Below are 144,179 nucleotides of genomic sequence, written 5' to 3'. Positions count from 1 at the left end.
CGCTGAGCCTACCTCTCCAGTCCCTGAGGTGTGAGGGCTCCGGGCAGGTGAGCGATGGTGGGAGGTCCCTCTCGATGGGGAGTGGTGCTGCTGAGATGGGGATACACGCATAGATCCCATCGTGGATTTTCCCTGAGATCGGGGTACCACTGGAGCTGGTGTGGGAGGCACCGAGAGCATCAGGATCTCCTGAGCTGCTTGAAGGGCTTCCAGCATCAATGGCACCTGATGCTGGCTGGGGCCTGCACCGCTATCCAGAGTCACCGGCGAAGTACGGGATGGGCTGCAAAGCTCAACTTTAGTTGGGCCAGACTTTCCGAAGGGGATGTTGAGCTCCCTGACACGGGTTCTGGCTCATCCCCAGCCCTCTCCATTCCTGTACGAGTGGTAGATCTTCCCCTCGGTTTTTTTCGGCTTCTTGACCGGAGCCACTGAGGGAGACGGGTGCTGGGTTGTGGACAGTGCTAAGGGAGCATTGTGCACAGAGGCCACAGTGCTTGGTGTGGAGTTGGACTACTGCTCTGGTGCCGAAGTGAGTTCCGACTCCATTAGGAGCACTCTTAGACGGATATCACACTCCTCCTTCATCCTAGGTTTAAAAAACTTGCAGATACGACACTTGTCACTTATGTGCCCTTCACCTAAGCACCTTAGGCAGCTGGTATGTGGATCGCTGACAAGCATAGGTCATTTACAACAGTCGCAGGGCTTAAAGCCTGGGGGCCGGGGCATGCCCAGTCCCCCAGCTGAGTCCTGTTCAGGACTAACGAAGAGTTTGAGAACTATTATGAAGCGTCACTAAGAAACTACTCACTATATACAACTATATTACAGGTTTTCAAAGTTCGTAAGAGAAGGAATCAACGCTAGCCATAGCAGCAGACGTTCCAGCACTGTCACTGGCGTCAAGAAGGAACTGAGGGTAGGAGGAGTCAGTGGCATCCCTTATACAGTGCCATGCGGGCGCCACTCCAGAGGGCACCAGAACTGGTCCCCTATGGATACTGCTGAGGGAAATACTTGTGGGAGCGCACACACCTAATATGGAATGGACATGAGCAAGCCACTCGAAGAACCACCACAGCTTTTTCTGTATATAGCACTTAAATATGCTAGCCTACAAAGAAACGACATTTGCAGTCTGAAAGAGCACTGGCTGTGATTGAATGTTCTGCAGAACCCTTCTTCACTCAATGTGTGTCAGCTCTGGTTATTATGGATGGTCCATCCCACACTGCACTTTCAACTAACTTTTTGAAAGTATCATTCGCCTGGCCTGTATTAAGAGATCACAACATTTTACAACAAGCACACAGCTTGATTTTAAATCACTATTTTACAGCACTTTAGTCTTTGCTGGCCAGCTAACCCTCAGACCCTCAAAAAACATATTACCTGCAATAGAGCAGGACTAGGCCCCAGGCTTAGAACTGCTGTTTAAATGGAGTTAAGTTTAATTTTCAAACAGAGTTCAAAACTCAGCGTAGACGAGGCCTGAATGTTAGGAATTTTTGTTCCAAGGATCACTAATTTCATAAATCACTCTTTTCTGCTGTTACCCCATTTGCCTTACATTTTACGAATGAAGTTCAACCAGAAATAATTCAGGAAGGTGTTATTACTTTAAAATATCTAATGGGTCTGATGTATAGACCCTTCACAAATAAGGCTCTGCCATGCAGCTATAGTGATCGTGCTTTTAGCTTAGTGTGTTTCTGTGCTAATTTTATTATTATTAAATCTGCTTTGTTTTTCTGTGTCTTTTTGTGAAGGTTACAAAAATACAATCTCTTACAGCCCTTAGGATAGGACCATGTTAAGGACCAGCAGAAGACTTTGGGGTATCCTAAGGCCTGCCTTTGTGCTTCTGTAAATCTGGACAATTTACAGTACTTTAAATCCAGTGCTAATTTCTCCAGTAAGACCTTTCTAGAAGGATTCAGTTGCTGTCAGAACAATTCTTAACATTAATGGATGGGTTCTCTGACATGGTTTTTTTTTTTTTGCTTTTTTTTTTACGTTTTCCTTCGTTGTCTTTTGCCAGGAGAGAATTAGCCTTTAGATATACTTCACGTGCTGTTCTCCCTATGGCACAGGAATGAAAACTATTTCAACTGGTAAGTGAAATGGAGCATTGCACAATAGGCAAGGGACTTGTCCAGTGACAATTCATGGGTCTCTCAGATCTGACCACATCTTTTCTGCGTGAAGCCCAGCACTACATCCAGCCGGTAAGATAAAATAATTGTGCATGCCTTTAAAGGTGTATTCATTTTCTACACAGTTTTTAATACGTCTTGATTATATAAATGGCACCCTATCAATTGATGATTTTATGTATAAAAATTAATATGTCTATTTCCAGTGTTAGGAATCATTGCTACATCCCTTTTTAGTATGGAGTTAAAATGGGCATACTGTGTATACAAACTGCAGTAAAATGTAGGCTGTGCACAAGTGTCTGAATAAATATGTTCTAACATTAATAAGAATCCCTTTACTTGTTACTATTTTTTACATATAAATGTGCCAATTCATATGAGAATTTTAATTCACACCAATGAATAATAATAATAATATATGATACCAAGCCAGAATGAGGATTGCCTAATACTTGCCTTCCGCTGTGATCTCATAGTTCTGCAGAACTGGGAGTGGTCAAACATGTAGGCTATAAAGAGAACACAGAAGCTGGTGATTAAATGGATGGGTTCCTTCTGAGTCAGCACTGAACTAATACTCCGTATGATGTCAGAGCCAGATCCTGCAAACACACGTGTTAGTCATACTGAACTCAGTGAGAATACTCACATGCTTAAAGTTAAGCATGTGCACAGGCATTTGCAGGATTGTGATGTTAGTCACAACAATTGGGTTGGGAGACAGAGAACGGGGGAAAATGATTATTTCACTTAACCATGGAACTCGTATTACAGAAGTGCTCTGTAGCTGTATATATGTAAACAGTTCCTAGTTAAGGTGCTAGTAGATGATGCTCAAAAATATGTAGCATAATTCCTAGGTTTTGTAGAATCAATAAAACTACTTGTTGTGCACTGCACATGGCTGCCTCTTTGCAACTATTTACATAATCTCTGAACAGTTAACAAAATTGTTACACTTGCAAAGCACTGCAAAAAGTTTTCAATAGCAAAGAATCCAGGTTTGTGTGGGATAGAAGGAAGTTTGGGTTTGAAATGGGGAATAACTGAGACCTAAGAGAGCAAGTTGCCTTTTAATTCTTGTGGAAACTTTAATCAAAAGTGATGAGTAGAAGATTCACATTCAAATCTCTTCCTAATAATTAATGTCTTCAGCCCTTAGCTCTTCATTTCTAGTATGCCACAATACTCCCAACTTCCCTGTGTTCTTAATCCAAGGGACTCTATGTTGGTAATCAGCTATAATTGCAGAATTCATCTAAATATGATACCTGATACGCTTCAGTCTGGAAGTTGGTACTATCAAGGGCTTGGCTACACAGGAATATCCAGAAAAACTAATCCAAATTAAAGGTATGAATTTGAAGTGGATTAGCTAAACCGCATTAAATCCCCGAGTAGATCCTGTTATTCAAAATTAAAGTGGCCTTAATTAGGTTTAGCTTAATTCACTTTTACTTTCCTCCTTGTGGGCACTGGAAGTGTGTGTTTGCATGCATGTACTTTCCTGCCCGTGCGCACAGGAAATATGGCTGGGTGGAGCAAGAGGATAATGCACAACAATCTATCTAGGAATGATAGACGGGAATATCAACCTGTCTCGAAAGATGTGAAATCCTATCAAGCCTATGCTTTCTGCAGCCCAGCAGCTCTCACAGTTCTGCTAGATATGAGCTCAGGGCTGTCCCTAGGCATATGCAGGTGTGTGGGGCACCATTCCCCTTGCTGACTGTGGCTGGAATCCTCTCTTCTCCATCCCCTCCCCGGTGCTGGGCCGGCGGGGTTCTCCCTGCCCCCTCCAGCTCTACCACCCCAGCCACAGAAGCCCAGAGTGGTGCGGTGGCCCAGCCCAGCCCACCGCCGCCCAGAGCGGAGTCCCTCCCTGCACCCTGCCTGCTTGCGCCGCTCGATCTCCGGTGGGGGCCAGGCCAGGAGGAACGAAACTTCCATGTGAGTTGGGGGGGGGGGGGCTTAAAGTGACAGTGCGTTCACTCACTCTCTCTCACACCCACACACAGAGGGAGAGAGCCTGGCTCTCAAGAGTCACAGTCCCCCAATACAGATTGTCAGTAGTGATTCTCTTTGCTCCTGACTTTTCCTTTGTCCCCTCCTCTTTTTTTGGGGGGGGGGGAGAGGGTAGTGGCAATCAGCTTTCTCTGTTCTCTTCTCATCCTGGACCAAGTATTTAGCAGTGCATAATTGAAGGCACCGAGAGTCACTGCTGCAACACCTCTGTAATGGGCTCCTTTGCCCCACTTAGGGATGACAGAGCAGGTGTGCAAGCATCAGGCTAAGCATAAAAAATGCTCCAGCTGTGAGGCATCATGAACAGGCTCTACAGAGGACAAACTATGCCCTGCCTGTTCTCAATCAGCTGACCCTTGCACTGCTAGGGCATGGAGCTTTGACTCAGACAAACATTGGGGGGCCTCCAGCCCCCTAAGAAGCCATGACTCCTCCACAGAAAAACAACTAGGAGACCTAGAGAAGGACACAGAGAGACTGTATGGACAAAAAGGAGTACATTCTGCCAGCCTGGGGAGTAAGTCCTGGGGCAATTTAGAACCCCAAGGATAAGCCCCTCCTGCCCCAAGTCCTGAAATGAGTCCTAAGTGCCCTGGGAAGAGAAGCAGGGTCCCATTCAGTCCCCCTTCCTCCAAGGTTGAGCCAGGAAATTCTGGCAGAGTCCCTCTCCCCCAACTTAGGGGGGAGTAGGAGCCTACAGGAGAGGACTCAGAGGGAGACATTTCTAGAAGGTCCCGTGAAAAACAAGCTGCAAAAGATCCTTGTCAGGGCATAGCTGGGCAATTGTTTCTTCACAGTGTGACACATGCCCCCCCCACAAAAAAAAATCCCTTCCCTCCAAATCAAATGGGTTTTTTGTAATTTTGTTTTTTCCCTCTAACATGCATTTGTCCTCTGACTCAGACACCTCCTCCTCCATCACGGAAGGAGAGAAATCAGTCTCTGATTTGACCCATGACACCGCTGCGGCTCCTGCAGCGATGGCATGGCAACACGGACAGTGACCCACTCAATAGCTGTACTGGAATCTGGGGGGGTGTACCTATTATGTTTGTACTGTATCCGCACCATTCGTCTCTGGCCACTTCAGACAAACTGTCCCTGGTGCTGGAACATGGTACCAAATCCAATGCGGGGCCAGCACAGCAGGCTCCAACACCTAAGGAGCCATCCCCTGAGAGGGAAGGGGAAGCCACCCCTCCCCTCTGTGGTGCAGTTGTCATAGTCATCTCCAGCTGAAGCAGTCACAGGCCCCTCCCAAGTGGACAGGCTCCCCAATGATTTCAAGGAGCACCAGGCCCTCCTTAAAAGAGTGGCTACCAGTTTGAACTTGGAGATTGACAAGTTGCCTGTCCACACAGGAGCCCTTAAAATTGCAAAACTGCTATGGCAAACACACTCTTCTATTCTGCCTACTTCTAAGGCGGCAGGAAAGTAGTACTACATCCTAGCAAAAGGATTTGAATATTTGTAGATGCACCCTCCAGCGGGGACCTTTGGTCATGTCCACTGTCAATGAGAGGAACAGGAAGGGACAGGTGATTGGCAAGCCAAAAAACAAAGATGCCAAGAGACTGGACTGGTTTGGCAGGACAAGTTATGCAGTGGACAGCCTACAATTTTGGGTGTCTAATCACCAGGCCCTGTTTGGCAGGTACAGTTTTGAACTTGCTGATGGAGTCCCACAGGTTAAGGAGGCTCTCCCACAGGACCAAGCCCAGGGGCTTGCCGCTTTAGTAGAGGAAGGCAGAACAGTAGCAAAAGGTGTCTTCTAGATGGCCTGTGATACTAAGGACTCAGCAGCCAGGGTGGTCACCTCTGTGGTGGTGATGAGGCACAGCTCCCTGGTTACAGTCCTCCGTGTTGTCACAGGAGATGCAGAGCACTATTCAGGACCTCTGTGACTGGGGTCCCAATGGAGGCCAACTATGGTACCTCAGTTAGGGTGAACTGCAAAGAATGGGGCAGACAATCCCCATAAAGTTGGTGGATATTCCAGTGCTTAGATTTACCAAACCAGCATAAAACAGCTTCTTTATTACCTCACTGGTTACTCAGAAGTCCAAACAACACAATTCCCTTAAAGTGATGCAGCCTCAGGCCTCCATCCAGGTACCTAAGTCAAATACGATGAAGATTCCTGAAAATCTTATTTCATCATATAAAAGAAAAAGGTCTACCAGTCCTAAAGGATTGGACACATTACTTCTCAGGTTACTGAATATTCCAGATCTTACCCAAATACATGTTACAGCCAATTCTTATTAACTAAACTAAAAATTTAAAAATAAGAGAATGGTTAAAAGATCAATATACATACAGAAATGAGTTCAATTCATTGAGGTTTAGATTCTTAGCAGAGATGGTGAGCTTTGTAGTTGCAAAGAGTTCCTTTAGAATTCAGTTTGCAGGTTAGAGTCCAATGTCCAAATCTCATATTCAGGGGATACCAGTATAACTGAAACCTCAGGCTTGTGACTCAAACTTCTCCTGATGCTTAAGCAGATCTGAGATGACAGAATCAATACCCAAGGATCTTTTATACAATTTAGGAGTATCTCTGGGAACAAAAGGTAATTAGGATGACTTTGAAGGAGAATTAACATAAGGCAATTTGCTTGTTCCTCCACCATTCACAGTATATTTAAAAGAGAGAGGAATACTGAGATATCCCATGTTTACAATTCATTTACATGATAGGATGTTCTTTTGATCTCTGAACTATCAGAATACAGCATATACAGGGACTGTTGATTACATTGTTGACCCTACTCATACATATATTAATACACAAACATTATCCCTCCACATGAGGGTTATTTATTTTGTAGGATGTTTAACCCTTTCGGGCCATGCATCAAAACCTCCCATTTGAGGGAGCAGGACTCTTCTCTGAACTTTCTGATGCAAGGCTCCACAGCCTTCAAGACACCCATTCCATTTTCTGCTCCTTGAGCCTTCATGGTCCTCAGCAGGCTAGGAAGTCATTTCGTCCTCCACCTCCCCAGTCTAGGTCCTGGGGGACTCCCTGACCAAGCATCTACAGGAAAAAGGACAGAGACAAGGGGGTTAAATGGCAATACCCTTCGTCTTCCCAGCCTGGCCCTTCCAGAAGCAGGCATTTTTGAGGGTGTGTCCAAGGATGGTACCTCAGTCACTTCCCAAGATCCACCCTCCTGCTCTTCTCAACTGCCTGCACCCCTTCCTGTTGGCCTGGTGGTAGCTGACCTTGGACCATTGGGTGCTCAACATACCATCTTTGAGCTACACCCTGAAGTCCTTCCTGGATCACTGCCTGCATTCACTGCTGATACAATTGGGCAAAGGTGACCCCTCTGGCAATCATGACTAAGGCTATGATTAGGTATTTTTAGTAAAATTCATGGACAGGCCACAGGCAGTAAACAAATAGGTATATCTTTATATATATATATATATATATATATATATATATATATATATATATATATATATATATATAAAGATATACCTATCTCCTAGAACTGGAAGGGACCTTGAAAGGTTATTGAGTCCAGCCCCCTGCCTTCACTAGCAGGACCAAGTACTCACTTTTGCCCCAGATCCCCAGGTGGCCCCCTCAAGAATTAAACTCACAACCCTGGGTTTAGCAGGCAAGTGCTCAAACCACTGAGCTATCCCTCCCCCCATGACCTGTACTTGACTTGTACCATATACCCCTGACTAAAACTTGTGCAGGGGGCCACAGATGCTGGGGGAGGTGGTCCAGAACTGTGCTGGTGCCAGGGAATTGGGGCAGGCCATGTTTATGGCCTGGGACCTCAACTGCTGTGGGGGATGGGGAGGCAGTTGGCAGGGGCTCCCTACCTGGCTCTGCATGTCCCTGAAGCTCCTAGGCACCAGTGGGGCCAGGGAACTCCACAAGCACCAGCTGCACAGCTACCATTGGCAGGGAACTGCAGCCAATGGGATCTGCTGGGGCAGGGCCTGTGGGCACAGGCAGCACACAGAGCCCCATGGCCCCTCTTCCTAGGAGCTGCAGGGCCATGCCAGTGGGAGCTGGGGAGCATCCCCACCTGACGTAAATGCCCCTTGCCCCTAACCCTGAGCCCCTTCCCACACAACCAAACTGCTACTCCTGGCCACAGCAGTAGTCACAGAAAGACTTGCAGCCTTAATCATGCATTTGACAAGGCACAAGTCTCTTCGGCAGCCTTCCTAGCCCCAGTGCCTATCCATTACATCTGGAGGGCTGCTATCTGGTCATCTGTCCACATGTTCATGTCCCATTATGTCCTTACCCAGCCGGTCCAGGACAATGCTGGCATTGGTAGAATAGTGCTGCAAGCTGAGGCCATAAACTCTAAGCCCACCTCCATGGATACTGCTCCTGAGTCACCCAGAAAGGAACTAACATGAGCAAGCACTCAAAGAATTAAAAATGGTTACCTGCCTCTCATAACTCTTGTTCTGTGAGATGTGTTGCTCATGTCCATTCCATTACCCGCCCTCCTGCCCCTCTGTCAGAGTTGCCGGCAAGAAGGAACTGAGAGGGTGCAGGGCGGCTGTGCCTAATGTGCCAGTGCATGGGTGTGGCACTCCAGAGGGCACCATATTCAACCCTACAGATACTGCTAAGGCCGAAATCTCTGACTCTGCACATGGGCACACACACACCCAGAATGGAACGGACTTGAGCAACACATCTCGAAGAACAGTTATGTTTTTTTCTTCTTTCCATGCCCCACAGGAGATGGTCAGTTCTCGCTTCAATCTGTCCAGAGAAATTTTCCGTTCTGCTCTGTATCCATTTTGCATCTGCCCAAATGCTAGACTTTGATCGAAGTGCTTGTGTACTAGATTCACAGATGGAAGCAGCCATTCCCACAAGCTGTTCACTGTTTGAAAAAAATACTGAGAGTAAAAAACAAAAAAACAGCAGCAATAGTAATAGAAAGCTTTTATGCAAATAGAGTTTGTTGAGTGCAACTGCAAAGTGCAGTTAAATGTATTATCTGCTGTTGGGCTGTTTTAGGTGAAGTGTTCTGTCTGTCGTCATTATTTATTAACTCCTCTGTTTGGATGCAAGGAAGATACAGTACAATACATTCCAATAGCTTGACTTATAAATAAGAGTCCTCAGCTATTGATTTGAAAGTAATAATAAAAACTAAGACTTTGTGCCCTTTTGTTACTGCTGATGTGTAAGATGGCAGCTTTGGCTTCCAATAATTCAGTTTTAACTTCAGTAACATAGGTATTGCCAGAGTGGCTCATCTATTCCAATATTCTGTTACTGACAGCAGCTTAGGACTGGATGCTCCAGGTGTGGGAAACCCTGCAGCAGGTCCGCCCAGAGGCGGGGGGGCAAGTAGGGCAGTTTGCCCCGGGCCCCGCGAGCAGGGCCGGTTTTAGACCAATTTGCTCGATTCCCAGGAATCGGGCCCCGCGCCTCAGACACTTTTTTTTTTTTTTTTAAACTTACCCCGGGTCCCTGGCAGCGATCTGCTCTGGGGTCTTCAGTGGTCCTGCTCCCTTGAGCGAAGCGCAGGCGGGAGCGCAGCAGGCCCCGCTCTCCCGGCTGGAGCTTTGGCCAGAGCACGGCAGGCCCCGCTTTCCCGGCTGGAGCTCCGGCCGGAGCGCGGCTCTCCTGGCTGGAGCTCCGGGCCTTTTAAATAGCCTCCAGAGCCCTGGGGTAGTGAGGGGCTCCGGAGGCTATTTAAAGGGCCAGGGCTCCAGCTGCCTCTGCCACCCCCATCCTTTAAATAGCCGCTAGAGCCCAGCCACCCCCATGCATTCCCCAGGGCTCCCGTGGCTATTTAAAAGGTCCAGGGCAGGGTAGAAGCTGGGGAGCCCCGGGCCCTTTAAGTAGCCCCCAAAGCCCTGGGATAGCAGGGAGCTTGGGGGCTATTTAAAGGGCTGGGGCTCCAGCTGCCTCTGCTGCACCCCCTGCCCTGCCCGCACCAGCCCCGCTCCCCCTGCCTGCAGCCAGCTCTGCACCCCGTGCCCACAGCCAGTCCCTGTCAAACCCCCTGCCGTGTCTCCGGTCAACCCCTGCAAAACACCCCGTGGCCCTGCCCAAAGCCAGCCAGCCCCACATACACTGCTGCCCGCACCAGCCCTGCACACCCTGCCCTGTCTCCAGCCAACCCCTGCTGCACCCCCCTGCCTGAAGCCAGCTAGTCTCACACTCCTCTGTCTCCAGCCCTGCCAACCCCTGCTGCATCCCCTTGCGGTCCTGCCTAAAGCCAGCCCGCCCGACACACCCCATCTCCAACCAGCCCCGCAACCCTTGCTCTGCCTTCAGCCAGCCCCTACCTCCAGCCAGCCCCATGTCCACTGCTGCCCTGCAGTTCCAGGACAGTAACCCTGCACACCTGCTTCAATGAGGGGGGCAGGGAGCAGCTGGGACCCACACATGTGAAACGGCAGTCATTCCTGCTCCCATTGGAATCAACAGCATATATGATGCAATGTACATAACATATAATTTTATTATTTATATAGTTATGGAAAGTAAATAATACATGAAAGAAATGAAAGGCTTTTTTTTCCACTTTTTTTTTTAAGTCATCCCTGCCAGGACCCCGCCAAAAATGTTTGAATTGGGCCCCACACTTCCTAAAGCCGGCCCTGCCCACGAGCCCTGGCCTGGCAGCAGTACAGGTCTTCAGCCGGCATTTTGGCAGCAGCGGGCTCTTCAGTGCTGCCGCAGACGTGGAGCGACTGAAAGGCCCTCCGCCGCTGAAATGCCCTGCAAGCCCTGGCCCGGCAGTGGTCCAGGTCTTTGGTGGCATTTTGGTGGTGGGAGGCCCTTCAGTGCTGCCAAAGACATGGAGCGACTGAAGGGCCCCCTCTGCCGAAATGCCGCCGAAGAGCCAGCCCACTGCCGGGTGAGTACAAGCGCCGCAGCTCCCCCCCTTTGCCCCAGACCCCCTGAATCCTCTGGATGGCCCTGCCCTGCAGTGGTGATGGCATAACCTGCTCCCAAGCAATTTCTTCCTAACCTTCAAGAGTTAGAGCTTGCCTTAAGCCCTGAAACACAAGTATTTTAGACCCCTTCCAGGATGCGGTGGGTGAAATCCTGCTCCCATTGGAATCAATAGGAGTTTTGCCATTGACGGGATTTCACCCTTGGATTTTTTGTTTTTAAACTATGCACTATTATAGCAAATTAGTAATTAAATACATTGGAAGGACCTGTTCAAACCTCACTGTAAGGTAATTTTATAGTGCAAGAAGATGGGGAAATGCTCTACCACTGTCATAAACAGAAAGGTAAGGGTTAACGTCTCTTTTACCTGTAAAAGGTTAAGAAGCTCAGTAAACCTGGCTGACACTTGACCAGAGGACCAATAGGGGGATAAGATACTTTCAAATCTTGATGGAGGGAAGTCTTTGTTTGTGCTTTTTGTTTTTTCATTGTTCGCTCTCGGGACTGAGAGGGACGGGACATCAATCCAGGCTCTCCAAATCTTTCTGAATCAGTCTCTCATGTTTCAAACTTGTAAGTAATTTAGCCAGGCAAGGCGTGTTAGTCTTATGTTTGTTTTTCTCAACTTGTGTTTCTTTTTGCTGGAAGGATTTTTACCTCTGTTTGCTGTAACTTTGAATCTAAGGCTGGTGGGTGGGGTCCCTCTGGTCTATATGAATCTGAGTGCCCTGTAAAGCATTTTCCATCCTGATTTTACAGAGATAATTTTTACCTTTTCTTTCTTTAATTAAAAGCTTTCTTTTTAAGAATCTGATTGATTTTCCTTGTTTTAAGATCCAAGGGGATTGGGTTTGAACTCACCAGGGATTGGCAGGGGGAAAGGAGGAGGGTTGGTTAATTCCTCGTTTTAAGATCCAAGGAGTTTAAATCTGTGTTCACCAGGGAATTGGTGAAGCCTCCCAAGGCAACCCAGGGAGGGGAAAGTCTGGGGGGTGGGGACAGGGAGTGCGCCAGACACTGAATTTCTGCCTGGTGGCAGCGTTAATAGATCTAAGCTAGTAATAAAGCTTAGAAGTATTCATGCAGGTCCCCACATTTGTACTCTAAAGTTCAAAGTGGGGAAAAAAACCTTGACAACCACAATGAAGCAGAGCCCACAGGGAGCTCAAGCATAAGTCTGCCAACTCCTAAATCAGCAAGGTTTGGTCTTTAAGGTACAAAGCCAGTATCTTCATATGGAGTGTTCATCTAGTCATTTTCACCCTATCAGTATTGACCTTCCATTGTCTTCCCTTTAACTGGGTTCTAAAAGTGAGAGTCCAATCTAAGGTCCACTGAAGTTAATGGGAGCCTCCCTTGACTTCAATAGATGCTGGATCAGGCCCCCTGCTCCACACCATAAATATTACTGCGACCACAGTCAGAATCATGGATGCCAACTCCCTGGAGCTCTGGACCTCAAGCACTCAACAGCCAGTTTGGGCTGGCAACTGATGAGCTGTTTGGTGGGGCCCCAGGGCTGGTGGGAGGTGCTCAGGGAACAGGGAGCGGAGAAGAGCCAGTGGCAGGATGACACGTGGAGCAGGGGGAAGGAGTGAGCCACAGAGCAGGGGTGGAACACTCCTTGGGAAAAAGGAAAGTCAGCGCCTTTGCTCGGAATCACCACAATCTAATCTGGATTCAAACAATGGCAATCTGTGGCTAGCCAAGGCTATATAGCCACACAATGACCCAGGTCGTAATAGAAAAAGTTAGTGCAGAGGCAGCCAAGCAGCTTTTCATTTGGTTAGTTCAGTATTTCAGAGCTCAGCCAAACATGTACTTTCCCTCTAAATGTGAAAGATAATAGCATAAACCTACACATTTTTCAATTTCTCTGATTAAGTGACTGAAGTACTGTCACTGTCTTGAACTGCTTCATTCCACAATTTCTGAGTGCTGGTAAATTGCTCAACGAAAGCCTACAAGTGTTCCAGCCCCTTTCCTCAGGATTGCTAAGAAAACACATGCGAGCTGGTAGCAGGGTGGTGTTATTCAAGTAAATTTGTTTTTAATGTCAAAAGCGTAAGGGGAGAGAGAACGAGTCAGATTTGATTAAAAGCCTGTTACAGGTTGAGAACACTGTAAGAAGCCAATTTCCTTGTACCATACAACACACTAACAGGATCTTTCTTTTATTTTTAATACTGAATTTTTTTTGTTTAATGCAAAATCTAAAAATGCAACCATTGTAAATCAGTAGCAGCTTTGATATGTCTTGTGTATGTATATGTTAACAATTGAGAGTTAATTAGATCACAGTATTAAATACAGCAGCTAACAGAACCATTTTCCTATGTAAAGGGACTCTTGTGTTAGCTGGGCAGCTTTTCAGTTACAGAATGGTAACCGTCCAATGTAAAGCAGCACTTATTGTGACCACAGCTACTGGTTCGTCAAAAAGTTGCTGCAGAAGAGGATCCTCACTCACTTCGCAAACATATAGAACTGCTGGCTGCAGATGCTCCACTCAAGGGGCTGGCAGAATTTTTGCCAGCTCTTCTGGTTATTTCTCCCTTCCCCCTCACCATCACTTCAGTCCAGTTAAAACTCAGACTCTGACACCTAGTCAGGGAGGGACTTGGGCCCAAGTCTATTGTAGTGACATGCTCTAGGTTTTATCCTTAACGCCACCTGGAATCCACAGGTAGATTTGATATTGACAAATAGGGAGGAAAGAGTTGAGAATTTATGTGAAAGTGATAATGAAATAGTGTTCATGATTCTAAGGAATGGCAGGAGGGAAAACTGAACAATAAAGATAATGGATTTCAAGAAGGCAGATTTTAGCAAACCCAGGAAGTGGGTAGGTAAGATCTCCTGGGAAGTAAGTCTAAGGGGAAAAACAGTGCAAGAGAGTTGGCAGTTTTTTTTATTAAACGTCCAAGAGCAAACTCTTCCACGCACGGGAAAGCTGAGAAGCATGGCAAGAGACCAGCCTGGCTTCACCTGGAGAGCTTCAATGATCTGAACCTCAAAAACGAGTCATCCAAGAAGTGGAAACTAGGTCAAATGACAAAGGATAGATCTAAACAAAAGACTCATTGTCTGATGATGCTCTTTCCTTCCTGAGGGTCAAGAAAGCAAAACCAAGTGCATACAGGGTGCGGGGGAGGAATGACGTACACCTCACCAGGGGCCATGCTGGCATTTCAAGTGACCTGCTGCCACAGAGGGGAGCAATAAGACCCCTGTATTTGAGGACCAAGTGGCTCAGGCGATTGAACATGGGATATGGAGCCATTCAAATCCAGCCTTGATTGGCAGTGACAACCTTCAGGCATCAGCTGCTGGCAGTTTGTTGAGTGATCAAAATGAGGTGCTGGTGTCAGTCCAGCTCCTAGGGGGAAGACGGCCACATCTCAATTGGCAGCATGAACAGAAAGGCCATGAGCAGAGACTGAATTAAGAGGCTGGCCCCTGCAGCTGAGAGGCAGGAATGCTGGCAGGAGAGCATGAGGCAAAACTGCATGGCTTTTCCCTTGTTGATGATTGCAAGGGCTGTGGAGCTGGCGCCTTTCATGAATCCACAGGAGGCAATGGGGTCAGTCTAGTTCAGGGGCAGGCAACCTATGGCACAGGTGCCAAAGGCGGCACACAAGTTGATTTTCAGTGGCACTCACACCGCCCAGGTCCTGGCCATTGGTCCAGGGGACTCTGCATTTTAATGTAGTTTTGAATGAAGCTTCTTAAACATTTAAAAAACCTTATTTACTTTACATATAACAATAGTTTAGTTATATATTATAGACTTAGACAAGGAGACCTAAAAATGTTAAAATGTATTACTGGCAGTGAATAAAAATGAAGACTCGGCACACCACTTCTGAAAGGTTGCCTACTCCTGGTCTAGTTGTAACTCACCGCCCTTGTTCCCTATCCCGATACGAGGCTGTTCACAGGACAGTAAGTCTGCCATGTGGCTTTTACGCGACTTTGGGGGACTGGGCCTGAGGCTCCTCAGTCTGCTCTGTGTGATGTGCCAGTAAGAGTTCACCTCAAACCAGACTCACTCAGACAAACCACCAGGAACATTTTATTCTGTAAGGAAACACAGAACAGGATTACAGGCCAGCAGCCTCCTCTCTGCTTGTCTCATGCTTCCAACTTCAGTTAGTGCTAAAACTTCCTGCTGGAAGGGCAGAGGGTTCCAACAGGAACCCAAGTTCTCCCAACATGCAGCAGATTAAGAACATAAGAATGGCAGTACCAGGTCAGACCAAAGGACCATCTAGCCCAGTATCTGTCTACTGACAGTGGCCAATGCCAGGTGCCCCAGAAGGAGTGAACCTAACAGGCAATGATTAAGTGATCTCTCTCCAGCCATCCATCTCCATCCTCTGACGAACAGAGGCTAGGGACACCATTCTTTACCCTTCCTGGCTAATAGCCATTTATGGACTTAGCCATCATGAATTTATCCAGTTCCCTTTTAAACATTGTTATAGTCCTAGCCTTCACAACCTCCTCAGGTAAGGAGTTCCACAAGTTGACTGTGCGCTGTGTGAAGAACTTCCTTTTATTTGTTTTAAACCTGCTCCCTATTAATTTCATTTGGTGACCCCTAGTTCTTGTATTATGGGAATAAGTAAATAACTTTTCCTTAGCCACTTTCTCAACATCACTCATGATTTTATATACCTCTATCATATCCCCCCTCAGTCTCCTCTTTTCCAAGCTGAAGAGTCCTAGCCTCTTTAATCTTTCCTCGCATGGGACCCTCTCCAAACCCCTAATCATTTTAGTTGCCCTTTTCTGAACCTTTTTTAGTGCTAGAATATCTTTTTTGAGGTGAGGAGACCAAATCTGTACACAGTATTCGAGATGTGGGCGTACCATGGATTTATATAAGGGCAATAATATATTCTCAGTCTTATTCTCTATCCCCTTTTTAATGATTCCTAACATCCTGTTTGCTTTTTTGACTGCTTCTGCACACTGCGTGGACATCTTCAGAGAACTATCCACGATGACTCCAAGATCTTTTTCCTGACTCGTTGTAGCTAAATTAGCCCCCATCATATTGTATGTATAGTTGGGGTTATTTTTTCCAGTGTGCATTACTTTACATTTATCCAGATTGTGGTACACATTAGTTTGTTGCAACACCTGGATAAATTAAAACTAGGTATTTTATCTGTTTTGTTTTTGTAAGTATCATCCAGTGTATTAACGATATTGAACATTTTAGTTTGTATTTTGCCATCTTCAAAAGTGTTTGAATTTCTTTCACAGAGACTCTGCAACTGTCCCATCCCCCCACTTCCATCAGCACATGTAGCAAAACTCTTAAAATATAAAGATGCTTCCCCCCACGTTTAACACTATGATTCAGCCACTTAGTGGGTGTTCTTTCCCATCATTTCAAGAACTCTTGCTGCTCTAGCAGCTTGACAATTACGTTGCAATGAGCCTCCCTAACGTTGCGTTCCCATACCAACGCGCTCAATCTTTAAAGAGGCTCTCTCTTGAAATCTGAAAAAGCTGAGAGTTGTGTGCACGCAAATTGAGAATGAGCATATTAACTAGAAGGGCCCAGTTATTTTCATACTCAAAATGCAACGAACCAAGACTAGTCTACAGTGGTTCACGGCACCTTCATCTCTGATAGATCGAAGCAGTTATACAGTCTGCAGGTACTTAAAACCATAAAGGTCAGTTGTGTCTCAGTGTTTTACTATCCAGGCACCTCCAAACTGTTACTCTTGAGCTGATTATAGTAGCTCAGGTTTCTTGTCTTCTTAGCAGTTTGTCATAATGACTAAGGAAGGGTTAGTTTTGCCTTTGGCACCACTGGCAGTGCTGTCTAGTGGATAGAGCACAGACGAGGGACAGGAGACCTGACTCTGCCACTAGCCTGCTGGTGGGATCTTTGGCAAGTCCCTTCACCACTTTGTCCTCAGTTTCTCCACCTGTGAAACAGGGATAATGATACTGACCTTTTTTCCAAACAAAACCAAATGCAGGAGGCCAATTTAAGAAAGGGAGAACAACAAATGTCTGGCCACCAGAGGTAGCTCTAAAATCACTTATGGGGAGGGAGGAACTGACTGGCACTCCAGCTGTTCCACTTTCATTAGTCAACCAAGATGGACAGTTCAAAGACATACATGGGTGACCTCAAAGAACCTAGAAGATTACAGACAATCCTTAGAGGCCAAATCATATTCAACCAATGTATGAAGGTAGCGGTAGCTCAAAGATAGGCATCAAAAAAGTCAAAGAGACCAGCCTGGAGTCAATCTAATAAGCAATGACATCGCAGATGTATTAAAGTTACCAATTAAAAAAACAAACAAAACAGCTTTATTCTATGGCTTAAGCTAAGCAACATCCCTTGGCCTTATAAATGTTTCTGAAATGGTCCAATGTAACAGACCTGTCCCCTTTGAGGTCAGCAAATAAATGCTGCTCTGTTCTAGTTGCTGACAGATTGCCTGCACGAAACAGCTACAAATGGGTTTATGAAATGTTACAAGTCACTAGCTGATGTTTGTGATGTGTTAGATACAGGGCATCTGCAGGGATTTGGTCAACATTTATAAGGCTAATAAAAGTGCCATAATAGACTGATATGGTAGGCTACACAGATCTATAGAACGTGCTTAAGTACAAATGTATGTGATAGCTACAGGAACTTACTGTTGTTTCAGTCTTAAGTGCTAACTTTAAGTATTGTCTGATACCTTATGGGCTGGAATGCCCTAAATCCCAACTTTAATAGCACAACTACACTAAATAGTGGAATTAATTATAGTCCAATTCACAGAGCATTTCAGGATTGGTTAAGGGTATCCTAAGCCACAGGGACATCAGTCCAGATATTAATCAGCAGAACATGGATCACATGCAGTGCTGGGTAGAGTGCAAGAGGTGAGGGTAAGGTAGCATGTGGGACAATGGGAGATCTGGTGCACAGGCGATAGCTCCATAAAAGGTGAGGGGTAGTTCAGCAGGAAGGAAAATGCAAAAATAGCTCTGGAAAGTCAGTTCAGCCACAGCCAGGGTTACCAGATGATGGCATCCGCATTTAGGAAACTTTTTAGTGTTCTGATCAAAGGGTTCAATCAGTAGAGGAGAGAACTTTACCTGTTAATGTGATCTTGGTCTCTAGGCTCAACCGAAGTACACCTCTACCCCGATAGAACACTGTCCTCGGGAGCCAAAAAAATCTTACCACGTTATAGGTGAAACCATGTTATACTGAACTTGCTTTGATCCACTGGAGCACGCAGCCCCACCCCGTTATATCCAAATTCACGTTATATCAGGTCGCGCTATATCGGGGTAAAGGTGTATACATGAATAACGTAGCTGAAACCGATGTACTTAGATCTACTTACCACGGTGTCTTCACTACGGTAAGTCAACGGCTGACTCGCTCCCGTTGACTCTGCCTGTGCCTCTCATCCTGGCGGAGTACCGGAGTTGATGGGAGAGTGCTCAGTGATTGATTTATTGCGTCTAGACTAGACATGATACATTGACACCCACTGGATTGATCGCTGCCCATCCAGTGGGTAATGTAGACAAGCCCTTAGTTTAATATCTATATATGAAGATGAGCGGATAAATTTAGCTCTTAACCACATCAGTGCAACCTACAGCTTGCAGTGGGCTTGCATCCACATAATTAAAAAGGAGATTTTGGCTCTATGTCCTCCACTTGAACAGATCTAAAATACTTTCCACCTATATATTATGATATACATTTTTGCATTGGGGCTGTATTTTTCTTTCCTTTGTTTGATCTGTTTGAGCAAGACTTAGTGAAAGGTCTTTCAACCTTTAGAACTCATCTATGTATGGCTAAATACAGTAGATGCTATAAAAAGTTAGTTATTTTTAAATAATTTTGCTCAGTGTTGTAGTTATCTGATGGCAGTAATTCATACATTAAATGTAACATACTTGTTCTTTTAATTGCATATGTTCTGAGGAATATCATTTCTTCCCTTTGAAAGTACTATCCAAAAATCATTTATTTGTTATCCAGTGACTGGAAAATGGAAAGACATGGTGCCAATTTTAATTAAGAGAAGGTGAAAGAATCAGGAGGGTACTGGTTACTCCAGGAACTAGACAACATTGCAGTAATTTAATGATGCTTTTGATACACTCATACATGACAGTTTCATAAGCAAACTAGGGAAATGTGGTCTACATGAAGTTATTATAAGGTGCATGCAAAACTGGTTGGAAAAAAAAAACATTCCCAAAGAGCAGTTACCAATGTTTCACTGTCAAACCAGGAGTATGTTATCTAGTGGGGGCTCTGCCTGGAGTCTGTTCTGGGTCTGGTACTATTCAGCATTTTCATTAATAACTTGAATAATGGAGGAGAGAACATGCTTATAAAGTCTGTGGATAACACCAAGCCAAGTCTAGGAGGACAGGATTAGAATTCAATAGGTCCTTAACAAATTGGAGAATTGGGTTGAAGCCAAGATGAAGAGGAAATTCAATAAAAAGTGTAAAGCATTACACTTAAGGAGGAAAAATGAAATGCACAAATACAAAATGGGGGACTAACTGGCTAGGCAGTAATACACTGCAGAGGAAGGCTTGGGGCTGATAACAGCTCACACACTGAATACAAGTCAACAATGCGATGAGATTGCAAAAAAGGTAAATATCACTCTGGGCTGCATTAATGTGTCATATGCAAGAGACAGGACGGAATTGTCCTGCTCTACTCAGCACTGGTGGACAAACTGGAAAGAATTCAGAGGACAGCAACAAAAATGGGATGTTAGGTGGATGGGATCTGAGTTACTGCAGAGAATTCTTACCTGGGTGTCTTGCTGGTGAGTTTTTTCCACATGCTTAGGTGTTTAGCTGATCACCATGTTTGGGGTTGGGAAGGAATTTTCCCCCAAGGCAGATTGGCTGAGACCCTGGGGGTTTTTTGCCTTCGGCCATGGGTTTTTTCGCCTTCCTTTGCAGCGTGGAGCATGGGTCACTTGCTGGAGGATTCTCTGCACTTTGAAGTCTTTAAACCATGATTTGAGGATTTCAATGGCTCACAGGTTTGATACAGAAGTGGGTGGGTGAGATTCTGTAGCCTGCATTGTGCAGGAGGTCAGACTAGATGATCATAATAGTCCCTTCTGACCTTAAAGTCTGTGATTCTGTGTGAAAAACTGATAAAAGGTTTAGAAAACCTGCCTGCAGAGAGAACTGGCTCTCAGTAGGAGCTACCTGTCAATGTTTCAAGGAAAGATTATTTTGATTTGGTAGTTATGGAGTGGGATTTCCCAAAACACTTTAGCAACATGCAAGACAAGCAAACTAGGAGTCTGCACTACACCTCAGGATATTGTGGCTGCCTCGCTTATAGTGCGACTATGGCACACCTGAGGAGTACTGATATGTGAACATGGAGCATCTGAAGGGGAAAAAAAAATCATAGTCAACAGTTAAATCTCTCTTGAAGACAAATGTTACACGTCTGGGATCACAACTTTCAGTGAAAGTCAGGGGGACTTGTGCTCCCAAGTCATGTAAATGTTCTCGAAATTGCACTTCGTGTATCTGCAGAAAGGGCCAAATCCTGCTCCCACTAAAGCTGATCGGACTTTACCACACTTTTTACAATCCTGGAAGGCTCTTTTCTCATTCACTGACTTTTTTTTTAAATATATAAATGACATATTGATTGTGGCATACAGAGTTATACACAGTACTGCATTTGTTACACATGTGCCTGTGGCCACAGAAACCATTTACAGATGATCATGTAAAAGACTATCATAGTGCAGCTGGATAGCAGGTAAAGATAAGGTCTGAGATTTCTTTAAATTTGCAACTTTTCTTTTAGGCCAGTTCTGCGGATGTAATATTTACTAGCCCTGCTCCATAGCATGGGCCTGGCCCAAACAGAATTGGTTACTACAGTACTGATAAAAGACAAACACACAAAAATGATAGGAGGACTGGAGGCCAGTACATGCGATGAGAGGAAAGTAGGCTAGAAAAAATGCAGAGAGTCATAATTATGCATGACGACACTATAATGTCCATGCTCCAAAACATCTGTTAGTCTATAAGGTGCCACAGGATTCTTTGCTGCTTTTACTATAATGAAAGTAACAGTCATCAGTGTCAGATGGCAAGTTAAGTAGCAATGGGTTGAAGCAAAGAAGAACTTAGATTAGAGAAAAAAATTATTATGGAGCAATTGGGCAGTGAAACAGCCTATAAAAAAAGATAATGAAAGCATATTATTTCATAGTACTGTGCCAAAAGCACCACATTCAAGCATGAGTTTGATAAGTGCTTTCTGCTCACCATTTTACGGAAACAAGTTTCATACCAATTGTTCTTCCCTTACTATGAAAGGGATAGACATTGGACAAAGCATATGAGAAATGAGTTTTGTGAGATACATTGCTGTAGTCTTGTCAGACTTCCTTGTTAGTGGGAAACTTGTATTTTCAATCCACTGCCTCTATTTTAGCCCTGTGATGATGCAATGTCACCAACAGCCAATGAAATGTCATGGATGTATGTAATATCACAGCAGGAGCTCACAGCTGTGCATAACTTTGGTCTTAGGCCTGTAATTTATCAGCACTCAAAACCCACTGACAGCGGTTTCCACAGTGCAGTACTATTTACTTTGTCATTCTTATCACCCACCCTTGTCTGTTCACCCACATAATGGTCAGTGGCTGTTGAGTCAACTCCAGGGATCCATGGTTTTGAGAGCTCTTTCCAAAGACTGATAGTTTGTGCTGTCCTTGATTTAAGAGTTATTTGCTACCACACAATCCTTTTCAGTACAATCTACCAGGATTATGCAATTAAAAAACAGATTGATGGCAGTATCTGAAAGAAGTCAAGGTCTGTTCATACATAGAGCCTCTAATACAAATTATGCTGCTAAATTACTGACAATCCTAATTAACTGCCTGGATTTTCTGTATTAGGGAAATTAAAAATATATGCCATGGGGACAAGAGTTAAACCAATAAAACACAAATGACCTCTAAGAATGAACTAACAGTCCATGAAGCTATTATGCATTTAAAATGCTTTTTTTTTTAGCTATACTGAATTATATTATCTGTACCAAGCTCAAGCTAAAAGTTTTTATTGTGTGGTTATGAATGACACTTATAATTTAATTTCTAGCGTTTGTGTTGATCTAGCAAGGTTGTCTTTATGAAATAAAAACAATCCAATCGCAAGAAAAGATATCTTTATTTTTTCTCTAATATAAGATTTCCATGTACATGTTTGCAATGGTTTTTCTTAAGGTCTAAAATACTGCTAACAGATGTGAACAGTCACATCACAGAAGTAGTACACAACAGCCAGTGACGGGAGAGAGTAAGTTTATCAGGTGGTCCAAACTCTTCTCTGACAAGCTTTTTCTGCCAGAGGGGACATCAGGACAAACACTAAAATCCCACCTAATCAATACAAGTTACGTGTGTGTGTGTGTCGCACACACACACACAAAACAGACCATGACTCGTGCCACTATGTCTGCATTTTTGTATTTTGTTGGTGAAACTTTTTTTTTAAAATGTCAGTCTCATTAAGAATTCCACTTAATTTTTTTCAAATATTAACTTATAATTCACCTGAGAAAGAAGTTGCCTTACAGAAAGAAAAATAGATTGTGTGGTTGAAAATAGATTATGTGGTGTGAATAAGAATCTGGACCAATTGTTAGATGGAAATATCTGTCTGCATTTTAATCACTAGAACACGTGCACTGTTGGCCAAATTCTCTGCTGGTGTTAGTGCCGTTTCAGCCATTTATAAAAGCAGAGAATTTGATCCTACACATTAAAATGTTCACCAGGTTCCAGTCTAAAATATACCCAAACTCATGCCCCAATGTTGCAAACACTTATGCCCATGCCTAGCTGTAAACCTGGGAGTAGTCCCATTGAAGTTAATGAGATTACTCATGTGTTTAAGGTTAGGCATATGCCTACATTTTTGCAGGATTAGGGTCTCTAATTATTACAAAGACTAAATAAGGAATGAAAAAAATCTCTTGAGAACAAAGGACAAGCTTTTCACACTTTAAAGAGGGCATAACAATTTTAACTTAGATCATTAACACAGATATAGTAGAATACAATTAAAAAAAACTGAACACACTAAGAACTGAATTTCGGAGCCGGCAAAACTATGTATAGCATTCTACAATTACTAATTGAATTCACTATAATTTGGTAGAAACCTTTATATGCTGCTGCTGTATATTTTATATACAAAAATAAAAGTTTGTAATGCACTGCAAAAAAGTACATACAGGAGTACGTTTCACATGTGCACAGACTGCCCAGTAATATACACAATTAGATCATCAAAACACCAGTTGCTGATTAAGTCTTAGGTTGAGCTTAAGTGAAACTTTTCCCACAGACGTGAACGTAAAGTCTAGATATAAGTGTAGTTGTCTAGAAAAGCTTTAGTTAGAACAGTTATTTAAAATTATTACTACAGAATTATTTACATATTCAAGCTAAACAACGTCTACAAGTATTTTATATAATTCAAATAAAATTCTTAAACTATACTACGGCTTCCATTTTTTTATAATTTACAAAATACATAAAATGTAAGATCAGACATTTAAAAAACCCTAACTTTTAAAAACAAAACATGGCCATTAAGGATAGCTCTGCTTTAATCAATAATTTGCTTTGTTTTGATATTTTTCTTCTATAGTAATTAAAAATTAGATCTAAAGATATTCCACCTCATCTTTATAATGCAAGTAATAAATTAACAAGAATAACTTACTTACATTGTAAATCAAAAATAACTTCTAAACAATATTTTATTTTTTACAATGGTCTCTTAATTGCACAGTATTATATCTGTCCGATAGCAATATTAAAAAGTCAATTGGATATTTTTTAAACATTCTGATATTATGATAGCCATGTGCCAGTATTTCAGTCCTAACACACTCAAATCTTCACCAGACAAATGTTTTGGTAATTGCTTACTGTGGCGATATTGGTGCCTAGACTTGAAAACCTTCACATCCACCATCCCAGCCAAGAATGCTCCTTCATAAGTCTGTCACTTTCCTAAGGTAAAGGCTGCAGAGTTTTAGGTTTGACTAAATAAAAGATACTCTGGTTTTCATCCACATCTTTATTTTTAGATGATATTCTCCTCCTACCCCTAAGGCCAAACTCTCCTCTTCTCTTTGTATATTCACATACACCTTCCAAGAAGGGCCCAAAACACAGCAACAATTCACTACCTGACCTTCTAGTGTGAGTGCCACCTGTAGTCACTCTAAGCCTGAACAATATTTTATTAGGCTGAATGTGAAACTTTCAGCTCTGCCATCACAATTGCTAGGGTTTGGTTTGGTTTGGTTTGGTTTTTTAATTTAGGCATACTGGACAGAAGAGGTTACCTGCAAAGTCAAGATTTTACCTCAGAAGAACAGTAGTTGGTTGTAACTGAGATTTAAAGATAAAAGGAACAATTCTTTAAAAATCTTACACAGTGGGAACAGTGGTTAACATTGGCTTTGATATAAAATATGGGCCAAACTCAGTCTTGGTGTTATTTCACTGAAGTTAAAACACTAGAGGAAAAAGAATTGCCTATGCACGGTTAATTAATTTTAAAAAGGTATCTATTAAAAAGCTAATATTGACAATCTAGCTAGATAAATAAAAGTTGTGAGTAGATGTATTTTGGAAATGTGTACCCTTTAAAATATTGTGCATCTATAAAAGCAGTGTTTTATTTTTAAAATACACATTTACCATAAATTATATCAAAATAATTCTCCTAAAAATACTGCAGACAAAGTAAAATGTTCCCCTCTCTTCAATGAGGCATAAGGCTTTGCTCTGAATACTTTATCCACACATGAAAGCCATATTATTCAAACAGAGCAAAGTCAAGCAGTCAATATCCCAGTTTGACGTCTTAAATATATATATAAATCACACCTTATTTTACAGTTATATTATTTGCATCAATGCATTTAACATAAAACAAATGTAAAGTTTCACAGGTATTATCACTGTCCTATAGGTACTGGTGTGTCATTTCTCTAAGCTATTAAATAGCTAGAGTGAACTCTTCCCGGATGACGAGCTCATGGAAGGTATTGCTCATTTGCTTTTATTACTCGCAAAGAGAGATATACCAACAGGCAATATTTTGTCAGCAGTAAATTTCCTTTGCACAATATACCAAAGCTTGAATTGAACTAGCATATCATGATACAATATTAAAAGCTGCCAAATAACTCTTGTTCTTACATGTTGTAAAGCAATTTTAGTGCTTTAGGACAAAGCACAATTTGATATGGTATAAAAGAATGCTTCTAGCAATGAACTTGCTTTAAATGATTCAATACTGTATTAAATATACAAGGAAGCATCCAATGCTGATAGCTCTTATCTGTGCACTGCAGCATACAGTGCCATGTTACTCCTCTCACCGTTTTAATAATGTGGCCAAGACTAATGATTTAATATTATATATCAAATTGCTACATGTATTTGGAGACTTTCTGACTGAAAAAATAAAAAAATGAAATGCATTTATTACATATACATCTCTTCAAATGTTTAAAGGAATTCAGCTTTTGGTAGAAGTAAATTCATACATACAAATAGAAATGTAGAAATGCAGTAGAGACAAAACTCTAGTATAATCCTTATTAAAACAGATGCACCTACACTATCGTGTACTACTTACAAGTGTAATGTGATTAAAAAATCTTAGTGTACAACTAAGACAAGACTCACTTACTGTTTATAACCTCAGAGTCGCATTTTACTGACCTCTACATTAAAACATGTTCTACAGATAGTGACCAACAAAATCAAGGGAAAAAATATTGTCAGAGGTGAACAGGTTTGTCCCTTAAACTACTCAGGATAGCTTATGTACAGCACCACCTGTATTCTGTTACAACGGATAGATGAATGTAGATCCCACCTCAAAAAATCAACCATAAAAGCTATAGAGAAGAACCCTTTCTGAATTAAGTTTGCTGAACATGGTTCAGATTATTGAATACGTCTATAAGCTCAATGCTTTTTAGAAGCATTTACTGTATACCCTAATCCTACTTCTTGCAACACACAGTGCCACACAAGTAGTGAAAATGTTTTCCTATTCAAAAGGTGCTTGGACATTATTTTCAGGCAGCATTTTACCTTTATTTTAGTAAGTTCACATTAGGTATGTTTTAGAAGGAAGAAAAGGCCAATAGCTTTGTTAAAAACAAAATTATAAAAATATGAAATTGAGACAGACACTTATCTAAATAAATTACTGTAGTTTTATTTGTCTAACTCTATTCTAGATTGAAATCTATTATTTTAAATAAGGGATAAAATGTTGCCCAAAAGTCTAATTATAGTTACACATTTGTGTTTTAACTAGATCTACAAATCAAAATAGTTCTCAGTTAAAAAGATACAATTTGTATCAACAGTATAGGTACTTTCTGGTTCTTCAGGGCCTTACTTTAAATTGCAGCAAGTGTATCAAAATTATCATCAATTATATTGTAAACCAGTGAATTAACAACACTGAATGATGTTACTCTACATGGAATCCTAAAACTATAGGCAACTGACTATATCATGTAAAGACAACCCTCTGTCAATGATTGCAAACCCTGTATAAAAAAAAGTTTGAAGCAATAGTAAAACCCATGACTTAAAACCAGAAATATCCCTTATTAATACTAGAACAGACTATTTTAATCTGTTTCTATAGCTATACTATTTGTGGCAAGAATTTAGGCCTACGTAATACAACAGGCCACAACTTAACTTCTAGAACATATACAGTATCTTACAAAAAGGTTTAAGTTATCATTTTCAGCTACAATACCATTACCATAGTGCAGTTAATAAATGTTGCATATCCTCAACACACAAAACCATCTCAGGCCAGCCTTAATAAATAGCAAGAAAATTGAACATTATCTTAAATACAAAACTTGCATTGAGAATATTTAGATTCGTTTAAAAACAGGTAATATTTTATGAAAAAGCATATTTTATCCAGTATACCTGTGTACAAATACAATTTAAAAAGAAAAAAAAGATGAATATAAAACAATTTAATGGAATCCTAAACTTTCAGTTCCATTTCTACCGACCAGAAGCACCAGAGCTGGATAACAATGTATCTGAACTGAAACATTCATGGCCTGATTTTAGGCAGTTCTGAGCAGCTGCAGCTTTTATTGGATTCAAAGGAAGTTGCATATGCTCAGAATCTTTGCAAATCAGACCACCAGGCTTTGCCTTATCCAAAATGTAATGGAAATGAGTTCCTTTACTTTTGATTGCATCTGCTCTTATTAAATCAACTGAATCAAATCATTAAAAACTATTCTTAAAAGAGCAATGAAAAGTGCCATACTGTAAATTACTAATATATCGTTACCCATTTCAACTTTAACTGGTAACTTAATATTTTATTCAAAAAATAAAGTTAGTGCCATAGTAAATCTTTGTTTTCTATAAATAAATGATTATAGCACAAAGAAGCCCACAAAATAAATAAATAATAATAAATTAATTGCTGTTTAAAGTTAAAATTAAGCTTGGCTTGACAATTGTTTGCCAGGTCTATTAAAATTCTTTCAATTTTTTGTAGATTCTTTTAATGCCTTGCAGCTGAAGGACAAACATCCAGTAAGTTAATAAAACATGTAACAAAAAAGGTAGAAAGTGCTGCATATAAACCCCTGATGCACCAAAGATTATTACTGGAGACCACAGATAACATATACACACATATATTAAAACTCAGACTGGAAAGATTTCAGTCATGAACATAACTTAAAACCATTTAAAAATTTCAAGTTAGAATGTAAAACAAGCCTGTTACTTCCAATGCATGGGGCTATACATACAGATTCCATGATACTGTATTTTCACATAAATGGATTACTGTATAACCTCCTTGCTGAGAAGGAGATCACATATGCTATTGTAGCAAACCTCCCTCAGCATTAAAGCTGAACTGAAAACTACTAGACACCACAAAGATGCATCATCTTTCAATAACCTATCTGGGATTTTTCCACTAAAATGGCTGCAGCAAGTTGCTGAGCATCTGTCATGTGAGGATTCCTTTTCATAACAATTCTCACAAGATCAGGAGGGAAGATGTTGCATAAGTTTATATAAACCTTCTCCCGTGTGTCTTGATACCTTGGAGGATCTTGAGGGATTCCACAATAAGGTATGCACCAAGTCTGGTCTTGCTGCTCAGGTAAACTTTGGAAGGCGAACTGCTCGTAACATGGCTGAGTGGGGTTACTAGGCAAGGAGTAAGTCTGACGATAGCCGTACGCATCAATCCCATAACTCTGCCTATCCCAACTTCCAAGCCCATCTTGGCTGGAATAAGGCTTTCTTTGTCTTAACGGAGAATTATCATATAAACGTGAGTCTGAAATGCTATCTATTCTTGTGGATACAAGGGCCCTCCCCAGACGCACGGTCTTTGAATGTTGCAAACTTTGAAGAGCAGAGTAGTCATTAGGGCAACTAGAACGAGCACCAACTGTAGGATGCTGTAGATGTACAGACATGTATGGAGTAGGAGGTTTGTGATGATGCTTTGGTTCTTCATGACTGTAACTTTGCACTCTTGTTAAAGGATCATGGTAACTCTGCAGGAAGGGCTGTGAATTAAGGCGGCTATGTGGGTGCACATGTTGGCATTTTAAGTTCTCTTCTAATTGTGGGTCAGGTGAACTCATATAAGACCGATCATTGTAACCCACATAGGAATCGCTACTACCACAGCTCATACTACCTTCACTGCTACAATCAGAAGCTACAGAGCTAATCCTATAATCGGTGTCTAAGGAGAAACGCCTTTCAGGACTGCGTGGACCAGAGATACTTAGATTTGAATAAGCGTTCAGCATAGAGTAGTAGCCTACGTCCACCGGAGACTCACATTTTGGGTACTGCTCATAAGGCATCGGCGTTCCATGATTTTTGGTTGCCATCATCATTGGAGGATATTGTCCCTGTGGTCTTTGATCCTGAGGTGGGAAATGAACCCCGGATGGAAGGCCATTGCTTAAAGGTGCAGTACTTTGGGGTTTTACAACTGAAGAATTTGGTAAACTAACTAAAGAAGGAACAGACCTGGTTTCCAATTTGTTTTTGGTGGGAAGCTTTTCCTCCAAGTCTTGGTAGACTTGAGTCCTTATACTAGGATCTGATTGCCTCTTTGGAGCAGCACGTTTGAGATCAGAAGTGCCATCAATCTTAGTGCTACAAGGAACACTGTTGCTTTTTACCAGTCCTCCTTCACTTGCAGCTTTGGCAGCTGTGCTTCTAGACATGGCTCGAAGTTCATCAGCGACAGACCGCTGAGGTTGATTTCCTCTTTCTGGGTGGTAGTATTTGCATTTGTGTCCATAGGTACATTTCTTTCCTATTAAAAGTTATACAATTTGAGGTAAAAAAGAAAAGAAAAAAATATTTAGCCATTTGAATTGGAAGCTCTCAATTTTTTAAAATTTGTGAGTGAATTGAAAAGATTTTTGAACTGTGTCTCACCGAAGTGAGGCTTTGAAACCTACTTTCTTGCTCTGTGGAAAAGATTCTGGTAATGTTCAAAAAGGTAAAAGACCTATACAGCACTAGTTTGAGACAGTGCAAGCAGGAAATATTCACTAGACTTGACAATGTATCTCAATTCTGTCCTGAAACATCCCTCCTATGCTTCCACTTTCTAATCCTCTGCTCTCCTAAACTGAGCATTACGTGGAATCCAATCTTGCTTTCATTTGAGATCTATGGTTTTGAACCCCACTCTTCCTACCTCTCCAAAATGTAATTTTCTGACTACTTTTAAGTAATATCCACAACCTTTACATTTTTAATTCATTTAATTTAAAGGAAAAGTCTTCCATGAGGTATCGCCAGTGAGATGAACTAAATATTATGCATGTGCAATAATCAGTCTTCATGCATGTAGACCTCATGGTTGTCAGTGTGATCAAACCAGTAACCCCTGGCACCAGAAGCTTAAGCTGCTAACATTTCAGTTGAAGGAGTCATTCTTTATCATGTAGGAAGCTGTTTTTGGAGTGGGAATTTTTTGTAATTCCCCATCCCCACGTGTGCTTCAGTTTCCCCTATAAGTTGCATGGCTACCCAATGGATGGGTGGATGGGTGGAGAAAGAGAGATGACACACACAACGACACTAAATTTGCTCTCAGGGAAGGCTAGGAGACATTGGTGTCTCCTATGTGTCACCTCCCGGACTGGGTGGAATGAAGTGAGTCATTAAAGAACTCGCTGAAACCAACCTAGATCAACAAGGGGTCTAGAGAGACAACATAACATTTTCAGCAGCAAAGGTGAGTAGAGACCCCAGCTCAAGAACAAAGGACGTGAAGATGCGAGGTGGAAGATGAGCATGAGCTCTGAAAGACGTTTGGGAGCTCTCACTTGGGAACTAACTGAGGAGGTCAGACAGAGACACACAGCTTGAAAATGGAGTTCACTAGAGCTTGGCTGGGGCACTGGGCTGACCTAAGGATTTTCTATGCTGTGTTCCAGTTGACTAGTAAACCTTACTGTTTTGAAAATGCTGCTTGAGTGTCCCTGTAAATGCTTGGTCAGGTGCTTCAATCCCCAAAGAGCAAACAAATTTCTGACAGCAGTCTGTCTCAGTTGAGCACACTGAACAAAGCACATGGTGTGAAGGAGGGTGCTGAAGCCCAGCGTTTCAGCCTAAGGAGGTGGTGAGGCTGTATAGCTTTGAAAGAAGAGTGAGAGCCCTGGGGAGTCTGGCCCATCAAAGGGGTTCCTCCAAAAGATTGTTCTATAGTTGTGGGCATAGCACCGATCCTGTGGATCCGCAACAGTGGGGTCATGATCACAGCCAAAAAGCTAATGTATTACATACTTTCACATTAGACTAGCTTGTCCTGAGTGTCTGCAGGCCAGGGAAGTTCAAGTTCCATCTGGGGTATCACTTTATAATGCACTGTGGCCACATACATTAGACACAATGGTACCCTAAATCAGACTAAAATCTCTTCTGCACTTTAGATGACCAAGTCTAGCTTGCCTTGCAGGAGGAGCACGTAACATACTGGCTTAGTCAATGTGAACATATCTCCTTGTAGCGGCTGGCCCCAGTAACTAACATCCTGGTACTTACTGATGGCTAATGAAGTCATTTATTTAGCTTAAGTGGTTGATACAAATACTAACACATTCTTTTCCAACTGATAAATGAATAAGACATGTCAGCAGAAATCTTGGCTCCACTGAAATCCATGGGAAAACTCCCACTGACTTCAACAGAGTCAGGATTTCAGTACTTGTCAATATAAGATAGCTCTGTAAAAACATCTTATTTTTATTGGCACAGCTATAAAGAAAGGAAGCAGTTTGGCTTGTATCTCTAACTATACAATAAATTTTGTATTTAAATCAAGTTACCATATGGACATGGTTGCTTCTTATGTTCTGGTACAATAGGTTTCTTCCTTAGAAAATTGTCAAGGCTTGGGCCATGACGGCCAAGAGGATCATCAGGAGGCATGAACCTATAACATACAACAAACGCATAAAAGAACTGAACACATTTCATTTTCATGTTCCTGTTGCAATCAAATTATATCTGTGGACTACCCGTTACAATTTATCTGTCATACGTTATGTCAGCTTTATTCTAAAGTAGTAAACATTTTCCAGGAAAGGGTTTAACAAAGAAAACCCACATTTTGCAACTAAGAGGAAGTTGTCAAATCAGGACTATTCAACAAATGATTTAGTTCCAACATGTAGTTTCGAAAGACTGCTTCTGCACTACAGCATCTGCTTGCCAGAAACCCTCCCCCCAAAAAAAATTCCAAAAATATACTCCCTGTCTGTCCTGCAAGCTATTTCACAGTCTGCAGGACTATGCAACATATCACAGCAGTGCCCTATAACCAGCAGCACCGGCCAAAATTTTTAAAACTGAGTGCCTACATCAATATTTAAGCCTGTAACAGAAGTGGCCTGATTGTTCGAGGTGCTGAGCAACCCCTACTCTTCCACTGGGGTCAACAGGAGCTGTAGGTGATAAGCATATTTTAAGTTTATGCCACTTCTATTTAGGTGGTTAAGGGGAGTTATTCCAAAAGAGATAGTCCTGACTAACTCAAAGTGGCACCTTTATTCTGGAAAAAAAAGTCTCCACTAATGGAGTTAATCAGGAACAGTTAATCTATTTTAAATTCACACCCGACCTTGTTCAAGATTAACCTTCATGTGTTGAAATGCCCTAATTTAAAAGTTAAAAGGTTAAAATGTTTGTCTTAAACACAAGAAAGGTCATATTGGGTCACACCAAAGGTCCATCTAGCCCACTACCCTGTCTTCCAATAGTGGCAGGTGCCCCAGAGGGAATGAACAGAACAGGTAACTCTCAAGTGATACTTCCCTGTTGCCCATTCCCAGCTTCTGGTAAATGGAGGCTAGGGACACCATCCCTGCCCATCCTAGCTAATAGCAATTGACGGACCTATCTGCCATGAACTTATCTAGGTCTTTTTTGAACCCTAAGAAATTTTATATAATCTGCAAATTTTGCCATGTCACTGTTTACCCCTTTTTCCAGATCATGTATGAATATGTTGAATTGGACTGGTCCCAGTAAAGACCCCGGGGGACACCACTGTTTACCCCTCTCCATTCGGAAACCCATTTATTTCTACCCTTTGTTTCCTATCTTTTAACCAGTTACCAGTCTTTGAGAGGACCTTCCCTCTTATCCCATGACAGCTTACTTTGCTCAAGAGCTTTTGGTGAGGGACCTTGTCAAAGGCTTCCTGAAAATCTAAGTACACTATATCCACATGCTTACTGACTCCCTGAAAGAATTCTAGTAGATTAGGGAGGCATGATTTCCCTTTACAGAAATTACGTTGACTCTTTCCCGACAAATTATGTTCATCTATGTGTCCAACAATTCTGTTCTTTCTTATGGTTTCAACTAGTTTGCCCCAGTACTGAAGTCAGGCTTGCCGGTCTTAGAAATGACTAAAGATTCTTTGTTGTTCACAGAACAGCCAAAGCAAAACTATCACCTAGGTATTTTATACTATAGAATACACTCAATATACAAAGTATCTGAGCATCATGGGAATTACATGGACCCAGTAAGTAGTCTAATCCTTTTTCAATCTTTGGGTGCTTTCCAGGAAGGTGGGAAAGGTAAATAATACATTTTGATAGTGGTTATTACCATTATGGAGAGCATTGGCAAAAAGCAGAGGTTTAGGTTGAAGGTTTAGAAGATTAGGAGCAAAGCCTGGAACTACAACATCCTTTTATTTTCTCATGTGTAGCTAATAATTTTTATGGAACCTAACATGTTAACGGAAGCCCTCAAAGTGCCCTTTTTCCATTAGTTTTCTAACAAGCGGTACAAAAATCAAGGCTACTTACTTGTCATTGACAAATGAATACATCAACAATCGCTCATCTATGAACTTCTTCCATTCTGGCTTTTCATTAGCTAGATCCCTGTAGTTATCATTAGACACAATGATACCATCTGACTCAAAGGCCAGCTTCACTATGAATCTGTCATCATAGCATACCACCCTTCTCCCCTGCACACGACGGGATGGTGTAAACACCAGAATTTTCTCTTTTTCTAACTTGCGCAGGATTTCTTGATCTAGAAGTATTAAGAAATGGTCAAAGATTTAACGTCTGAAGTGAAATCAGGAATTAGTTCATCTTTACAGACCTTAGGGTTGAGGCAAAAGGTCAAAAAGTGTTTAGGGCCAAAATATGCCTCACCTTAAAATAGTTATAATTCAGTAGAAAACATCTGATGTACATTTTAAATTTACATTAAATCAACCAATATGTTTAAAAAAATAAATTAATTCTACACCATTTTTATCAGATCATCAGAGAAGACTGCGTTTTGTGCTCCCTTTGCTAGTTCTGCAGCAGTTAACAGATACACTATTTCCTAAGTTTGGTTGTTAGAAAAGTAAAAATCTCAAACTGCTCTGATGTCAGGAAGAGAGCTCACACGAGGCAAAGGAGCTCCCTACTCTGCCCGGAACTGCGTGGCCATGTCCTATTGTATCCTGACTGTAATCTAGGTTGTCCAGTGACCGCATTCTTAAGTAAAGATAAATCTCTTCATCCTCACTTGGTACTCGCTGAGGTTAAGCTTCTGAAATTGTCCCAGTAGTCCATATTAATGGAGCCTTCTCTCTCCACAAGTGATTGACAGACAGATATGAAGGAAAAAAAAATCAGCAGAAAGATGACTCCCCCACAAGGAGTCACTGGTACTACTGCGCACAGGAACCCATTTTCCAGCCTGTTATGAAGTCTGGTATTGTGGACATTACATTGCCTCCATTTCTCAGAAACATGCAGACTCTAAACTACCTTCTGACAGGGCCCACAAAAAAGCTGGCTTCACAGCTGCGTCACCAAGTTTCAGAACAAATTCAAGTTTCCATCCGTATTGTCAAATGAATAATGATATAGAATTTGTCTCCCTTCTCTAAAGGTCAAAATGTCTCATTTCCTTTCAATCCACAAAAACAGGCCAAATCAAAACCACAGAAGCTCCTTGATCCTGTTAAATAAGGGTATTTAACACCTTGGAGAAACACCTTGGATCACAAAGGCATTTTCTCTGTTCCTTGTGTTGACGAGCTCGATAGGCTTACAAGCAATTTTTGACCTCAGATAGCTAAACTGCTTTTTGGAGTACAGAAAACTCATGACAGAATCTCTTCTGCCTGGAACAAAGATGTCATAGGAAGAAATGCTGGCATTAACAGATCTGTAAGATTTGTATTTGGTGTATCAATTGTTCTACTCATTAGAAATACATAAGATTCAAAGACTAGTGTTTTCAGAACCCAGTCCTCCTTTTCAATCTTCCTATTGCCGAATGACATTAAAATTTTGAATGGAATAGTAGCTGTTCTTCATCATGGCAGGATTCAAGTTCTATCATATTTAGAGGACCACTGATAAGGCAAAAAAAGCTGTGCTTCAAAGATTATGTCCTGTTCTTCAATCACCACCATTTTTACACCTATTCCATCTAAGACCTCTTCAAAACTCAGGAAGGCCACAAGTTCCAGCTGAGTTTGAATGCAGAAATTATTTCACAAGATTTATCAGGATACAGATCTCAAAATGTAATTGTCAAAGGATAACTGTGATTAAGTGGTTGTGTTTCCAGTGGGGATCAGTTCTTGGCCCTATGCTATTTAACATTTTTATCAATTACCTGAAAGAAAACAAAATCATCACTACTAAAGTTTGCAGATGACACAAAAATTGGGGAGTGGTAAATAATGAAGAGGACAGGTCAGTGATACAGACTGATCTGGATGGCTAGATAAACTGTGCATAAGCAAACAACACAGGTTTTAATATGGCTAAAGGTAAATTTATACATCTAGGAACAAAGAATGTAGGTTACACTTGCTTAATGGGACACTATCATAGGAAGCAGTGACCCTGAAAAAGGCTTGAGTGTTCCAGCTGAACATGAGCTTCCAGTGTGATGCTGTGGCCAAAAGAGCTAATGCGATCCTGAGATGCGTAAATAGGAATCTTGAGTAGGAGTAGAGAAGTTATTTTACCTCTATATTTGGCACTGGTGCCACAGCTGCTAGAATACTGTGTCCAGTTCTGATGCCCACAACTCAAGAAAGATGTTGATAAATTGGAGAGGGTTCAGAGAAGAGCCACAAAAATTATTCAAGGACTAGAAAATATGGCTTATAGCAGGGATGGGCAAACTTTTTGGCCTGAGGGCCACATCTGGGTATGGAAATTGTATGAGGGGCCATGAATGCTCACAAAATTGGGGGTTGAGGTGCAGGAAGGGGGTAATGGCTCCAGCTGGGGGTCTGGGCTCTGGGGTGGGGATGAGAGGCTTGGGGTACAGGAGAGTGCTCCGGGCTGGGACCGAGGGGTTCAGAGGGTGGGAGGGGGGGGATCAGGGCAGGGGCACAGCAGGAGGTCAAGGGAGCAGGTTCTGGGTGGCATTTATCTCAAGCAGCTCCCAGAAGCAGTGGCATGTCCCCCCTCCAGCTCCGAAGCACAGGCGTGTCCAGCGCGCTGCCCTGTCCAGAGGCGCCACCCCCGCAGTTTGCAGAGGCAGCAGCATTTTCCCCCTCCAGCTCCTACATGGAGCTGGCCAGGTGGCTGTGCATGCTGCCCCATCCGCACTTCCAGGTCAATGGGAGCTGCAGGGACAGCACTTGGGGCAGGGGCAGTGTGCGAAGCCCCCTGACTGCCCCTATGCATGGAAGCTGGAGGGGGGGTCACGCTGCTGCTTCCAGGAGCCATGTGGAACCACGGCATGTGCAGAGCAGGGCAAGTTCCCAATCCTGCTCCACAGCTGGAGCGCCAGAGCAGGGCAAGCCCCAGAGCCCGCTTCCCAGCAGGAGTTTGAGGGCCAGATTAAAACATCTGACAGATTGGACATGGCCCATGGGCTGTAGTTTGCCCACCCTTGGCTTATAGCGATAAACTAAATATAATGAGCTCTTTGGAGTCTAACAGAGAGTAGATGATTAAGGGGTGACTTGATTACTGTCTACAAGTACCTACACGACAAACAAATATTTAGTAACAGGCTCTTCAGTCTAGCAGAGTAAGGTATAACATGATCCACTGGATGGAAGTTGAAGCTAGAGAAATTCAGACTGGAAATAAGATATACATTTTTAGTGGCTATAATAACTAACCATTGGAAAAATTTACAAAGGATAGTAGTGGATTTTCTATCACTGACAATTTTTCAATCAAGATTAGATGTTTTTCTAAAATATATGCTCTAGGATTTATCTGGGGGAAGTTCTACAACCTGTGTTATACAAGAGGTCAGGCTAGATGTTCACAATGGTTCCTTCTGCCCTTGGAATCTATGACTCTGAATAAGGAAACTCCCCATAGACTTGTTGCAAAAGATAACTGTGAAGTGCCTCTGTTCTACAGAAGATGCAAGGATATGCTAGCAATATAGACTTCTGCGCTTTCTCCACTTTTTACTTTTCCTCCCATTGCCAAGGTGCTGACAGAGACACAATTGAACAAGGTAAAATGGATTCTTAAAGCTCCAGAAAGAACCTACTGACTCTAGGCTTGGCCTCTTTCTCAAAATCCTCTGTTGCAGGGCTCACCCCACCATCATAATCTATAGCCACAGCTTGGGATGAATGAAGTCTGAAGATCAAAAGCTGTCTGACTGATGTCCTTCCCAAATCTCCTACACAAATAACTACTGACCAGCACAACTGAACCTGCCCTTTATGACATGCTGATAGGAATATTTCCTCTGAGTTACAAATATCTTATTTTCTTATCTTCAGTGCAGCCTATCATAAAATCAGTCTTAGTACTTCAGAGAGACAGATCCTCCATTTAATGCTATGATGGGATATAACAAATGTTTCCAGGTGGTAGCTCATCCTTAATAAGGAATGTTCTAAAAGTAGTTGAGCAAATAAAAACTCAAATTCTGCAAAGATTACTCCATTTTGGCAGTGAAGTCTGGTGCTCAAAATACTGCTACTTTTCTTTAGAAACTACGCTGACTATTCATTTGAGCCTTCTTTTATTTTAGGTGGCATTTTTAGGAGCCATTTCTTCAACCAGAAGGCAAGGACAAATGGCAGCCTTTATTGCAGAGTTTGTTTCATTATCTTTTGCCTTGAACGAGTGGTCTTGAGAACTCTATTCAGCTTAACTAGCCTTCACATTGAATCAAGAAGCTTCCCTCCCTCTCTTCTGCCGTAATCCAAAATGTGATAAGGAGAAAGGATCCTGCCCTGGTGTGAGTTCTTCATTTTTACCTGGGAAGAACAAGCACATTCAGATCAAATTGTTTTCTTTTTCTATGTTTTGGAGCACCAAAAAGGCAAAGCAGAACACCAGTTTCTCAATGGAGTCTTTCAGCTTTCTCTAAATGACACTTCCAAGAGGGGTTCCATTTGTTACCCAAAAGGGAGGGGACTTTCTGGCCACAAAAGCAAGTAGTTTCTGTAAGAGTCTCTTGTCCCTGTAAACAGATCTCTTCAATTTGCACTCCACTCAAAGCAGCCACCTAGAAGTCCATCTTCTATAGAAGACAATATTGAGTGGATTTCAGTGCACTGGCTGACTCAAGACTTTTGGAGTTTTCACTCAAGACTTTCTAAGACTAAATTTAGTAATGTACTACATGAAAAAATAACAGCGCAAGGGGGTATGCCTTTCTCCTCTCAAATGCAGCTCATTGGTACTACTGTTGCCCATCAGTATGTATTACTGGAACTACCTTACAACAAAAAAGGCATTCTTCCCGATCATTAAAATGAATTTGTTTCTGAGCAGCTACAATCATCTACATACTCACTACAATTCTTTCAAAAAAATTTTGTTTTAATGATATACAGCAGATGGATTAAAAAAACCCATAACCTTAAAGATTTAACTAGAAACTTGCAGGGAAAGCTCATCTGGCAAGCACACAAAATAACAGGATCTTGCTGTGTACTGGCCATACATTCCCTTGCCTTTTTCCTCCCTACCTGAAAAGGTCTTAGACCAAAGATGTTTTATTGTATAAAAAAAATAATTTCAAATGGTTTGTTCAGTTAATGCTCATGATTAGTCATTAGGAATCTCTTACTTTATACAAAACATAACTTAAGACAGTGATGTCAGAACAGAGCTTACCTGTGATAAGAGCGTCAGGTCTTGACTGTTCTTTTCTCCATGCTGGCACAAACACTGTAACATCTTTGTGGTGTCTTTCCAAAAACCAGTCTACTGCCAATTTTATTCCTCTACAAGAAAATACTTCTTTGTTCCCATGGCTGAAACAGACATCACAGAAACACTTAATTTCCTGTTTTACAACCATTACTTTCCATGTGATCATGAATCAAGCAGAACATAGCAAACACAGCTGATAATTCTTAGTAATGTTATTAACTTAATCCAGGATTTCTATTGGCAAATTCGGAGTTAATCTGAATTCCCTCCCCAACACTGCCCCTTCCCCCATCAAAGGGAGAAAATCAAAATGAGGAGATAGAGGAAGATAGAAGTAAAGAGCTGCTGTCAAACCAAATGAGTGTTTGTTACACAGTATTGTTAATATATGGTATTTATAATGCACGCATGTATTTAAAGGGAGAGATAGAGTTATTTCAAATGTATATGAAAAAAGACAGTACACAGTTTTAAAAAGATTTTATTTCTGTTTTACACAAGTTTCTTTTTTTCATTTGTACTGTTTTAAAGTACATTTTTAGCCCCCTAAAATATTGTACTGTTTACCCATACAGGGTCATTTTGGGGAAGTTTGGGAATAAAGCAGGGAGGGAGAAGGTGGCAAACTATTGGCAGGAACAGGGGAAAAAGGGAGTACAGGTTGAATAAGTCTGTTTAGAGCGATGACGTGGCTTTTGGTCTCCCTAGTTACACAGGCTCTCTCACTAGTTGTTATAGAGTGAACTGAGGACCTAGTGTCTCAAGATTCCCAAGATGAAGTATTGAGCCCCATCAAACCATGTCCCTACATTTGGGTTGCCAACCCTCTAGGATTGCCCTGGAGTCTCCAGGAATTAAAGATTAATCTTTACTTAAAGATTACATCATGTGATGAAACTGCCAGGAGTACGTCCAACACTTTGGTAACACAAACCTACATATGGGCAACACAGGGACAGGGTGTAATCCATGCTAGTGTGTGTGGGGTTTCAGTGTAAAGAATTACGTCCACAATCAGACAAATACAACTGTTATCAACAAAGACCTGATCTGGGATCTTCAACACCAAAAGAAAAAAAAGCCTTATTTGATTTACTATTGCCAGGGCCAGCCCCTACAGACAGGATCACAAACTAAACCAGTGTATGACAGAGTCATTTTTGTGTATTTGAGTCTAATAATAATGCTCTTGTTGATTCTCATGTATCCCCATTACAAATTCAGAGGGGAGGATCCTATAAATATCTCTTCCCTACTTTTAGAGCTTCATTAGTACTCATCTGGAACTCTGGACTTAAGTCTGATTATGCAATTTCACATCCCTTATAACTTTGGTACTGCAGTCTATGAAACAATGACCATACTGCCATTGTGACATGCACAATATGCCAGTATAACAGCTTTTTAAAAAAGGAATACCGTAGCTTACACTTATTCTTGATTCTAATTGGCCAAAAGAGAATAATGTGGCTTATTAAAGTTCTTTACAACTCCCCAGAAATAGTAAGCAGATTAATATGCATAAAGGTGAAAGTACCATGATTTAAAGACACACACAAAGCAAAAAGCCAACAGTATGTCCAGTCATCCCACCTTCCACTGAGATGCAATCAGATTTCACATGTTCAGGATGGGTGGGCCTAGTCCATACTTGGATGGGAGACAAATGAGGTTTCATGGCCTAGAACACAGAACACTGGACTGGGAGTCAGGACTTCAGGACCCAAGAATAGTATCCAGGTTTGCTGGGTGACTTTAGGCAAGTCACCTCCCCCATTTCTGTGCCTCGGTTTCCACATCTGTAAAATGGGGGTAATGATACTGACATCTTTTGTAAAGCATGATATAAGAGCTAGGCATCATCATGATGTGTAGTCATTAAAGATCTTACAGCACTTTTCAAAAAGAGTTCTGTGTATGTTCCAGCAACCAGTCCAAATTCCTGGTAACAACCCCAAACTGACCCTTTTTTCCAACAGGGTAAAGGTATTTTTCACTTTCTACAGTAAACAGTTGTTTAATATTGTCATGCTGTGTTAAAGAGCTTTTATGTTTCACATCAGAAATGGCTTCATTTCTCAGATTTACAGGATGAAATACTGGCCTCATTGAAGACAATGGGATTTTGCTATTGATTTCAATGAGGCCAGGATTTCTCCTATACATTTTAAGGCCAGAAGACCATCTATTAGGACTACCTTTGACTTCCTGAATAACACATGCCATAGAATTTCTGTTGTGGGTCAGAAGAGTTTGATATTATGAATTCATATGTAAAGTTTTGGAATGGTGGCCACAGTACACCAATTTTAGATGCTCTGTTGACTACACAGGAGATCATAACTCACTCGAGGTTTCAGCTTTCATAGCTCTCCCTCAGAAGTTTGGCCAACACTATTATTACATAAGTAATGCTTATCCAACAGGAATTCATAAGATGATTGACTACGATATTTATGAGGAAAATATCAGTGTGACTAAAATGTGTAGTGCTCTTGAACACTGCTGTCATGTGCAGCTTTGCCACGGCTTTTAGCTATGCGCTTCCTTCAGCTGTATTTCATGTAAGTGAGAGGACAGGAGATGGAAAATTTTATTTTTCTGCTGCCTGCTTGTCAATATTTGGAAAGTAAGTAGTGTTTGTATTTCTTTGTTAGGGAAGATGATTTTTCAAGTCTAGAAATCTATTCAAAGATGAGCAGCAGACTTTAAAAATGTAAACAAAGGTACAGACTGGAAGAAGTATTTATGACAACATGTCGGAGCCATCTGCGGTGTTCTGCTTTGGTGTTGTTTGCTGAACCAGCTTGATCTAGTGTACTTAGTGGATTTGAGGAAAAGTGTCTATCTGTCCTTTACACTGTGGGTATGAATGATTCTTTTATTCATTTATCCCTCCGGTGTCTTTTTACAATTGCATATACTCATTCAAGTGATAGGTGGTGTTTTAATTTTAAAAAATAGAAAAGCAATAAGATAGTGATATTTTTCTGAGCAAAAACTCTCTGAAGTGTTGCCTATGAGCTAGCACAGTTAAAGAGCTTGTGAGAGTACACGATGAAAACATTTTCACATTACTTTCTTAGCCCTCAGGCTAAAATTTAAAAATAGTGGCTACATATTTTAACTACAACACTAAACCTTCAAATTGTCAAAAATAGTTGTGGTATACTTCTAAAAAGATGACTATATACACTGCATGCATGACTTCAATGGTGCCATGCTGCAATATTCAGATAGCCATGAAGGTCCCATATTTTGTAAGTTATAGAACATTATATTATATATACACATACACACACACACACATTTTGTAATTGCACTGGGCCTTCTAGTTGATGGCCTGCAAACACTTCTATTGTAAAAAGATTCTTAGCTAACTGAAATTTGTTGCACACAAACATTTTATTCAGAGATGGATTTTTATTTTTTTTTTTTAAATCAAACCACAAACTGTAAAGAGAACAAAATATTATCTGGAAACTCTTTCCTTCTCCATATTGACTCACTAATTTTTTTCCTTGCACACTGTGTAAATATATATCGTATATACAATACAGAAATTGCTGTGCTAGATAAGACCAGTGCCCTTCTAGTCTAGTACCCCATTTCTGACAGTAGCTACTACCAGTTGAAGCAGGAGGGTTTCTATCCCTTCAAAAACTTTATTTACTATAACTACTCTGGGTAGTAAACTTGCTTTTCCCTTATCAGATTTTTTTAATCCTGCTAATTTTTTTATCCACAATGCTAACTTGTGAGAACAAGTTTAACAGTCTAATTGATAAAAGAACATACATTTTTCAAACAATGCACAGAGTTGAATTTGCCACATATTCATATATTTTAGTGGAGTTTGTATAGGGGAAGAAACAGTTTCCAGATAAAAAGTGACGAAGAGTCCTGTGGCACCTTATAGACTAACGGCTTATGCTCCAATACGTTTGTTAGTCTATAAGGTGCCACAGGACATTTTGTCACTTTTTACAGAGCTAGACTAACACGGCTCCCCCTCTGATACTAGTTTCCAGATAGTATTTTTCATAATCATTGTGGAAAAGAACTGCTCTACCATTTCAATATCTTAACTACACACACATCTCACTATCGTTTGTAAAGCTGAAACCAGTTAGCACACTAGATTGTATGTTTGACATCTGAAAATAGGTATTTCTGTAAGAAAGATATGGTAACATATAAATAAATGTTTTTGGTAAGTTCACAGGAAGTTTAAATTCAATTGTTTCTCTTTAAATATTTTTTTTCTTTCAGGTCACTTGCTGTTACATTTTAATTTTTGATGCACATTTATATTTTTACTAAGTATAAAAATCCATTTTTACCTAAAACAAAGAAGTTTGCTGTGTATGTTTTGGTGCATTAAGAACCTCTCCATAAAAAAAACAAAAACACACCCCTACCCCCTACAGTTCTTAAAAACATGGAGGCGGAACAAAAAAAACAAAACGAAACAAAAAACAACTTACTAATTTTGCCCTTTTCCCATTTGGCAAAGGAAAAATTTTCCCGTGAACATTCCTGGATTTGGCTCTCCCATGTTTGCTTCATTCTGTGTGTATAAGCATTTTTCTATATCTCTGGGAACAGCATGTTAGGCTACTGTCCTACAAATACTTAGATTTTTTTTTTTTAAAACGAATGTATGGTTACATGCTAAATATCCCAAATAGCCAGGGGACCCACAGTAGTACCATACGTAAAGGAGACTTTTAGAATATTATTCTTTTTAGGACCAGAAATGTTTCAGAGATGTCCTAGAATGTGTTATGCTAGGTGTACCCATATGTCTGTCATAAAGCCTCACTGGAGCATGTGATAACAGGCATATATAATTTTAAAATATATGTCAGTTTGTATTTTATTTTTAAATATCCTTTGGAATCTCTTAAAAAAAAAGTTGCAAACTGACATTTTTTAAAAGACCACTTACATGAGCTCACTCTGTACTCCTGTGAGGGTTCAGTAACTAGCACAGAGCACACTGGGGCATCTCTTGAAGCAAGAACCATCCATCTACAACTTGGAGAGTTCTAAAAGGATTTTAAGAGAAGTTGCACCCGTAACTTGCTATTAGTGAGATCCTATCCATGTGAACAGTTCTTGCTGGGAAAATAATACTGTATATTCCTGGAAGTGGCCTCAAGATAGTGAAAGACAGCTGGGTACACAGGAACTGCCACATTTGGCCGATGGATAACTGTCATTGAAAGATAAATATCATGACTACCTTAGCACATACTCAGCAAGCAAGGACAGCCAAGCCACTGAGCTTGAGGAACTTTGCTGACATTTGATAGAAATATGCACTTGGATTGTTAGATGGAAATTATATCTAGCTCAAATGAGTGAAGCCAAAACTTTTTGGTTAATAGCAGGTCACCACAGTTATATGGAAGCTTAAAGAAAATGTTATGCTATTGTACATTACTTTTTGTTCTGTTCAACCATGGTTACTTGAGAGTCTAGCATCTGTCAAATGTGGTTCATTTTGTTGCTCTAACTTGTTTTGCTTAAGACGACAGGAGGAGGTAATGTGATTGAGAATATTTTAAAAAGTCAAAGCTGGGAACTGAAGGAAGAAAACACAGTATCTAATAGCTCACTGAAGTCCCAGAAGTGATGTTGGTGGCAAATATACCACGGGCTATTTGGTTATTCTGTGTCTGAGTTTGTGTTATTCTCAGAGGAAGATTTCAGTCAAGCTCTGAAATTATCTTTTTGAGCACAGATGAGCATTTTAATTGTGGAACTGCTTAAAAGAAAAACATTTTTGTAAAATCTGAAATTCTATTATTAAAGAAACAATAATATCCACTTAAGCATTTTCAGACTATAAAATGGGATTAAAGTGTAGAACTAGCAATATGCAGACAAATTAACTTATTTTTTAAAAGTAACTACCTGTGGCTAAGTACTTGTCTTGAATTGTGCTGCTTCTTTTGGCACTGCAAAAGCACTACATGCAGTGTACAGGTCCTATGCAAACAACAACTCTTCATTATTTCTTGGTGTTATGCTGCAGAAGACAGGCAAAGCTCTCCCCCCTGCCTCTTTAGGAGCTGAGAGAAGTGTTTGAATGAAGGAAAGGGAAGAGAGAGAGAGAGAGAGAGAGAGAGAGAGCAGAAAAAGCCCAATTTCTGCTCCCTCTTCCAACTTCTATGAAAAATGGGCCAGCCGTTCTCTCCTCCCCTCTAATCCTGCAACACAGTCCTGTTAAGGTGGAGAAAAGGACCTCCAAGAGCTGCGTCCCTATGAGGTTTGGGAGGAAAGAATGAAGAACCTCTGGAACAGCAAGAAGAGCAAAGATGCACATTGGGCAAGGGGCAGATATGGGACTGGAAGGTGCAGAATTGTTGTGTGGTTGCGTATGTGGAATTGATGTGGGGCTGAGGGTTCAGAGTTAATGTGTATGCTGAGTCACAAAATTGATATGGGGTGTCAATCATATTTCTGATTATAAATTGGCAACACTCATTTTCACATGCATATTGGGATTCAGCAGAGAGTTAGAAAATACATCCAATTGTTTAATTAAAAAATAAATCTTGTGAGTTGGAGCCAGACTCAATTTTTTAACTTGTGCAGCTGGCAATATTGCAGTAGTATATTTTTTAGAAATAAATATTTAGAATATAAACAACTATTATCAGATTAACACATTTTGTTTTTCAAGGGATAGGTCAAATATTAGCCTCAATTATCTGTCAAAGCATTTATTTAAAAAAAACAATGGCAATTTAGGATTATTTAGACTTTTTGATATTGTGAGAAGTATGGAATACTCGTTTCTTACAGAGATACTCCAAGTGGAATTTTTTAAAGGATATAAAACAGGGATTGATTCAAAGATGTAGGCACAATGGGGAGAGTGACAATCAACCAATTTGTAATTCATATTGTAAGAGAATATTGACACAGGTTTTGGTAGCAATATTCAGTAATGGAGAAATGTTTGTTTTATTCTGTTGGCAAAGTGTACTGATGTGTGTAATACAAAATAGTAATATAATCATCTACATGTAAATAACACCTCACAGTATGCAATATCAGTTTTATATAGCACTTTGAAAGGCCATGTGTATCATTGCTTAGATACAGCAGGACTGAACCACAAGTGCCATAGAAGCCTTTTATTTATTATATCTTTTCCATTTGAGGATTTTGGCACTTCCAGTTAGTTTATATAGATGTACAGCAGACAGAGAGGGCAGCAACAATCTCAAAGGAATTTAAAATATCCATTCTTGGTTGCTGCCGGACTTGCTTTTTACAAGTTTTACAATTTACACAAAAAGAAAAATTGAACCTGCAAGAACACTCCAATGACAGTTTCCCATATGTTAGGTGTAACTGCTTATGGTTAACTTCTCCCTTACACCAAGTAACTAAAATCAGTGGCAATATGAAAGCTATGAGAATTAAAGAAAAAAAAACATCCGAGGTGGCCCAGTAAATCTTTTATAAGCATTTATTAGGTAGTACTAAACTACAAACCACCAACTGCAGGCAGCAGCCTCTCTGCCAGGTACCAAAGAAAAAGTTTTAACAAACCAATTCACTACTTCAGCCAATATCTGAAGATAATACAAGAGGACCTGTAATATAAAAGAGGACCAACTCAACCACTGTTTTCAGTTTAGAGGACAAACTACTGGAGAAGCCATGTCAAAATATCAGTTTGATGGATTGAAGGCATCAACATTATTTAAGCCATCAAGATCTCTCCACGTCTCTAGTGATTTGTTAGTCCAGAACCTACCCACAATGTATTTTCCCTAATACACCTATTATCTCTCTCAGATAAATTAGCACTTTCCATTTAGGTTCTATTCTATTCCATCATTGTAGTAGCTAAATGCTATCATATCAAGTGATTATCTCTTCTTGCCTGTGGACACAAGAGTACAGAGAAATAAAACTACAGATCAGACCATTCCTGGAGAAGCGTATGTGTACACGGTAGGTTATGCAAGATGGGAAAGAGGATGCCTCCCCAGATCTTTCATTCCCAGTCAGGAATTATGCACAATATTTTTCAGGAATACAGACATTGTCTCCCGCTAGCTATTCAAAAATAGGCAAGAAGTATCATGGCTCCTTAACGTCAATCAACTAGGTGTAATGAGGAGTGGGGAAAGCATGCACTGCAATGATAGTTGATCAGCCGATTAAGCATAGGCAGGTACTCACCACTCATTCATGCACATCACATCACTGAAACATCTAGATCAGTGGTGCTCAAAAGTCTCTGATTGTGCCCCCCTTACCAGTAATGGACTCTGTCCACACCCCTACTCCATTACTGCACAAGTAGCTCAGCAGAGGATCTTGGGCTGAAGGCAAAGCTGGTAGCAGAACTGGGGATGGGGGCAGAGAGGGAATGAGGGCAGAGCTGGCCTGGGATCGGAGCAAGGGCTGGAGCAGAGCTATGGCTGGAGCCAGGGGCTGGGAGAGGGGCCAGGTAATAGACAGAACGGGGCTGGGTGGCACTCCCTCCCTGTCCCCCCAAGGGGTGATGCCCCACAGTTTATGGGCCACTGATCTAGATAGAGAAATTGTGGCAAAGTCATCCAAAATTCTATACTATAAAACAGCCCAGCCTGTCTGCACCTTGTTCAACATACTTCTGGTTGTAAAAACCAGAATCTAGCCCTATAATTATCATTAGCCTCTTTTATATGCCATGAAAACCCACAAAAGATACTGCAAACTTCTGACTTTTTTGTGCAGCATCTTGGTGCAGAAAAAATATTGTTTTAATCAAATTGGGTTCTATGTAGCACAGCACACATTCAAATTTGACTCATTTCACAGACGTGGTTAAGGCAACAACTGAACATAGGAAAGTCTGCATGTCTGAATTTATATAGAGTTGAGTGTCCATTAAAAATGGATGGCCAAGTTCTCAGTTGCTTCCAAGGGGTATCTGGTGTAACGTGTAGGGAAGTGAGGCTTATAACAAGTTTGCCAGCATTGCTCCCCTCAAACTGCTTTAGTGCTGGGTCAGTAATCAGGTCCAGATTAGAGATGCTGCTCCTGGCACCTAGGGGCCATTTGGGTTCCAGAAATTGCTGCTAGGGATACTCAAGGCACTGGGATCCCTTAACCAATGACCCCTTTTTCCCCTAGTCAAGCCCCATCTGAAAATTCCTGTACACAGAGGTAATCCTTATCATTGGTTCAATCATCTTTATGGCATCTTTGCATCAACAGATTAGCACAAAGCTGTCACAGAGCATGGAGGATTTGGCTTTAACAGTTAAAAAACTAAGAAGGAATAAATCAACAATGAGCAAAACTATAATGGCAGTCTTCCAAACCTGCATCTCAGTTTTTGCTAAAAAGGACACTTCTAAACATTTTATAAAAACAGTTCTGTAACCATGTAAAATTAAGTTTTAATCAAAATGTGGATGTATTTCAGAAGTTTCTGGATCACTTTTAGTTAGAGTATTAGGATACTGTCTACTTGTTATGTTAACTTGAACATATTCAGTATTTACAATCAGGCTCTTTTATAGTAAGAGACAGCTAAAAAACAAGACAGCATATCACATGGAAAGAATTAGGAGAAAACTAAACAGATGTGCAACTTGGCCAAAGAAATTAAAAGGTGAGCGGATAGGAAATACTAGCATTCAGAGTTTGGAAAGAAGGTAGCAACCTGCATTTACGAGTTAATTGCTTTTACTTAAATCAACTGAAATTATCCAGCTGCTAGAGTTACCTATACTTAAATTATATTTGACAATACTCTGTTTACCACGTAATTACGATCATGAACTAAATAAACTCAGATGCCCCAAGCCATGAAGTTTCTTATACCAAGATAATAAGAAGTATCCACAAATTATTACTATGTCGAAATGGCTTTTCCTTCTAAATACTATGGTAGGATTGGCTAGTATAAATCCCTGTGCTCCAATTAGCTACCAAACAATTCCTTATCCATACGCCCACATAAAGTATGGCCATCTTGATTTCTGACATTTCTCATCCCAGTATCTTCAATACTTCCCTTCTCCACTCCTCCTTGACCAATAAGGAAGGCTAGCTCCCTCCTACGCACAACTATGGCCCGGTCTACACTTTGGGAGTGAGGGGGAGTTGATCTAAATCAAGCAACTTCAGCTACATGAATAATGTAGCTGAAGTTGACGTACTTAGATCTACTTACTGTGGTATCTTCACTGCAGTAAGTCGACTGCTGACACTCTCCCATCGACTCTGCCTGCACCTCTCGCCCTGGTGCAGTGCCAGACTCGACGAGAGAGTGCTTGGTGGTCGATTTATCGCATCTAGACTAGACGTGATAAATCGACCTCCGCTGGCAGGGGCGGCTCTAGGCATTTTGCTGCCCCAAGCATGGCAGGCAGGCACGCCTGCGGGAGGTCCGCCACCACGGGACCAGTGGACCCTCCGCAGGCAAGCCGCCGAAGGCAACCTATCTGCCGCCCTTGCAGCGACTGGCAGAGCGCCCCCAGTGGCTTGCTGCCCCAACACGTGCTTGACATGCTGGTGCCTGGAGCCGCCACTGCCTGCTGGATCAATTGCTGCCCATCAATCCAGCAGGTAATATAGACAAGTCCCAAGAGTATTTCCTTATCTACAGTTAGAGGTGAAGATGGGTGTGTGAGGTGTGCAGACATGTTCTTCAGTGGGCATGTCACTGAAATTCTGAAGACTGCAGTCTCAGGAATTGCTGTAACATCTAGTCCAGTATCCTATCTCGGACAGTGGCCAGTACCAGCTATTTCAGAGGAAAGATGCCTCATTGTGGAATAAACCTATCCAATATGATAATTTTTTTACTAAGACAATCCATTATAGTTTGATTTATGACTTGAAGCATGAGGGGTTATACCCCAGCTATTTTACCTTATCATAGATAACTTTGGATGGTGCAACTATTCATAGAAATGGTGCCTGCTAAACAGTTGGCTTCAGTGATACCTAGTGGCATTGTGTAAAGAAAGAATTTTCTTTGATCAGGTTTGAATTTACTGTCTTTCACTGGATGTTTCCTTGTTCTTGTATTATGTTGCTGCCCATAAACTTAGCTTTGTTAGGTCCCTCTTAAGTTCCTCATAGGTTTCTCTGATTTCAAGAGATCATAGTAATTTCATGTCATTTATCAAACGTGCCCCCTCATTGTTCTCTTTTCCAGATCTATAATTAATATTGATCAAAGTGGAGAGAATTTAATAATAGCCAAAGTAGAGAGATCTGCATAATTAATGTATAGTTGCAATTATTGATAATGCACTCTAACTGGCTAATGGCCCTTTGAATACAGTGGTTTGCATACAGCCTTGATGAAAAATAAGCATACTATGATTATACAAATGAGAACCAATGTACTGTTATAGATGTGTAATCATACAGCACATCAGTGCTCTAACTGGGCAAGAGAATGCAATTTCCATATAATAGGTAATGTAATATAATGTAATGTATCAATAAATCAATGCCTCATTGCCACATACCTCATTGCCACATTGCTGCCATCAATAACTATTGGCCTCAGGTTATCTCCATCTTCAGTCACATCCTCCTGAAGTGGAGACCCAGACCTCTGAGACTCTATGGAAGATGCTTCATGCATTATGTTAGTGTTAACATTATTTACAGGCTGGTCAGTCTCAGTTTTATTTCCAAGTTTGACAAGTTCTCCCAAAATATCGTTGATTAAAGCATCAGTGCCAAGTTTATTTAGCACAAGTTGAATCTGTTCTTCAGGGTAACCTAACTTAAGTGCAAACTCCAGTTTGGTTTGATATTCCTTCACCACATCAGGGGACTTTTTTACTTCCTTAGATCCTATCTGTGCCTCCTCTATCTTAAGGTCCTGTAAGATTTCATTCCGTTTTAGTACATGAGGCTGTAAGCAGGGAGACCTGCACAGTTGTCGGTGAGTCTTAGGTAGTAGATGTGATTCTGCTATAATGTTACTCAGTCTCTCTGACTCGTTATCAGAATTTGTGCTCTCTTCTGAATCACAACTGGAGCTTCCAGTCTCCTCCGATGCCTCCTTATCTGCATCTTCCTTCCTAGAGTTAACTTTATCCATTGTTGGTTTCTCCACCATTGACCAAGATCCAACTGCATTTATTTGTGTGTCAGTGCGCTCCACATAAAGATGGCCTAGGTCATGCCCCAGATGATCCTTCAAGCCCATGAAGCTGCTGCATGTATTCGATTCCACTTTGCTGTTTTTCCTGTATTCCTGAATATAAAGTGTCCCGTATTCCTACAGAAGAAATAAAAGTGTTGTAACTAGTTAGCTCTTATTTTGTTTTGAGGTTTCTTGTTGTTTCCTTTGGGACTCTCCTTCTTTGCCAACTTAAAAATACATTCACATTCGAGAAAATCCCCCCTTCACTTAAAGTTTGGTTACATTTGTAAACAAACTAGTGTTTACGTGCAGCAAGTTTCATACACTTCTTCAAACAGAGAGAACTTTCCAATCCTGTTTGATTGATGAACAGAGTATTATTATTCAACAGTTTTCAAAAAGTATTTACATCTAAACTGATGAATACATTCAAAAAACGTAGGGTCGGAAGGGACCTCAGGTCATCTAGTCTAGCTTCCTTCACCAGGGCAGGACCAAGTACATCTACACTATCCTTGACATGTGTTTGTCTAACCCGTTCTTAAAAGCCTCCAATGGCAGGGATTCCATCATCTCCCTTGGAAGCCTAGTCCAGAATTTAACTTCCCTTATAGTTAGAAAGTTTTCCTTAATATAAAACAAATCTCCTTTGCTGAAGCTTAAGCCCGTTCCTACTTGTCCTACCTTCAGTGGACATGGGGAACAACTGACCACCCTCCTCTTTATAACACTTCTTAACATTTTTGATGACTTATCAGGTCCGCCCTCAGTCTTCTTTTCTCAAGACTAAACATACGCAGTTTTTTTAACCTCTCCTCCTATGTTGTTTTTAAAGCCTTTTATAATTTTTGTTGCTCTCCTCTAGACTCACTGCAATGTATCCACATCTTTCTTCAATTGTGGTGCCCAGAACTGGACACAGAACTCCGGCTGAGACCTCACCATGCCGAGTAGAGTGGGATAATACCACCGGTGTCTTACGTACAGCACTCCTGTTAATACACACCAGAATGACATTTCCTTTTTTCGCAACTGCTTCACACTATTGGCTCATATTCAATTTGTGATCCACTATAACCCCCTGATCTTCTTCTGAAGTATTACAGTATTGAGTTATACCCCATTTTATAGTTGTGCATTTGATTTTTCCTTCCTAAGTGTAGTAATTTGCAATTTGTCTTTACTGAATTTCAACATGCTGATTTCAGACAAATTCTCCAATTTGTCAAGGTCATTTTGAATTCTAACCCTGTTCTCCAACATGTTAGCAACACTCCCATCTTGGTGTCATCTGCAAATTTTATAATTATACTCTCCACTCCACCACCAAGTCATTAATGAAAATACCGAATTGTATCAGACCCAGGATAGACCACTGTGGAATCCCACTAGATGTATTCCTCCCCACTCTGCCCCTGCCCCGGTTTGACAGCAAATAATTGATAATTACTCTTTAAATACAGTTTAACAACCAGTATTGTATTCACCCTATCATAATTCCATCTAGACCACTTTCCCTAGTTTGCTTATAAGACTGTCATGTGGAACTGTGTTAAAAGGTTTACTAAAAATAAAGATATATATGTTGTTTATAGCTTGCTTTCTATGCACTTGGCCAGTAACCCTGTCAAACAAGGACATTAGGTTGGTTTGGCATGATTTGTTCTTGACAAATCCATATTGGCTATTACTTATAAACTTAATATCCTCTAAGTACTTATAAATTGATTGTTTAATAATGTGTAACTTTACAGATATCAAAATTAGACTGACTAATTATAGTTCCTTGGGTCCCCTTTGTTCCCCTTTATATTTCACTAATTAGGGAAATATGCTTAAGAAGCCACCTTACAGAAAATGGGTTAATGATAGAATAAACATAGTCCACTGAATCCTGAAACAGGGTATTCATTCAGTCAGGTAAACATCACTACACATTCCTAAATTCCTTTATAAAGTCCAGGAAAATCAAGAAACACTTTGAATATTCTCAAAGTAGTACTTCTGACTAAAACAAAGCAAGACTTAGAACTATGGGCCGATTCAAAGTCTACTGAAGTAAATGAGAGCAATCCAGCAAAGCACTTAAATATTTATTTCAATATAGTGGCTAGTTACATGCTTAAGCTTAGGCATGTGCATAAGTACTTTTCTGGATCAGAGCCTAAATGCAGAGATGGAAAGTACATAGGAGATATGGAATAAAGTGGATTGTGGTTTTCTGTGCCTCATAAAAGCCCCACCCACCCAAGTTTAATGGAGGAGGAGTTCACATTGTTGTAGATTAACAATTTTTCAAATATCTATTGCCTCATAAAAGTTATCTCCATAATCTATTTAAAAGGAACTTATTACTTCCTTTACTTTTTGTTCTCTTGAAAGAGAATTCTGGCATAAAGCAGAACTGTTTCTGTTATGAAAAAGTAAAATGTCTGCTTCTCTCTCATTGTTAAAAGTGGGCTAAATTGCTCATATTGCAGGACTAACATTAAAACAGTAACATGAATTAGATAAGGATGAAACAGAAAAACAACAGCTCTTCTAGTTCATTCAGGACAAAAATTAAGCAAGATACATACACAAAAGGCAGTGCTTGAATGTCATATATATCGTGGCCACAAAACAGACTGATTTTTCTCAATGTGATTTCATTATATTAAACACAACTCCATTGTCTCCATTCTATTAACAATTATCCATAGTTTAAATTTACCCAAGATACAAAATTTCTTCTGTTTGAATAAATAACCTCCCAACCCAATAAATAAATTGCATGTATTTAAGAGTACTGAGTCATTTGCGGAGTTTTATTTCATTTGCTGGGAAAAAAAAATAAAGTATACAGAATAAACATATGACAACTCATGAAGACTTCTCGAGACAAATGTGAGAGAAGTGAAAATGCCAACCATGATTTAATAAAAAAAGTTTTTAAAAGCACTGTCAGGACATCTCCACAGCAGTACAGATTTTCAGTAAATAGCTGTATTAACTAGATTGTCCTACTTGATAACTTACCATTTTTGGTTTGAAAGCAAAGAGCATTTTTCAATCTAGTTTAGACTGATAGAAGTTAAAAGTAGAATACATTCTTCTGTATAGACCTGATTTAGTTAAAAGGCAGAGTGATTGTGATGCTGTCTCTTGCAGTATATCAGTCAATGTTCATTTTCTTTATAGGGATCTTTATGAGTTCAAGCAGTACTGCAGATTAAATACAAAGGGAATTTAGGAAGTGAACCTTTACACTTGGTGATTTATTAACTACTGTAATACACTGGATAGCCTAGTGCCAGTAACAAATCACAACAGTATCTCAATAAAAGGATACAGTTAAAAACCCACACTGTGGCCTTCATAGAACTGCCACCAAAAAGTATCTTAAACAAGAAAGACCTATTAGAAGCTAGGCTGCCTAGCAACCAGCCTTTAGTTGCTAGGATGCACTCCTTTAACATGCCATCATGAATGCTAGCACAGTGAAAGAATAATTTGGTATGAACAAAAGCCTATAAAAAAGACTGGGACTTAAGTACGTCTGGTTTACTCTCTGAGAACAATGCAGCTGCCAAACCAATCTGGACGCTCCGACATCATTGTTCCATAAACCCCACAATCTGCTCTGACTGGAGGAAGTATATTTAATGGGCAACATTTTTAAGCTGGACTGAAAAGCTGGGTCAGCTCACATATTGCCCTAATAGAATACACCAAGATAATGGGTCACTGCCCAAATCCATGTACTGTGAAATGCCATTTTAGCACTGAACTAAAAGTAGTACTTTTTTTTTGGACACTATCGGGGAACAGGATAAACCTATCTTAACATACATTTAAATTAGTTAAGATTAATGTATTGTTATTTCCTGATGTCATATTCTAATTGTTTCTCATTAAAGTTTTATTGTGACTATTGTTTCTCATTAAAGTTTTATGGTAACTATAAACATAATATTCTTTCAGAATGACACGTATCTCAAAGAACCTCAGTTACGGCACTGAGTGAGTAACCTTCTCTTCTGCAAAGAGATACTACAGCAGTTGCAGCTTTCAAAGCCCACACAAAGAGTATTTAATTGACTTAAGCATACTATTGTTATTTTGACTAATGTTTTAATATAAAAATCCACTACAACCACAAAGCATAAGGATTCTGAAATACTACCTTTAAGTGTTGCATAAGCAGTATACTATTCCTGCTGTCAGACTGCATGCAAGTTCTATGTATGTTCAGACAAATTCTACAACATCTGTGATAGGCAGCAAATAATCTGCTGCAGCACCTCCTTAGAATGTTAGGCTTGGGAGCTCCCAACACAATGTCCTATACAATATTCATTGATTAGATTGATGAAAATTAGATAACATAATTCAAATCCTAATACCGAGTTTATTAGAGAGTGAAGAGAGAAATGGCAGTCACTCTACCTGAGCAAACTAACCTAAATTATTTTTGCTTCTTTCAGCCAAATGTTAATGCACCTGTTGACAGCATAACGAAGCCCACAAGAAATAAAGAGAATGAATTTGTTCGAGTAACATAAAAATGTAAAAGCTCTCTGTGTCCTTTATTTTCAATAAAACTCTTTTCTTATAAACCATGTTCCCAGTATAACTTTATAGATACCATGTAATCGAGATGAAAATACTTGCTATGAACTATTTTGAGATATATATGTGTTGATACACTTTTTATTTTTATTTTAAATATAGATATAATAAAAAAGTACCTACACAAATGAGTGGCCAAAGAAATAAACCTAATAACTAAATCATTGTACTTAGTTCTTATGATTTCAATACAACTACTAAGCAATAATTTTTGAATTTATAAAAAATTTAAATATAAAATAGATAATCTCTATTGGCTATTCTGTGTGATAAACAACAATCCAATCATTATACAGAAAAGGAGGGGTTCTTAATTTACGAATGCATACGTACTTATATTCTTTACACCAAAATGCCTGCAAATCATAACCCTCCCCCTTCAAAGCTATAAAACCAAATGTAGCTTTATATTTAAACAGGCTCCATTATTATAGGATTACTATCATCATCAAATACTGTGCCCATTTATCATCAAACACACTTGTTAAGTAAGGGGTTTACATTTACCACTGTGGAGGAATACAATGCCATTATGTTACAGAATTGCATCCTTTTTCCTTCTACTGTTCTTCAAATTCAGTAGCAAAACTATTTTCCACTAACTACCAGCATTAATTTATTTTGAACTAGACATTTCTACTGTTCAAGACGTCAGGTGGAAACAGATCTAAACTTTTAATATTACGAAAGCTGTCCAATTACTGCTGAAATTCATAATAGTTTAATGCAAACTTTACATGGTGCAAAAAGCAATAAGTGAAACAGAGTGTCATAACAAAAATTTTATAATAGCAATTGAATGTGTTCTTAAAAGAGCTTCCACGTTTTTAAAGACAAATCCTACAACAGTGAAAGAGTTTGGTTTTTTACACAAGGATACTTAAATTATTCCTAGATCTTCCAAACAGCAAGCAGTAAATATTTAGACCCCAGCTTGTTAAAAATAATATATAAAAATGTTTGTCATACAGAATTTCAGACTACCAATATAGAAACAAATGTCCTAGCTTCCCAAAAGGCAAAGATATTGCAACAATGCAAACAAAATAATGAATATGTAACAAATACCTCCTGCAGTAGTTTCTGTATGTTTAATTACCATTGTATTTCAAGGGAGTACTGTTGTCTGCATCACTATCTAACAAAGGAAGGATGTCCCATTGAACAGATTGGTTAATGCTCTGGGGCAACAGATGTCTACTGGAACTGCAGGAGACCAGCAACTGGTGGCCTGCCCATCTTCTGAAAACTTTCAATAGACTTATGCATATGTTCACACAATAGGGCATGTGGTAGAAATGCAAACCTCTTTTTAACCCTTTTATGTGTCCTCTTTCCCTCCCAATTGGTATATGAAGGTCTTTGTAGTGTTTTTTCTTTAGAGGATTCTTGGAACACTGGTTCATGGAGTGTATATTGTATGTGTTCTTCAACCTAATATCTGAACCCAAAATATAAAACAAAATAGATTAAAAACTGCACAATAACGTGTTGGCTAATTTTATAAACGTAAGAATGACTTTGAAATCACAGAGGCTTTGATTAGATCATGTTACCACCTGAGTGTAGCCCCAAAGAATTAATGTTATATCCTGACCTAAATCCATCCCTTTAAGTTCAGATATTGTCCCCAAGTAATGTTCCTCCTAATCTCAGCTAACTTTTCAAATTTCACCATAATTTAGTAAAATGGGCAATTCGATAAAATAGTTTTTTCCAAAGGAAAAAACTGTATCAACTATAGCATATTTACAAAAGGATAAAACATTGAAATTTAAGTCGAAGTCACCCAAAGGATGCAGAAAATCTAGTTCCTCTGAAGAGTTCTGACGGCCATTTCCACCCCCCAGCAATACATTACTGATGCCCCTACAAGTTCCTTCCAGAACGTACCACGTTAAAGATCACCCTTTCATGCAATTATTTTTCAGATGTAAATTCGCTCTCTCTTTTTTTTTTTTTTAAGATGCCCCCAAAATTTGGAGATTTTGTGATGTGTATGGCTATTTATTTTGTTCAGAACGCAGTAAGATGCACTGAAATGTTAGAATGGTGAAACTTTTCAATCCCTGCAGAGAGTAGTCCAAATACTTACGTTAGCTGGAAAACACAGAGACATTGGTTTCTTGTAGCAGTTCCAGAAGCAACTCCTTAACACGATTTCAGCTTCAGACTTCCAAGCAAGCAAGCAAGCAAGCAGAACAATGAATGGTTGAACAGATGGAATGGCAATGTCTTTGCTTAACCAATTACTGAGTGGAACAACAGCCAATCATAGGCCAGAGACTTCACAATTAGTTGGCCAGGCAGATGCAAGGCAACCTCCCAACCCTGCATCAGGTTTGTAGGTTTCTAAGATAAGCAAGTTGATGTCATTCTCAGGGTCTGCCCCAGGCAGCATGTGTATTAACAAGGAGTGTGCAGCAACAATAGACCATACAAAGAAGACTAGCAGGCAGCTGCTGTATGAGCGCCAGAGTCATTAGGGAGCAGGCTGCCAAGAAGAAACACCTGGCTTGGGCAGACTTCAGCTTTTCCTCATTGTTTCTAATACATGCAACAAAGAAAGGAATTATTTTTAAGTAGTAAAAGTTTCTATAAAAAACAAAACCTAAAGGATATAGCCAAGTCTATTACAAAAACCTTGTAGCTTTTGCTGGGAAAATTAAAAATAAGGAAATATCACAGCAGTGATTGTGTGTATTTTCTTTTTTTTTTTTTTAAATAAAATAAATCCTTATCAATGCAGTGCAACAGGAGGTCTGTTAAGGAGCCAATATTATACATAAATACATTCAAAAGCACTCTCTAAATTTTCTGAAACTTTACTTTTATTTATGTACCAATAAGCCTGATGAACTTGTGCTTATACACAACTAAAACCAAAATACAATGTTTAGAGTATTTCAGTTTCAATGCAAAATATTTTGATAAATTATTAAACTGCAAAAATATCAATTTTAAGCATAAAATATGGGATTTTTCTTACTAATGGCATTAGAACATTAATAAACTTATATAAAGGAAAGAGGAGCTGTGCTAGCACCACTTCAGCAATAAATTTACTTGTTGCAGTCATCAATGTTCATGCTTTTGTAAGAAGAAAAACTTATATTACAGATTTACACTTGAAGAAATCTCCCTGGTTTCCTGCAGTTTGTATAGACAATCTAAATAAATATTTTGGAAGTTAAGTCACTAGGTAAGCAGGTTTTAAAATTTTTCTTTCTTGTGGAGACAGTATGTGTCTAAGCTAAAAGAAAATGTCCAAAACAATTTTTTTTATTAATAAAAGACCTGCAATTTACTATATTGAGCAACATGACAACAGTCATGTGCTACCAGGGAGGTAAAGGGGACATTCACTCTCCCTGCCCCCCACCCTGAACTTCAAGGGGCCTCAAGTTATTGTCAGAAAGGCCAAAATATGTACAAAGCTATCCAATGTTACGCAATGGAACAGTAGGAGATTGGAAAGTCTTCATACTTTATATGAATTATAAAATCACTGTAAATACTGATACTGCAGCCCAATTATACTTCTTTTAAACTCCTAAAATCCAATATTTTCTCTGGGTCTAACTAGCACCTGAGCCACCTCTTTTTTGTTTGTTTGTTTTAAAGCTACATCCAGGGGGCATGGGCACCAGAATACCCACTTGTTCCCTTCTCCCCTCCCAAATAATTGGATCCTATGAACAGCCCAATGTCTAGTTCTGGTGTTTGATAAGCAAGCTAGGACTTTCAAATCATGGCCCTTTGTTTTTAGTAACTTTACATAGGAAAGCTCAGTTCAGATGAAACAAGGCTGAGGCACAAGTATATTAAATGACTTTCAGTTTCATTCAATGAGCAGATACGCAATACTGAAAATCAAGCTGAAGCATCTGTTTGTCTATTCTCACAGGCTGAGGAAATCTATTTGAGACCATTTGCTGTGCTTTAGAGGGCGCCCAGAATACAAAATAGTTTATTATTTGGATTGTTAATTTCAGGCATTTTCCAAATTGTCTTTGAATTTTAAAATGTTTCAGGAAAACAAATGAATCCACCCATCGTCATGCTGTAAGACAAAAGTTTATCATATGTCCAGATTTACCGATATAAAGCAAATATTATCAAGTGCAAAATCCAATGCTGCACGCATTTCTGCACCTAAACCTTCTGGAGACAGCAGCAGATGAATTTAGATAACTACTAATCAAAAATCCAACAAAATACAATCTCTTTACACTGTCCATTATACACCCACAAGAACAGCTACTATCATTACTATTTTGAAGTTTTTTAATTCTGAGGCAGAAGTCTTCTCACTAATTTCTGCCACTGTGAACACAAAGAATGAGAGAAAGCTACCCAAGTGCACAGCAGGAAGCCTGGTCTCCAGCACTGGATTAAGCTTCTTTGCAAATAGCAAATAAAGGCAGTGATTGAAAAAGCTAATCAGTCCCTGCTGTGGTATTTAGACTACCTCAGTTGCTGATATTGGATAATGTTAAGCATATTAAAACATCTGTAGGAGAAATAAGGAGCCAGTCTGGTTTACCTAGTGATAGGCACTGACCTTAAATGCAAGCAGCATCACTTTGCTAGCCTTCAGTTCAAGTACTGTCAGAGTTGAGACGGACACTTTGTACCTGGTGACAGAAATGCTTATTTTGGCAAAAGGGACATATGATGTAGTCAAAGCACAGAAACGATGAACTGAGGAGAACTTTGGTAGTATAATACAGGTAGCATATTTATTGCTCTATAACACAAATGCACATTAGTGCAGGTGGATGACTTGACTTTAATGTTATTTTAAATATTAGGTTACCATTTGGTACAAGTCACCCCCTCACTATTTTCTTGTTTAAAAAAGTTTCCAGATCCCATGCCTTTTTGAAACAAAGAAAGCTACTTTAAGATACCTGTGGTTCATCTCCATGCGAGCATTATTGGAAAATGGTGTAGTGCAACTTTGACAAAGAGCAAGATCAAATTAGGTGTTTAAGATATCAAATAGGTCAGGAGGTTATATTTTAAGTAAGCCAGTGTAAAATACTTTAAAATATGTAATTACATTAAATGCAATTTAATGCAATTGTACATTATGTAAAAACATTAGTCAATTGTTCAAACCAGTTTCAATAGTTTTCTCACCTAAATAATTTTCTCAACACTTCCTTAAAATAAATTGGAAATGCTCAAGATTTAAGAGACGTCAGAACCATTTTATCAAATCACGCTCATGCTGGCAGAAGAACATTCATATTAGGGTTTTAACCAGTACACTAGATTTCCTACTGGGAACATCAAGGGCAACAAAGAAACCTTAGCAGGAAACAATGAGGATCTCTGTCACATCTGTGACAGGCTATAATGGCATTACTAGAAATACACACAGCATATGAACAAAGAAAGCTCTACTTCTGCAGCTAAAACCTTCAGATCCAGCAAAATGACCAGTCTAGCCATTTCCCACTGCTATATTTAAAATACAATACAGAAAATTAAGATTATAGCTGGTTTTTGAAATGCAGAATGCATAGTGGGTCCTCCGACTTCTAGCCTCTTACCCATATGGAGAGGCTAATGATTCTATTTTCCTGCTCTTTAGAGAGACCAGAAATTGTATCAAAGCTCATTATTAAGTTCCTAGCACTATTTTATTAAAACATTAAATAGACTACCATGCAAAGAACATAAGATGGTTACAGAAAACTAGTCCTGACTAACTTTGGAGGACATCAGGATGAAAGGAGATTTCAGGGTTGCACACAAAAAGACGGGGGAGAATACTAGAGTCCTGGAGGAAATGCAGCCAGGGGAAGGAGGATGAACTGCATGGGAAGAGGTGAAAGACTCAGAGGGAGAGCTGGAGCAGCTGGGAAACTTAAACAGAATGGCCAAATGGAGGAAAGGCAAAGTTATCAGGATATCACTACTATAGGAAATGTCCAGCACAAACCGCAAGTTCTAGCAAACTCTTGCTATTTCAAAACATGCTGAAAACAAAAGCTTACTTAAAACAAAATTATATTAATTCAAAAGTCACAGTCCTCCAGTAATTTCAACTTGCTAAAAGTACTGCTGCAGCAAAATACTAGAAACAATGTGATTTATCCCAACATGTTTCCTTGTTGTACAACCTCGTACAAAGGCCACTATAATCCACAAAAATATATTCTTGCAGAAACAAAATTGTATTTTAGAAGACAAGTTAAGCACATATCATTATATACATAGAGACAAGTAGAAAGATTTTGATTTTAGCATTCACACTTCAGACAATTCTGATTATTATTGCATTACAAAAATATCCATATATTTAATGTTGCACTTGGGAGCTCCAGAAAAGAACCTTTTATTCCTAAAATTAGGAGTTGGCAATCTTCTCAGTGTTTGTTGATCACTAATTAATATCTTAACAGGTGCAAAACATTCAAAATACAGCACCTTAAAGCACCACCTTCAAAACTGAGCAAACCTGTATCTAGACTAAATCCACATGCAGATCTGCACTACAAAATGAATCCTACAACTATGCTGTGGGATGAACTAAATAGCGGAAAGGTCCCTGCCAATCAAGATAACTACACACTTATGAAAAAGATGAGCAATAGTTTCCCCTAGGCAAGGAGGAAGTGAAATTGTAATTTCCAAATTATTCTGTAAGAAAGAAGAATTCTTATAAGAACTGAAATACCAGAACCACTAGTTCTAATATTCTGATTCTTGCAGTGGCTAATGCAAAATGCCTCAATAAGGCAGCAAGAGTCACAGGCAATGGGAGCACTCAATTTACCCTCTCTTTGCTATTCAGTCTCTCTTCAAAATTTCATCTAAATAGTCTTAGTTGCTTATTCTAAATTCAGAGCCACTTCTCTTCAGGGTTGCCCAGAGGATTCAGGAGGCCTGGGGCAAAGCAATTTCGGGGGCCCCTTCCATAAAAAAAATTGCAATACTATACAATACTATATTCTCATGGGGGCCCCTGCGGGGCCTGGCACAAGTTGCCCCATGTACTTCGCACCCACGGGCAGCCCTGGGAAAAATAAACCTTCTGCCTCTCAGCACAAACCCAGTTTTGAGAAAACTTCTTTACAAGGTATCACTGATTCTCAGCATCAGCTAGTGCTAAAAGGCACTAAAGCTCATTAAAAGGGTTGGACAAATATTTTCCGTCAAAACTTTTTCTGGATCGAAAACTAGGGATTTTAAAAAGCAGAAAAAAATCACGGACAATGTCTGCTTTCCTTCAAAATTTGTTGTGTTTTTTTTTAATTGAAAAGCTGAAATTAGTCTGCCAAAACCTGATTACCTTTTGGGGTTTCAGAAGCGTGTGGCCAAATATTTGCTGTGTTTGATTGTTTAAAGAAACAATAAAAAAAAATTCTGCTTAAAAAAAATCCAAAACTTTTGAACTACCTCAGCTTGTGACCAAACACCTGAGCCTATCCAGTCAGAGATTTTTCCAGGTTTCTGATACTCTGCTGGCTTCCTTGACTCGTATCTGTCTCCATAACTTCGGGTTCATTTAGGTTAGAACATAAGAGCAGGCATACTGGGTCAAACCAAAGGTCCATCCAGCCCAGTATCCTGTCTACCAACAATGGCCAATGCCAAGTGCCCCAGAGGAAATAAACCTAACAGGAAATGATCAAATGATCTCTCTTCTGCCATGCCTCTCCACCCTCTGACAAACAGAGGCTAGAGACACCATTCCTTACCCATCCTGGCTAACAGCTATTAATGGACTTAACCTCCATGCATTTATCTGTTTCCTAGAGACTGGCTCCATGGGGTCCCTCACAAACTGGAGACAGTTACTGTGGGTTTGTCTTTAGTATAGCTTATGTACATACTCCACGAACTGAGCATTTGAGCTTGTTCCAGAATTTGGGATGAGCTATGTTGTGAAAACTGACATGCTCAAAATAGTACATGCATGTGAATGGACACAGAGTGCTAAAATTAAATTAACCCCAGGGGTTCTCAAACAGGGGGTCACGAGGTTATTACTGGGAGTCGCGAGCTGTCAGCCTCCACTTCAAAACTCGCTTTGCCTCCAGCATTTATAATAGTGTTAAATATATTAAAAAAAAGTGTTTTTAATTTATAAGGGGGGGGTGCACTCAGAGATTTGCTATTTGAAAGGGGTCACCAGTATAAAAGTTTGAGAACCACTGAATTAACCCCTTTGAAGCCTCAGGGAATGCACGGGAGGGGGATCTCCCTTGGTAGGGTTGAGAAGGATATTGCTTTTCTCATGTGATCCCTCCCCTAGTGGTTAATTTTAAATGAAGCAACCCTCCCTTGACATGAATCTCCCTATGGCACTAAAATTAAATATAGACTATAATTTGGCATTTGAGAAGTGAAAGGGAAGGTAGCCCTAATGGAAAAGCTAACAGCTTGGCTCTGCAAGCGTCAAACTGCTGAATGAGCTTTAGGGAAAGGAAGGCTGTGCCTCCCAAACAGCCTGGCCCTGCCCTCTATCCAACCCACACCCACTTCCTGCCCCCTGACTGCCCCCCTCAGAATCCCCAACCCATCCTGCTCTTTGTCCCCTCAGCAGCCCCCAGAGATCCCCACCCCCACCCTGGGACCCCAAACCTGCTCCCTGTCCCCTGACTGCCCCGACCCCATTCACCCCCCCGCTGAGTCCTGACAGACCCCCAGCACACCCACAATCCAACCACCCCATTTCCTGTCCCCCCCCAACCTCTGCCCCCTCCCTGTGCCCTGTCACTGGGACTTCCTGGCCCTTAATCAACTCCCCTGGCCCCAGCCCCCTCCCTATCCCCAGGACTCCCTGTCCCTCAGCCTCCCCCTCATCGGGAGCGTATCCAGGAGCTTCGCTCCACAGCTGCAGCGTGGCTCCAGCGGGGCCCCTGAGCTCCGCCCTACTCAGAGCTGCATGGTAAGTGGGTGGGGCTGTGACCTCCAGCGGGGCCTGAGTTCCTTCCGCTTGGCATGGAGCTCGCAGCCCCGCCCCCTTACCATGAAGCTCTGGGCGGGGCGGAGCTACGCTGCCACTGTGGAGCGAAGCTCCTGAATGTGCTGTGGGTCCCGGGGGAGGAGCGGAGGCGGGGCGGGAGCCTCAGACATTCTCCTGGGGGCCCCCGCGGAGCCCCACTTGCCCCCCCATCTGGGCGGCCCTGCTTCTCTTATTTGTGGTAAAAATATTAAAGGACTCTAACAATCTAAAATAACCATAGCTTGAATTAAAACAAAGTGGCAAGGAATATTTTGGCTCTGAAGAGGAGACTCATCCATTTTTATACATCCATATAACTTGGTAAGATATGGATATGTATCACTGTAGCCTCTCTGTATGAAAGAGTCCTCAAATATCAAGAGACCATTGGATTCCAGGTAAGACCTGTTAAAGCACACTAAATTTTTGTGATCTATGGGTATATCTGCAATTAAAACACCAACTGCTGGCCTGTGCTAGCTGACGCAAGCTCATGGGGCCTGGGCTAAGGGGTTATTTAACTGTAATGTAGACTGTCAGGCTAGGAGTTGAGCTCAGGTTCTAGGACCCAATGAGGTGGGAATGTCCCAGAGCTCAGGCTGCAGTCCGAGGCTGGAAGTCTACACTGCAATTAAGCATACCTGTAATCTGAGCCTCAGGAGCCCGAATCAGTTAGCATGGACTAGCCATGGGTTTTTAATTGCAGTGCAGACAGACTAAGACACCCAAACAGTTACACTGTTATTGATGACATGATATAATATTTGTATTAATGAGGATAAAAATTAAAAATGTTAACATAATAGCATTTATTCCCACTATATTTTGTGGGTATAAATATAGCTCTACCTTTTCTTGGATGTTTGCTGACTAAGGCCCTAACCATACAAGCTGCTCATTGTAGGAGCAATGCAATGCCCATGTGCGGACCCATCAAAGTAAATGGCCCTTTCACACAGAGCTGCCAGCAGTATCAGGGCCTAAAATACCTGCCTAGTCATCCCTAAGTAAGCACTCTGTGGTAAGAAAATGTTAAGAAAGCATTCGACAGTCTACATCACAATTCATTCTGGAACATCTCGAAGTTTTGCCAGTAAAAATAATTAACATCATCAAGGCTTTATATCAAGGTGCAGCTTGCAAAGTTATATAGACTTGAGTGAATCATTTATTAGAGCCATTCGTGTCAACAAGGATGCATTCTCTCACCGCTCCTGTTTGGCAATGTAATTGATTTCACTATGTGAAAACGCGTACAACAATACAACACAGACTTCACTTGGTTCCACAATAGTACACTGGAAGAGAGAGATTTTGCTGATTTCTAAATGACATCTAAACTAACAAGAAAACAAAGACCAAAAGAGAGTTCAGCATAGCAAAAAAGACAGGATTAATAATGAGTTATGAAAAAAATAAATCTAATGAGAATCCCAATAGCTCCCAAACTCAAACATTACAAGGAGTGAGTAAACTGGTGGTAATGTACAAGCCAGTGGAGCTCTCCAGAAAGATACGATGTCATGAATTGGCAAGGTGGCAGCTGCATTCACCAGTTTAAACAAGATTTGTAAAAAAATTTAAATGACCAATTTGAAGACAAAACTACACATTTTTAACTCACATTTTATTTCCATCTTAATATATGAATTTGAAAGCTGAAAATCCAAAAGTATACTTAAGCATGTCTGAATGCCTTCAAAAAGCAAATGCCGCAGGAAAATACTACGTATTAAATGGAATAATTTGCAGCAAATGCCAAGAATTGTCAGAGTTCTACAACCCCTCCTTTCTAAAGATATCCAGAAAAGATGAAAATATCTGGGATGTATATTAAGAATGAAGCCAGCATTTGCCATGGCAGACATTCTGTTGGGCAGCTGTGATGGCTCTGGGGGTATCCAGGACTGAGTCACCTTGTTATTGCCCTGTGTCATAAACAGATAGTTAAGGGTTAATAGAACAGAAGTACTTCATATCTCTTTTGCCTGTAAAGGATTAACAAGATCTGTGAGCCTGGCTGTCACCTGACCAGAGGACCAATCAAAGGACAGGATACTTTCAAATCTTGAGGGAGGGAAGTTTTTGTGTGTGCTGTTAGTTTTTGGTTGTTGTTCACTCTGGGGGCTCAGCGGGACCAGACGTGCAACCAGGTGTCTCTCCAAACTCTCCAATACAGGCTCTTATAAGTTCGGAATAGTGAGTACTAGGTAGATAAAGCGAGTTAGGCTTATGTTTGTTTTCTTTATTTGCAAATGTGTATTTGGCTGAAAGGAGTTCAAATTGGTATTTTGCTGAAAAGATTTTAATTTGTACTTGTGTACTTAGGCTGGGAAGGTATTCCCAGTGTCTATAGCTGAAAGACCCTGCACCTATTCCATTTTAATTTACAAAGATAATTTTTACTGTTTTTTTCTTGCTTTAATTAAAAGTTTTTCTTGTTTAAGAACCTGATTGTTTTTGTATTCTGGTGTGAGACACCAGGGGACGGGGTCTGGATTCACCAGGGAATTGGCGGGGAGAAAGGAGGGAAGGGGGAGAGAGAGTCTAATTTCTCCCTGTGTCAGGATTACTCTCTCTCAGGAAGAATCTGGGAGGGGGAAAGAGAAGGAGGGGGGAAGGTGGATTTTCCTCTCTGTTTTAAGATTCAAGGAGTTTGAATCACAGTGATCTTCCAGGGTAACCCAGGGAGGGGAAGCCTGGGAGAGGCAACGGTGAGGGAAAGGTTTTACTTTCCTTGTGTTAAGATCCAGAGGGTCTGGGTCTTGGGGGTCCCTGGGCAAGGTTTTGGGGGGACCAGAGTGTACCAGGCACTGGAATTCCTGGTTGGTGGCAGCGCTACAAGTACTAAGCTGGTAATTGAGCTTAAAGGAATTCATGCTGGTACCCCATCTTTTGGACGCTAAGGTTCAGAGTGGGGATTTTACCATGACACCCTGCCTTCAGTGAGAGGGAGATTTGCCTTTGCTTAACTGAGTGTCAGCTCCCACACCACTAGCCTGTTAGCCAGCCAAGCACTCTCCTCAGGACTATCAGCTCTTCCTTTGCTTTGTAGGTTAACAATATATGCACCCATCCCTGAGCCCCTTTGAAGAGCTCCCCTTTAGTGTCTAGCCCCTTATCCACTGAACATTCACAGAAAAGTCAGGCGTGCTGTCCCCAAGGGAACAGTGTACACACCAGCTTGTATGATTCATCTCAGGATCAGCACCTGGCTTAACACCCAGCACCAAGATCTATTTATAGCTGTGGTTCTTAACCTGGAGGGCATGCACCCCCTGAGAATGCGAGATGCCCTTTCTGGGGGTGCAAGACATGCCAAATTAAGCACAGGCACATAAGTACAACTACTTTGTTTCATCAAACCTATGTATTTATTAACATTATACATTTTTAATTATTACTATAATATACAAATATATCTAGGTTTAAAGAACTGACCTACTTTAACAATTTTTTGATAAAGGGTGCGAGAACATATTTTGATTTTTATAAGGGGTGCAAGGACATATTTTGAGAACCAAAGGGGTGCAGGCTGCAGTAAAGGTAAAGAACCACTGATTTATAGTGAAAACAACAAGGTTATCATCAAAGATTCAAGAGATAGTGGGTGATGATAATGGAAACAAAAAAATTACATATACAAATATAACACTTTCTAGAGACTAAACTTTAGATGGAGGTTAGCCTGTTAAATTAAGAAATTTATCTCACCCCAAAATGGCCTCTGCAGTGTTTCAACCAAGGCTGTGTGTGATGAATGTAAACGCATTGCCTGCTTGCTGGCTAGGTGCAGGATGACGGGATGTCATCTTTGTTCCCCAAACACAGGCCAGCAAACCTTAGAAGTGTATCCAAAATAAGGGTCTCTTCCCCTATTGTGTTTCTATTTCTCTTAGTTCCTTTCTGAAATTTTTATAATCCTTCATCTGCACTCATCCTAGATGTTTGTCAACTCTGTCTTGATATAAACTTTAAAAACACACAAACACATATAAATATACACACACACCTCCTTACATAGTATCTGTACATATACTTCACAATGATATTAATGGCCATTATGACCCTGTCTTTCATTTAAGACCTCCCATGATATTAACTGTTGAACCAAAATGTGCATACTGGAATCAGGGCATTCCTGTAATCCCCCTTCCCAGCTGGGTCACAGCAACTAAAGGAATATGCACAAGGATCTGACTGAAAAAAATTCCCGTCAAACACCATTCACAGAGGGAAAAATCATGAGATTCAACAACATAGAGGACATGCAAAGAGTGGCCTAGGGTAGGAAGGAATGGCAGAGGCTTGTTCATGCTCTAAGCAATATCTGACGGCATGAAAAAGATTCAGAATAAGAAAAATGGTGAAATCCAGCTCCACTGAAATCTATGGGTACCTCTACACTGCAGCTGGAGATTTAATTTCCAGCTGTGGTAAACAGATACTTGCTAGGTCTGATCAAGCTAGCCTGCTAGAAAACAGCCGCAGCAGCACAGGCAATTGGACAAGCTAAACATCCAAGTATGTACCTAGAGCAGGAGTAGGCAACCTATGGCACAGGTGCCGAAGGCGGCACATGAGCTGGTTTTCACTGGCACTTGCATTGCCCAGGTCCTGGCCACCAGTCCAGGGGGCTCTGCATTTCAATTTAATTTTAAATGAAGCTTCTTAAACATTTTAAAAACCTTATTTACTTTACATACAACAATCATTTAGTTATATATTATAGACTTACAGAAAGAGATCCTCTAAAAACATTAAAATGTATTACTGACACGTGAAACCTTAAATTAGAGTGAATAAATGAAGACTCAGCACACCACTTCTGAAAGGTTGCCAACCCCTGACCTAGAGTCTCAGATGGGATTGTACTCAGGGCAGCTAGCCTGTCCCACCACTATTTTTAGCAGGATAGCTCAATTAAAGCTATCATGCGTGTGTCTACCCAGGTTGGAAGTTACACTTTCAGCTCCAGCTCAGACATATCTAATGGCAAAACTCCCAGTGACCACAATGGGGCCAGAATTTCACCTAAAATGTTGCAATGAAACCACTAAGTAACAGTAGTCATATTGAAGTGAAATGGAACATAACCTTTGAAGCAAGGGATTTCATTTCAACTGAACCAAAGTACATTGTTTTAATGGTTAGGAAAAATAATCCTCCACAACCACTGTATTTATTTAAAGGGACACAGTCAACTTTTAAAAACTGCAGTCTGAAAATTCTTATCTCCTATTTATAGGAATAATGCCTAAAATTACAACAACTGAAAGAGATTAGAGGAAAAAGTTCTTCCTTTCAGTTTACTTTGTACACTTGGTGTATAGTTGGTTTTACCATTTCCACTGTTTGAGCCTGTAAGTGAACCTGCATAGGTAGATCCTTGTGGCCACAGAGAGCTCTCTTAACTACAGTAGGGCTTCGTGTGGGCACAAGAGTCCACCTGTGAGTATCCAATTGTAGGAGCAGGGCCTGATCAGGCAGTGTCCCCTGCTTGTATGAGTCTTTCACAGAATGGCAAGGGAGAGGTTTTCTTAAAACATAGGCAAATGTTACAGTGAAACTCAAAAGTTGTCAGTGGGACTCAGAGGCTGGTAGAACAACTTTTAACTGATAGTTTGAAATTTGATCAATTAAAAACAAATACATCCCCTTGAAGGACAAAAATAAATGAAGTGGCGCACAACACCTCATTGTTACACTTCATAAGAATAAATATTTATTCAGATTCCCATCTCTTAACTGGTTATTTTCCAACACAATTTAAAAAAAAACCAAAAAACACTAATCCAGATAGCTATTGAGTAACTATTCTGAGAGATATCAGTACAGCAAATTTCTCTGTGTATTTCTAGATCATCACATAGAAAGGCATGTATCAGAGCACTGCCTGAATATATTTGGTTAAAGAAAGTCAGCAGTCTTGTTTATTGTTATGCTGCTTTACAACTGGCCTTACTGCTTAAGAGTAAGTGTATTTACACTTGAAAATACATTTTCTAGAAGGAATGGTGTTTTGATTGATGAATGTTAGATGCTGATCTTTTCCCTTCTTCAGAATGAATCACATGGACAGTCTGTATACTTTCTCCACATGAAGTGTCTGTAATTAACTTTCCTTGTGACAATATTTGGCGACCAGCCAATATCTACAACTGTATAGAGTATAACTGACATGCTTAAGAGAATGCTTTTATTCAAACTGTTCTGTCAGAAGAAAAATCAACATGGTTATGTGAGAGAGCACTCATTATTTAAACAATTTAAAAGAGCTGGATACCCTACATCAGTGGTTCTCAAAGCCAGTCTGCTGCTTGTTCAGGGAAAGCCCCAGGCGGGCCAGCCGGTTAATTTACCTGCTGTGTCCGCAGGTTCGGCCAATCACAGCTCCCACTGGCCACAGTTCACCATCTCAGGCCAATGGGGGTGAACCATTGGCCTGGCGCAGTGAACTGTGGCCAGTGGGAGCTGTGATCGGCCGAACCTGCGGACGCGGAAGGTAAACAAACTGGCCCAGCCCGCCAGAGGCTTTCCCTGAACAAGTGACAGACCGGCTTTGAGAACCATTGCCCTATATAATATCCATTATACTATATTAGGGCTACTGGGCTCATCTGTGCTGGAGAACTATCCCTTAAAAAAGCCAGAAATGAATATGACAGAAAATATTAGGGCTTGTCTACACAGCAAGCTACTGCACAACATACCAGGATGTAACTCTACAGTACACCAGTATGCCATGCAAGAACTTCTATGTGGATGCTGCTGCAGCATGTGAAAAGTTCCAGAGTCTTTTGGTTCTAATGTGGCCACCTGCTTACCAGGTGACGTGTCTTGCAAGATGTACATGACACCAGTGCTCCAGGGTTTCTGGTGGAGATTAAAGTATTGGTTTGCCCTTATAACGTCCTAAATGGCTTTGGTCCTGCCTCTTTGAGACACCACCTTTCTGCCCAAGACATACTGTCACAGTTGTCAGCTTGGGCTGGAGTTTCCTCACAGACAGCTTCCAGCAATGGATTCTCCATGAGGGGCTTCCAACTTTGAAATTTACCCCTCTCTTGGAGTGAAATAGCCAGAGAGTGCAGCAAAATTCATCTCTTTAGTCAGACTCTTGGGGAGAGAGAGAGTAGCCCAATAAAGTTGGAAATTTAGGGGTGTGGTAAGGTACTGTTAGGATGTCTAAATTTGATTGTTTTCTCTGGTTTATTATTTTTGGGACGGTGCTAGGACTTGTTAATGTAACTTTAAAAATATGGCAGGCACCTAGATCTGGTATTAAGTGGGTTTCTCTTCTCCCTCCCTGCCCCCCACCACTTAGTTCTAAATCAAAATAAAGAAACAAATGTATTTTTAAAAGGCTCAATATATTTGACAATGTATCTAGCCATCATTTAGCTACAGATTTTGTTTGGATTTACTACAGCCATAGAATACAAAGAGACCTCCAAGAAATCCTCAAGGAAAGTAAGTCAGGATCAGACTTGACATTCCTGATATTTCTAAGATAAAGACTTCTATTCCTTTATTTTTGAAAATAATCTAGTACATCATAAAAAAAACTCACCACCATCTGATTGCTCTATCTTTTTCCAACTTTAAAATTGTCAGATTCTTTAAGGGTTGCATTTTCATATGATTAGTCCGTCTCAGCCTACTGAGAATTTTTATTTAAAAAAAATAATGGACAAGCAGATTGAGTTCTAGGGCTATGAACAGAGTATGTTTCTCCTTAAGAATAATATTTCACACTCTTTTGCTCTAAACTCAAAATGTCTTACTTTTAAAAGTTAAAACTTGTCATGCAGTTAAATCTTCTGACAATGACAAATGTATGTGACATGTCTGAATTTGCAGTTCAGAAACTACAAAGCTATTAACATTCAGATGTATTAACTCTCTTAGCAACATAAAATTTTAATATCTATCATTAAATGCAAGATTACTTTCCACATAACTGCTCTAATTCGAGTTAACATATCAATCCTTACTTACAGTGTTCAGTGGAAACTTTTTGGTTTAAAGATCAGAATGAAAATTGTTTCTTTTACTACCCCAGAGAAATGAATGATGTTTGCACCTTGCTGAGTTCACCTATATGCAGAAAAACAATTTAACAGCCTGTGCAAGTACTAAGTGAACAGGAAGAAGGATAAATAGATGAAGTTAAACTACTTGTAGCACCAGTGGCGTATACACGGTTTCTTCTTGCTCTAGAGACCAGGGAAACACAATGTGCCCAATCTGTTCAATGTTGGTATCTGGAATTTAATGAGATAGTCCAGCCACTGACCAAGACTAGTTAAAGCCATTGCCCAGAAGAAGTAAACAGCTTGAAGAAAACTGACCCTAAAAGTCTGTGTAGCCTTGAGGCCTGTAGTCTGGAATTTACAAAAGAAAAGGTGTAACTATTTTTGGATAGGTCTTGTAGAAGGGTGGTAGGATTCTCCTACAGTCCCACACTGTAGGCAGGCATTGGAGCTCTGCAGATTGTTTAATTCAGTGAGCAGGTGTGGTTTGTCAAACTCCATCCTGAGTAAGGGACATAGGACTTTCCCTTTCAAAAGAAAGCTGGGGCCAGCCCCAAGGAAGGAAAGCTACAGCAGCCAAATTTGAGGAGAAGGTTTAGGTAGTTTAATTTGAATTGATTTTGGTTACAAACCAAAATCCCAGCTAGCAGGTAACTCTTGACTTTGTATAAGTTGTGTGCAGCATTTTGTTTGAGCAGGGTGAGGAATCCACCAGCTTACATCTAGTACCAAAAGTTGTGGAATTTTTCATACAACTTCCACAATAAAATGTATAAAGAGGAAAAAAAAAGGATAAGTGGCTGGTGGAATAACAGCTGAGCAGAAAGCTCAGATTTCAGTCTCTGAGCAACATGCATAGGCTTTAGCCCAGAAGCATCTTTCAAAAAGTCCACACTGCAGTTTACCAGGAACAGCAATGGCAGTCCCAGAAACAGTAAGAAGCCCAACTTACAGTTCAGCAACAATGGCAAAAGCCCAATTGGCAGTTCAACAAGAATAGCAGCAGCAATTCCAGAAGCAGCTGCTATACAGACTTGCAAAACCAGGTGCAGTGCCCTGGGTGTTTGTAAATCTCAACTGTTTCCTAGTCAGAAATGGAACTATTTCCAGAGACATATTTGGTCATCTACAGAAAGTGGCTATTGCAGGGCAGGAGTCATCATCTTAGGTATTCAATCAGTTCCTTTTTGAGGGGAGAAGGAGAGATGGCATATCAGGCCCTAGGAGAGGATGTTACCACAAACTATGAAGATGATCAGTTCTGCCATCCTAGACAAGTTGGGGATCTCTGAGAAAATACTCAAAGGGGTTTTCAGGGATCTCTTTTCCTTGGAAATGCAGCCATGCAACTATGCTTGACATTTGACAGGCTGGACAACTTGATGGCTCAAAAGTGATAGTCACAGACAGTCAAGGAACAGATAGACCTGCTAGTCCTAGAGCAATAGATTAGCAGCCTGGCAGAGTGAAAGAATGGATGTGTTGATACCATCTGTCTATGCTAGTAGAAGTAGTGTAACAAAAGGCATATGACAACTCCTATGGTGGAAGCTAGCATCTCAACCAAAAATGAGTCCAGTACTTCTCTGCTAGATTTTGTTAGCCTTGAGGTACATGGGTTGAGGTGAAAGGTCAACATTCCCTCTAACTCATCAAGAGGAACTGGCCAGAGAAGACACTATTTTTGTCAGACCCAGACATAGGTTTGCCATTGCAGAGTTCTTCAGTTTGGGATTTGGGTGATGCTATCGTAGAATAAAAGTTTTCACCAAATCAAAGTTTCAAAATATTATCTCACCATCAGTGAGATTGTGTGTGACCTATTGCTGGTGCTTCCAACCCTTGCGCCTCATCAATCACAGTTCATATGTGAACTAAAGTGATCTGGGAGGATGGCATAGGAGAACAGGTATTTCAGAACCACCATACTGACAACCAATTTTGGCTTCTGCTAACATGTTGAAAAGGCTAATGGAGTTTAGGCAGCCTCTGATCTCTGTCTACCTAAGACAGGGGTAGGCAACCTATGGCACGCATGCCGCCTTCAGCACTTGAGCTGATTTTCAGTGGCACTCACACTGCCCAAGTCCTGGCCACTGGTCCGGGGGGCTCTGCATTTTAATTTAATTTTAAATGAAGCTTCTTAAACATTTTAAAAACCTTATTTACTTTACATACAACAATAGTTTAGTTATATATTATAGACTATATAGAAAGAGACCTCCTAAAAACGTTAAAATGTATTACTGGCATGCGAAACCTTAAATTAGAGTGAATAAATGAAGACACCACTTCTGAAAGGTTGCCAACCCCCAACCTATGACATCTGCAGCTCTTCCATGTGGAATTCTTTTCACATATTTCCAGTAACTTATGCCATATTCCTTTGTCAGGCAGCACTATGTCTCCAACTTCACTAACTCCGACAATCCCCAGCACTTATTTGTGACTCAATTCCATCCTAAACCCTTCCCTTCAAAGAACAGGACATTGCTGTATTTTTCAATGAGGACTGACATCTCCCCTTGAGTATGACTTTCCTCTAGCTCATTCCCCTCAAAATACTGTCCACAAAAAAACAAACAAAAACAAAACCACCAAATCTACTTCTATAATGCCTGCCCCAACTCTATTCGCTTTTGAACTCATCACATTTGCTGTTTACAATTGATTTAATTTCCTCTCTATCCTACCTCATGAAAAAAATAACAGTTTGGAGAAGGAACATATTCTATTAAGTTTGCAATATCTTCCAGAAGATGTATCAGGATATGCTGGTCCTTTAAGATGGGTCCAGATCCAAAAGCTGAGAATGGGCAACAGGGGATGGATTGCTTGATGATTATCTGTTCTGTTCATTCCCTCTGAAGCACCTGGCATTGCCCGCTGTTGGAAGACAGGATACTGGGCTAGATGAACCTTTGGTATAAACCCAGTATGGCCATTCTTACGTTAAAAATTGTCGTCACTATGTCAGCCCACATCACAGGCATTCTGGGAGCTGTATTTTCTAGGGCACGTGAGTGCTAAACCTCTACAGCAAGGATCGGCAACCTCTGGCATGTGGCCCGTCAGGGAAATCCGCTGGTGGGCCGGGACGGTTTGTTTACCTGCAAGGTCTGCGGAGTTGGCCAATCGCAGTTCCCACTGGCTGCAATTCACTGTTCCAGGCCAATGGGGGCTGCAGGAAGCAGTGGCCAGCACATCCCTTGGCCCATGATGCTTTCTGCAGCCCCCATTGGCTTGGAATGGCGAACCACGGCCAGTGGGAGCTGCGATCAGCCCAACCCTGCGGATGCTGCAGGTAAACAAACCAACCCGGCCCACCAGCAGATTTCCCTGGTGGGCCACGTGCCAAAGGTTGCTGATCCCTGCTCTACAGCAAAGAATTCCGGGAAGAATGAAGCAGCATGTACAAATATTTCACAAGGTGGGAGTTGTGGAAAAAGTAGGTGTGCTAGGTAAGGACTGTGGAAAGATCAACACAGATACCTGGCCAGAGAAGGGAAAGCGTAGATTCTGATACCGTTTGTGAGGGGATCCTAGAGAGAGTGAACAACCTTGGGATCAAATAGAAGAGGCAACACTGGCCAAGGAGATATATAGGGTTTGGGAACTGGTACTTATTTGAGGCCCAAGAGTGGCACTTTAGGAAGATGCTTCCTTCCACAACCCAATACTGAGAATTTTAAAGTGTTTTTGTTTGTTTTGGGCACTCTTGTGAAAGAGCCAATGGCTCAGTATGGAATACTATACAAAGGAAGTGCTTGTTTAAAATTTTTTTTTATTTTGCATTTTTGTTACTCTAGAAAGGTTGGTCTTCTCTTTAAGAATCAATTATTCTTAGTTAATGAAAGCGATTGAGGATGGGGTGAGGAGGTCTGAGAGACTGTCTCACTATTTGCTTGATTCTCCCACAGTATTCTGTTTATATGCTACTTTTAATAGGCAACTTATAGACACAGAAAACAAATGCCAATTCTTTGAAACCATATAATATAGCCGGAATGGCTGGTGCAAATCCTGGGTTTCTCACTCCATATCTATAGTAAAAGCAATGTATTTACATGAAATAATTAGAATGACTGTAGACGGGAAGCATCTTAAGCATGACTAGTCAATAAAGTTTTCCAAGGCTAAACATCTTCCATTATTCTTTTACAAATGACACTGAAAACCCTTATTGTACCTTTAACCTTATAAATGGGTACAGAACTAAGTGTCTGTATAATTTTCTGCTTTCTCCTAATGATGGACAATGGCAAGGTGTCCATATGCTGCTTTTTCTTGCTCTATCAGCAACTTTAGTTACCAGTGACTATAAGTTACTGTTCACTTGCAAGATCTTCAAGTTTCAGGGCACTTGGTCAGGTAACAATACCTTTTGACAGTTTGCTTATGTTCTGTCTTGTCTATCTGGACTGTAAACTGTCTGGGATAAGGACTATGTTTTATGTGTTTGTATAATGTGTATATAAACCTTGATCCTAACTGGGGTCTTTAAGTCCTACCACAATACAAGTATTAAGATATAGCAAGTGAATATTCAACACCGAAGTTATCTCAGAGTGCCTTAAATACTGTTTTGTGGAACAGTGTTGAAGATAATCTATGAGCCATTTGCTTTATCTAAGCCCCTAAACCTGCAACTGGCTCTGTGTACATTGACTCCTGTGCCCATATGGCACAGTAATCAAATATTTTAAAACTGGTGACACAGCTCTCAGTTAAAGTATCCACACCTTTAGAATTTGGTCCTTTGGTAAGTCCACCAGCATCTGGATGTATTAATGTTTAGGGCCCAATGCAAGGTCTGTTTATTTTGATCACAATTTGATTAACACAAGGGTCGTCAACCTTTCAGAAGCGGTGTGCCGAGTCTTCATTTATTCACTCTAGTTTAAGGTTCTGCGTACCAGCAACATATTTGAATGTTTTTAGAAGGTCTCTTTGTATAGATCTATAATACATAACTAAACTATTGCTGTAAATAAAGTTTTTAAAATGTGTAAGAAGCTTCATTTAAAATTAAATTAAAATGCAGAACCACCCAGACCGATGGCCAGGACCCGGGCAGTGTGAGAGCACTGAAAATCAGCTCGCATGCTGCTTTTGGCATGCGTGCCATAGGTTGCCTACCCCTGGATTAACAAAAGAACTACAATATAAGAGCAGAGCAGTAACAGTTCTAATCCAGTACTGCGTCTCCAACAGTAGGCAGTCAGTACCAGATGTTTCAAAGAAAGAGGCAAAAATCCTCATAACGGACAGCAATGGAACAACCTGACTATAAGGGAAGCTCCTTCCTACCTCCAGGTAGTCAGTGGTTGACATATTTGTTTTATCCTATAAATGTAACTGTGGGAGTCTTCATTAACTTGCACATGAAACCAGAAGCAATTCAGAGACTATCACAGAGACCCTGTACTTAAGCCTTTCACCTAGTAAACTAAATGTAGCTTTCAGGACCTCCAGGTAGTCTTTATTTTGCAGTTGTCTTAATAACAGATGGAAACACTTAGCTAGCTGCCCTGGCAATAGGCACTCTGGAAATAAATAAGTTTAGGAAAGTTTCTAGAACAGGGGTTCCCAAAATTGGTTCGTGGCTTGTTTAAGGTAAGCTCCTGGCAGGTCACAAGACACTTTGTTAACCTGAGCATCTGCAGGTACAGCTGCTGGCAGCTCCCAGTGGCCATGGTTCGCCACACTTAGGTGAACAAAGCGTCACACGGCCACCAGGGGCTTACTCTGAATAAGCCATGAACCAAGTTTGAGAACCCGTGCTCTAGAATTATTCATTTTCTTTAACGATATCCATCCAACAACTCATCCTAGCCATGTCCCAAATGTGGCACAGAAAAGTGAGTGAGACAACATAATAGTTTCAAAAAGGGGAGAAAAAGTTAAATAATGTTGAAAATAACAGCATTAAATTCCCTAAATTTACTACCATTTCTCTGAGTAACCATTATCCCTCTCCCAATCCCACTTGTACATATCAAAGATTTTTTTAATGGTTAAAATATACTTAAAGAGATATGAATAATAGGAACGCTATAATCTAGAAGACAAAGGCCTAATGAGATCCAATGGCTAGACCATTGGAATAACTATCACTAGAAGTCTTCAGATAAAGATTGGATATGCTTCTAAAAAGATGAAATTCTAGCTCAACAAGAAGTTATTGGCCTGATGGAAGAATTACTTGGTGAAGTTCTATGATCTCTGTAATGCAGGAAGTTAAACTAGAACCCAAATCCCTTTTAGCCTAAATCAATGAATTGCTGGGCTGTTTACAGGCAAGCTATGTTGGCTAAAAAAGATCTTACCCAAACCAAACTTGTAGTCTGATTTTTTTATTTTTATTTTTAAATTCATTTTAATTGCCTTTGCATTGCTTGTCTTTATTTCATTGTTGGGGATATTTTCAACTGGGAGCAGGGACTACCAGAAATCTCACAAAAAAAAGCTTAGTCTCATGAGATTTCCAACTCAAGTTTATGTAACTGAGAGAGTTACAGTCTGAATAAACAAAACATTTTGGGTGCGCATCAGAACCAAACTGAACCTCTAACACTTTCAAGGTTAACCAGTATCAAAAATCTAGTTCTCCTTGAGCAGCAAAGAGAGTCTCTGGAATATCATTGCTTGATATTTTTAAAGCACTAATCCATCCAGTAAAGTTAGTAATTAAATCATTCCAACAGATTAATACTCAGTCCAACATTCTGAGACTCTGTCTGTGCATAAACACCAGTCTCCACAAACAGATGAGCAAAGTCCTGGATAATACCTATGCTCAATCAGTTTTTTGATTCTCCAACTTTTACACCCTAGAAAAAGGCCATCTGATTTTTTTTTTTTTTTTTAAATCAAGATGTGTGATATTTTTCTAAACTCACAAGCAATCTGAATACAGGAGACTGATAGCATACTGGCATAATGCATGCCAAATTATGAAACTTCCATGTGACCGATGTTCTTTAAGCCTAATTTAAGAAGTGCTTCCACTACCCTACATAACCAAAGCACCTGTAAAGTTACTTAATGTTGACATAGCTTGCTGGTAATAAAATAGCATTGCTTTCCAGTAGCCATTCACTACTATCCACTTCAAGGAATACTTCACCAAGTACATCTAGAGAAATGCACTCTTGCACTGCAGCTACATATACTAAATACAGTAAGTATTAACTAATGTTCCAGTAAACTGAATGGACCTGGTTGAGAACCACTGATACAGACAATCCCTGCCAGTAAACATTTAACAGATATATTGGAAAGGGAGCAACGTGTTACCTTGAAAACCTAGAGGTACATGAATGGCTTAGTTTCTTTCTAGATCAGAAGGCGATGTTAAACTTCTAAACACTCATCTTCAGAATATGCGGTCAAATCTGACATTAGTGACCTTTGCTGGCCACTAAATGTGAGGCACTACTCAGAGGTGTGGTTTTTTCCCCCGGCTCAAACTAACAATCAGGAGTTATCTGGAACAAAATATTCTTGGACTGTACCAAAATTATTTGTATAGAATAGTTCAAAGGTCTCAAATAGGCGTTGAGCTCCATTGTGCTAGGTGCTGTACAAACACAGCATAAAACAGGCCCCTATCCCAAAGAGTTCACAATCTAGAACCTAAATCCTACAAACATTGTTGCATATGCATAAAATTTCTCACAGGTGTTTGCAAAATTAAGTCTAAATCAAGACAACGGAAGGTGCAAACAATTTTCTAAAAACAAAAAAAAAAACCCCACACTTGAGTCTGAAAAATTTTCAGCAAGCGTTACAAACAAGATCTATAACTGGCCAAAAAAAATTATATTTGTTTAGTGTACGTAATAGCGTTTTTGGTATAGTGGATTTCCTTGTTTTCCCTATTTGTGACATTTTCACCTAGCAATGTCGGAATGAATTATTTTGTCTGTTAAATACCGAGAAGTATATTCAAAACCATAATAACCAGCAAAGGGGGAACTCTAGGGCAAGTTCTGCACATGAAACTACTTTTAAACTCTTCCTTAAATTGGCTATATATCAAGTTAAACATGCCCCTTAATATAACTGTTTCTATGACCTCTGAACACAGAGGTACAGAAACAGTTTTAAAGAATTATCTGAATAGTAAAGATTAATTATTGGCTACACAAAGTCAACTACTCTTGACTTTAAATAAATATTTCCACTATGGTACACCTAAGAAAGTGAAGCAGTTTAAACTGAGTACTTGAAAGGAACTGATCAAACACCACTATGCATGCGAGTCAAAAGGCTTCTTCCCATGTCACAAGAGGTTAGGGTGACCAAATGTCCCGATTTTATAGGGACAGTCCCGATTTGGCAGTCTTTTTCTTATATAGGCTCCTATTACTCCCCAACCCCTGTCCCAAGTTTTCACAGCTGTGATCTAACACCTCTTGCAGGGTGACCAGACAGCAAGCTAGGATAAAGAAAATTGAAGCATTATGGTCTCAGAGTCTTTCCAATCCTAAAATGCAATCCTTTCCTAAAGAACACAGCACAGATCTGGCCAGCTTTTGGATTACACATGCTGTCTTCATAAATATGGACAAGAGTAGAGATAACTAACAAAAGCGAGGATTAAAGTTAAACTATGTTATTTTGGGGGAGGAAGAGACTGGATTTGGGATGTCTCTGGAGAAGACTTTGAGGACCCTTGTTTTTGGAGTGGTGTTGTAGCCCTGTGGGTCCCAGAACATTAGAGAGACAAGGTAGGCGAGATAATATATTTTACTGGACCAGCTTCTGAAGAGGTCTGTATAACTCGAAAGCGTCTCTTTCACCAACAGAAGTTGGTCCAATAAAAGACATTACTTCCTCCGCCTTGTCTCTGGAGTGGCTGGCTGGACTGAAAGAGGCATTTGGCGGACTGAGGCAGGAGGGTGTGTTGGCGAAAGGGTGGAATTGGAGCGGGGGCTTGGCAGGATGTAGGGAGAAGGGCTGGGAGGCTGGAGGGGCTGCCTGGTGAGAGGGGGAGAGCGGATGGAGGAGGGACCGGGCTGCTCGTGGGGGCAGGGGGCGGCTCGGCGTCTGCGGGGCTCGGCAGGTACCGGCTCTCCTACCTCGCATGAAACCACGGAGCGTCCGCCTCGCCTCACAGCGGCAGCCGCCCGGCATCCAGCGCGGCCGCTCGGCGCGCCGCTAGCCCGGTGATCTCACCAACGCGACCTCGAGGAGCCAGCAGCAGCCAAGGCCTGGAAACAAAGCGGGCAGCAGCCCCGGGGCCACCTTTAGTCACACGCCGGCCCGGCCCGCTGCCTCAGTCTCCAGACTCTGCAGCGCGGAGCGGAAACTCTCCGGCCGCCGCCATGGCCACAGGATACGCCCGGGAGGCGCCCGCGCTGCGCCACTGTTACCACGGCCCCGCTCCCTGGCCCCGGTCCTGGCTGCACCCCCCAGCTGCCACCGTCCCCTTTCTGCCCCCCGAACTCCCTGGCCTAGCTACACCCCCCAGCCTCTCCTGCCCCGGATACCCCGCTCCCCAGCTCTCCGCCCCGGCCACACCCCCAATTCCCCCTAGACCCCCGCCCCCAGCTCCTGCCCGGCTGGGCTACAACCCCAACTCTTGCTCCCACCCCAGCGCCCTGCCGCGCCCTGCCCCGCCCACGCCCCGCAGATCCTCCTAACTCCTCCTGCCCTTGCTGTGCCCCAGTTCCCGCGGCCCCGGCTACGCCCCCCTCCCGCCAGCTCTCTGACCCCTGGGTCCCTGTCCGGGCTACACGCTCCCTGCGCCCCCCGCTCCTACCCCCGTCTGCTCCGTCACGCGGGACTCTGCCCCGGGAGCGATCGGGATCCCTCCCGCTCCGTCCCACCGCTGCCCAACGGAACGAATCTGTTGCTCCACAACCTGCCCGCAGGCTCCTTGCAGCAGCATGTCCCGAGCCGCAGCCGCCTCGGGGGCCCTTGGCTCGGCTCACTGCGATGCTGACTGGGGGAGCCGACTTCACGTTACCCTGGGGCGAGACGCCTGCTTCTCCCCTAGCATCGCTGGGGCTGCTGCATTTTACTTCCTCCTCCCCTGTTCCTGGCAGGAGCTGCTTGGGAGACAGACGCGCTGAAAGGGGACGCCTGTGCTTAGTGCCTCTCCTCTGGCAGCACCAAGCAAGCCACCGCCTCCTCCTGCTGGAGGGAGGCTGGGTTGGAAACCAGCACCTGCTGCTGGAGATCACTAAAAATTGAAATTGGAAACCGAGGGGAGACGGGAGGAGCCCTCAGGGATCGTCCTAGGGAGGTGCTGCTCCCCTCCCTGCCCTGGAACTCTCTCGTCTGATGAAAGAGAGAGAGAGAGAGAATGGGTTTTCTGCTGAAATCTTCACTTGTTGTATAGATAACTAGTAACAGTCTACGTTAAAAAAACTGCTAAAGGAAAGAGGCTGGGCTTGGGGTAGGCATGGAGGTGAGGGAACCACGTTTTCCCAATTTAACTCTAGCAGCAAAAAAACAGAACTGCAAACACTTGTTTGGTGCCTAAATAAGAACACTGGTGCTGGTAATATGCTAGGGCTGTAGTTCCGGTTGCACAGGAAAGAGCCAGAAAGTTTACACTGAAAAGTTAATGTGTTGATTACAATACAGTACCCAGACACTTCAGGCTTGCAGAACTGTTAAATCAGACTTGTCTATACTGTGATATTTTAACAAAACAATCCAGCTGCTGCCGCCACAGGTTCAACTGCCAGTTCTGAGCAAATCTAATTAGCACCATGTTGAAAACAGTTGCCAAAAACAGTGAGAAATCTACTGTAGTGCTCCTAACATTACTAATGCCAGTATAACTGAATTAGTGGAAGCAAAAGTGTGTGTGGGTGGGAGGGGTGTAAATCCCTAGCATACCAAGGCTAAAGAAGAGCATACTACAACTCAGGAATACAGTCAAAATGGTTTGTCTGGATCTATATTGCAAGACTAAACCATTTTTAACTGTGTGGGGCCTTAACATGTTGACTAGACCAGAGGTTCTCAGACTGTGGGCCACCAGTGGTCGGCGAGCTCCATTCAGGTGATCCACGGATAGTTCCCTCTAAGGTGTATGCCTGCGTGGCTGCACATGAGAGAATGAAGTGCCACCCACCTAATTAGTGGAGCCGCGCAGGCATGACTCCACTGATTAGGTGCCTTGATCCTGGAGAAGACGCACATGTAAGGTGAGGTGGTGGCCTTGGTGGGAATGGGGGCAGTGTAGTCAGAAGAGGGGGTGGAGGGAATATGGGATGTGCAGGGCTGCAGCAGCCAGAGAAAGAGGTAACTTTCCCCAGCTCCAGGGCTGCGGCTGCCAGGGTCAGATGGCCCTCCTTCCCAGCCTCAGCTCTATGACTGCTGTTGTGCGGAGATACCCCCTCCCAACTCCAGCTTGGCAGCTGCTGCTGCTGAGGAGAGAGGGCACATCCATCACATTGGAAAGGTAAGACTAGTCATGTTAGAATATGAGTTGTGTGCTTTTATTTGTAGAACAAAACCACGTTAATTATTATTACGGGTTTTTTTATATAGTGCTTTTATCCAAAGTGCTTTACAATAGTTAGCTACCAGTACAAACAACATTTGGAAAGATAATTAAGTGGTCCGCAGAGACCCTCACCAATTTTCAAGTGGTCTGCGGGAAAAAAAAAGTTGGAGAACCACTAGACGAGACCTTGCAACAACACAGCTTTTCACCTGATAGATGAGACATAGGATTCACTTTCATTTAGTTTCTTCTTGTTGCAGCTGACTTCTAACACTGAATAACACCCAGGAATATAAACTTTGATCAAATGTTAGCTCTCAGCTAACCATTAAAGAAATGAGATATTTTATCATTGAGATGGATTGATCCACATGCTGATAAGAAGTAGCAACACTCTTCTGGGGGCTCCATTTGTTTTTGATTGTGGTGTCATTGCTGCATGTAGATGCACAGTATGGTGCATCCGTCAATGTTACTTGGAGCCAACAGATCCAGTATGATATCTACCTTCTGAGATGACTTTTACCCAGAAATATCAACATAGTTTCATTCAGAAATTTAATGCTGACCAATTGGCTAGGGAAAGGAACTAACTCAAGGGACAACAATATCACTAATAATTTCAAAAATTCATATTCTAGAGTGAAAGTGGGGCTAGGTAGCACCAAAGTCATATGGACAGATAACTTGTAGTAAATAAAATGCTACAATCTTAAACTTCTTAGAAACCTCTCCTGCTGTTGGATGAGGCAATGTGCTGAAAATTCTTGAAAACAAAGTGGAAGTTAATCACAGTTAATATGTGGTATCCTTAGCTAATTTAGACTAAATGATTAGGCTCTGCAGCCACAAGTGATTAGATCTTCGCATTGACTTTGATCCTACAAAATGAGTTGCCATCAGTAAATTTCTCTTGGTATTTTCTAGTGTAGCAGTTCTCAGCCAGAGGTCTGGGGCCCTTGGGAGGTCACGGGCAGGTTTCCAGGGGTCTGCCAAAATAAACCAGAGAGCAGGGCTGCCATTAGGCTTGCTGGGACCCAGGGCAGAAAGCCAAAGCCCGAGCCCTACCACCCAGGGCTGAAGCCAAAGCCCTGTGGTGTAGGGGCCCCAGGCAATTGCCCAGGTTGCTGCACCCTAATGGCAGCCCTGGCGTGTAATCTACTGGATATGCAGAAAAACAGTTGTGGCACAGGTGGGCTGTGGAATTTTTATAGCATATTGGGCAGGGGGGGTTCAGAAAGAAAAAGGTTGAGAGCTACTGCCTCAGTGCCTTCCAAATATTATGACTGGTAATAATATTTTCATTTGAGGATCTCCAAGTGTTTTCAAGTGTTAATTAAGCTTCACAATATTCCTGTGCGGGAAGTAAGTAGCATTGTGTCTATTAGTACAGATGAGGAGTGAGGCTCTGAGACCTTAAGCATTTTGCCAAATATCACAAAGTGAGTCAGTGAGAGAATTGGAAACAGAGCCCAGAAATCCTGACTCCAGTCCCATGCTCTAATTACTAGACAACTATTCCTCCCACCTTCTTTTTGCATTTGTGGCAACAAAGTAGTCTGTTCCTTTTCACCATCCTACTGTGTCTGTTCCTGAATGTCGATAGATGTGGCTTAATGCCAGGAAGGCTGTCAGATTGTATGAATGAATCTTTAATTTTGAGATCACAGCTCACCACTAGACTGAGCATGTGCAAAATATATGGTATCAATTACTGTCACTCATAGCTTTTAACATGTTTATGTGGTTGTCATCGACAAATATTTCAGTATTAAAAACTAAGAAGAGAGAGACAGACTTCCAGCAGAGACAAAGCTAACCTTGTAAACTTTGTCCACAATTCAACCTATTCTACCAAATGCCTGTGTAGGAATGTGAGTCCTCTATTGTCCTGATAAAATGCCCTTATCTTTTTTGTCTTGCCACCAAAGCGTGACAGACTATGTACTATGAAGACTTGGGATGGATCCCAATCTATCTCCAGTCAATATCTTTGCTAAAATAAATTTTCACTCTTATGATATGGTCCACAAGTGCTGCAGTCTTTATTAGCACAGCCATGTACATATGATGGATAACATATTGGGGGGAAAAGTGAATTATGATGGAATTTATATTTCAGAGGTTTGCAGTCTGTTGCCTTTGTACCACTGCTAGGCCCTGGAGAGCTGATGGGTCACAGAATCTTGGGTCTTCTTTATTCCAGCTGCTTGTGAGCTAATTAATTGTAAATAAGGAATTAGAGGCCTGTAAAAGCAGATGGAATGCAGGAGAACCCAAACACCCCTCAAATTCTTCATTTGGTTTGCCTATGTAACATCTTCCTATTACTGTTACATTTGTTTTCCATCCTTCATCCTGGTTTGCTAGTGTTTGCTATACCTACGTATTTGCATCATGGCTTCACTTAAATTGAAAACTCTTCAGGGCAGAGATTCTCACTATAGGACAAATTCTCCACTGTGGCCAAGACCCATTGGTACAGCAGAGTTGGGAGCCACTAAAGAGCCAGTTATAACAACCTGTTCTCTGCTCAGTTTGGCCCCAGTACAAATTAGAGCAGCCTGGGGGCTGTTCTAACCTACATCATCTGGCAGTGGCCTAAATGGACTGTGTATTAGCTGAGAATAGCTGGAGGTCAGCAGTGCTCCAGCAACATACTCTGTGCTGGGGCCTGGAGGCAAGGGTAATGTAGGAGCTGGCTATGCTGGCTTTATGCCAGCTGAGAGCTTGCCCCCATTAGGGGAATTGTCATCTGGTCAGATATGAACAGATTTGTCTCCTTTGCATTGCTGGAATGGGGTAGAAACCCTGTTCATCTAGTGCTTAGCTTAATGAAGCCCCAAGCCTAATGGATGCCTCTGGATAGTACTTGAATTCTTCTAATGAAAAATGAATAATACAAAAATGGAAACTTAGTAACTTTTTAAGAACAGATTGATTTTAAAGGAGCTCTTTTGAAAGACACATTAATTTGACTGTTGATACATTTGACAGCTGCTAACAATTGGCACAGCACTACGGTGCTTTCCTGATCTTCTACGGTCAATATGGTTTCCCTAATTCCTTTTCCAGGCTGTTTTCTGGCTATACTTTCTTTTATAACTTTGGGAGCAAAATTGTCTCTTGGTTTCAAATAATTTGTGTTTTTGTAAAGTGAAAATGTCATTTTTTTCTGTACAGCATGACCTAGTGCAGCAAAACTATTCATTTGAGCTTGTTTCCAGGGAGGTTTTTCTCTTACATAATTCTACTCTGTGATGTCTCTCTGGCAAATACAGTGGAACAGTTACAGCAACCCTCAAACAAGCAAAATGTCTATTGACTTTAATGAAAATTCTGTTTGGTCTAGCTACTAACCTCAAGACTCTTATCATTTACTTTATTGGCTCTGACTGTGATTAATGTGACAGTAGTATTGTCAACTGTCACGATATTTGGTGTTTTTGCTTAAAACTCCAGGTCTTGGTGTCATGTGATTATGATAGAGGTCAGCTTTGTCATTTTTCTAGTGCTAACGGTTGTGAGAAAAGTTTGAAAGACTGAAGGCAAATAAACACTGTTTTTAAAAAATATAATGCTTGGGCTAACAATACTGTGATAGCTGTGACTGAGGTTCCAAGTCCTCTGTAGTACCGCACACCCTGAATTTATATCCTTTCCTTGCTAATGTATTGAACCAATGAAACAGGTGATGGAGTTGGAGCCTTAGTTGTACATGGGTCAATAGGCAAAAGTGGCTTTAAGCACTGTCTCATGCAATCCTTGGGCCACTCTGGAATGCTGCTCATTCTGTTAGTCAGAAATAGCCCCTTCATGCTCCCATCCTCTCGTTAGTCTGCCCTGGCATGTGCCCTGTCTGTGTGTGTAGGGGCGGTGGGGGTAGGGGAGGGGAGAGGAAAAGTGGGTGGCATAAATTCTACCAAAAGAGAATCCAAACCTGTCCTTTTTAGGACCGTGGAAAAGGGAAGGGACTTAACCAAGGGTGAGTACCTACCCCACTGTTTCATCACTTAAAAGGGAAGTGTACAGGCAGCTGTGTCAGAGTAATAGCCTCACTCCATGCATATTGGAACTTTTAAACTTTTTAGGTTGGACATTAAAGAAACACATTCCTACCATTGAAAGTATCAAAATTTGCAAGAAGCAACTCAACAAAGGCACTCCTTTTTGTGCAAACCAATGTGTCTACAATGCTTAAAACATACACAGAAAAATAGGGTGCCAAAAAGTATTCCCAAGAGTTTTTATTACCTTCCTAAACCTGTAATTAAGGTATTGTCTGTATTTTTGGTGTTTTGGAGTAAATTTTCAAGATGATGTGTGGGAGGTAATCCTGGAAATGAATAAGACTTTTACATGTATCTATCATGCAAGATGTTCTAAAAATATGCTTCATTGCGGTTCACTGTTCAGAAATATTACTCTTTTCAGGTCTATTTTTATGAACAATTTAAATGATTTATAATGGTTTCTTTTAAAAAAAAAACCCTATTCTCTATTACTATCATACATCTTGTGGTGGAGGATAATTTATCTGAAACTTTCAATTTATTATTTTAATGTGTCAGTCTATAGAAAACTCAGAACAGCTTTGTAGAAATAACAGAGCAAGGCTTAAAATAGTGCCAAATAGGATCAGTGCATGAATCCCTTCACATATTGATGAGGAGAGCATGATGTGCTTTGTCCCTCCTGGTGACATAGCCAAAGAACATGCAATGCTGCTTTTGAATGTAGTGAGCAATTGGAAGAAGACCAGATCTTTGCAAGAATGTGACATTTTGCACAAAGTCTAACAACTTTATGCTCAGGATTTTGTGCTGACAGTGCATGTGGAATTTCCTATAGCTGCTCCAGGTCTGCCTGAAAGAGGCCTCAGGTTTCTGACCTGTATAGCAATACATGCAGTACACAGGTTTGATAGATCCTGGACTTTGTCTCAGAACAGAGACATTTTTGTATCCATAGGTGAGACGTGGACTTCATGCAGGAGATGGTGAGACCTATTCATTGGTGGATATCTCGTTTGCTGTGACAGTTTGAACTCTGCTTGCAGCCTAGGTAGATGAAGGCTTCAGCGGTCTTCCTGATGTTCAACCCAACCTGTACCAGATGTTCTGGTGGCCCAGCTCCAGGATTCTGGATCTTGGTCTTCTGCCATGAGATGTTCAATTCCATGGTATGGATGGTCTCTTGGAAACCTTGAGGGGCAGGGCAGAAATTCTCTAGTTTCTCCAAAAACAAAGCCACATCGTTGGTATAGTCTTGGTCGGTGAACAGTTCTTGACCAACCTTGATTCTGATGTCTGGCATGGTAAGCCCTAATATCCAGTTAATAGCCCACCAGAATAGTGCCAGGGTGAGAATATATTCCTGTTGCACATCTGAGTTTGTGTAGAAATGTGTCGAAAGCTATGAACCAATATGCACTCTCACAACAGTACCAGTGTGAAGATGGCATGCCAGATATAGCAGAACATCTGGAACGACAACTCTTTTCATTGCAAACCAAAGCGCTGACCTGTCAACGAATTCCAAAGCCACTTTGATGTTGATATATGCCACGTGAAGCAGGCAGTTAAATTCTCAGTGCAGCTCAGCCACAAGCCAGAGGCTAAGCATGGTGTCCGTTGTTGACCGCCAGGTAGTGAAACCTCATTGCTGCGAATGATTATGTCTGTTAAGGCAAAATTGCATCCTATCAAACTAAATATGAACGAAGACCTTTCCTGGGACTAATAGCAATGAGATAAATCTATAGCTGTGACACTTTGTGTGAGATCCTTTACCCTTGTACAGGGACACTATGATGCCATCTTTCCATTCTGCTGGTACCCTGCCTGATATCCACACTTTTAAAAACAGTCCATGCAGGCCAGTGTTCACTGGTTTCAAGGCACCTTTCAACAGTTCAGGTGGAATACCATCAGGTCCAGCAACAAGTCCATTCTGTAACTTTTGGATGGCTTTTCATACTTCCTTGAGTGTCTGAGTATCAATGTGTCTCCCTGGGTCTGTGGCTGTACAGTTTGCCAGGTCATATAGCTCTGGACAGTCATCTGCATGCTTTCATAATGTATTTTCCATCTGTCCAGGACCACGTCTATTGATGAGCAAGGAGAGCCATCTGGTTTCATGAAGGGAATGCTATTAGGCTGTTTATGGCTGCCTGCCAGGTCTGTGAGAGCAGGATTCAGACTGTTGTGCTTTAGGCTGTCCTCTGCTTCATCAACTAGGGAGTTGATGTAGATCTCACAGTCATGTTTTGCCATGATGTGGAAATTACCTTTCAACTATTTACATTCTTGGACATTTCCCTGCTTGTGTGCTTCTGCCATTATTGCTATAAAGTCCTCAGAAAGCCACGATCTGAAGCCAATTGTTTCAGTGGTAGCCTGTGATATAATGTAAAAGCAGCAAAGAATCCTATGGCACCTTATAGACTAACAGACCTTTTGGAGCATGAGCTTTCATGGGTGAATACCCACTTCGTCAGATGCATGTAGTGGAAATTTCCAGGGGCAGGTATATATATGCAGGCAAGCTAGAGATAATGAGGTAGTTCAATCAGGGAGGATGAGGCCCTGTTCTAGCAGTTGAGGTGTGAAAACCAAGGGAGGAGAAACTGGTTTTGTAATTGGCAAGCCATTCACAGTCTTTGTTTAATCCTGAGCTGATGGTGTCAAATTTGCAGATGAACTGAAGCTCAGCAGTTTCTCTTTGAAGTCTGGTCCTGAAGTTTTTTTGCTGTAGGATGGCCACCTTAAGGTCTGCTATAGTGTGGCCAGGGAGGTTGAAGTGTTCTCCTACAGGTTTTCCAGACTTCAAAGAGAAACTGCTAAGCTTCAGTTTAGAAGCAGAGATCCCCAGGATCAACCTGGCTTAGTCCTAAAAGACATTCAGCGCTAACAGATTGCTACAACTCTTTTGGAGCCATAGACTGTAACTCATTTGTGTATATAATTTTGCCTTCTTTAACCTGTAAATAACTCTCTCATTTCTTTTTGCAAGTTAATAAATCCTTAATTATTGTATTATAAGATTGGCTACAAGCATCTTTGTTGTGAGAGCTGAGGTACGGATTGACTTCGGGTAAGTGAACAGTCTCTTAGCACTGGAAGTAACATGACTGTTTTGTGATCTTTGGTGGATAGCAACCACCTATCACTAAGTCTAACTTGCCTGGGTGTCAAGATAGACTAGAATGCCCCAATGGGATTGCCTGTGACTGCATGGTAATACTTGTAGTGTTTCAGGAGCTCAGTGGTTTGAGCATTGGCCTGTTAAACCCAGGGTTGTGAGTTCAATCCTTGAGAAGGCCATTTAGAGATTTGGGAATTGGTCGTGCTTTGAGCAGGGAGTTGGACTAGATGATCTCTTGAGGTCCCTTCCAACCCTAATAACCTATCTCATTACAGTGCATACAAGAAGTTTGTCAAAATGTAGGTCAGACATTCCAATCTACCATTGAGTTTGGTACTCACCATCATGAACGACTCCAGACAGCATGACGGGGGCTACTAGCAATGATTCTGAGATGCATGTGTAACACAGGACAATGGCATGTGCCTTCACTTTTCTTATGTATATCAAACTGAAAATAAACATCATGACTTAACTTTAGTTTTGTCCTTTTTTTTTTTTTTTGTCTCTTGGATTGTCACAATTGTTTGCTCATCTAGAAGTATTGTGTTCAGATTCTGCTCTGTTGCAGCTGTGGGCCCATCCCCCAGCAACCATCCGAAAAGGATGATGTAGCTTTTCACCTTCCTGCTAGCTTTGTCCCTAGTAGAGATGAGTCTGAATCAGAGCCTCAAATGTGAGCCCTTCTCCCCTACAAACTTCAGGGGCAGTGCAGGTTGGAGTCATGGATCTAACCATGTCCCTACTGTCATTAGATCTGACCCAGATCCAAAGTGGATTTGACAAGATGTGCACCTTTAAGGTTGGAACTCTTATGGTAATGACTGATGCTGCAAGATGCCTGTTGTGATAGGGTGTTCACCCCACACTTGCCCTGAAAGGGTTAATAAAGGCAAAGAAAGAGGTTAGTTAACCCAATGGGCCACAGCTGAGGGCAATCAGGTGGCCAAGTAATCCCCTGAATGAGTAAGGGAGTCCAGCTGTGGAGGAATGTGCTGGGCTGGACTTATAAAGGAAAGGACAGACACTCCCTGGGAAGTGGGAGGAGTGTTTGTAGACTACAGAGTGTGCAGGATGCAGTCACTCCCTGGGAAGAGGGAGAAGGATCTGAGCAGCTTCTCGGCACTGGGAGTAGCAGGGTCTTCTGGAAGCTCAGGCAAGTCCTCGGGGCAGCAGCCGTCATCTTCAACATCCCGCTCTAGCAGCGGGGGAGAAGCGTCTGCCTCCCTCAGCAGCCTTCCATCCAACTGAGCTGCAGGGCCCACCTTTTATACTTCTGCTTTCTGTCTTGCCCGTCAGCTTCTGGCTCTAAAATCCAAGGGGCTGGTTGTGGTTCTGCCTGGTCTGTCTCTGAGGGAGGCTACACCTGCTCACTACACTTGTGCTCACACTATCATTTATTTACAAATCTTTTGTATAGTAATCTACAAATATTACTACTGCTACTTAATATGGCCTTAATGTAAAAGTAATTGGAAAATATGTATGATGATCAGAATATACTAGGTGCCTGTGTGTTTCTGGATGATATTTCAGGTGCTGGTTTTGAAATAAAGTCCTAAATGGCTTGGCATTTGCCTACTTGAAAGACAGTTTCTCTCCTCGAGCCATACTATTGCTACAGCTGTAGTCAGAGGTGCACAAACTGGACAACCATTGATTTTAAGACAGACAGAGCTGGCAGTAGCATGTTCTCAATGTCCCTTGACTGTGAAACAAACTTTTGCCTTTGGTCCAAAATAGTCAATGATCATTGATCTTCAGGACATGCTCAAGGACTGTCCTTTTGCTTATGTGGCTAATGGGATGGAAGTTGGTGAGGAAAGTACTGCCTATTGGGCTGTGTCGGGGATAGTGTTGCTGAAGTTTTTCCTGGGGTCTTGCTGCTGGTTCTCTTTTTGTTGTATTGTTTCTTTAGATAATGTCAAAGAGGCCCAGAGTAGCAGAGAGGTGCCTTTCAATGTGTTTATAAATTTTGCTCTTTAGAGAGCAAAACAATATGAATAAAAAAACAGGGATGCAGTTGGGTCCCAGATAACCATGGTTACTGAACAACTGAAAATATTCAAACTTGCAAGGCCTAATAACTTCTGTTGTTAATGGTTTATAGCATCTTCTAAAACATAGAACACAGTGAGCTCTAATAGAGGGCTCACATGATATTTAAAAGGATACTACCCTCTTCTTATACACTACATAAATCACAACTAATTATAATACCAAGTACTTTTCAAAGGAGATAAATATCTTTATAATGCACTGACAAAACTACCAGGCCCATAGCCTGAGCATCATCTTTGATGCCTTCCTCTCTAGCTCCATCATCTAGGACTTTTCTGAGACCTACCACTTTTTTCACTAGAGCATTTCCAAGATCTGACCTTTTTCTCGGTTCATACGTATTGGATATGTGTTTTCTATACAGAAACAACACTAATCAAAACAACCGTTCCCTTTAAGGTGATACTGTGCCTATAGGGCTAAATGAGGAGCACTCAAGATGCTGAGTGCTCCTCATCAATGGGAGTCAAAGGCACGCAGTATATCACAGGACTACTCCACAGCTTGTGAGATCCAGGCATTTAGTAGAGTACCAGCCCATGTTTCTGGATCTGTGGGAAGCATTTCATTCATGGAGCTCAAGTGGAGCACACTGTAGTCTATGGTCTATTCCTGCTGCTAGTTCCAGCCTCAGTGTTTGTGCTCCAGGGAATGCAAGGACCAGCGTGGGGAGGAGAGGTCTTCACATAGATGTTTTCATTTTTCTCTTGAGGAAGGCCAGATCATTTTTTTGGAAAATCCCATTGCTTTCATTTCATTTATGCTAGGCCATTCATTTTCATTTACATGAGGTGATTAACACATTTGTATATGAGGCATATTGATTTCTGACTTGAGTTGTGAATAAATAATTGCAGGAGTGAATGTGCATTGCTGCACAACTACAGCACCAGCTAAGAAAGGACAACAACCTGGGCAGAGGTGATCCATATGACTGCCTGAATATGCTTGACTCAGGTACCTGCTTATACAGTGCTAGGTGTCCCCTTCACTCCCCTCCCCCTGCCAAAAAAAGAGCATGGGACTAATTATTTAAAAAAAGAACAGGGGTACTTGTGGCACCTTAGAGACTAACAAATTTATTTGAGCATAAATTTGTTAGTCGCTAAGGTGCCACAAGTACTCCTGTTCTTTTTGCGGATACAGACTAACATAGCTGCTACTCTGAAATCTGTAATTATTTAAAGAGACTGGAAGTCAGTAGAGTTTCCCTGTACTTAACTTTACATTTGCTGTATACACAGTAAAAATAATTGAAATAATGGCAATTGCTACACCTGTGCAAATAAAACCAATATAAAATGATTTATAAAAATCCTGTGAGCGCAATGCATTTCTGGAAACATCTGTAAAGCACAAGAGGAAGAGCTCCCTTCATGTGGATTTTAAATCAAAAAAGGCATTGGGCGTGGTTTCATTTTTCACAGATGAAAGGCAGTAGTCATTTATATTTACACATAAACATTCACGCTGTGGGGGAAGCCAACCTGCATCACTCCCTGGGGCAACTGTTCCAATTAAAATAAACTCTTGTTAAAAGTTCTATCCTGGGAGGTGCTGAGTCCTCCACTGCCACTACACTGAAGGCCCTAAGAGCAATACACCTTACATGTGCTCTAAAATGCTATCTAACTAGCAAGCATATTCACTACTTCAAAGGACTATGTAGCTCAATGAATTGCTCACTGATCACCCATGAAATAAATCTACAGGTCGTAAAGTGTAGATACTACTGGCGACCACCCGCAACCCCCACTACATTCCAGAAAAGGAAGTAAATTGGAGGGGAAGACAAATTTTTGGCAGCATGGCTTACTAAGCAACCTTATTGTTATAACCCTTGTCTGTTCCACCCTGACCCCCCACCCCCAGTTTTTGTTTGTTTACAACCTTCTTGTCTCTATCTAGATTTGAAGCTCTCTGAGGCAGGGACCATGTCTTATCATCTTTCTGTGACGTGCCAAATGAATTCTGGAGTAATGAGAAATAATAACACAGGGCTGGACTGTCCCCTTTATATAATGGAACTCACGGGAAGGTTAGTAAATGATATAAAGCTCTGCTTGTGGAGTTTCTTCCATATTGTGCTTCTAGGTCGGGGGAAGAGTTTGCCCCCTGCCTCTTCTCTTCCTGTCCAGTGGAATGAGCTGTGGATCTGCCCTCAATCCCCACAAACCCCTGGGATCCTCAGGAGGCCCCATGTCTCTGTACCAGCTCAGGAGCTCTGCTCTTTCTCCTCTCCTCCCAGTAGCACTGCTCCAATGGTTATGACTGCCCTTGGGGGATCCCTCGAAAGAGGATTCCGTATTTTAGTCTATAGAAGTTCTTGTCCTGTGCTCATCGCTGTAGTATGCGAGTGCCTTCCAGTTATGCATTCAGCAACATGACTAACATCTCTCACAGATGTTTGTTCTCTCATCCTTTCCCTAGGGGTGAAGTGCGTGCAGTGGAGTGGTTTTTGTTTTGACATTTTGAAAATAATAAACCCACGTTCTTATATGGTTGTTAGAGAAGGCCTTGCACTTAGAGTGGCAGGTCGTGAGTACTTTGCTTCTATATGAGTTCATTCCGCAGTCTTGGGCTGCACACATAAGCGTTATTGTTATTTGTTTGTATTACAATAGTGTGTAGGAGCCCCAGTCATGGACCAAGACCCCATTGTGCTAGCTGTTGTACAGACACAACAAAAAGGCAGTCCTTGCCCTAAAGAGCTTTCAGTCTCAGAATAAGACAAGCAACAACAAATGGATAAAGACAGACAGGAGAGTACAAGGAAACAATGAGACAATATTGCACAAAGAGCTATAACACAAAAGCAAAGTGAACAATGTGATGGTGGCAAACATCATGTTTCTTTTTTAGTGAGGTGAGTTTACTTAGGAGGGGATTAGCTCAATGGAAGGGAAAGGGGATGAGGAGGATAGGTTGGGGAGGAAGGGTAGCTATAGAGTGAAGCTCAGATGAAGAGACAGTGAAGGAGGGGAAATTCCATTGTGCCAGAAGTGAGATTCATAGATTACAAGCCCAGTAAGGACCATTGGGATCATCTAGTCCAGGGGTTCTCAAACTTCATTGCCCACCCCCTTCTGAAAGTAAAGTTACTACATGACCCTTGGGGCGGGGGGTGGAGCCCAAGTCCCGCCGCTCTGGGTTGGGGGAAAGAGGCCACAGATCAAGCTCCATTGCCCCAGTTGGGTATGGAGCTCAGGCTTCATGTTCAGCCCTGGGTTCCAGCAAGTCTTATGCTGGTCCCGACGAACCCATTAAAATGGGATTGTGACCTACTTTGGGGTCCCGACCTACAGTTTGAGAATCGCTGATTTAGTCTGACCTCCTATGTAACAGTGCTCATAAGATTCTCTTCCCCCCGACCCCCGAAAAAATAGTGTGAAGAAAGAGCCTGCATGGTGAAAAGTAGATTTATAATTTTTTTTATTTAAATAAACTTAGGCCCTGAAATTGTTGACCATGGTCTTTATTCCAGAACTTTAGTCAGTATTGACTCAATATTCTATGGGAAAGCACTGTAGGGAGTGAAGAACAGGTTTGACGATTTCATGGTAGCCTGTGTTGCTGAGAAGATACATGGCAGCTTTCTGTACCAGCTGATGTTTCCCAAATGCTCAAGACTTCACTTCCAGGTATATTGCATTGCTGTAGTCCAGATGAGAGGTGACAAAGGCATGAGTAATAGAGGCCAGGTTATCGTCTTCCACAATGGGATGGAGTCTCCTAGCATGCCAAAGATGGTAGAAAGCATTATTCACGGATGCTGCTATGTGAGAGCTTAGCATCAGTGAGGAATGCAGGAGCACTCCTAAGCTACAGACAGAATTGACCAATTGTGGGTGTGTACATGCAACCAGCAGAGATTGCTCTCTGGTTGCAAACTCTTCAAAGGGTTTTCCTCTGCCTAACGTCATCACTTCTCTCTTTTTGCTTGGGTTCAGTTTTTCAGCTGTTCTTCATCCATGCGCTGACTCTCTCAAAGCCCTGGTCCATCTTGGTGGTAGTGGTGTGGTCATGTGTGATGAAGGATAAGTTGAGCTGTGTGTCCTCTGTATATTGCCTGCACTTGAGTCCCTGTCATCTCACCAGTTTACCTAGCAGTTGCAAGTAGATTTTTGAAAAGGTCCAGAAGAGAGAAATTATCCTTCTTAGACTCCCTCAAGTGAGGGACTGGGCAGAGGTGCAGTTTCCCATCACTACTGATTTGCTGCATCCCTCCAGGAAGGACTCGGACCATTTTAGTGCATTACTCTGGAGCCCTGTGCTCTCTCTCTCAGGCAAGACAGCTGTACCTCATAGTCAACAGTGTTGAATGCTGAATACAAGGCCAGGAGGATGAGAATTGATGTCTGTCTTTTATCTATTGACAGCAGGAGGTCATCCATCAGTTCCACTAATGCATTTGCTGTTCAGTGTCCTGGCCTGAATCACACTGTGCAAGGTCTAGGATATTAGTTTCAATTAAATGAGATAGAAGTTGGCATTTGGCTAGTTTCTCTATGATCTTACTCAGGAATGGGAGGTTTGACTCTTGGTGGTAGTTATCTAGAACTGATGTATCCAGGGTGGGTTTCTTCAGTGTTGATGGGACTGTTGTGTGTTTGAAAGAGGAAGGGAAGATTCCTTCTTTTAATGATGGGTTGGCTGTTTCAGTCAGAGGTGGCACCAATTGTTCATGACTCTCTTTCATGAGCCAGGAATGGCATGGGTGAGATTTACAAGTCTCGTGTCAGGACTCCTTTAGGGCAGTGACTCTCAAACTTATTTGATTAGGTCCCCCTTCTTTGTGTCTGTAGTCTTTCCCTCCTCTCCCTGCTCCTGCCACACAGTTACGTATATAGCCGCTCTGCTCACGCACCCCCAGAATACATTTTTCAACCCTCCCCCCCAGTTTGAGAACCTCTGTGTTAGCATGTCCAAACTCCTAGATGAGTGAATGCAGGCAAGCTATTGGATGGTGGGTGGGGGTGGATCTGTGTTGTTTGAGAAGGCTTCCTGAATGTGTGTGAAGTAGGATGATGATTCTCTGCACTGCTTGGTTCTGATGAAGATTTTAGGCACTCAGGATTGATGAAGCAGTTTACTACCCTGGATAGCTCTTTTGGGTGGGATTTGGCAACTTCAATGGAGGCTGAAAGGAAGGTTCCCTTCATCAGTAGTACAGCATATGCTTGGAGGAATTAGTTATGTTTAATTCTCTTTGTATCAGCCTTTGTTTTCCTCCATCGGTGCTCAGATTTCTGCCTCCTCTCTTCCTCTGGCACAGGTTATCAGAAAACCAAGGAGATCTATGTGGGTGACAGGGAGGAAGGGGTCAGTTGGGGGCCAATGTGTCAATGATTGAGGCTGGTGCACGATGGTGATCCACCAAGTCTTTGATTCCTCATTCTGTGGGTGGTTTTGTTGTCCTTCAACATGCTTTGGCATTTGTTGGAGTCCATCAGTCTTCATGATCAAATCAGAATCATGGGCCTTTCTTGGTGTATGGGAGTTAGAAGGTCTCTGACCACTGCCTTAGTAAGATGATAGTTTGTTCAAGACTATGTCAAGGTTTGTGATGTCCTTGATACTGGTATCTCAGCTGACGATCAGGGGTGTGACTGTCTGTGTGGGTTGGATCAGGGATGACTTATGAAAGTCCTAGGGAATCAAGTGAGGAGAGGATGACTTTTCCAGTTTGTGCATTGAGGTCTTGTCATCCTGGGAGATTTCAACATGCATATCAACAAGGCTGGGGTATTTCGCCACCACTGCTGACATGGTATCAGAGAGCTCCTTTATGAATCTTTTACCCTACGGTGGTCCATAAATGAGCATAAAACCTGTTATTTTTGGCTCTGGTTTCTACTGTCAGGTGAATGCATTTGTCTTTCCTGAGGCATCTCTTTTGGCCTTGATGTTTTAGAAAATGAATGCAGTTGCCGCTTCCCCTTGGCAGGTGCTTCATCACTCATGAGCTTGTGGATTGACTGTTGATGGTAGATAATCAGCATCAATTTTAGTTCATACTGTCTCCTTCTGGCCTATGCCTAGGAAATGTTCCTGTGCAGTGTGTAGGTATTAGATGTCTGGAATCTGTTTTCTTATATCCACTTTGTTTCCTTGGACAGTTCCTCCTGTTTGGACTAGGTGAATTAGTGGATTGGACCATGGGATGACTTGAGTGGAGGAATGGTTGTTTGGATTGTCATGCCATGAAAAAGGCAAGTCTGTTGTATACCTTTTGGAACTGTAAACTGGTTGAGTCCTGGCCTGTTGCTGAGGGAATGAAACACCCTTTGAAAGGGTTTCAGCGCTGCTACCTCAGTGCTCCCGGGAGCCCTGAAGGAATTCTGGGGGATAGTGTGCATTTTGTACCCAGGCTCAGAAGGAGCACTGGGGGAGAAAGTGCCTCATTAGGGTTCACAGGGATGATTTTTTTTTTTTTTTTGCTCCATTGTTCTCTGGTGCATTGGCCCTACTTCATGGACTGGGTCTGTGAGCAGGATTTGCTACTGTGCGAAGCCCTCATGTGGGCTGGACAAACAGAGGAATGGTGTAAAGAACAACATGGAGCATGGCATAAAGCCATAGTCTGGCTCCAGGTGTTCAAGACTGAGCTACAGATTCTGTTTTTGACCCTTCAGAATGACATCCTTGAGCTCTGTTTGTAGGCTCTTGACACAAGTTGGATTTAGGTGGTGTAGTGGCATTGTATTAGCCCTCCATGCAGCGGGAAATGTCGCCCGATTAGCACATTTTTATTACTGTACTGTGACAGGGTGTACCCAGCTCTGTACTGGCTTCAGCTGGGGTTAATCCTATCCTGCGGGTCAAGGAGGTCATGCATCCTTGACTTTGCTGGGCATGCTCCAGCTGGAACCAGGATTTAAAAGGGAGCAACTCAGCTCAGTCTGAGCTTACTGCTGGAGGGAACAGAGGTGCACTGCAGGCTCCTGCAGAAGGACCGTCGGCACTTCAGGATGCGGAGGCCAGACAGACAGTGATGACCCATGACCCCCAGGTTCCTGAGGTCACAGAGGAAAGAGACTGTGGGAACCCCTAGACCACAAGCTGCAGAAGAACGGGTAGGAAGTGACCTAGGGGAACTTAATGGGGAATCGATTGTAGAACTGGAGATTAATTTTAACAGGCTCTCTGCTGAGCTGATGGTGGGCAACCCTGCCATTGCCAGGGCCGGGGGCTGGTACCCAGTGGAGTAGGGAGGACCTGGGCCTGGGTCCCCTTACCAGGGCTGCTACCCACCCTGAGGCAGTGGTACTTCCCTCCAACCCTATTGACTCTGGCCACTAGGCCATACAGCCCTGACAGAAAGGGCAGCCCTATTGACACTAGCCACTAGGCTACACAGACCTGACAGAGGGTGCAGCTATATGGACCTTGACCATTAAACCCAGCAGCCCTTACCAAAAGGGCAGCTTTATGGACTCTGGCCTTTAGGCCACACAGCCCCGACTGGGAGGGTGACTCCATTGACTTTGACTGTTGAGCCGACAGCCCATCTTAGGAGGGCCATCTTGTTGACCCCAGAAATTAGGCCACACTGCCCTGAGATTAGGGGCAATCATTCAAGCTAAGTTGCGAAACCATAACACCCCTCCTCCAAAGGGTGACGGAGTATACCAGCCACATGACATGTACGTAAATATAATTTAAGTCAAACTTTTTACTGATTGGAAGAATTCTCTTGTTTCCCAAGCAAAATAGAGCTCTGGAATGGCGTCAGCCTTATTGAAAATGTTTCATCTCATGTCAAAGTAACAAAACTATGAATGAAAATGTTTAAAAAAGGCAATATAGCCCCCAATAAAGTTGATCCCATCCTTCTCCAGCGCCACCAAAGGGTAAATTTTTCTTCCTGGCAGGAAGTTGGGAGTTGTGTGAGGGGCACTCTGCTAATTACATTTTTGTTATAGTAATGTTGCTGCTGGTGTAATGTGATCTGTGAGCAATTGAGAAGTTTGCATATGTATTTTTAAGAGCTAAAGCGAGTTTATGGGATGGTCCCTTTTTATGTACTGTAGTGTAAGTTTTGAATATAAAAGCGTGTTCCAATACCCATTGTCTTTGCAGTTGCATTTTTATTCAATGAGTTGTTCTAAATAATTTTCTATCCAAGCATTTTTTCTGATTTTTACTTCTTCTACTGGCTTCCAACATCTGTGCATTATCAGAAAGAATGACATAAATGATTAAGACAGCATGACATGCTATATATTGCTCTTGATTCATCACAAGCATTGGAGGTGTGTGTGCACACGTGCACGTGCACCCACCCCTTAATGCATTTGTATCCTGCCAGTTTTCCCCCTTTCATTTGCTGAATAGATTCTGATCAGAAAACATTTTGATTGAGATTATTTTCTTCCCAGTGAAATTGTGCAAGGGCTTTGTTAAATGCTGATGTATTCTTCTGTTCAAGGAAAGCTTTCAAAAGTAGGGTCTAACATTTAAAAGGAAATATGGTTCATCATAAGGTTATGTGCTAGTGGTTATAGGAAGATCCTTGTTCTCTTTAAATGCAACTGCTAATGGGTTTTGCAGTAATCTAAAACCAAAAGCATTGCATACTTCTCCTATTGTGTTTACAGTAACTGACAAACCAGCTAAGATCATGTTTCTGTTATTACAGCACCTGTGATCATTGCACAAAATAGTTATGATAACTGTCAGCCAGTGACTATTGCAGGAACTCGTGCACATGTTGCTTTTTGATTAAAGACTTAAGGTCAGATCCTTATCGGATGTAACTTGCTGTTGCTCTGAACTCAATGGAACTTTGTCAAGTTACAGCAGCTAAGGATGTGGGGTGGAATTTTCAAAAGTGGCTAAGGGAGTTAGTTGCCCAGTTCCCATTGAAATTCTAGGGAAAAAAAAAGATGGTCCAGTGGTTAGGGTGCTAACATAGGGCTTGAGAGATCCAGGTTCAGTTCTCTGTATTGCGGCAGATTGTGACATTGGACAAGTTGCTTAGTCCCAGGTCCTCTGAAATCAGTGTAAATTAGGAATTTGTTGCTCTGGGCCTTAGTTTCTTGTGCCTCAGTAACCGATCAGTAAAATGGGTATAATAGAATGTCCCTCACAAGGGTGTTGTGAGGATAAATACATTAAGAAAAGACTGGAGTGCTCAGATACTATGCTAATGGAGAGGCCATTTAAGTATTACAGGTATCTAAAAATATACTGATCAAAAACCTCTCTCTTCCAATTGAAAAGTTACTGCATAAATAGTTCAGGCAAAAACCTAAAGAGGTGAAGACAAATAGGCCAGCCACACCACAACTAATGTTTTCCCCCCCTTTGTTTCCTGAACTGAGTGGGAAGAAGGAAGATTGTAAATGGCATCCTGCACTCCCAAACTTTGTTCTTAGTCTGCAGCCTTGAGATTCTTTTGGTCACCTAGAAGGTACTGCATATCCAAATAGTCATAGTAGCCAAAAACTACATGCCTCCATATGTGACTGGACAGAAGGGTGCACCCTATCCTTCATGCACAAACCTGGCCATGGTGATCCATGCATTTGAGATCTGCAGGCTTGATTGTGACAATTCCTTATGTCTCAATCAGCTAGAAATGCTAGTTTGTACAAAATACCACTCCCTTGTCTGTTTCAGTACATTGTTCTGCTCTCTGTACTGGCTTCCCATTGAATATAGTGTCCAGTTCAAGGACTCTGTCTTGATAGTCAAAGCCCTTTACGGCAGTGACACTGCACCCCATATTCTTCATAGGGATATTATTATTATTATATGATTATGGCATAAGTATCAAAGAACTAGATAAGTTCATGGAGGATAGGTCCATCAATGGCTATTAGCCAGGATGGGTAGGGATGGTGTCCCTAGCCTCTGTTTGCCGGAAGCTGGGTATGAGTGACAGAGAATGGATCACTTGATGATTACCTGTTCGTTCCCTTGGGGGCACCTGGCATTGGCCACTGTCAGAAGACAGGATACTGGGCTAGATGGACCCTTGGTCTGACCCAGTGTGGCCATTCTTATGACTTATTTTATGCAAGATAGGTCATGTGAGATCATTGAAAAGGTTATGATTTACTGAATATGATTATCCTATTTGTGTGCATGTATCATTTTTGTATCTGAAGTTCGGAATATTGACTATGTATCTGTATTACAAATGTGTTTACATATGGGGAACGCCCGCTAGACAAGAGGCTCTCAGTCTAGATGGCTGGCTTTGAAGGGCCTATTCAAGTTGTGGGGAGGGATAGCTCAGCTGTATGAGCGTTGGCCTACTAAACCCAGCATTGTGAGTTCAATCCTTGAGGGGGCCATTTAGGGAATTGGGATAAAAAATCTGTCTTGGGATTGGTCCTGCTTTGAGCAGGGGGTTGGACTAGATGAACTCCCAAGGTCCCTTCCAACGCTGATAGTCTATGAAAAACCATTAGGGAGAACGATAGGACTTAGAAGAAGCTTATTTCCCATCTGGGGTGCCTTTCAGAGGACAGTACAAGACAGCCTCCAAGTAATGGCTGCTGTGACACTACAGGGACATGTGACCAAGTCACCTGGTGCTGGACTCCATCTTGGGATGTTGGTGTTTTTTCCACTGGCTGGTGTGGTAACCAAGCTTTGAAACAAAGGGTTCCCCTCATATACAAAAGCCATATAAGGCAGGGAAGTGACATCATCACTTTTAAATACTTGAGAGACACTAAGGGTACATCTACACAGCAACTAAACACCTACAAAGGGGACGGGTCAGCTGACTTGGGCTTACCAGGCTCAGGTTGCGGTGCTGCAAAACTGCTGTGTTGACATTCAGGCTCAGGCTGAAGCCTGATCTCTGGAACCCCACAAGTGAGGGAAGAGTCTGTGTTGTATTATGCAGGCAGGAGTCCAACCACACATGTCCCAGATTTCCAAGGACCCCAGATAGTATCCATGGCATAGGGTACCTTTCCTCTGTAACTGGATGCAGCACTTCCTCTCTAAGGCATCATCTCCAGGCTAATGTTTTAAATTTAGAAGTATCCTTGAAAGCCATCTAGAAGCTCCAGCCAATGGAAAACAGCTCTCCACTTCCTGTGTGGTGCTGCCTGGCTTGAATATTACACCTATGCTGAGGTCTATGTAGGCACTGGCTGCTTCTTCACTTCTGGATGCAATTGAAAGTATTGGTGACATCCACAGAATTACAGTTCTTGTATTTATCTAGTTAAGAGTCTTTGCTTAGGGGAACATTTTTTTTTTGATAGGGAGACATGTATCCTACTGGATAAGGCACCGGGCTAGGATTCAGGAGACCCACGGCTTATTACTTGCTCTGCCACTGGCATGCTGGACAATCTTGGAAATTACTTCATCTCTCTGTGCCTTAGTTTCACCAGCTGTAAACTGGGACTACTGGTACTTACCTCCCGTGTAAATGACTGTGAGGTCTATGCCTGAGAAGTTCTGTATAGCCACCTCCTTGTGGATGGTCCTCGAGTGTGGTAGAATCCCTCCTTTCTGAGGGCTTAGTGACCCACTCTAGGACCCATGGTTCTTTTGACTCATTTTATTCACCTGTTCATTAGATGGAGACACTAACAGACCACAGCTATGACCTCTAAAATCTTATAGATTGTAGTTTCAGGGAATCTTGGACCAACAGATAAGGATAAATAACACTTTCCCCGGAATAAAATTAGGGGTAAAATTAAAGGAAAGGAAACAGACAAAAGAATGAAGGATATAAAATAAATGAGTAACCAATCAGTTGCACAAAAAAATAATTAAACACTCACTCCTTCAAAAGCCAACAGCCAAGTAAAAATAAAGAGGATGGCCCTCCAGAATCTTTTAACAGGACATAGCTCATTGGGGAGTTGGAGCTTGAAGAAAGAGTGTGGTACCCTTTGTTGGGAAGCCCAGGCAGTTCCCTGTTCTCTGTTTGACAGATATCTCTGGCGTCTCATTAAATATGTCCTTTATTAGTCACTATTTGCACTCTTCAAGTCTTAAAAACACAAGTACACTTTCATAATTACACAATAAAACAAGGTACACAATATCGCAGCTGGGCTCTCACTTTGTTCTTATATCTCACTGACTGACTGGCAACACCCTGCTCCTTATATAGCCGCAAGAGCATAGCTGACAACGTTCTAGGAGGTTCAAGGAAAATGTAGTTCTCAAAGTCTGGAAGGTTCCATGAGATTCTACAAAGGTCCAGAACATCCTAGGAGGTTAGAGAAAAATGAATCCACATATGGAATACCTGAAACATTTTACATCAAACATTCTATTTTTCCCTTTTGTCACTAACAACAAAAACAGTACCCCAGGCCAGCACCCTAGGCAGGTTGCTTGCCCCTAAATCCAGCTCTGTATGGAGTATAAGGGTGCTGTAAACTATCATTGTAAATAAACTGCACTGGGTATTTTATTAGCCAAAAGATCTCTATGTAGTTTGTGGACTTGAGCAGAGGCAGAAGCAAGCGGGCCCTGCCACAAACCCAAATGCAGTCTTGGATCTTCTGCAGCAGACAGCAATTCAGGATGGAGGTGGGTTCCCCTAGCTGCTGTAACCTGACTTCTGGGAATCAGCTCTCTCCCCAAACCCCCCCAACACAGTCCCCTGACCTTGGCTCAGTGTATGTGTCATGGCTATTCCCACCGTATCAAAGATCTGGCTCAGTGGCTCTCAACCTTTCCAGACTACTGTACTGCTTTCAGGAGACTAATTTGTCTGCATACCCCCAAATTTCACCTAGGGTGACCAGATGAGAGACGTGAAATATCTGGATGCGGCAGGGTTGCCGGCAGAGGAAAAAAAAAAATCCAAGAGCTGGTGGTGGAGGCAAAACAAACAAACAAAAAAACACCAATTCCATGCCCCACCCACCCACACCAGCTCGCCTCTGCTGTGCCTCCACCTCCCCTGAGCTGGCTGCCGCATTCTCCTTCTCCTGTTCTTCCAGCACTTGCGCTGCCATACAGCTGATTAGCGTAAGCCTGGGAGGGAGGGGTGAGGAGGAGGAATGTGGCATGCTAGGGAAAGAGGCGGGGCCAGGACAGGGATTTGGGAAGGGATCCAATAAGGCAATGAGGGGGTGGGGCTGGGGGAAGGGCCAGGGCGGGGATTTGGGAAGGGATCCAATGGGGGAGGGAGGAGTGGGGTGGGGGGGGCGAGTCCCCTCTGCCTGTGCACCGGAGGGCAAAATATCGGGACAATTCGTGTCCCAACTGAACATCGGTCGGGACGCGGGACAAACAAGTAAATATTGGGACAGTCCTGATAAAATCGGGAAGTCTGGTCACCCTAATTTCACCTCACTTAAAAACTACTTGCTTACAAATTCAGACATAAATACACAGAAGTATCACAGCACACTATTACTGAACAATTGCTTATGTTCTCATTTTTACCAGATAATTATAAAATCAATTGGAATATTAATATTGTAGTTACTTTTCACTGTCTAGTATATAGAACAGTATAAACAAGTCGTATGAAATTTTAGTTTGTATTGACTTTACTAGAGCTTTTTATGTAGCCTATTGTAAAACTACACAATTACCTAGATGAGTTGATGCACCCCTAGAAGACCTCTGTGTGTACCCCTGGTTGACAACCACTGATCTGAGAGACTTGTCACTGGTCACCTGCCCTGACCTCAACTGGCTGTTTGTCTCTCTGAAGCACAGGTTAGGTAGGCAGTCTGTTTCAATTTCCTCAGCCTCTTTGCTGTCTGTAGGAGCTGCCTTTCTCAAGCCACCCCATGTGGCAAGGGGACTACAGCTATACAAGAGTTTGTTACCCACTCAGTTTAGGGCACCCTACCTATGCCCTATCGAGGGCTCAAGGCATGACCTAATCAATTAAGACACCTCCATCCTTTCCCTTCTGAGGGCTCAGGTTATAAGGCACCTATCCTTACCCATGGGGTTCAGGAAGAAACCTGGTCAATTTTAGTACCACTCTTTCCCTCAGGGCCCTACGGAACCTTTTCCCGGTGAGCAGGCCTTACACAGCTGTGCTGTAAACATCTGTTTATCAGTAACACACACAGAATACATATACCAAGCAAATATCTTATGCTTACCACTCCCAATATACAGATTTCACCCTATGGTCAGTCAGGATTGTGTCCTCCTTCCTACTCAAGTTTTTTACATTTTATCTTTCATGTCTAAATTGTAACCTTCTCTGTTTATGCAGCTACGTGTGGCGAGGGTAGGCAGTTAAAACAGTTATTACATGCACTTGAATGGTTATTTGAGTCTTATGAAAGATAAAGTTTACCAATTTGCACAAAGACATCAGTTGTCTTTTTTTTTCTCCTCAGTTACATTTTTTTCCGCAAACAACACACTTTTTTGCATGCCTTCGCAGATCATTTGAATGACTAATTGCTGACTTATTTCCTGGGCTTGTGTACAGCTAATGCTTAGGACACATTTCCTTATGTTGTTTCCATAGCCCCTGCTAAAAGTAATACATTCTTTTCACGTTACTGTTGCCATACTAGCAGTATTTTAGAAAATAATTGTTGCCCCATTTTTAATTTTAACAAGGATGTACTGATGGGCTTTTCCAGTTCTTGTGTTTCAGCTGGAATATAACTTAGTTTGTTTGCCAATACCTCTATGTTAGCAGCACCTAGTATTTCAACTCTTAATTCAGTTCCACCCACAGCAATTTCCAATATATTCATTGGAATATACCCCACCCCTTATGGAGAGTTTAATTGAGTGTGATTGAGATAAACCTTGGATACATTTAACCCAATGAGGTCTAAGTCAGTTTGTTTTAGAGATCCTATTGGTGTTACAAGAACTTGTTCTCTATCATTCAGTTTTACCACATGTAGTCCATTCTATCGGTGTTGTCTTATGTTTTTTTAAAATATATATCAGATTCAGTTGCAAGTACCTTAAAGTTTAATTGTACCCAAATGCTTAGCCATGTGCATTTACCTAACTGGGTAGGGACAGCATGAAAAAGTGATCAGACACTGATATTGTAAGTCAACTTTAGTCTGCTTCTTAATACATTTACTGCCTTGGGTTTCTTTGATTCATTCTGGGGGTTCCATTTTTCCTGTATCCCTAGTATCCACTTGCCAAGGTTCATTGGTACAATTCACTAATTGTTAAAAGTCTTTTTGTTTTATTTAGTGTCTCGGGTCATGCTTTCCTCTGCAACCATGAGATTTAGAAACTCTTTTTTTCAAGTAAACCAGGTGAGATTCTTGCCTAATCACAAGCTCCAGGGGCTGGGCCAAGAAATAAAGATTTGTGATAAAATCCTGTGAGCTTGCAGCATAGGGTTCAGAGTGTAGAAGGTGAGGAGGGAGAGAGAGTTATTGTCAGGTAGATGTGGGAGCAAAGACTTTAGCCTAGGAACAGCTTTAGAACCTTTGGGGGAACAGATAAAGATGTGAGGGGTTGGCCTGTGGAAGCAGGGAGAGAGACCAGAGGCAAAAGGATCCTGTTGTATCTCGATGCTAGCACAAGGTGGTAATGACTCAGAAGAGGGGTGTGTGTGTGTCTTTCTGTTTCCATTTCCATTTCCTAGCTGGCTCACAGTGGCATCCACTAACCCTGCCTTGGCTTGTGTTTTCTCCTTGGTAGATAATTAAGGTGAACAAAAGTAAACATTTTTTATGATGCCCATTGTCTTTGCTTATAACTGCCTGACAGCCTGTAGCAAAAAAATATATCCTCCAGAGCCTCAAGCCTTTATATATCACCTGCTTTTTGTCAGTATGCAACACAGGTTTTCTCTGACTCCAGTTGTCGTACTGCACCTTGCCAGCAAGAGTTGCAAGTCAGTTAAAGTGTCCCAAAATAAATTTCTGAGCCAGTGAAATGTTGTCATAATGCTGCGATGTAACATATTTGTCCTGAGACAGAGACTTGTGAAAGGGGCAATATGAGGCTATTTCTCTTCCACTTGTTGTAACACTGAGTGGAACCAGTGTTGAGTGCTTGCCCTCGGAAAGTCAGGCCCCTTTAAGATGTCTCAAATTGGACACCCAAAATCACTAATCACTTTTGAAAATCTTGGCTATTCTGAATATCATTCTTTATTTTGTTAGGAAGTAAAACAATGAAAAATTGTTCAAGTCCCGCAAACCAAATGATTCTTTTGATTTTTTTTTTTTTAATTAAAAGTGATTTTTCCTTTTTTACCAGCTCTAATGTTTTACCAAGTTCCAGTTGGTGGGCCAAATTCTACCTTCGGTTAGCACCTCTGCAGTCATCCATAGAGTCTCTATTTCTGGTGGTGATGCATAAACAAGCAAGATCACAGCTTGACTTTTAAAGCCCAAGTCAAATCTGCAGGACTAGCAGGTAAGACAAAAGATCAACCTGAACAAGTTTGACGTGGAAACTGTTGACACAATGAACATGAAACTCCACAAGGGTATTGCTACCGTCACTTTTCAGAACAGAACCACTGTGTGTCTTTGGAACATTCATTCTCCTATACTCTACCCCCACTAAAGCCTTCGCTTTGGCATTCCTCCATAGGAATTGGTGCAGCTCAGTATTTCCTGGTTTGGAAACTGATTGAAAGCGAGTTCTGTTCTGTTCAACTAATCTCAGACGGGAAACAGTTTTCCTCAATAGCCCTGCTCTGGAGTAGGATTTTGATAGTTTGTGCATTGGTTTGGTACATTAGTAATTAGTTGTGAATCTAGCACTCTCTTCATTTGAGTTTCTGGAAGCCACCTTCAGCAATCCTTTGATCCTTACTCCTTCAGTCCCTGACAGCAGCTCCTTCCTTCTTACGTATAGAGCATGAATTATACATATTTTGAGAGATGCACATTTCACCTTCACTTCGTCGTTTTTCTTTTGCTAACTGACAAGTTATTTTAAGCATTTCTCCCAAAATGGATTGTTTAATCTTAGCTATTAAGAAATGGAGATTACAGATTTCTCCTTCTTTCGAATGATGTGAAACATATATTGTGGACGTTAGCCACCTGGACTCATTCTCTGAAATCTTGTGTTCACAAGGTATAATATTCTCTTAGCTGTTGATTGGAAAAGAGCTTCTCTTTAATATTGCATTAAAGAGTGCATGAAGGACAGTCTTGGATGATGAGGTCTTCTATTTAATCTCACAGCTCCTCTCCACTCCTCCTGGATAATACACGGTACTTCATCTGCATTTCACAGCTGACTTCTAGAGGAGTAAGAGCTTGGCCTCCATGCCTGTGCTCTTCTTGGCCTCTCTCAGACTGCCAGCAAGTACGAATGGGAATTTATTCACAGTACAAAAACCACTAACAATGTGACTGAGATTGAAAATTCATTAGACTGCCTTTAAACTGGCCTTTTAAAAGTTAAGAGCCCATTTAACTTGAACCTTCCAGTGAATACAATCCTCACTGGTTTTCTTCACTAGCCTGCACTAGTCTCAATCCTATATGACTTCTGAAGCAGCAGAAAGTTATTGGTTACAATAAAGCAAAGGAACGTTAGTTGCCCTGCTTAATGAAACTACAAGCCTATTGGTACAACTGAACACTTAAAACACGTACAGCACAAGGTCACCAGTTACTTCAGTGCCCTGATCTCCCCAGTAAATAGCATACATTTACCACAGCTATTCTCTATTGTGGTTACATTGTTCTTTTCAAACACTTCCAGATGCTGTGCAGTAAAAGTATTACAAGCAATGAAATGTGATTTAGTGGTGGTTTTTTTCCTCCCCAGTTATTTGCTGATATCTGTTTCGCAGTCTTAATACAGTAATTTCTTAAATGTTGATTGAATTTCATTTTATGGAGGTCAGTGTTAGGTCATTGCTTTTGCTGTCATGGTAATGAGATTTACTAGAAATTGCATCCTAGCTGTTGTCCAACACATACAGCATACAAACAATATTTTTATATTCTATAGAATAAATCTGAATAAAATCCTCTGGACCAGATTCTGATTTCATTTACACTATAAAAGGCTAATCTAAAATTCATTGAAGTCAATGAAAATACTCCCACTCATTTCAACAGGCTATGGATCAGGACCTAAATCTGGAGTAACTCCATTGACTTCAGACTCCATTGAAATCCATAGAATTGCTCTGAATTTACACTGGTGTAGCAGAGATCAGAATCTGCGGCTTTAAATTCTGCAGTACAGGTGTTTTTTCTAATCTCTAGATTCACTGAATTACCATAGGAGCTGCTATTGCCAACGTTTTTTAGAAATGCATAATAGTGATCTGTCACTTCCATTCTCACAGCTCCCATAGTAAAATGTTAGTCAATTTACAAGTTTTATCCTTCACCTTTACCAGAGAAGCCCCTTTAACACTTGCTTGTTTGGTTATACAAACATATTATAAAAAAAACAGTTATCTGTTTCAAAGTGAAACAATCCAGCACCCTTTTAAATGGATGTTCGTCTTTGTCGCAGCAAACTTGTAAAAGTGGCATAACGTGTTGTATTTTTCTAGACAAGAATAGTTATGAGAGAATGCAAGTACCTGCTGCTGTTTTTGAGGTAACATTCTGCAAATGACTCAGTTCTATCGCACTGGATGCAGAGGGAGGAAAAAAGGAAGCAGCGGCAGGAAGAAAACAGGTACAGCAGGGTAAGATCAAAGTCAGTACTTCTGGGAAGAACAGCATCAGTCTGTGAATGGATCCACACACAGTGCCAAGTTCTGTAGAGTTCATCAGCATCTCTTTATAAAATGTCTTTCACCGCCAGTGCTTGTTTAATAAATAATTGTTTCTCTTGTATTCTGCAACAGAGAGGTCTGCACTATCAAATTTGGTCCCCCAACAGATGTAATAGCGTTGTTACTGTCTTTTCTTTTGCTTTCAAAATGTTGGCATCTGAATGTTTCATTTTGATTTTTTTTTAATTCAAATCGAATGGCAAAATTCTGCTATTAGATTGTCAAAGCCAGTTCTAGAAAATTTGGGCTTCTCTGGCAGGGCTTCCTTATCTCTAGGCCTCAAGGTTCATTTTGTAATTGTATCTTTGCCCCCAACATCTTCCAAACCCCTTATCCCATGCCAGCCCTGTGTGGAGGTGGGTGGAAAATAATGGGTCCTGATTTGATGTGAGAGCACTAGGCTAGTGGAAGGTGAAATAAAAGGTAGTGAAGGTTTCCTGCTAAACAGGAAGATTGGGAATCTATATTGTGACCTGCACGAATGTAATCAGGAGTGTATTTTATTACCACAAAGGGGAGACTGCTGTGTTATGGAGACATCTCTAAACCTGGCCATGTGTTGTCCTCAGCCTTCAGTGTGACTCCCATGGCCATCCCTGAAGTTCTGCTATGACTATAGAACCCCAATCCTACAAACCATTACATGAATGTAGTTATGCCCATGTGGAGTTGCATTGAAGCCAATGGGTCTTTGAACAATGAATAATAAAAATAATGCCTCTTTCTTATACAGAGTTTATCAGTAGATATCAAAAGACTTCACAACCTTTAATTTCTTTATCCTCTCAACACCTCTGTGAGGTAGGGAAAAGTTATCTCCAGGAACTGAGGCACAGAAAGGCTAAGTGACTGGCCAAAGATGACAGAGTACAAAGCAGTGAATTGAACCTGGTTCTTTGACAGGCTAAGCCAGTGCTGTAACCTCTGAACAATCCTTCCTCTGTGAAATAACTCTGTGTGCATGAATAATTGTTTGTAAGATCAGGTTCTCAGAAAGCAAATAGCTCATAAAAGAGCAGCCTTTATCCCCTTATTAAAATCATGGACCAGTGCTTGTGCCATGCTTTCTGTTCTTTTCTTGGCCTTTGTTAAAGGTCTGAATTCCAGTTCTGCTCTTAAGCTCTTCTTAATTTGTGTTTTGAGTTCCTGGCTCTGCCATCCCTCTTTGCTTCCTGACAGAGAAATTAGGATAGAGGACCAAAACCAGGTCTCTCTTACAAAATGGTAAAAATAGTTTCATTTAAAATCTGACATAGAGACCAGGGTTTTATAAGGCAGAGAGAACTAACGAGAGGCAGTACTGGAATGAGTCCTGGGAAGAGTAGTTTCTGGACACCTGAGAATTATACTTCTGTAAGTGGTAAATTAGTTAGTAGATGAATTTTTTAAAATAGAACAATAACTAATGGGAAATTGATGACTTAGGGGAGTCGTAATAGAATACATTGTTTTTCATCTCTGTGTTGCTGGTTCATAGCCAGTTCCAACTGATATTAATTGAAAACTGTTATAATCAAATGTCTCTTTGATCGCCTGGATGACATGAATTTGGTGCTCTTAATCCTGCTCCCCAGTGTCTAAACCACTTGAAAAACTAGTCCCACAACTAACACTACTAGAATGTTGTTGTCAGGCTCAGCAGAGAGGCCAGGGACAGAATGGGCATGGGTAGTGAATTAGTCTTACCCCTAGAGAGGATCTGTCCACCTTAAGTCTGAAATACATAGATGAGATGGAAGCCTGTACTATCACTGTGGATAAATAAGAATTTAAGTCTTCAGGGCTATCAATCTGGTGCCCCTTCTACAAGCAGTACATTTACACGTACATGTAAACAAAAGAAAAATCTATATACCAGTAATTCATAGTATAGTATTGCATGTGGCATGAATTAGTATGTGCCATAAGTACATCATCTTAAAATACAGCAGTTGATCTACTATACAATTATTTTTTTTTACAGTTTTCTGTGTCCCAGTATAATTCCAGCAGGGTTAATTTTTTTGTCTGCAGCCTGGCAAGTGCAGATGGAGTAGTTGGCAGAACATGATACAGAATGCTAAAAGAATCAGGCTTCCACAACTGGTAGCCATAATCCACAATATATTTCAGGCAGTAAAAATCTGTACCAACAGAAGACAAAGGAAGAAAAAATGGGAAGAAGGAGAAGTAATGCCAACACAGCCTAATTCAAATCCCATTGAAGTCAGTAGAAAGAGACCCACTGACTTCTCTGGGCTTTGGATCAGGCTCATAGAAAGCAATTATGAGAGAGAGATGGAATAATGCATTCATCCCTGGAGTTAGTCTGTTGAAGTCAGAGGAGTTACAGCAGGGGTGAAGTTAGTCCATTTCTTTTAACAGTGAAATGAGAAAAATTACACTGCCCTTGCTATTTTAAGCCCTAATTTAGAGAAATACTTCAGCACCTACTGTCTCCCTGTTGAAATCGATAGGATTTAAAGAAGTACTTAAGCATGTGCTTAATTTTGTCCTGAATAGGAAAGCTTTCCTGAACTGCGGCCTTAGTTACCAGACCAGAGGCACCATGGAAAAATAACAGCTATCAAGCTGATTAAGACACTAACTTTTCTGCCCATGCTGTAAAGAAACATTTTGTCTATCCACAGAAGTCCACCTCAAACCTCTCCAGCAGGATAGCATTAACAATACACAGCTAATAGATGTCACATTAAAGGCATTACATAATCAGGAAAAAAAGCTTGCTAGCTGATCGTACCTTGAGGGCAGTTACAAAAAACTGCTTCCCCCCCAATTAACCCTTTTATTACTAGATAGAGATAGTAGAATTATCAACAATAATGCCAAAAAGGCAGAAGTGTTCAATAAATGTTTCTGTTCTGTATGTCGAGGGAAAAAGTAGGTGATGTAGTCATGTATAAGATAGCACTCTTTTCATTCTACTTGAATTGCTGGAGGATTTTAAACAGCAGCTACTAAGGTTAGATGTTTTAAAATCAGCCCATCTAGATAATTTGCATTCAAGAGGTTTAAAAGAGCTGACTGAGGAGCTCACTGGACCATTAATGTTGATTTTCAATAATTCTGGAAGCACTGGGGAACAGAGGTGCTGGAGCAATTTGTACAGTGGAGGTGCTGAGAGTCATTGAACCAAACTGTAAACCATATATATGATGGAAACTACATCAAGCCAAGTGGTGCAGCAGCACCCCTAGTTCCAGCACCTGTGCTGGGGAAGTTCCAGAAGATTGGAAGAAAGCTAATGTTATGCCAATATTTTAACAGGTTAAATGCTCCGGATAATTATAGATCTGTCAGTCTGACTTTGATCCCTGGCTAGGTTAATGGAACGGTTTGATACAGGATTTGATGAATAAAGAATTAAAGGAAGGTAATATAATCAATGCCTATCCACCAGTAGCATAGCTGGGGGGGAGTGGGCGGAGCGCCGGCTCCCCCACTGAGCACAAGTGGCGCCTTGTCAATTTCCTGGTGCCTTTGTACTCACCTGGGGGAGCGATTAAAAAAAGCGCTTCTGTACTTTTATTTTACTCACTCGGCGGTGCTCTGGGTCTTCGGCAGCACTTTGGCAGCGGAACCTTCAGTGCCGCCGAAGAAACCCAGAGTGAGTGAGCCTGCCGCCAAAGACCTGGAGCACCGCCACAGTGGGTGACACCTTTTTTATTGCTCCCCCTGTTCCCTCCACCTGGCTACGCCACTGCTATCAACATGGTTTTATGTAAAATAGATCCTGTCAAACTAACTTGATGTCTTTTTTGAAGAGATTGAAAATTTGGTTGATAAAGATAATAGTATTGATGTAATCTACTTAGAATTATGCCAGGCATTTGACTTGGTACTGCATCTCATTTTGGTAGAACCTCATTCAGTAGAATCTCAGAGTTACAAACATTTCGGGAATGGAGGTTGTTCGTAACTCTGAATGTTCGTAACTGAACAAAATGTTATGTTGTTCTTTCTAAAGTTTGAAAAGAATCCTGTGGCACCTTATAGACTAACAGACGTTTTGGAGCATGAGCTTTCGTGGGTGAATACCCACTTCGTCAGATGCATGTAATGGAAATTTCCAGGGGCAGGTGTATATATGTATGCAGGCAAGCTAGAATAGCTTTCTAAAGTTTACAACTGAACATTGACTTAGTAAAGCTTTGAAACTTTACTATGCAGAAGAAAAATGCTGCTTTTAACCATCTTAATTTAAATGAAGCAAGTACAGTGGCAGTTTCCTTATCTTGTCAACTTTTTTTAAACTTTCCCTTTATTTTTTTAATAGTTTACATTTAACACAGTACTGTACTGTATTTTTTTTTATTTTATCTCTGCTGATGTCTTATTGCATACTTCCAGCTCCAAATGAGGTGTGTGGCTGACCAGTCAATTCATAACTCTGGTGTTTGTAAGTCTGAGGTTCTACTGCAAAATAAACATGGCACTCATTAAATGGATTAAAAACTGACTGACTACTAAGTCTCCAAATGTAATTGTAAAGAGGAATCATCATTGAGCAGGTGTGTTTCTAGTGGGGTCCTGCAGGATCAGTACTTGATCTTATGCTGTTTAACATTTTCATCAATTAAAACAAAATCTTCACTATTAAAGTTTGACGATGACTCAAACTGGGGGATGGCAAATAATGAAAAGGACAGACCACTGATTAAGACTGATCTGCATCACTGGGTAAACTGGGTGCAAACAAAAAATATGCTTTTTAATAGGATGAAATGTAAATGCCTACATCTAGAAATGAAAAATGTAGGCCATACTTACAGGATGGGGTCTCTTTTCTGGGAAACAATGACTCTGAAAAAGATTTGCGGGGTCATGGTGGATAATCAGATGAACGTGAGCACCCAGTGCGATGCCATGGCCAAAAGAGCTAATGCTCACCTTAAAGAGGAGAATCTTGAGTAGGAGGAGAGAGGTTACTTTACCTCTGGATTTGGAACCTGTGCAACCACTGCTGGAATACTGTGTCCAGTTCTGGTGCCCAAAATTCAAGAAGGATGTTGCTAAATTGGAGAGTTCAGAGAAGGGCCATGAGAATGATTAAAGTGTCAGAAAACATGCCTCATAGTGATAGACTCAAGCTCAATCTATTTAACTTAACAAAGAAAAAGTTAAGGAGTGACTTGATTACCATCTATAGGTACATGGGGAACAAATATAAGATATGCTCAAGGAATTTTTTTCAGGGAAGTCCTATGGCCCATGTTATACGGGCCATCAGACTAGATGATTGCAATGGTTCCTTCTGGCCTTGGAATGTATCAATCTAATGATAGCCTCCTGTATTTGGCAATCACAACGAATTGCTATGGGCCTGATCTTTCCCACCTTGCTCAGGCAAGACTCCTGTTAAAACTGATGGGAGTTTTGCCTAAGTAATGAGTGCTGGTTCAAGCAGAATAATTTAGTTTAGTTTAATCAAGTTAAATTATTGCAACAGTTTTTCAGAAACCAATGTGTAATCACAGTGACAAGGATAAATTGGCTGACAATTACTGATTTGGTTATGACGACTGTTTGAAGCGCTGAGGTTGTAGTGGCATTATTTTGGTAGATAATAATTTGCTTCATTGATTACCTATATCTTCTGCCTAATCTGGTTGAATAATTCATGGTGAATTATATTAATTATGAATTTGTCTTTTCTTTCAAATAATGATTCACAAATAAAACATTTTAATCACTCTGCTAGCTCTACCTATTCTTTAGACATACACTAGCTACAACTAAAAAATCAGCCTGTGCCGTCACAGTATTATCTGAGATGCCCCATGTTCCCCATACTCAGAATAGGAAATAAAAGTGGTAACTGTGTAGTATCTGATAAATGCTGAATTTTGAATGGCAACCACTGCCTATACACTGCAAATGTGGCAATAGCCACATATATTGCGGAGCCATGCAATAAATTATATCTGTCCTGCACCTTTAACCACCTCATCTGCAGTCTTTCCACTGATCCACCCTCCCCCTCCAGTGAATGATGCTATGCTGATTTGCACCAGAGGATACGGCCTTTACTGTCCTCATGTGGTAGGACTGTCTTATATGGCAGGCATGGCTAAACTGTGGCTCATGAGCCTCATGCAGCTCTTTTACAGTTAAAGTGTGGCTCCCAGAGACCCCCAGCTATCTCCTCCATTCTCCGCCTACCAGACGGCGGGTGGGAGCTTGAGGCTTCTGCCCTGCAGCGGAGTGGTGGGACTAGAGGCTTCTTCCCTGCAGGGAGGAGGTGTCTAAGGGCTTTAGCCCCATACCCCAGCAAGTGCCACCCTGTGGGGCAGCTTGTGCATGTCTTGAGGCTCTCAAACTTCTGAAGATTCGGTTTGAAGGGTTAGTAAATTTGGCCACTCTTGTTATATGCTCCTCCCTTGATAAAATTTAATATAGAGGCCTGCTCATACTAAGTCCTTCTTTTAATTTCACTGTTATTGGGGGTGTTCAGTGTCTTACAGGAAGTGCTCATGACTTCACAGGATCAAGCTATGGGTCTTCTTCAGAGAGAGATACCAACCAGAATTTATAGGGATGTGCTTAAGGAGCTATTTTTAAAAAGGCATCACTTGATTTCTGACTTCAAAAACTGTTACACTGAAAATATTATGTACCATTTATTGGTGGAGGGTCCTAGTGCCCAAGGTCCACCCTGAGTCCCACACTTCAATGAAACAGCCCCACAGCTCGAGGCCTGTGAGCCCATGTCAACTGGCACAGGCCAGACTCAGGTTTTTCATTGCAGAGTAGACATACTCCAAAATTCTTGCTTCTTCCTTCCCATTTTATTTCTCTTTCAGATTAGTAGGCAACACAAGCATACACGGAGAATCACTTTTTGGTATGAATCTTTTATTGTCTTTAAAAGGTTAAATATGGCTTTGACAAGTAATGTAAGTAGAATTTATATACATGCTATTGGTTTTTAATGTTTGTATATATATTTTGCGTCCTTTTTATTTGAAGCCAAAAGAGCTTTTACAGTGGAATATTTTGCAAAATCTTTCCAATGTAACAGTCAAATAAAATCTCTTACTTCTCAAGGACATGTTTCCAATATCCTTTCCTCCATTCTTCCCTCTCCAAATAGTGAAATAATTTGGCACTTATAAATTGAGAGAAAATGCCAACTTTCCAAGTGGAATATTCTGTTCAGAACTTTGCATTGAACTAGAAGTTAGAGAATGAGCAAAACTTCTTATTCTTCACAAGCTTCATATTATCAGATTCAGAGAAACCTATTTTTGTATTGACCTGAGTAAGTCTGTTTATATGAAGGAAAATACAGCTGACTGAAAACCAATCTAATCTTATAATCAGGGTATAAGGGATATTTCACTTGAAGAACCGAACATCCAAAGGTATCTCTTAACACAACTTCTCATTTCAGAGACTTAAGGTCAATCATTTTGTTTTCTTATTTTGATTTATAGTAAGTCCGAGGGTTAATCACCCTCTTCCCTCCTATTTTATCACATCTTCCTGCTTCAGTCCAAAAAGAACTTTGCTTTTGGCCATTACTTAACCACCTCTCTAGGGTGAACTGTGTATTATCCCTGCTTAGCATGGGAGACACTCCCCTGTATTCTGCTAGGAAGCAAGATGACTGGACTGTTCTTGGTATCACCAACATGTAGTTCTTTGCTAATCACTTATCAGTTATTGTTTTGTGTTAAAGTTGCAGTTAACCTAGTTGTCAGAGCCATCAGTGGAGCCAGGATTATGGTCGGAAGTCACACCAAAGATCAGAGCTGGAGTCAGAGCCAGGAACCACGTCAAGGGCTAGAGCCAGAGTCAGGGCAAGAAAAAGAAAGAAGATGTGGTAACAGAAGCAAGGAACAGGAACCAAGCAAGCAGACAGGAAGCTGGGCTCAGACTCTGCTCAGCAACAGGCCTAGTAACTAGTTGCTCAGACAAAGGTGGGATAATGAACAGGAAACTTTATACCTGGCAGTGTTGACTCAGCAGTCAGCTGCTAGTCACCTGACCCTGCTGAGTCAGTGAGTATAGCCTCTGGTGGTTGGGCACCAGCTGCAGTTCCCTCCTCTGACACTGTATCAAAGTTGCACAGAGGGCAAGGCTCTTGCTCAGCAACCCTGTGGGCCTGGGTTTGAGAAACATGGTGCCTGATACTATGTCACAATCTCATCCAGAGTTTTATATTATCATTATGCCTTCTTGCTGGATTTTGTTTTCTTTCCCTGTTTTAATATCCTCTAAAAAAATATGTGACAGGAAAAAGTCAACAAATCACCTCGTCTAATATCATAGCTAGCCTTTCCCCTAACTGACTCACTGCAATGGAAAAATTCTTAGAAGCAGTAGGACTTCTTGTGAAATGAACGATCTGCTGTCTCATATTCAAGAGGCACTTGCCTGACTTTCAGAGGGTGGGGCAACACTGTTTGCTAAGCAGGCCCCTTTTCTGATCTCCTCAAGTTGGGCATGCAAACGGAGGTACCCAAAAATCACTAGTCACCGTTGAAAACGTAGGCAAGTACATACGTTGAAATGTTCCATATGCTGCCTATTGGGATGAGGGAGCACACATCTCAGAGGTTTAACAAATGAGAAATAAATACTGAAGTCCACAAATGGCTCATCATTTTGGTGAGTCTTGCATTCTAACTTTGCAGTTGTGGAATCTGAGTCAGTGTTTTGGATAATGGTTGGCTCCTGGGAGTAACTGCAGTAGGAACATTCCTGGTGAGGAGGTGAAGTAACTGACTCATATGAATATCTCTGAATTAAACAAAACTTTCAGAACTAAACTGGCAGGAGTTAGAACATGTGTGAGAGAGATTCCAGTGTCAGTCCCTTTGGATAACTTAAATGAAGAGTATAACCAATCTATTCAAAAAATGTACCATTACAACATGCTTTCTGGTAGGTACCATGCCCTTCAGTTTTATGAATTTGTGCTTAGTGCTGTTGAGTAGGGAAAATTTGAATAAACCTGCTCCATGTCTGCTCCAGCACTCCAAAAATGGTGGATAATAAATCCTGTGAAAAGTGAGCTAGCTGCCATATCCTATACCTTCTTCCTCCCACATTGAGTGGGAGAATACCTGCCATTCACAGGTAATTGTAACCAATTTTCTATCTGCTGTAATGATAGCTTTTTTAATCACATGAAGGAGTCTATGCAGAATAGCAGACATTCAGTTATTTATAGATTCAGCCTTCATATGTGCTGATTAGGAGCCTAGGGCCCGATCACTAAGGTCACTGGAAAGACTGCCTCTGAATTCTGTGAGTGTTAGGTTGGGCCCCTCATGCACTGGTAAGCATGTGTATCCTTGCCCACTACTGAAATATAATAGCTCTCCTCATCTACAGCAGGTGACACTTGTTGGAAGCATCACCTAGTGATTAAGGGTTAGTCCCTTCTTAATGCAGAAGAGGATTGATAAAGTAGCCTGGACTTTCCCACTCTACTGGCCTCTGGCCCAGGGCCCTGTGAGAGTTACCAAAGTTCCAGCACCCAAGAGCACCTTAAGGCTGCCCTTGCTGGCCCATTTTCTACCTCCCATTCTATTATCCAAGTTCTGCAGTCTGTAGCAAAAAGGTAATGAAGGAAAGGTCAATTGCACCTTCAGTTTGTCTTTCCAGAGAGGCTGCTTCTATGGAGTCCTGTATCAGGAGCTTGCTGAGCAGGTCCTTCTCTCTGCCCTGTCAGTCACTTTCTGAGCTGTCTGGCTTTCCTTTAAAGCGCCATGTGGCACATGCTCTGCAGGTGCAGATGAGGAGGGTTACCTAGGCCCAGAATTACTCTTTAACCATTCAGTCCTAGTTAGGAGGTTTATACACTCCAACACAGCCTGTCTAGTAGACATAGAATCATAGGACTGGACTTGCTCTTCCCCTATTTTAGCATCTTCTGATCCTACCTCGTTTTCACTGGTATTCACTATGCTAGATGTCCAATCACCACCAACCTCTTGGTGAAAATCAAAACAAAGAAGTCATTAAGCATCTCTGCCATTTCCACATTTTCTGTTGTTATTTCTCCCACCCCTCACTGACTAATGGGCCTACTCTGTCCTTGGTCTTCCTCTTGCTTCTAATGCATTTGTAGAATGTCTTCTTGTTACCTTTTATGACTCTAGCTAGTTTGATCTTGTTTTGTGCCTTGGCCTTTCTAATTTTGTCTCTACATACTTATGTTACATATGAATGGAGATGCTCCATTAGCTTTCTTGTTTGCAGTTTTGAATCTGGAACTGAACATCCTGAGCTGAAAATACACTGGCATCCTCTTTACAGTACAGGCCAATGTCTGTTTGCTCATGAGACCTGGGGTAAATTAATTCTATTCACTTTCACAACATTTTACAAAAACTCTGTTTCTCCCACTACTTCTTTGGTACAATAACACACAGGCTGGCTTGTGGCAATTGGTTTGAAGAAACTCTTCCCTGCTCCTGAAGACAAGAACATTTAACAAGTTCTCAGCACTTTTAGGATGGCTTTTCAATATTCAACTCCTGTCCTAACACGCTTATGATTCACCAGGGTGGGCCGGTAAGACTACTGAAATCCCATACCGTCCATTCATCTCCACCTATAGTATAGAAGCCATAAGTTTAATAGATGCTGTGGTGGGTTAAAACTCACTGGTATGGCGCCTCCTGCTGGTTGTCCAGGGAATTAGCTCTTTTCAGCCAGGAGCGCCGGCTGCTGTCTCGCCTACCACTGGCCCCATGTCCATCCAGGACCCAGTGTCCTTGTAGATGAGGGTTCTGCCCCCTGGCAGTACCCCCTTAGTCTGGGTCTCCCCTCTCTGGGGAACTCCCACCCCCATCTCTCCCTCGCTTCAGTGGCAACTGTCAGTCATTGTCTAGCCCCCGCTCCCTGGGGCAGACTGCAGTCTGTACCACTCATCATCTGCAAGGAGAGGGTTGCACCAGCTGCCTCTGCCTAGATCTGGGCTTTCATGGGCCCTCACCTTGGCCTGCAGCTCTACTAGCTGGAGTTCCCCAGCTCCCTCTGCCCTTCCCCAGCACTGCTCTGCCCTAGGCACCCTCCTCAGCTTCCCAGGCAGCCAGGTCCTCCTGTCTCCATGTAGCTAGAGAGAGTGTGTGTTGGCTTCTGGCCCCAGCTCTCTTTATAAGGGCCAGCTGGGCCCTCATTAAGCCAGTCACAGCCCTCTCCCAGGGCTGTTTTAAGCCCTTCAGGGAAGGAGCGGGGTAACCACTCCGCTACAGATGCTTCCAGGGCTTTGTCAAATTCTTTTTTTTCAGGCCTATGCATAGTATTGCGTATGTAGCCAGACAATTGCTATCTCTGTTTTTTTTTTACTGCACCTTTAAAAGCCAAACGAGCCTGTTTGTGTGTCTGAGGCGAGGCCTTCCATTTTGGAGAGAAGGTTCAGTTCAAAACAACGGCTGTTACAGAGCAGTCTGGCCCACCCACTCATGCTGCTCTCTCACTAGAGATTTTAGTTGTTTTTGTTATTTCACTCAATCTAAAATAAAAGTAATTCAGAGAGCTCATGTGGTTGTTCTTGTGCAAGGGCGAATGTAACATGGCACTGCTTTTTTTTCTTGGCAAAATATGCAGGGCTAGATTCTCAGCTGATGTAAATCAGCATAGTTCCACTGAAGCAAACTGCATAATGCCATTTTACACCAGTTAAGCACGCGGCTCATAATGTCTGCTTTGCTGAGGTGGAGGTGTGGTGAGGAGCGATGCCATGGTGTGGTATGCAAAGCCATGAAACTTTACATTATAAAACTATCTCAGAAGCAAAGTGGGAGAGGTAATATCTTTTACTGGACCAACTTCTGGTAGTAGAGGGGCCAAACTGTTAAGCTTCCTCTGAGGAAGAGCTCTGTGAAGCTAAAAACTTGTCCCCTCCACTAACAGAAGCTAGTCCAATAAAAGATATTACCTCATCCACCTTGTGTATCTCATATCCCAGGAACAATATGGCTACAGCAACACTGCAAACAATATGTTATACTTTTTTGTAGTGTCTTTTATTGTGCAATTTTCCAAACTCTGTCTAGTCATTTTTATACTGCACTCATTTCCCTGATATCTGAGCATCTTTTCCTCTATATGCAGTGAGCATGAGTAAGGCTAAGATTTTGTCATGGTTATTTTTAGTAAAAGTCATGGGTAGGTCATGAGAAATAAACAAAAATTCACAGACGCTGTGAGCTGTCTGTGATTTTTTGCTGCTGCGGCTCCAGGGTTTCCCCTGCCACTGTGGTGGCTGGGAGCTGCAGCGTTCTTTCCTGCCCCTACCTGCAAGGTTGTCCCCCGTGACCTTGAGGAGGGCCCCTGAGGAGCCTGTCGCTGGAACCCTGCTGGGGCCCCGCTGGCTGCCAGCTCTAGTCTTGCAGCCCCAGGGGCTGAAGCATAAAATATCAGGGAGGTCTCTGGAAGTCACAGATTCCATGACTTCCATGACCTCCGTGACATAAACGTGCCCCTAACTATGAGTTGCACCTCTACAGTACTAATTGTTTAGAAATCCTGTAGGAAATAACAACTACTTTGTGTATTAGGAGTAAGCGATGAGCTCTCAGTGTCCTCTGCTGAAATAGGATAAACTTGACTAATGGTTAAAGCTGGTTGAAAAAATCTGAGATTTTTTTCCCTTGTAGAATTTCTGTTGGAAAAAATGCTTTTGAAAATTGTGGCCCTGTCACGGGGGCCTTTCGTGTTTAGTGGGGCCACCCCCGTTGGCCCAATGTAGGGTTGGTACACCCCATCACACAGTTGTCAGGACTCCTTGTGGGATCAGATAATTACAATAAGGGAGTCTCAGAAACGCTGAGTAGGGCCAAGCAAACAGTCTGTTGCCCCTGGGTGTGACTGAGCAAGCAAACATTCTGTGGCCCCTTAGCCTTCTGGCTGGGGCAGGCAATAACAGTTGGGGGTTCTGAACCTCTGGGCAGGGCAGAACAAACAATCAGTCTATAGCTCCAGGATGGGGCAGAGCAACCAAACAGTAGCGACACTTAGTGGAAAGTGTGTGGAGCGGGAGTAGGGGAACCTGGATCCTCCCTACTCCTCTGGGTTCCAACCCTGGGCCCCATGAAGCCAGAAAATTCCCAGTTAAGGGTTTAAGCATCGGCTTCTAATACATTCCCTGGGTCGCTTCCTACTGCAAGGTTAATCTCGTGCATCTCCTCAGCTGGCAGCAGCTCAGCATCCCAGTCAGTCTCTGCAGTCAGCTGATCGGCCACAGCATAGTCTGGGTCCATGGTTCTTGCCATTTGGAAAGTTGCAGATTGCTCTGCAGGAGCCTGCAGCACACTTACTTTTTCCTCCTCAGCCAGCCCAGACTGAGCTGGGCTGACTCTTTTTTTAATCTGTCGCTTCCATCTGGAGCATGTGCACCAGGAGTGAGGGGGCATTGTCTCCGGGGCTCACAGTGATTGGTCAGGCCCTGTTGGCCCAGTGCGGGGTTGGTTCACCACTTCACAGTCCAAAATATTAAACTTCCTGTGTGAATGTTCAAAACAACATGAAAATATTAATTTTGTTTCAGCATCAAATGCTTCAGTTTTTAAACTCATTTGTTTTAGTTTACAATTTTTGGGTCTCTTTCCTCTACCACTATATAAGAAGTATGGCAAGAGACCACCCTGCCTTAACCAGGAGATCTTCAATGATCTAAAACTCAAGAAAGAGTCCTACAGAAAGTAGAAAATAGGTCAAATTACAAAGGATGAATATAAACAAATAACACAAGCATGTAGGGACAAAATTAGAAAAGCCAAGTCACAAAACAAGATCAAACTAGCTAGGGACATAAAGGGAAACAAGAAAACATTCTATAAATACGTTATAAGCAAGAGGAAGACCAAGGACAGAGTAGGACCATTACTCAACGAAGTGGGAAAGGCAATAACAGAAAATGTGAAAATGGTAGAGGTGCTTAATGATTTCTTTGTTTTGGTTTTCACCAAGAAGGTTGGCGGCGAATGGACATCTAACAGTGAATGCCAGTGAAAATGGGGTAGGATCAGAGTCTAAAACAGGGAAAAAACAAGTAAAAAATTATGTAGACAAGTTAGATGTCTTCAAATCACCAGGGCCTGATGAAATGCATCCTAGAATACTCAAGGAGATGACTGAGGAGTTATCTAGGTCATTAGCAATTATCTTTGAAAGGTCATGGAAGACAGGAGACATTCCAGAAGACTGGAAAAGGGCAAATATTGTGCCTATCTATAAAAAGGAAATAAGGACAACCTGGGGAATTACAGACCAGTCAGCTTAACTTCTGTACCAGGAAAGATAATGGAGCAAACACCTAGAAGAGAATAAGGTGATAAATAACAGTCAGCATGGATTTGTCGAGAATAAATCTTGTCAAACCAACCTGATAGCTTTCTTTGACAGGGTAACAAGCCTTGTGGATAGCGGGGGAAGCGGTAGATGTGATATATCTTGACTTTTTAGTCAAGGCTTTTAATACTTTCTTGCATGACCTTCTCATAAACAAACTAGGGAAATACAACCTAGATAGAGCTACCATAAGGTGGGTGCATATCCCCTTAGGCTGGATGGAAAATAGTTCCCAGAAAGTAATTATCAGTGGTACACAGTCATGCTGGAAGGGCATAATGAGTGGGGTCCTGCAGGGATCAGTTCTGGGTTTGGTTCTGTTCAATATCTTCATCAATGATTTAGATAATGACAGAGAGAGTACACTTATCATACCATCCTGGGAGGGGTCGCAAATGCTTTGGAGGTAGGATTAAAATTCAGAATGGTCTGGAGAAAAGGTCTGAAGTAAATAGGATGAAATTCAATAAGGACAAATGCAAAGTACTCCACTTAGGAAGGAACAATCAGTTGCACACATACTAAAAGGGAAATGATTGCCTAGGAAGGAGTACTGCAGAAAGGGATCTGGAAGTTATGGTGGATCACAAGCTAAATAAGCATCAACAGTGTAACGCTGGTGCAAAAAAAGCAAACATAATTCTGGGATGTATTAGCAGGAGTATTGTAAGCGAGACAAGAGAAGTAATTCTGCTCTACTCTGATTAGGCCTCAACTGGAGTATTGTGTCCAGTTATGGGAGACACATTTCAGGAAAGAGGTGGACAAATTGAAAAAGTGTCAGAGGGGTAGCCGTGTTAGTCTGGATCTGTAAAAGCAGCAAAGAGTCCTGTGGCACCTTATAGACTAACAGACGTTTTGGAGCATGAGCTTTCGTGGGTGAATACCCATTTCGTCGGATACATGTAGTGGAAATTTCCAGGGGCAGGTGTGTGTATATATATGCAAGCAAGAAGCAGGCTGGAGATAATGAGGTTAGTTCAATCAGGGAGGAAGAGGCCCTCTTCTAGCAGTTGAGGTGTGAAAACCAAGGGAAGAGAAACTGGTTTTGTAGTTGGCAAGCCATTCACAGTCTTTGATTAATCCTGAGCTGATGGTGTCAAATTTGCAGATGAACTGAAGCTCAGCAGTTTCTCTTTGAAGTCTGGTCCTGAAGTATTTTTGCTGCAGGATGGCCACCTTAAGATCTGCTATTGTGTGGCCAGGGAGGTTGAAGTGTTCTCCTACAGGTCTATGTCACACTTGCTAAAAGACTGCCTCTCTCCCTTAAGTTACACAGTAGTTAGGAGAAGGTGGGATGCTATGGGTTTTTGGAGTTGACCTCACAGGGCCAGGAACAAAGGCTTCTCATTTGGGCACCCTTATATTTGGAATTCACTTCCCTTGCATGTCTGCTATAATGTGGGGCTTTAGCAACTTTTAGGTATATTTGTCTGGTCTGATGTATATTTAAGCTTTATATTTAATCTCTGTGGTTTTTAAATTTTTTTTAATTATTTTAAAATAATTTGACTGCTCTGGCTTGCAAAAACCAAGACACTTTATAAAAAACCTCACTATGTACTGCACTTTATAATTTTCATTTATCCTTTTTGAGCCAGTACTTAGTTACTTCAGCATAAGTGCTTAGCAACTCAGAAACAGGGTGGCAAAGAGTCCTGTGGCACCTTATAGACTAACAGAAGTTTTGGAGCATGAGCTTTCATGGGTGAATACCCACTTTGTCGGATGCATGGGAAACAGAGTGGTGAGCAAACCTCAAGAGCTTTGATGTTAAGTTCCATTTAGGTAAGCTCCCAATGGTCTCTTGTGTCTGCAGAATTTGGATGGGGATCTTGCAAGAACAGGTTTTATGGTATTTTGGAACATATGGTTCTAGTATTACATAGATCTCAGAAGCATAAAAGTAGACGAGTGAACTTGAGATATGAGTCCCTTCAAAAACATCTGTTCAATATGGGTTCCAGGAATGCACAGATGTATTGGCAGAAGTTCCATTTTTCTCCAACCCTAGTTTGTCCCATACTACATAGGAACTATGACATGGCAATAGATCAGTGGTCCATCTATTCCTGGATTTTGTCTCGAACAGTGGCCAATGGTTGATAGCTTTGAAGAAAGGCTTAAAACCCACCAGAAGGAGGAAACCATGGATAAGGATATATTGTAGAGAGTTCTGTGCTCTGTGTAGGGATTTCTAACTCCCCTCCCTTTCTTTGACACAGAATATCAGTTATGTCAACAAGGGGGTATGGCTCTACTTTCTTTTGGGCTATGAATTCCATAGGTACTGGGGAGCAGTTAAATAATTTGCACCTGGTGGTTGGAATTACACTGCTGTGATCAAACTGAGCAGTGTGTGCTCAGACAGTGGTTTATGTGCCAAAGGATTCAGAGCCTTTAATAATATAAAAGACACATGTATGTTAGTACAAGAGTAAAGACCAGGGCTGCATGGGATTTCACTCAATTCCTTCTTTTTCTCATTTTGCACTTTTGGCTTTGCCAAGTCCCCTTTAAAATAAAACTGAGTCTTCATCTTGAAGATGGTGACTGGGTTGTTCCAGTCTGCCTTCTAAAAGCCCTGTGTTACTTTTGTTTAGTGTTACTTTTGTTTAAAAGTTTCTTCTATCTGATTGAAGACACATTTAAAAAAATGCTTTTTTCTTTTAGTCAGGCCTCAGACTTGAAATACAATAATTTTCAGAAATTGTTCTCATCTGGTAGATTATATTTAAAATTGTGTATGTCTATGTCCATCATATCACAGAGAAAGAACACAAGCAAGCAACCCCCCTTGCAAGATTATTTATTTATTCATATTGCAGCATTGCCTAGGACAAGGTCAGCAACCTTTCAGAAGTGATGTGCCGAGTCTTCATTTATTCACTCTAATTTAAGGTTTCATGTGCCAGTCATACATTTTAACATTTTTAGAAGGTCTCTCTCTATGTCTATATTATATAACTAAACTATTGTTATATGTAAAGTAAACAAGGTTTTTGAAATGTTTAAGAAGCTTCATCTAAAATTAAATTAAAATGAAGATCTTATCAGTTTAGTGCAGTGGTTCTTAACCTGGGGTGCATGCACCCCCTCACGGTGCAAGATGCCCTTTCTGGAAGTGCGAGACATGCTAGATTTTTTTTTAGAAGATAAATAATCGAAAACACAAATTAAGCACAGGCACATAAATACAACTACTTTGTTTCATCAGACCTATACATTTATTAACATTATACATGTTTTAACTATTACAGTAACTCCTCACTTAACGTTGTAGTTATGCTCCTGAAAAATGCGACTTTAAGCAAAACGATGTTAAGCTAATCCAATTTCCCCATAAGAATTAATGTAAATGAAAGGGGATTAGGTTCCAGAGACATTTTTTTCACCAGACAAAAGAATATATTTACATATACTTACACACACACAGTATAAGTTTTAAACAAACAGTTTAATACTGGTACACTGTGATAATGATTGTGAAGCTTGGATGAGGTGGAGGAGTCAGAGGGTGGGATATTTCTCAGGGAATGCCTTACTGTTAAATGATGAACTAGCAATTGGCTGAGCTCTCAAGGGTTAACTCTCACAATACTCTGCAAAGCAGCAGGAAAGAAGGGAGGGCAGACAGAGATACATACCCTGTGTGTGAGAGAAGAATGTGCATTTCCCCTTTAAGTAGCTGACCGCAGGCTCAGGTACACTGCCTTGTTAATTAAAACAGCTTGCTGAGACTTGAGATCTGCAGCTACTGCCTAGAAGCTCCGGCCCTCCATCTTGGGTCCCCCCCGTTCTATGGAAGATGGGGTAAGCAGGGTGCAGGGACAGGGGGGAGGGGGAGACACCCTGACAATAGCCCCTCTCCTCCCCCCTCTCCATGTACAGCAAGCAGGAATCTCTGGGATCAGCTCCAAGGCAGAGGGCAGGAGCAGTACATGGCAGTGAGGGGAGGGACAGCTGCTTCACAGGGAACTTAGAGGTGTGGGGAGCTGATAGGGGGAACTTATGGAGGGCTACCCGTCCACCCTGGTTCCCACCACCCACCAGCTAGCTGTAATGGACTGCTCTTCCTGCAAGCAGTGGACAAAATAGGCAGCTGCCAAAGGACTTTAGAAGGGAGCATTTCACAACTTTAAACAAGTATGTTCCCTAATTGATCAGCAACTTAACATCGAAACAGTGTTAACCGGGACGACTTTAAGTGAGGAGTTTCTGTACTGTAATATACAAACAAAGTTTTCAAGTTTTCAGACTAATTGTAGTGTAATTTTTGATAAGGGATGCGAGAACATATTTTGAGAACTCTAGACCATCAGTGGGCTGAGCGGGGCCGGGGTGTACTGTATTAAATTTCTCCCCCTAGGAATGTGCTACTTACGATGTACTACTTACGGCTGTCAGTCCTGGTGCTCTGCGAGTAGCACATTTCTACAGGGAGAAATTTAATACACTATACCCACAGACAGAACCCCAGACCGGTGGCAGGCTGAATCCATCCTCCAGCTCCTGCCAGCCGGGGACCCGGCTCTCGGTCCCGCTCAGCCCACTACTGGTCTGGGGTTCTGTCCCCGAGCTCCTGCCAGCTGGGGACCCGGCTGTTGGCCCCGACCAGCCCACTGCTGGCCTGGGGTTCCATTCACCCAGGCTGGCAGCGGGCTGAGCGGGGATGGCGGCTGGGGCCTCAGCTGGCAGCAGTGTGCCAGTAAAACTTGGCTTGTGTGCCGCTGGTTGCTAACCCCTGGCCTAGGAACTCCAATTGGGATTGAGGCCCCATCGTGTTAGGCAGTCTACAAACACAGTAAGAGCCAGTTCATGCCTCAAACACCTTTCTGTGGAGTTTCCTTGTTCTGACTGTAGTCTAAGGAGCTCTATAGGGAAGCATGCAAACATTCAGTTTACAGTCAGCCAGCCTACAGCAAGATGAGGTGAGTTGTGCTTCTCTGTTTTAGGAAGCAGTCTGTTCTGTTTCTCTCTGGGTTCTTATCTTGTTATCATTCTGAATTCTAAGGAACAGTGTAGCGTTCCTCTGAAGCCTTCCCACAAGAGTATTTGATGTTTTTCTCTAACTTCTCTATTTATTGTGTAACGTAATACATACAGTCTGAAGCTCTCAATCCTGCAAAGGTTTATGCATGTGCTTTACTCCAGCATAAGTTTATACATAAGTCTTTATATGATCAGGGCCTTATTGAAGACAAGACTCAAGAAGTGGATAAAACAACCCCCAGAAGGGCAGATGAGGGAAGGATAACCATGATAGAAACACATGGTTGCATAGACTAGCTATGTGCACAGTTAGAACATTTCTAGTAATTTTTTAAACTTCTACCTGTTTTTTTACTGTTCTGAAACCTCTACCAACCCCCACAACCCCATTTTTTATACCTTTGGGAAATTTTTTTGAAAATGCTTGAGTGACTTAGCAGGCTAAATCCCGTTATCGGAAGTGATGTTGGCTCCTAAGTCTTATTGACTTTCAATGAGACTAAGGCCTGGTCTACACAAGGATTTTACACTGGTAGAACTACATCTCCTGGGGTGTGAAAAATCCACACTCCTAGCTATACTGATCTAACTTCCAGTGTAGACAGTGCTAGGCTGACAGAAGAATTCTTCCTTTGACCTGCTATCACCTCCTGAGGAGTGGATTACCTACTCTGATGGGAGAATCCCTCCTGTCGGCCTAGGTAATGTCTGCCTGTGCTGCTGTAGCATTTTAAGTGTAGACATACCCTTAGGAGCCTAAATCACTTAGGGAATGGCTACACTGCAATCCCGGTGTGAGTCTCCTCTTCCCTTAATAAAAGTGGTGGGTTTTTTTTGCTATGCACAGACTCAGTGCTTGCGAGTGGGCAGTATCGCCTATTAGAAGCACAGGGGAGGTGTTTAGTTTTTCTAGATTTCTGGGTGGGGGCTTGAGATAGTTTTGCTTTGTAATTTTAAGGGGAACCCCTAGACATTGAACTCGTCCCTTGTTGCTGCTGGCAGCACCTGGCAGACAGATTATGTGTCCACAAAAGCTTGTGATTAGAGGGATAGCTGTGGAACATGTGGAGAGGTGGAAAGATGAGAAAGGAGCTATGAAGGGAAAGGGAGAGCCAAAAGGTACATGAAAGAGGGTAGGGAGAGGCTGTAAAAATAGAAGCCCAGATGAAGAACAAGTAAATACCCGTAAATATCAACAAAAAGTCCACTAACCGGAGGACTCAAGAAATGTAGTTAGGAAGCTGCAAAGGGGCCTCCCTCGTTGGCTGTCTCCAACTGCTGGAGGCTTTTAAGTCCTTCCCAGAGGCAGAGCCCAGTGGTCGTGTGGACCACTGGCACCTGGTGTCCCCTAATGGGTTCCCCTGGCTCTGGAAGTTTGGGGATAGGAAGAGAGGAAGCCCAGCTTCCCTTGCCTTCCTCCCTGGCTGCTGCTACTTCTACATGGGCTCCAGGGAGCTAGCGCCTTCTACGCTTTCCTATAGAGCCAGCTATATAGAAATTTCATTGTGACCAGGCACCTGCTGGAATTCTTGGCCATGGACAGAGGGATGGAAAGCCAGGCTACTTTTCCCTCCCTCCCCTGGGGGTGATATATTAGGGAATTTGGGGGCTTTTAAGCTTTGACCCCAGAGTCTAGGAGCTGATAGCCATAGAGGGGCAACATTTTGATGATTATCCTTCAGAAAACAAACTCACTCCGGCCCCACCTACCCTAGATGTTGCTATTAGTATAGAACATGGCTACACGTTAACGTGATCTGAATGATTTTTGCACTCACGCACCATTGTCACAGTCTTGAATGACAGTCTTCTAGCCTTGTTCAGGATCTAACCTATGTTGCACCTGTCTCCCAGGGCCGAATCAAGCCAACTTGGGGCTCTAAGTACAGCCCATGCTGTGACCCCACTCCTGCACCTTGGCCCCATCCCTCTTTGAGATGGAGCAGGTTTCAGATGAATGAAGGGCAATTCACACCTCCTGGAACTATTGTTTCATAATGTCTGCAGACTCAGGTTATGCTTGGGTTGCAGGGTCAAGCTTTTCTTTGCCTCCAAGTGGACTAGAAACAATGCATTTTAATAAAACCTGAAATTCTGATCTCATCTTGTGACTCCAGGAGCTAAGATGCTATAGGCCGATGTCTGTGCCCTGTGATTTAATCTGACCTTGGTTCCTCCTGGAGATACGAATACTGTCTAGTCCACAGAATTATGCACATTTCTGCTGGTGTCACTGACTATTCTGAACAAGTAAAAAGAAATGGAAACGTCTTGCTTTCCATTCTAAACAATGTGGGGGACGCTTTCCCTGCCAACATGTCCTGAGTGGGAAAGGATGTGTGCCAGGAACAGCACCAGAGAAACAACATTATTACTAGTATTTTGGATACATAACATGGCATAACCTTTTGGTCATTAATGAACAACCTTATACAATGAAACCTGAAGGTTTATTTGATTACCCAAACCTATGCCAGAATCTTGCCACTTCTGCTGTCAGTACAAGGGTGAAGGAATAACTTGTTCTCAGTCTAAGGAGACTCGAAGAGTTGATCAATGGCTCTTTTTTGGAAAAATAAAGAGGTTCTACAAAATAGGAAGAAAACTGTAACCAAATGCAGAAATTGGGAGGAGGAGAACGCCAAACCCATGTCACAGTGAATTATGTAATTTTTCAATATTGAGATTCCAGCTATGAATAATAACTTATTCAGGATCAGACAGGAAGCTAGTGGCAGAGAGGGAATTCCTCTGTAATTCCTAGCTCCCATTTCAGTGCTCCCTGCTCTATGTGCTGGCTTCCGTGAATTCACTACCAACTCAGGCCTGGCTATGACACCATGAAGCATGCCCAGCTAACCAATCAGAATCTGGCTTAGGATATTTTAATGGTCACTGTTTAGACAAGTTTGAAATAATATTTGCTATCACTTCAAAAATGGCCTAACCCTGAGGAACATAAGGAGCAGTCCTGTCTATGCCTCTCCAGGACTGAGCCTCAAGTGTGACTCATTTTTCTCCAGAAAGCAAGATAGAGAAGTGGAAAAAAAACTTTAATTCTTTCTTACCTTCTGCAAACTTTGTAATACAGCTAAATTGATACCTAAATATAAATGCTGCTATAGTTTCTGATTGTACTCTTCTGAGTTGCAGCAGGAGAATAACTGATTGTGTTAAAGAACAGGTCATATGCGGGAGATAACATCTGACCTCTATGATGTTAATTTTCATTTATCTTAGTCAATATTTTCAAACTTGGGTGGAGGCCCATTGAGAGAAATTTGAGGTCTTGGTACATCATATTTGCTGGAGCCCCTCTCCTCCCATTTCACTTTGTTTACACATGTTACAGATGGTTTGGGGAGGCCTCCTGAGCTTGGGCTCTGGTACAATTGTTCCTTCTTTCTCCTCCTCTTGTCAACCCTGCTTGGGTACCCAAAGTTTGGTTTCTAAAAACCAAAATTAGATATCTATCTAATTAAATTTTATTTTGTTTAACTTTGGATTTAGGAGCCTCACTCAACACAGATAGGCTCAGCCAGTTGGAACTGGATGCAAGCATTTCAGGACTGAGGGATCAAAGAACACGACACAAAAAATTCTACAGTCTCAGAATTACGGCCAAACTTTTTAAGCCTAACAGCAACAGGAATATCACACAGCTACACCCAAGTTCTACATCTGGGAAGCTCAGCCCTTCCCCAAAGTATCTGGTGTGGTAAATAAATATCTCCTGTAGATTTCTAGGTACATTTTCCAGTTTCATTTGGTGAGGCCTAAGAATGCAGCATAGGCTTGTAGAGTAGGGATGATCTTGCACTAAGAGTACTTAGGCACCTAAACCCTGCCAGTTCCTTATTCATGTTATTTGTTCTGCAGTATTTAGTGCCTGGTGGTTCTAGCGAAGTTCAGGGCCCCATTGTGCTAGGCCCTGTACAAATGCATTGTGAAAAGAGGAGTGGGGGAAACCCTGCCTCCTATCTGCCCTCTTCATGATGTCTTGTCCTCTCTGAGGTGTTAGGGGAGAGCAGTAACTGCAAAGGAACTTGTGACTGTGACTGGCCTTTTCACAGGAAGTATCATTAGTATTTGTATGACAGTAATGCTCCATTGTGCTAGATGCTGTGAAGTGCTGAGACACAGTCCCTTCCCCAACAAGCTTATGGTCTAAGGGTTTGTCTACACTGGAGCTGGATAGAAAGTGTCATTTCCAGCTCGAGTGGACCTATCTGCACTAGCTCTGATCAAGCTAGAATGCTAAAAATAGCAGTGACAGTATGAATGATGGGAGGGCTAGTGAGACACATCTGAGTCCCTAGGTGCTACAGTTCAGGGCAACTGTACCTGTATTCCCCCTATGTGGTCCAGCTAGGGCACCTACTTTAGTTCCAGGTGCCTCAACTCTCACCTCTCTTGGGCAGAGAGAGACCCATGTCTCGTTCCCTCCTGACTGGGAGTGTTTCAGGGGGCACTGTTCTCTGCCTACACGGTGAATTCCCCAGGAAGTCAGACTGTCTAAGCAGGCCTGATTTGCCTTCTCATCAGAGGCTATAAATAATATAAATGCCCATGGGTATAAATTATGACACAGCCCTTTCTAAGCAAGCACATTTATTCTTAAGGTAAAAGCATTACAGAGAAAACCTATTTAAAAACAATAAACAAGCCTAAACACATGCTAACCAGCTTACCTGAGATCACCCCAGCTCCAATAAGGGCTGTGCCAGGTGACCAGTTCTTCAAACCCCACCAAAGAATTTTTTCTGTGGTCACAAGAAAACAATTGTTTGCCCAGAACAAACACCCCCTTCAATCTAAGAGTCTCTTCTTTATACAGTTTGGCCCTTTGATCTGCAGGGATCACGAACAGGCAATCAGCCAAAAAATGATCCCCTTCCTCAGGGTGAAGCTTCAAAAGGTTGGGTCTTTGCATAACCAGAGCTGTGGTAATTTGCATTCCCATCCCCCCAGGTCTTTTCTTCGAACCCACTTAACTTTGTTTGTCTGGCATATTGTTTAAAACAGTCCTCTGAAACTCAAAATTTACATTGGCCACGTTCCCCTTCTAGTGATGTTATAAACACTCCTACAATAATACATAAACTTTGCATTTTTAACACAATGAACTCTTGAAATAGCCCATTAAGGCTTGTCCAGAATAGTGCAGGAAATTGCCATATCTGTCACATTAGGTACTTAGGCAACTAGCTTCTTGCACTACTGTGGCTATACTTCTGATTTTAGTTAGCATAGGTATGTCTTACTCAAGCTAGAAAAAGGTACAAGGAAGTAAAATAACTTGCTCAAGGACACACAGCAGGTCAATGGCAGATTGAGGAATAAAAGCCAGATCTCCTGATTCTTGTTATGTTCATGGCTCACATACAGAGAAGTTGGGTAAAACCTAGGGCCATAGATTAATTGCAGTTAACTACGCAATTAACTCAAAAAAAGTAATCAGATTAATTGCAGTTTTAATCACACTGTTAAACACTAGCATATCAATTGAAATGTATTAAATACTTTTGGATATTTTTCTACATTTTCAAATATATTTATTTCAATTACAACACAGAATACAAAGAGTACCGTGCAAACTTTATATAATTTTTTAATCACAAATATTTGCACTGTAAAAAATGATAAACAAAAGAAATGGTATTTTTCAATTCACCTCATACAAGTACTATAGTGAAATCTCATTATTGTGAAAGTGAAACTTACATATGTAGATATTTTTTGTTACATAACTACATGCAAAAACAAAACAATGTAAAACTTTAGAGCATACAAGTTCACTCAGTCCTACTGCTTGTTCAGCCAATTGTTAAGAGAAATAAGTTTGTTTACATTTATAAGAGAGAGTGCTGTCTGCTTCTTATTTACAATGTCACCTGAAAGTGAGAACAGGCATTCGCATGGCACTTTTGTAACTGGCATTGCAAGGTATTTACATGCGAGATGTGCTAAACATTTGTATGCCTCTTCATGCTTCCACCATCATTCCAGAGGACATGCTTCCATGCTGATGATGCTCATTAAAAAAATAATACACTTATTAATTTATGACTGAACTCCTTTGGGGAGAATTGTATGTTTCCTGCCGCCTTACCTGCATTCTGCCATATTGTTCATGTTATAGCTGTCTCAGATGATGACCCAGCACATGTTGTTCCTTTTAAGAACACTTTCACTGCAGATTTCACAAAATGCAAAGAAGGTACCAATGTGAAATTTCTAAAGATAGCTACAGCACTTGACCAAAGGTTTAAGAATCTGAAGTACCTTCCAAAATCTAGAGGGATGAGGTGTGGAGCATGCTTTCAGAAGTCTTAAAAATGCAACACTCTGATGCAGAAACTACAGAACCTGAACCATCAAGAAGGAAAATCAACATTCTGCTGGTGGCATCTGACTCAGATAATGAAAATGAACATGCATTGGCCAATACTGTTTTGGACTGTTATCTAGCAGAACCTGTCATCAGCATGGACACACATCCTCTGGAATGGTGGTTGAAGCATCAAGGGACATATGAATCTTTAGCATATCTGGCACATAAATATCTTGCGACACTGGCTATAACAGTGCCACACAAATGCCTGTCCTCACTTTCAGATGACATTGTAAACAAGAAGTAGGCAGCATTATCTCCTGCAAATGTAAACAAACTTGTTTGTCTGAGCGATTGGCTGAATAAGAAATAGGACTGAGTGGACTTTCTAGGATCTACAGTTTTACATTGTTTTATTTTTGAATGCAGTTTTGTACATAATTCTACATTTGTAAGTTCAAATTTCATGATAGAGATTGCACTACAATACTTGTATTAGGTGAATTGAAAAATATTATTTATTTTGTTTTTTACAATGCAAATATTTGTAATAAAAATAAATATAAAGTGAGAACTGTACACTTTGTATTCTCTGTTGTAATTGAAATCAAAATATTTGAAAATGTAGAAAACATCCAAAAATATTTAAATAAATGTTTTCTATTATTATTTAACAGCGTGATTAATCACACCATTACTTGAGATTAATTTTTTTAATTGCTTGACAGCCCTAGTATAAGCATAAATATTCTTGCTGGAAGGTTGCATTGTAACACTATTTTATTTCTCAGAATTCAGAACGATGACATTCAAGAACTCCAAAACAGAGAGAGACAAAGCAGGCTGCTCCCCAAAGCAGAGAGGCACTAGCTGACTCCAAATGCCTCTGAAATTTAAAGCAATATTCTGCAATATACCACAATCTTTATTCTGTAGCTATCAGGTCACACTGCACAACCTATTCTTGCTAAACTTTCCAAGACTTGCCTTGTAACTAATTCAAATGGGGAATTGCTCAAATATTATAAACACTGACATCTCACCTAAATTGTTAATAACCACAATATTTAAGCAGAACTTCCAAATGATCAGGAGGCAAGAAAACTGTTCTCTCCCTGCCCTTATTTATGTTGTGATTCATAGAGTCTTCACTTTCTCTGTTGTGTAACAGAGAATTTCTTGTGTATTTAATAATCTGAAATATCTTTTTCATAGATTCCAAGGCCAGAAGGTTCCATTGTGATAATCTAGTCTGACATCCTGTATAACACAGGCCACAGAACTTTCCCAAAATAATTCCTAGAGTATATCTTTTAGAAAACATGCAATCTTGATTTAAAGATTGCCACTGATGGAGAATCCACCACAGCCATTGTTCCAATGGTTAATTACTCTCACTGTTAAAAATTTACATCTTATTTCTAGTCTGAATCTGTCTAGCTTCAACTTCCAGACATTGTATCATGTTATACCTTTCTCTGCTAGACTGAAGACCCACTGTCAAATATTTATTCACTGTGTAGGTACTTATAGACTGTAATCAAGTCACCCAGTAACCGTTTCTTTTTTAAGCTAATTAGATTGAGTGCCTTGAGTCTGTCACTATAAGGCATGTTTTTTAAATCCTTTAATCATTCTATGGGTCCTCTCTGAAATCTGTCCAATTTATCAACTTCCTTCTTTATTACATTATACACTTTTCAGCCAAGACCACTTGCTCTTCAGTGGCTGATCCATCATCTGTTGAGGTCAATGGGAATTTTGCTATTGAATTCAGTGAGAGCAAGCTGGAGTTGTAAATAAGATCCAATTCTGTAATAGTAATGACTTTTATTTCAGAGTGTTCCATTCTTTCACCTCTCCTGTTCACTGTATGCCTGATGACTACTGAAGAGAGATGCTGATGAGATACAGCTCTCTATGTAACTTCTGACCCCATTTGGTGCAGAAGAATGACTTTCAGGTGTTACCTATCAGCACTGTGTTCTTGGGGAACCAGGGTGCAGTACCCAGTTTGTCTGACTCACCGTCTCTGCTTGAACCAAAGTCAATCAGAAGAAAAACTTACAACAAGTAATGAAAAGGCAGAGGAAGACACACTTACACCCCTCCAGACCAGGGTGACAGGATTAAGGAAACTCCCCTAGCCTCATTTGCATCAAAGATGGGACACGGAGGCATATCTATTAGCATACAGAATGGAGGACAGAGATTTCAAGGCAAGAACTGCACTGAACTCTGGGATCAGAAAAGCAGAGAAGCACTGCATGATGGGGATCTCTGCTCCAGATGTTAATGAGCCTACATCTGCCCACACCCAGCTCAATAGTTATCAGACCAATTCTAGTAATAAATCCTTTACTGGTATCCAAAATAGTGAATCTGCCTAATTGCATTGTGAGCTCCATCGAAGGAACACTGCCATTAGCCAGGAATGATCAGTTCCTGTTGTCTAGTCTGATCAAACAACTTTGGTATATTCCCTTGAGCCATCAGTTTACCCATTAACAAATCTAGTGTTCTCCCTTTAACCATTGTTCTTTCCCTACAAACCCCCCTACTCACATTCAAGTAAGTGCTCTGATGCCTGGATCCAAAATCTGCATATGTTTCACTGGGACTTCATCTTCTCCTGACAGATCATGCTGGGGGCGCTGCCTGTCTCCATAACCTCGGACCCTGAGCTTCATGACCACCTGGGACCCCCGATCGATTCAAGCTTCAAGGAGTGGTGAGAACCCAGCTCTCTCTCTCTTCAAGTATAGCCTTCTGACCCTGACTTGTGTGGTCAGTGATAGTTTTCTAAACCTGACTTTTATAATCACATTTAAGTTAGATTTAATATTATAACTGTTTTGTTTGTTTGGCTCCCCTTGTATGGTTATTACCTGGCAATAAATAACTTTCATGGCTAAGCTGGTTGCTTCTCTCTCTCTCTCTCTCTCTCTCTCTCTCTCCCTTTCCTACCACTCATGGGTGTTTTTTGGCTTCTCCATTTGCTCTACTGCAATGATCCTCATATGTAAGCTAAAGATCCCTGCAGCACCCAAAAATCCTGTGGGGTTTGCTCCTCAAGTGTGTTACTAACGGAACAATTGTAACGTGAAAGTGGGGATAGGGACGTACTGAACCTGGGACAGAGGAGGGTGACAGCTTAGAAGCGCTGCTCGACCCAGCCTACCAAGTCCAGGGACACATAAGGGGTCAGCTTGGGTGTGCTGATTAACCTGTCAGATGTGCTCAGTTAGTGTGTGTGTGTGTGTGTGTGTGTGTGTGTGTGTGTGTGTGTGTGTGTGTGTGTTCATCTGATTCTGGGGCTGGAGGAACCCAGCCCTGGTGAACCTAGGTCCTGCAAGATATCTCCATGGGGAGGGAACTTGCCACAGTAGAGCTCCATATGCAAACACAAGTAATGCATTGAGAGAAATACAGAAATCCCCCCCACCCAGAAGAGTAACCCTAATGAATGCGCATACCCCAAAGTAACAGGCAAATCTGGTAACACAGGGTATGTCTACACTGCAGTGTAATCCCAGGGTCTGTGGGATTCAAGATTGCATACTGGATGTTTCTAAGCCTGCACTTGAGCATCCACACTGATTAGTGACCGTGGCTTTACAATCTGGACCCGATTCTGAAACCCAGGCTCATGCCCCCACACTGTGTGATGCAGACCTGAGTCAAACCAGCCTATCCCAGGCTTTATAGCACTCTCCCCTACTGTAGCCGCTCTAGCCATTGGTTACTGGAAATTGTCTCAGCTTGCCAAGGCATCCAGCTAAGCTGCCTTTTGGGTCTGTACCCTTCTGGCAACCAGAGCCTGCAGCATGGATGAGGCACCGTTTGAAGAACTTTTTGCACTTTTTGCACTTTCACTCGTGAAACAGGTGGAGTGTTCATGAGACACTGATGGACATTTTGACAGTGTTTTCTGACCTACCCAAGGCACCTCTCAGAGGCGGAGGAGTGTGATACAGACATGGCAGATTCCAACTGGCTGATGCTGCTCGTGACTCTTGGTATAGCTGCTGATGCCCCCTATGTAGACTGGTGCTTCTGGAATAGGGCCATAAGCATAAATTGATAGGATCACATTGTCATGTGGACCTCAGATGACCAGCAGTGGCTCCAGAACTCTCAATAGAAGAAAATAACATTTCTGAAGATTTGTGAGCAGCTTGTCCTGTGTGGTGCTGTATGATTAAAGATGACAATTTATAGAATTGATATTACCACCATTATACAATTGCAACAAATCTTGCACAAAGTGTATCATGGAAGGCGTCAATGGAAAAATTACAATCTATCGAGTATGATTAGTCTTATTAAATCCATGTATCATCTTTGTATCTAAAGCTGTGAATATTGGCTATGTATTTGTATCTCCAACATGTGTTTTGTTTCTGAGTGACACCCTCCAGGTAGATTTGCATCAGGATTAGACAGCTATGTGTTGATGGCTCACTAAGGATACTCCTCTCTCACAGTGGACCATAAAAGAATGTCATCCCACCCAGTAGGCCTTTCCTGTGGATGCCTTAGACAGTGATGAGCAAATGGACACCCCCAGTGATTCAGCAAAACATGTCAGGACATGTGAGAAGGACTCCATCTTTGGCCAGTAACTTTCCATGCACCTGGACTGTGGGTTTTGTTTGAGACAGTAAACTTCCATGCACATGGCAAAGGATATAAAAGGCACTGGAGATATCTCCATTTTGCCTCTTTCCTGCTTGAATTCTCTGGACTGCAGATTTACAACTAAAAGAAGCATTTTGAACTATGGGCTGAGGGCCTTCCAATCTTTTTGGAAGTTGCCAGAGAGACTTTTGCAAGCCAGCAGTCTATTCTATCACTGCTACAAACTGTATATAAGGACTTTGCAATCATTTGTATGTATACAATCTATTAACCATTTAAAACTCTCATTTTCTTTTATTAATAAATCTTTACTTTGTTTACTAAGGATTGGCTAGCAGCGTGATATTTGGGTAAGATCTGAGATACATATTGACTTGAGGAAGTGCCTGATTCTTTCGGATTAGTAAGAAGCTCACAAATGGTGAATATGTTTTCAGTAACCTCTCACTATGTTAGACCTGTTTGTCTGTATCATAACCTTATTCCCAGATTTGGACCTTAGCGTCCAAAATATGGGGGTTAGCATGAAAACCTCCAAGCTTAGTCACCAGCTTGGACCTGGTACCTGCTGCCACCACCCAAAAAATTAGAGTGTTTTGGGGCACTCTGGTCCCACTGAAAAACCTTCCCTGGGGACCCCAAGACCCAAATCCCTTGAGTCTCACAACAGAGGGAAATAATCCTTTTTCCCTCCCCCCACCTCCAGGTGCTCCTGGAGAGATACACAGACACAAGCTCTGTGAATCCAAACAGAGTGATTCCCCCTCTCCGTTCCCGGTCCTGGAACAAAAAGGACTTTCCTATTCCCCCAGAGGGAATGCAAAATCAGGCTAGCCAATTCAACACACACCGATCTCCCATGATTTCTTCCTCCCACCAATTCCCTGGTGAGTACAGACTCAATTTCCCTGAAGTAAAGAAAAACTCCAACAGGTCTTAAAAGAAAGCTTTATATAAAAAAGAAAGAAAAAATACAAATGGTCTCTCTGTATTAAGATGATACAATACAGGGTCAATTGCTTCAAAGAAATATGAATAAACAGCCTTATTCAAAAAGAATACAAATCAAAGCACTCCAGCACTTATATTCATGCAAATACCAAAGAAAAGAAACCATATAACTTACTATCTGATCTCTTGGTCCTTACACTTAGAAACAGAAGATTAGAAAACAGAACTACTTCTCCAAAGCTCAGAGAAAGCAGGCAGCCAGAAAACAAAGACCTCAGACACACAATTCCCTTCACCCAAAGTTGAAAAAATCCAGTTTCCTGATTGGTCCTCTGGTCAGGTGCTCCAGGTGAAAGAGACATTAACCCTTAGCTATCTGTTTATGACAGTCTGAATGGGAGCCAAGGGCTGGAATGCCTAAAGGGGACTATGTAGAGCTGCTAACCAATGGGGGACTGCAGAAGGTCTTTTATTACTGGCTTCGTGAATCTAATTATAGAATAAGCCACCAGTTTGGGGGATTGTCTGCCCTATTTCATGCAGTCTGCCCTGAGTATTGCATTCTCAGAGTGATCCATCCTAGGCACTCAGTCACATCCTGACCATCCAGTGTTGAGACATACACATAAGGAAAGCTGTACTGGTCCAGAAGCAGGTTGCTGTAACCATCTGGAAGCTGGCTATTTCTGACTGCTACAAGTCCATTGCTAACCATTTTGGTGCTAGCCAGTCTACTGGGGCGGGGGGGATGGTGGAGAGGGGAGGCCTGGTGGCAGAGGTTTCTGAGGTAATCAGACATGTGATTGTTTATGCACACTCATGTTTGGGTCAATGTCCCTAAAATAATTGCCATTTTTGAGAGAATGGGGTTTTCAAACTGTCAGGACTGTTGGTGGGATTAATGTGCCCTTAGTTTGCCCCTCTATAGTGTATTTAGATTTTCAGAAAGCCTTTGACAAAGTCCCT

At 41.6% G+C, this 144,179-nt stretch overlaps 1 protein-coding gene across 4 annotated transcripts; it reads right to left on the bottom strand.

The window, feature by feature from the left end:
- Positions 1-23,037: 23,037 nt before the first annotated feature.
- On the bottom strand, positions 23,038-82,789 carry ZC3H12C (zinc finger CCCH-type containing 12C). 4 transcript variants are annotated; one of them, XM_030561206.1, is made up of 9 exons: positions 60,211-60,350; positions 57,742-58,193; positions 56,953-57,087; positions 54,054-54,239; positions 50,407-51,170; positions 38,861-39,000; positions 33,590-33,824; positions 31,595-31,701; positions 23,038-29,568 (listed from the first exon to the last, which is right to left on the bottom strand). In XM_030561206.1, the coding sequence occupies exons 4-9, from the start codon at positions 54,078-54,080 to the stop codon at positions 28,172-28,174; spliced, it is 2,670 nt and encodes an 889-aa protein (XP_030417066.1). In that variant the 5' UTR covers positions 54,081-54,239; positions 56,953-57,087; positions 57,742-58,193; positions 60,211-60,350; the 3' UTR covers positions 23,038-28,171. The 4 variants fall into 4 exon arrangements, with proteins under 4 accessions (XP_030417066.1, XP_030417082.1, XP_030417075.1 ...); XM_030561222.1 differs by lacking the exons at positions 54,054-54,239; positions 56,953-57,087; positions 57,742-58,193 and adding exons at positions 81,734-81,865; positions 82,519-82,789 and having other exon boundaries at positions 60,211-60,283; XM_030561215.1 differs by lacking the exons at positions 56,953-57,087; positions 57,742-58,193.
- Between the last annotated feature and the right edge of the window lie 61,390 nt (positions 82,790-144,179).

This window comes from Gopherus evgoodei, chromosome 1 (assembly GCF_007399415.2).
Source record: "Gopherus evgoodei ecotype Sinaloan lineage chromosome 1, rGopEvg1_v1.p, whole genome shotgun sequence".
NCBI classification, from domain to species: Eukaryota; Metazoa; Chordata; order Testudines; family Testudinidae; genus Gopherus; species Gopherus evgoodei.
This window is presented reverse-complemented; position numbering and strand designations above follow the sequence as displayed.

What these genes read in the sequence shown, in the direction of transcription:
- ZC3H12C (XM_030561206.1), bottom strand. Translation starts at nt 54,080, where the DNA reads ATGCTCTTTGCTTTCAAACCAAAAATG. An exon ending in GGCAGCAATGTGGCAATGAG is followed by an intron (nt 39,001 to 50,406) that starts GTATGTGGCAAT and finishes TGTCTGTTTCAG; the next exon opens with CCATGGGAACAAAGAAGTAT. An exon ending in GAAGCAACCATGTCCATATG is followed by an intron (nt 29,569 to 31,594) that starts GTAACTTGATTT and finishes AACTTTTAATAG; the next exon opens with GAAAGAAATGTACCTATGGA.